We start from the raw sequence: 115,669 nt of genomic DNA, 5'->3' as shown, positions 1-115,669 counted from the left end.
GCTTATAGCCTTTCCTATTTGCATTCATTTTCTCGCTTTTAGTTCGATGGCCAATCTCTCTTTTCTCTGCTCCTCTCTTTGGAGTTTATTTCCTCTTTCTTAACATTTCATCCTCTCTTTTGAGCTTTGGATGGTCGGATCAAAATGGATCCTGACCCATCAGAAAGTAAGACCCGAAAAGCTTTACCAAAAAGAATTCGAAACGGATGCTTACTACGACACAGGTGGATCCAATCGGATCCATTGACAGCCCTACAAATCAGTTGGTGGATCTCACATTAAATGTGAATGATTGAAAGTACCAAAAATTTAACCTTTGCATCCCATTAATTTGGTACCCACATATAAAAAGGGAAATGTTATCAGCACTACTGTATTTTGATGATGACACTCCTCACTTTACTAAAGGTATAGTATGGTCCGCACCATAGGATGATCCAAACCGTCCATTAGATGGGCCACAGGCTAAATAGGTTGTGCCCCAAAAATTATTTCCATAGGTTGATCATAACCGTCCGATCTAAATGTTAGAGGGTTAATCCTAACCCCCTATAGATCAGAGGGTTAGGATTAATCTGTTGAAATGATTTTTGGGGCACAACCTATTTAGGCTGTGGCCATCTAATGGACAGTTTGGATCATATCCTATGGTGCTGGCCATACCGTGCTTTTAATAAAGCTGGGACTGCCGTCATCAAAATGCAATAGTAGTGATAACATTTCCCAAAGGAAAATAGGGAAAATGAAATCCTGACACCCATATTTTGAGAATGACACTCGTTACTTTCTTACACATCGTACGCTGTATGATGTGACGTTGGAAAACTAAAATTCTCGAATAGAGGAATGCCATTTTCAAGGGCGATGATGAATTCGCACCCACATTTTCAATTCCTAAAATTAAAAGCAGAGTTAGGAATCTACTATGATATGAGCATGTTTCCATCACTTGCTAAACCAGCTTTTTCAATGATATGATTCTTCATGAGATTTTATGCTCAGATCTTGGCGATCTAGCCATTGAATTGTTTGGGTGTTAGATTAGGTAGTTGGATGGAATGTGCAACTAAACTAATGAGGTATTTAGGTTAAATTAGGAATCCTTCTATATATGCTTATCTTAATCTCTTTTCATATTTATTATATCTAAGTACTTTATATAAGCACTCATTATGCTTAATGTTAATCAATCAATGAGAAAAATCTTTTTTCTACATACTCGCACAACATAGGTTATGGCCCAACAAATGAAGGGCTTGGATCATCACACAGCACACAAAATATCAATTCTTCATCAGCTGTTTTCCTTTACGTTTTATCTGCAACAATGCCTCATCCATGTAAGGTCTCTTTACAATCCTGTAAAAATTATTTTCATATAATGTGTGAATCGTTTAATAATCTTAGAAATGATTATTTACAAATAATGATTAGTGTCCAATTTGGAAATAAGATTGAATAAAAATAGGATACTGATATTGGCACTACCATATTTTGATAATTGCACTAACTCGTCTCGTCTTCTTTTTACTTAAACAGCTGTCAAAGATTATTAGCTAGAATTCTGAAAAAGCTCTCAGCCGCCGATTAAAACAGAAAATACGAGTTGAGTTTGCGCAATTCTTAAAACATGGTAGTGCCAATATCAGTAACCTAGAAAATATAATGCATTTAGGGTTACTCAAAGGGGCATTGTTGTTAAAAAAACCTTTAGCGTATGTTCAACACAAATAATAGTCTTTTATAATCTAAACATCTGTCAAAGGTTATACAATTCCAAAAAAGCTCTCAGACGCCAATTTAAAAAGAAAAGACGAGTTGAGTTAGCGCAATTCTTAAAACATGGTAATGGCAATATCAGTAACCTAAAAAAAATGCCATTTAGAAATAAGGACTAATTTTGATTGCATCCGAAGCATGGTTTTAAATTTCGACTGAAATCCGAAATTTCGGTGGAGACCGACACCGAAATGCATGAAAACCGAAAACGGTCATTTATTTCGGCCGAAATTTCGGTTTTTCCGAAATTTGACCCAAAAAATATGTTTTTTTAATATTAATTTAATATTTCACCGAAATTTGGGTAATTTCAGCCGAAATTTAATATTGAATAAAATCATGGTTTGAAATTTCGGATACCGGTGGGGACCGAAACCGGAATTTTTCGCCCTTTCGATTTCGGACCGAAATTTCTGAAATTTCGGTTTAATGACATTATTTATTAAAAAAAAAAGTGTTACAAAATTTCGAAATTTCGGTCTGGAATTTGGAACCAAATTACCAAATTTAGGACTGAAATTTCGGTTTTTGGTGGGGTCCGAAACGGTTATCGAAACTGAAATTTTAAACATTGAATAAAATATTAGTTTCAGGTCAAGTACCAGATTTCGACCGAAATTCAAAATTTCAATCGAACTTTCAAAATTTCATGGTCCGAAACCGGTATCGAAACCGAAATTTGAAACCTTGATCCGAAGAGGCCCTTAACCTTTCAATCAGTAGGCCATAACACCTGAAATCGTGATTTTCAACATAGACCAAACCCTACGTTTTGATAAGAATATAACAACTTCAATTTTTTGGCCAAAAAATATAATGCATTTAGGGTTACTCAAAGGGGCATTGTTGTTTAAAAAAAAAAACTTTAGCATATGTACATCAACACAAATAATATTTAAGGACTTGTTAAAATATTAAATATTCTGACTAATCATGATTCTCGTTACTTATTGGAATATATTTTACAGTTTAGAGATTTATAGGTAAAATCTATTAAAAATTGCCAATTTAGGGAAATGACATATTTGCCCTTTTTTACTTGGGGCTGCTCCCTCTAGGTGTAAAAGAGTAGTTCAATTTTTGGTTTCGGTTTCAGACCTTACTAAAACCATGGTTTAAAATTTCGACCGAAATCCGAAATTTCGGATACCAGTGGGAACCGAAACCGGAATTTTCCGAAATTCCATTTTTCGCCCTTTATTTCGAAATTTGGAACCAAATTACCAAATTTCGGTTTTTGGTGGGGTCCGAAACGGTTACACAAACCGAAATTTTAAACCTTGACTGAAACATGGTTTAAAATTTCGACCAAAATCCGAAATTTCGGATACCGGTGGGGACCGAAACCGGAATTTTCCGAAATTCGATTTTTCGCCCTTTTATTTCGAAATTTGGAACCAAATTACCAAATTTCGGTTTTTGGTGGGGTCCGAAACGGTTACAGAAACCGAAATTTTAAACCTTGACTGAAACATGGTTTAAATTTTCGACCAAAATCCGAAATTTCGGATACCGGTGGGGACCGAAACCGGAATTTTCCGAAATTCCATTTTTCGCCCTTTACCAAATTTTGGTAATTTCGGTTTAATGACATTATTTATTAAAAAAAAAGTGTTACAAAATTTCGGAATTTCGGTCCGGAATTTGGAACCAAATTACCAAATTTCGGTTTTTGGTGGGGTCCGAAACGGTTACCGAAACCGAAATTTTAAACCTTGGACTGAAACCTTCTTTTTTTTTTTTTTTTTTTTTTTTTAAAGATTTCGGCCAAAATTTCTGTCTCGGCCGAAATTTAAAACCGTGGTTATATTAATATACACCAAAGGGGCTGTCCCAAGTAAAAAAAAGGATGAACATATCACTTCCCCAATTTAATTACGATGGATGTTCATTATGCTCCGTGGGCCACCATGTGTACAGTGATTAAGTCCATAGATCTTATCACTCATCACAAGCCCGGCCTATTGCCTGTGGACCCACAGTCAGTAGATGATCCTAGCCATTGGTCAAGGGTGATTATAAAAGCATAATTTTAAAATTCTCTAACCAATTAATTGGGAATCGGATCTCTATTCATCATGGGAATTGAACCCATTAATGATATCCCATCAGATCAATGGTCTGATTTCGATCATAACATCTCATGCCACTTGTACTATTCACAGCAATTTCTATAATCAAGATTCTAGACTTGGTAGTCCACATCTCAGCTGTATGATAATTTATAAGATTCGAATAATTCTGATTTCATTCTTTATGGTTTAAGCCGGTCGGTCAATTGACTACTTAGCATTAGCATTGATGTTGAGTTTAGCGACGATTCAAAAGAGGCTAAGGCCGGCAAAGATTAGGTCAGATCTGAGGCACTTTGAAAACGTCGTTTTTGACTTCCAAAAAACAAAACTCAATTTATAATAAAATAAATAATACATTATATATATATATATATATAGAGAGGAATGCTAAACTGAAGGGCACCTTGCAAAAAGCAGCTACAAGTCGCCCCCGTTGGACCATCGCACCCAGGTGCATTTCTAATGGCAGAAAAATATAAAATTAAAATAAATAAATAAATGCACTGAGATGGTCCAATGGGGGTGCCCTGGTTGCTAGTTTTTTGCAAGGATGCCCTTCAGTTTAGTATTCTTTAAGTCCCCTAACTGTTGTTAAGAACACCTTGATTTAATGATAATTCTTCAGGACTCATTTGAACGAGACGCCTGTTCAAATGGAATGTCAATTCACAATGGGAGACCAAGACTGTGGGTGGCCTCACTATGGCCTATAAGATCAAAGTCTCGATTTTGCCTACATTTCCCCTTGTGGGACCCAAAATTTGCAGTGACTCTCTCTCTCTATGAAAAATGAGATTTGCTAGGAACCAATGCAGAAGACATTTCGTGGCTGGGCTGTTGCATGTGAGAGCAGCCACACAGGCTCACTTTTCAGCAGATTTTGTCTTATTGATTTAATTCTTCCCAGGTGGCTACTCTCACATGCAACAAAAGCTGTGAAATGCCTTCTGTGATGGCCCCTAGCAAATCCCATGAAAAATTACTAAGAAAGATAATTTTTAGTGTCTTTTTTAGCATTTCAATTTTGGGGCCTATATGTGCCATGTGTACATGATCAGGTCCATTGATTTTGATCACAGCTCCGTTGGACTGTCACTAACAAACGATCTAGCCACTTGATCCATCAAGCCTTGTTTAGAGTTTTTGCATACATTTCCCCTTATGGAACCCAAAAATTGTCAGGGTGAGTCGCACTCTCTTTCCCTTGCTTCTTTTTTCTCTCAATTTTTTATGAAAAAGGGATTCCCTAGCATCCAACGCAGAAGCCATTTCGTGGATGGCCCGTTGCATGTGAGAGCAGCCACTAAGAAAGATAACTTTTGGGAAATGATAAATGAGCCCCTTTTCATTACTTCGGACACCCGGCTGCAGTGTACGTGGCAATCAAGTCAGTTGAATCCTTCCCATGTGAAGTACATAAGCCCCTCTGCAGTCATAGATGCACTGCATGCATTTGGGTGTCCAAGTAATGAATAGGGGTGCATTTCCCTAACTTTTTAGGGTCTTTTTTATCATTTAATTTTGTTGTGTGTGTGTGCGAGAGAGAGAGAGAGAGAGAGAGAGAGAGAGAGAGAGAGAGAGAGGGAGGTATGGGCTGTGGCTCAATGGTTAGGCTTTGTTTCTCAACCTTGAGGCCACAGGTTCGATCCAGCTAAACAACTAAAAAGAAGTGTAGAAAAGTAACAAAAAGGAATAGAAAAGAAAGAACAAAAATGGCATGTTCTTTTTGGTCACGGCCGTCCCAAATGGTTGAGGGCGGTTTGGTCGGTCGAGGTAGGCGGTAGGCCGCCACCAAGACCTCAAAAGGCTTTTTCGCCAAACTTTTTAATTACCAAATTAGCCCTTGTCGTTCACAAAATCTACAAAGATTGCGCAGCGTTAAATACATGGACCCGGAAAATGATGAACAATGAATGTTCAATTCACATTTCACGTAAATACCCTTTTTCTCTTTACTTTTGCAACGAACTGCTTGGGTTATTTTCTCGAGCTTTTCAAATCTGGGGTAATTCCTTTCTTTGTCAAGTCATTTGGCTTCTGAAGGAGTATGCATGGCCTTGTGTACAAGCTAGGGAGTTGTACATTGAACTTAAGTGTATTTTCGTATTTATCTCTTAATTGTTCCTCTACCACATCAATTACCCAGCTACGTAATTGTTACTCTTCCACTTTTACAATGTTTGGATTCAGGAAAGATAGGAATGATTTGAAGACCCCAAGAGAAGGCAAAATGTCTCGTGTAGGGCATGTAGGGATAGACAATCTAGGGGTTACTACTGGCTTAGATATAGGACTAGGTGAGACCCAGCCTGGTATGGAACAGGTTTAAAGGCCCAGCTTAACGCATTCTTTCAGCTCTAGGGCTTTTGGAGTAAATTTTAGGTACCTAACCAATACGCTTAAAGCCCCATCCATAGCCGATGGAACGTGTTAGGATAGGCCTTCTAAACTTGTCTATAGTCTATACTAGGCTGGGTTTCACTAGTCCTATACTTAGGTAGGCTCCCGCGCTTAGGACCATAACAGCTACTCTCCTTTGCGTCCAGCTAGCACTCCTTATAGAGATAACATACTCATATAATTATACATTGTCCCATACAGTGTACCTCAAAATATAATTATAGGAATTATTTTGCCCGAAATATGACATAAATTAAACATTAAGTGGTGGTCATCATTGGGATTGATTAAGCTTGGATATTCATGAATGACTAAAAGTCATATTAAAAAATATTTATTGTTGCTAACCGCGCATTTGTTTTGTTATAATGGCACCAGCTCAGCTTCTCTCAGACTTTTTAATTGGCCGTTGAGAGCTTTTTGGGAATTGTAATACCATTTGAGAGGTGGTTAAACAGTAAGAAATAATGTGAGTTCACTCCGTTATCAAAACATGGTCGTGCTGATAGTAGCCTATATTTTCAAGGAAAGATGTAAGTTTTGGATAAAAATGGAAAATTATTAACAATTTCTCCTTTTCATATTTGGAAATGATATATTCACCCCCTTTCTTCCCCGGGCCACCCCTTTGTAGCGTAAAAAGAGTAGTCATGAAGGCAACAGAGGGGGTTGCTCAGGGAAGAAAAGGGGATGAATATATCACTATATATTTTTATAAAGAGGAATGCTAGGGTCAAGCAAGTGAACACCCGCTTGAACGTACTCATGTACCCAATGGCTATCAAGGCGTAAAATCAGACCTCTTTGATTATGAATAAATAAAGAAATCCCAAAATACCCGGTTCTCCTTGGAAAGTTAGCTTTCAATGCGGGTAAGTTGCACTAAAATTTCCATGTTATTGCTCTGTTTGGATGCCATTAATTTATTGGGAGATCTATATACCAGCGGTCAAAGGGAAGATTAAAGGGGAGATCTAAAGCAGATCAGTCAACGGGGAGATCTAAACCATATAAGCAACAGTCCGGATTGACTATTCTAACCATCATGTGGCTGCTAAATGGGTAGTGAAAAAACTTCAATGGCCCACTTCACTAAACATATAGGAGGGAAGTGATATACTCACCCCCTTTTCTCACAAGGGACTCCTGCTATAGTGTATTTATGACTACTTTTTTAAGACTAGAATGGGGTGGCCCATGGAAGAAAAGGGGCCAAATATATCATTCCACTTTTACTGTGGGTCCATTCAATGAGAGTAGGAACATGGAAATTCTAGTGTGAAAACCAGTAGAGAGAGATAGATATTTTGGGATTCTTTATTTATCCCTAATCTCATTTTACGCCTTGATAGCCAACGGATACCTGACTACGTTCGAGCAGGTGTTTACCCCTTGACCCTAGCATTCCTCATTTTATAAAATTATCACCGTAGTCTTAGTCAACCCCTTAGTTCTCATTGGCTGGTTGGTCAAAACCAAGGTTTTAAATTTCGGTTTCGGTACCTATTTTGGACCCCACTGAAATCCGAAATTTGGTATTAAGCTTCGAAATTTGGGACTGAAATTTTCCGAAATTCCGAGTAACATCTTCTTCTTTTTTAAATGCCATTTTGTAGAAATTTCAAACCGAAATTATTGAAATTCCGAAATTTCGGCAGAAATTTGGTATTTCACGAAATATCAAATTTCAGGAAATTTCGGTTTCGGTCCCTACCGATTTCGGATTTCGGTCGAAATTTAAAACCATGGTCAAAACTCATTGATAGTTGTAGCTTATACATCAACTTTCAGTGTATATAGAAGCCCAATGGTTCATTAGTTAGGATTATTTGATTAGTGTATTTTTGGGTGTGGCATACGCAAAAAGCCCACCCACATTCTTTTCAGTATTATTCTATAAGAAAACCTCAAAACACTGAAGGGTATTTTCGTCAAGCAGATATTATTCTACAAGAAAATCTTAAAACACTGAAGGGTATTTTCGTCAAGTAGAAATCACCAAAACTATAAACTAGAGAATTAGGTGCTTTATTGCTTTCTTGCTGAGAGACAAGTAGAACACGCATACCCTAATACAATGGGCATAAAACACGGCAATTCTGTGGTATTATTGTCATAAAAACAAACTTTAAGGGCTTATTGTTTTGCAGTCCCTTTCTGCCTATCACTCCTATGTGCTGCTTGGGCCCACGCACAGCACTTCTACTAATACGAAGAATCTCTCTCTCTCTCTCTCTCTCTCTCTCTCTCTCTCTCCTATTCTCCTTCGATAAAATAAAACCTTCTAAAAAGCTTTCGTCTTTAGATCACCAGCCGAGCAATTTCAACCCCCCTTTTCCTCCTCTTGCCACCCCTTTCTTTGCATGTTTAGATGCGTTTGAGCTTCTAGATTCTCTGTATCTTCTTCCTTTCCGATCTTCGATTTTTTCCTCTTTTTTTCCAGGGAATCGGAGCGAAGAAGCGCGATCTTACAGGTATTAATATTTTTTTCATTTTACTCCTCTGTTTTCTATTGTTTCATATGAGTTCTACTTTGATTGATTGATTTTGTTTCGTTTTCTCTTCGCTTAGTTTTCATTCTTTGATTGATTTCTGAACTTTTGTAAAGATCGATGATGAATCCTTCCCAAATCGCTTGATTTTAGCTATAATGTTCGATCGATTTTGTCATAGAGCTCTTTAAATTGGAACTCGAATTTTCATTCCTTTTTCTCTTCTGCATGCGATTGATTGAAATGAAATTATCAATAGTATGTTCAGATCTCTTAAACAAAATCGTTTTGTAAGAGGATCCTCTTGTTTCTGCTCTCTGATCGAAATCGTTCTGTTTTTCTCTATGATTTCTATCATTTCACATCGATTCTCGATTTAATCGCTTAGAAAATTCGTAATCTCTCGAGATCGGATGATTTAAGAGGGGGGGGGGGGGGAAATTAAATCTTTGGAATTAGTTTTTTCTTTTTCTTTTCACCTTTCCTTATGATGGAGACTCAGATGAGATGTTTTGGTTAATCTCGTTATTTATCTTAATTACGTTTTCCCATCTTAATTAACTATTTAAGTACTTTTTCAAGTCTGTTTATATCTGAGACTTTTGTTTTAAAGTTCAGATTACTGATGGAAATTTCAAAAAATTTGGATAAAATTTAACCCGATTTTTTTTCCGGAAGTCGGATCTTTGTCGATGATTTTATCATCTAATATAACTTAATATAGTTTTAATCGGTTGTAGAGAATAGACGTATTGGCCTAATTGGAGATTTTCCAACACCGAAATCTCCGGCTTGATGCTTTTTGGTTGCCATCTCTTTAGCCAAAATAACAAAATATTAAGATTAGATCTCTAAATTAAGTCCAGATTAATTAATTTGGACAGGATTCATTTACAGACGTGGCAGGCGATTGGATCTAGGGATCTGACGGACAAAATGAGTCCAATCTACTGTTCGTTTCTCCATTATTTTAGGCAGTTGAATTTCAGCTTTCTTTTTGGGTTTTATAAGAAGAGTTTTGCCTTTGATTTTTGTAGTCCTTTATATTGTTGATACAAGTTTCTTTCGGCATGAGACTTTAGACAAACAGGGGAAAGTGTTTCCGGAATCATTTTCATGAATGATTTTGGAAAATTTTCCTTATTTTTAGGGAGATGATTTTTTCGCCCCCTTTAACAGTATTGTGGGCAGACTTTAAGGCCTTTTGACGTCAAATCACGCCAGAAGGGGGGGAGCATAATCCTACAGTGGGGCCCTATTTTTAAGGAAAACTGCAAACCTATTATTACATCCTAGAATTTTATTTTCCATGGAATATGTTTAACATGGAAAATATTATTTCCTATAAAAAAATGTTCCCTATATCTTAACTCCCCAGTGTTGTTTAGCCCATCAAATTGGTGGGTCTCAATTCCAACCTTTCTGTCCAAGTTAATCGGGATTTGCTAGGGTCCATTGCACAAGGCATTTCGCGGAATGTCTGATGCATGAGAGAGCAGCCACATAGGCTCACTTTCCAAGAGATTTCCACATAGGCTCACTTTCGAAGAGATTTTGTCATTATTCATGATGTGGCTGCTCTCTCATGCAACATACGCCCAGTGAAATACCTTCTGCAATGGAAAGTGAGCCTATGTGCTTGTGGTTGCTCTCTCATGCAAGAGACGTTCTCGCTTCTTTGAAATATTGGTTGACTATGGATATTGGCACTACTATGTATTAATAAGTGCACAAACTCAGCTTGTCTTTTGTTATTTAAAGAGTTGTCCAAAGGCTATTACAGTTCCTAATAAGCCCTATGATAATTAAAGAAAAGACAAGATGAATTAGTGCAATTAGAAAAAGGTAGTGCCAATATCAGTAGCCCATTCTGTTTTAATATTTCTCCTATTAATTGTTGTTCTTTTAGCTAATTCAGGAGTTTTAATCCCGGAGAATAAAGGACATGGAAGAAGAAAGCCAAGTGGAGGTCCAAGTAAAGCTGGTTGACAACACTGGTATCGATGTTGACTCGACTCCTGTAACGGTATTTTATTCTACCCTTTCTCTAGCTATCCTATCTTTTGGTTTCTTTTTCTATCCTTTGAAAGTCTTTAGAAATTAGAAGTAGGGAAAGGAGGTGTTTCTGTGAAAAACGAGGTGCAAGTTTTATATTGACTGTTATTACGGCCTTACGGGGTAAAAGTTTTCCTGGAATTTTTCCTTGGAAATGAGTTTTCTATTGTTTGGTTAACTTATTTTGGATATTTTTTTTTCCAGGATCAAAACTCCCCTGATTTTCAAGAAAATTTAACCCAACTTGACAATTAAAATTTTATTTTTTCCATGGAATCTTTTTTTTTCATACAAAATTTTAATCTATCTTGTTTGGAGTTTGGATACTGAAAATTTATATTGGATTTTTTTTTCATGAAAAATGAGTTTGGTAAATGTTTCCCTGGAATTGAGCTTTCTATTGTTTGGTTGACCATGAAAATTGTATTTTTTTTCATACAAAATTTTAACCTATCCTGTTTGGATATAGGGAAAACTTATCCTGGAAAATTTTTCATGGAAAATGAGTTTTCCAGTCTTTGAGACTTGCTTCTAAGGAAATTTTTATACGAAATACTTTTTGTCTATTTTATAGGAAAAATGCAACCCTACTAGACCCTGTAATTTTTTTTCAATGGATTTTTTTCATTATTTTTTCCTACATCCAAATGACCCATACGGCCATACTGGTTTGGGTATGCTGATTTTTTATATAAAAATAATTTTTCCCTTAATTTTTTTGTTGCCCCGCCCCCGCCCCCCCCCCCTCCCCCCCCCCAAAAAAAAAAAATCTCAGATTTGGCCTTCTTTGTCTTTTCCTTCCAAGTTTATTATTAAAAAAATTACCTTAAAAAGTGGTTTACCTAACCTGTTAGAGAAAATCCATCGAACAAACGAAAAGTTTAAATAAAAGCAAACCACAAGATGAACACTGAGATTTTACGTGGTTCAGCCAAGATTACCTACTTCCACCGGTCCACAGGCAAGAACATGATCTTCCACTATGAGAAAACAAAATACAAGGATTACAACGGATTAACCCAAACCCGAACGCAAACCACAACCCTTTCACTTATCCACTCCCCTAAGACCATACACAGGAGAATCCTGAGAGAAAAACCCACAAGGAAAACCCAAGAGGAAACTCCCTCTCTCTCTGTCTCTCTCTCTCGTGTAGCCGCCACGACCCTTGGTCTTGAGAAAGAACTTTTATATTTAGGTTTCTCAAAACCTAAAATTATAACTTTCTAATTTAGCTTTCCACGAAAAACCCACAACTAGGGAAGTTGCACGAGAACCAAGGCAACTGACTCCACCTTAGCTTGTTTCCCAACCACTTGAAGATTTTTTGTTGATGTCGGCATTGGTCCGTTGTCTCCACAAACCAATATTGACATTTTGAATTACTAGCTACACACCATCGAATCATCCTATTTCTGACTCACCTGACTTGATCAAAACGGTCAATGAGCATGTGTACCTGTCAACTAGGGGCATGGTTTTAAATTTCGACCGAAATCCGAAATCCGAAATTTAGGACTGAAATTGATTTTGGTGGAGACCGACACCGAAATCGATGAAAACCGAAACGGTCATTTATTTCGACCGAAATTTTGGTTTTTCCGAAATTTGACCCAAAAAATCTTTTTTTTAATATTAATTTAATATTTCGCCGAAATTTCTACCGATATTTTATATTGAATAAAATATTACTTTAAGGTTTTGTACCAGATTTCGACCGAAATTTCGGTCGAAATTTCAAAGTCCGAAACAGGTACCGAAACCGAAATTTTAAACCTTGACTAGGGGTGCAACTCCGGTTGGGTTCAACCCAAACCCGGTCGGTCCAACTCGAAAAAAGTTGGGTCTAGTTCGGGTTGAGTTTTCCCAACCCTAGTTGAGTTCGGGTCGGGTTTAGGTTGAGGGTTTGGGCAACCCGACCAGAGTGAAACCCGACATTTTGTATGAATTTTTTTTCGTAAGCTTAAAAACTTGGGTCGGGTCGGGTTCGTTTGGAAAAACTTGTTCCTCAGGTCGGGTCGGGTTGAACCTCGTTGGGTTGGAAATCGGGTCGAGTTCGGGTTGGAAAAAAAGGGTTCCTCGGGTAAGGTTGGCCTCAACCCGACCCAAGTTGCAACCCTACTGTCAACCCGTTGACTCATGCAGTCAACCATGGAGAGGGATATCGATCTATCCTCCCCATTGCGAGAACTGATACTTTCTTACCATCGTCTACAACTTGGAAACGCATCTTTGCATCAACTACGAAAGAGACCCAACGGAAGTACTTGCCATCCGCGCACCGCTTTCAACCATCCATCGAGATCTTAGGAACACTGCTCACCATGTCCCCAACGAGACGATATAATTTGCCACACTTCTTTCCTTTTATCAGAACTGTATAGATGCGTTTGATTTTCATGACTCCACCTGTAGTTGAATACTTGCAACCTTTGGAGTGCTACAGGTCAAGAGACACTCCATTCCTCCGTATTTTTGGGACACACCACACCACCCAAAGTACGAACCATTGCATCGAACATCTTAATCTTCACTGGCCCAATTCACGTTACGTCACAGGTGGATCCATCACCCAAGGACATTACACCTGCCCTTATCTCTTGGAACGTATCAAAGTAATCTCTCCTAAAGCATACATGAATACAATAATCATAAGTGGAAGTGGGATTACTTGTGGAGACTGTGAGAACATATCTTATTGTTTCGCTCTGCTCATCCTTTATTGCCACCACCGTATTTGTAGTACCATTATCCGACTTATCAAATCACTTCGGACAATGCTGGGTGATGTGGCCATATTCCTTGCAATGATAACATTGCACACTCTACATATTTATAATTTTTCCTTAAAAAATAACACCGTTAATGATTATAGGAATCATCGAATGAAGGAGCTATGATATAATGGTGGAATTCTCAACCTCCCGCTTCTTATAAGTAGAATCTTTAGGCTTAAGTTCCTTAATTCTACCATTTATGTACCCCATTTTCCCTTTACTCTTCAAAAGCCATTCAAGCTTCTTAGTTGTCATTATGAGAGCAGGGTTCTCATTCGGATTTCCTACCGAACCAACTAACTCACGAGAAGGGTTCTTAGTGTCTGACTTACCTATGACATGGCGTAATTAACTCTTCAAACCTAAAGATATTCCGAAGACCACACCCAAAGCCAAGGATAGGAGAACCACCCTCACATTAGATCATAAAATAAAAACAGGAGAGAGCCATACAATGGTATCCGACATGTCGAATTTATCACAGGTAATATGCCAGTGCTCTAAAGCTATGAGACCTACCCGCTAGCCAACTGCGTCACTAAAACGGCCTCTCTGCAAAGTAGGGGTAAGGCTGCGTACATCTAGCCCTCCCCAGACCCTGCAATTGCGGGAGCCTTATGCACTGGGCTGCCCTTAATATGCCAGTGATGTAGGGAGCCTCATGTATGCTATGGTATGCGACAAGTCAGATTTATCACATGTAGTTAGTGTGGTCACTTGGTAGATTCTCAATTCGAAAAAGGAGCATTATAATGTAGTAAAGTAGATTAATAGATACTTGAAGGGAACAATAGATCTTGGCGTCATATTTGACAAGCATTGCACTACTGCACGACTAATAGGATATGTGGTTGCCGATTATGCACGAGACTTAGACGAGAGGAGGTTTACTATAGGCTGTGTTTATATTAGTATGTGGGCCCATTTCATGGAAGACATTGTTTTCAATTTCCACCGAAATCAACATGAAACGACCGAAATGTTTATGTTTCCATCGCCACCAATATAGATACTGAAATTGAAATGCATACCGAAACCAAAATCGTAAGTGTATTTTTGGTATACTATAACAGTATATATTAGATATTTATATTTATATGAATTGATTCAATTGAATATGAAATGTAATATATGTATTATATATCCAACCTAAACCAAAACGTTTCCATTTCCTAGGCGGTCGAAACCCAAAACTAAAATTGGAACTTACAACTTGAAAGAAAGGAGGTTGAATTGTTGCATTGTGACGGTCAGAGTGATATACGCTTAGCGAATAATCAAGTCTATCATGTCAGGACTAAATCTATTCATGTAAGACACCATAAGATAAGAGAGTGGGTGCCAAATAAACGTATTCACTTGAAGAAAACGCATGCAAAGGACGATGCAGGCGGAGCACCCATGGAGAGGATGGGAAGCTCATGTGTAGGAGGTGCGGAGTTGTGCTCTTGAGAGTGTACACTAGAGTTGATCTTCATGTGAATGCAAAAAAACCAAGGTAGTGATTGTTGGGATACATGTCTTGTTTCATGTGAGGTTCTTTACTAATCTCAGTCTAACTAGGAGAAGGTTTTCTGGTTTCGGAGAAAACCTAAAACTGAGAGAGATATAAGAAATTTTTTTGTTGAAAAGTGAAAAAGGTTTAGTGACTTCTACAATCCTTCTTCGATGGATATTTTTGGTGAAAAATGTGTTCTGATTTTTCCCATCGGATTTCTACACAAATGTTTGGTTACTTCTGTATATATAAATGCCATGCTCTATGTTCGTAAATTCAAGCATAATGATGTCTTGTGAATTAGGCATTATGCACACAAGAGTGCATTCCAACAAAGGGAAAAACTCTCTTACAATCCTCCATCAATGGTTGTTTAATGGGAGTTCTCGCAGAACGGAAATTTCAAATATGTATCTTAATTCTTTAAGAAAGAACCAAGACCGAAAAAATAAATCACTCTTAAAAAACGTAAATTACATATATTTTTGGTACAAACACCTATTCTGGCAGATACTTTGATAGGAACTTTGGAAAATTCATGTCGGGCTTACAATAAATTTTCTTCCCAAAAAATATGGTGCTTGATGATTATCTGCTGATGCTAAAATCTGATTGCAGGTAGAAGGTGGAGAGGAAGAGACTCTGACAAACGGAGATTTGCACCAAAAGACAAATGAAGGAAACAAAGAAGAAGAAGAAGCGTCTTTGGATGGAGAATTCATAAAAGTGGAGAAGGAATCATTAGATTCGAAGGACAGTTCTCATACCGGCGAAGCAGCAGCAGAAGAAAATAATCCATCTGCTATAGAACGTAGCTCAAGCAATTCAATGGAAAGCAAAGAATTCTTAGAAGCCCAAGAGAAGATGAAGCTTGAATTAGAAAAAGCGGTCAGAGAATTAGAGCATTCTCAATCTGAGAAAGCTCACCTGCAGGAGGAGATTATAGTTGCAAAGAAGAAGTTGGAGGAAGGAGATAAACATTGTGAAGAGCTTGAAGTCGCTCAGAAGAGATTGCAAGAACAGATCAGAGAAGCAGAAGAGAAGTACAGTTCACAAGTTAATGCGCTCCAAGAAGCATTGGGAGCTCAAGAGGCAAAGCACAAAGACCTGATTGATGTGAAGGAAGCATTTGATGGGCTAACAGTTGAGCTAGAAATCTCAAGGAAGAAGATGCAAGACCTGGAACAAGAGCTGAAAACTTCAGCGGCCGAGGCGCAGAAATTTGAGGACCTTAGTAAGCAGAGTGGTTCACATGCTGAATCCGAGTCGCAGAAGGCTTTGGAGTTTGAGAAGTTATTGGAATTGGCAAAACTGAGTGCGAAGGAAATGGAAGATCAGATGGCTTCTCTACAGGTAGAACTGAAAGGGCAGTATCATAAGATTGCTGAGAATCAGCAAGTTGAAGAAACACTTCGGAGCACTGTGGAAGAGCTTTCTTCTGTTAGAGCTGAGTTGGAACTTTCGAAATCCCAAGTTATGGATTTGGAGCAAAAGCTTAATTCTGGGGAAGCCGTCATAAATGAGTTCAAAAATAATGCATTGCTAATGGAGAAGTTATTCAATGAACTTGAGACAAAACTGAAGTTGTCAGATGATAATTTCCGCAAATCAGACGAGCTTCTCTCAGAAGCTTTGTCACAAAATGCGGAGCTGGAACAGAAGTTGAAGTCTCTTGAAGAACTCCATGAAGAATCTAGGGTTGTTGGTACTACTGCCACTCAAAGGACCCTTGAACTTGAGGACATAATTCAATCTTCCACTGCAGCCGAGGAGGAGGCAAAATCTCAGCTGAGAGAGATCGAGATCCTTTTGATATCTGCAGAACAGAGGGGTACAGAGCTTGAGCAACAACTAAATATGGCCGAGCTAAAAAGTAGCGTGGTTGATAAAGAACTACAAGAATTCTCTGAGAAAACTGCAGAGCTCACAGACATGTTGAGAGGGTTTGAGGAAGAAAGTGTACTACTAAAAAGCCAATTACAGGAATATAAAGACAAGGCAACCCTACTGGAATCTTCTCTGAGTTGGTCATCTCAAAGAAATTTTGAGCTCGAACAAGAGTTGAAGGATGTTGCAGAGAAATGTGCTGAACATGAGAACCGAGCAAGTACGACACATCAGCGTAGCCTTGAACTGGAAGACTTGATCCAATTATCGCACTCTAAAACTGAGGATGCTGGGAAAAAGGTGGGTGAATTGGAGCTAATGTTGGAAGCTGCTAACTACAGGATCCAGGAGCTTGAGGAGCAGGGAAGATTGTTGGAGACAACTCAAGCAAAATTGTCCAGCCTCGAGATTGAACTGCAAGCTGCAAATGAAAAGGAGAGAGAATTGATGGAAAGATTGAATGTAATTATGGAAGAAAGGAACAAATTTGAAGATGCATCAAAGAGCTCCAGTGAAAAGTATTCAGAAATGGAGAGTTTTCTGGAGGTTTTTCAAAATGACTTGAAATCAGCCAAGGATAAACTGGAAATCAGCAACCATGATCTCCAGGCTTCCAGTATTAGAGAGAGTGAGGTAATGGAAAAGCTTAAATACACTGAAGAGAAATTAGAGCAACACGGAAGGGTGATGGAGCAAGCTACTGCAAGAAGCTCAGAGCTAGAGTTGTTACATGAATCTCTATCCAAGGATTCGGAGCTTAAACTCCAAGAAGCAATGTTAAGTATCACCCAAAGGGACTCTGAAGCTAACCATTTATCCGAGAAGCTGAAGAGTCTTGAAGATCAAGCCAAGATTTATCAAGATGAGGCTATGGAAGCAAGTGGAAGAGAGGCATCCCTGAAGGGCAAATTGGAAGAGAGTTCAGCGAAATTGGTAACTCTGGAAAACACCATTGATGAGCTCAAAAGAAAGGTCTTAGAGGCAGAAAGCATATCGGAACAGTCTTTCTCAGAGACTGAACTGTTGTCTGAAACAAACTCGAAGCTCAAGCAAGAATTGGAAACTCATCAGATTAAGGTGAATGAGCTTCAGGAACTGCTAAGCTCTTCACTCGCAGAAAAGGAAGCAACTGTCGAACAACTGGATTCTCATGTGAAAATGATAACCGAGTTAACAGAAAAACATTCAAAAGCATCAGAATTCCAGTTTGCAACTGAATCTCGTATCAGGGAAGCTGAAGTACAACTACATGAAGCTATTGAGAGATTCACACATAAAGATTCTGAAGCCAAAGACCTGAATGAGAAGCTGAATACACTTGAAAGCCAAGTGAGAGTTTATGAAGAACATGCCAATGAAGCATCTGGGGTTGCTGAAAGTCGAAAGGTTGAACTAGAAGAGGCTTTGCTAAAAATAAAGCACCTAGAAGGCATTGTGGAAGAGATGCAAAGCAAGGCTAGCCAGTTTGAAACAGAGAGTGAAGGTCTAGCCGAGGCCAACTTGAAGCTTACTCAGGAACTGGCAGCATATGAGACCAAGATGAACGAGATACAAATGATGTTGAACACGATCCTTGTTGAGAAGGAGGAAACAGTTGAGCAGTTTCACTCTTCAAAGAAGGCGATAGAAGATTTGACACAGCAACTTGCTTCTGAAGGACAGAGGCTACAATTCCAGGTTTGGTCACTTATTCTAAGAAATTTCTTTTTAATTTCAATACTCTGGAAAATTATGTTTATGGCGTGCTTAGTTTAAATTTGGTGATTAATGCTAACAAAATATTAAGTGATCTCTATGGACCAAAACTTTCTGATTTGAGTAAGAACTGCTCTTCCAGATATCTTCTGTGATGGAGGAGAACAATCTTCTCACTAAAACATATCAAGATTCAAGAGAAGAACTGAAAGCATTAATAGACCAGCTGGAAGGCCAGCTGGAAGGCCAGCTGAATGAACAGAAGGCAAGGGAAAACACTCTCAATTCTGAGGTGGAAAATCTCAAGGCTGAGATCGCCGAGAAATCTATAATGCAAACTCGTATCGCAGAACTTGAACAACATTTGACGTTGGCTGAAAGCCGATTGAAAGAAGAGGTAGTGGTGCCGTTATCTGTCTGTAAAAAGCATCACGAGGAACATTCCAACAACTTGCATAGCTTAATTAATGAAACTTGAATTATCCATTTATGTTGCAGGCGGAAAGCATTAGGGCAATGGCAGCTGAAAAGGAGGCAGGAATAACTTCCAAACTGGAGGACCATGTAAGAACAAGGGGTATTTTAGATGAACAAGTGCTGAAACTCCAAGAGGAGCTAAATCTTGCTCACACCACCATAGCTGAACAGGTTCTACCTCCATCATTTTTCACGATTAATGTCCTACTTGTGCCTTGCTACTTTTTTCAAGTACTCCATATATTTTAAGGTTAATGTCCTACATGACTCTTTAGGTGTCAACTATTATATACACTGTCCTACAAGTCTACTACAAAATCAATTCCAAAATGTCCTCCCTACACAGAGTAGTGCTGCGTTGGAAATTATGGAAATGATTTAATTTATTGGGAAAAAAATTAGATTCTACTGAACTGTCCTTGACATCCTAAGTGAAAGAAGCAGAATGCCTGCTAAAAATCCATGCTTTTAGGTACTGTCTTTTGAATATTTTACCACCTTACTTTTTTGTGACCATTATGTGTCGGTCACCCAAATATGTCCGTCTTCATAAGCATTAGAACTGGTTATGGCGATACTTAAAGGATACATTTCTAGGTTTCTGTACTATCTTGTCTCATGCATGGTTTTAAATTTCGGTGTAAAACGAAACGAAATTCACAGTGAGTCGGAAAAGTACCAAACTTCCCCAAAACGTTTCAGAAATTTCGGCTCGGAAATTTCGGTGAAACGTTTCGGAAATTTCCGAAATTTCGGTGAAATTTTTACAAGATTTCGTCCGAAATTTTGTACCGAACCGAGATTTAAAACCTTGGTCTCATGTTCCCATAGATCAGCAAGCACCATTGTCTGTGGCATGTTGGTATGCCATATATTTTTGTTATTTTCATCTAATGAAAAATGACCATGTTTGACTTAATTGTAGTTGATCTTGCAAAAGGTTTCTTAGGACTTGTTTTTTCTCTTACCCCTGTAAATAATCTGTCTTCCCTTGTTAGTGTAGCATGAATCTGGTGTGTAGAGGAAAGCATCAAGAAGATTTCTTCTAATAGTTACAAAGGCCGCTATTGACATAAATCTTGTTTTTGTTTATTTTATAAATCTTTAATTTCCATTATGAGTGTTTATGACTGATTTATTAAGTAAATCATTTTATACCTTTGAAGCCCATGTTTTTTACATAGAAATTACACTTGGCTCCGTTCTTTCGACACTTAAAATTTGTTTTATGTTCATTTTTACACTATGATTTGTGGACACGGACACGAGTGTCGCGTCTCGACACGGACACGGGGTGTCGGACACGTCAAACTCCCAAAATTTAGAAACGGGGACACGGCTAAAAATAGAAAGTACATATACTCATGATTTGTGGACAAGGATTCATGTGCCGAGTTTCGACACGGATACGAGGTATCTGACATGGAAACCCCTAAAAAACTAGAAATAGTGTCACACTCATACACATAGATACATATAAATTGCTAACAGTTCTAGCAGCATATCTAAAAGTGTCTAAAGGAGTGTCGACACGTGTGGACACAGGTGTCGTGTCGGACACGACACAACACGTGTGTCGGCAATAAATTCGAAGTGTCGGCCAAATCATAGTTTTTACAACATAAAATAAATTTTACGTCCATTTCTACGTCGAAAGAAACAGAGCCTTAACATAACTATTTCATCTTCTTCTTTTGTTCTTTGGAATGGGAACTAGTTGCATCACATTGAAATGTTATCGAACTAGTTATGTTTGAAGAGATCACATTTCTTCATGGAATTTTTGTTGTCATTTATTCATTTACATAATTGCAGAGTTGAATTAAGGCCCTGTTCGTTTCAGATTATGACAACGGCTTGTCAGCCCTAAACCTATTATTGTACTCAAATTTAAATGTAATTTTGAGCCCAATAATAGGGTTGGGGCTCACAATCGGTTGTCATAATCTCAAACGAACAGGGCCTAACTAACAAGCCATTGTAGACCTGCATGTTTAACCAAAGATTTTAATCAAACAGAAAAAAGCAGATTTAAGAAAAGATAGTGAACTAGAAGCTGCTTTGAATCATTCTGGGGAGCTAGTAAAGCAAGTTGAGGAGCTGGGACAGAAATTACAACTAGCCAATGCAGAATATAAGGAGAAGGTGTGTTTTTTATTCAATGTTGTTTGTTTGGAATCTTAGACTAAGTCACTATTCCATCCATAAACACACACACACACACACACACACACACACACACACAAACAGATTTCAGTTCCACTACAATGCTAAGAGGCTTTTCATAAATGATAAAGATGTTCCAATTGATCTGTTTTTTATTATTCTTTAAGTTTAATTTACTCTTTTACTTCTCCATCCACTAATATTTGTTTCATGGGTATCTAAAAAATATAGCCATTTTACATCAGTTTGAGGGTATTCTTGTTATCTTATCTACAATGATTGTTTTCATTCTCACGGCATTTTGAACTGTTTGTCACTGTTGTAACTCATGCAGGGAATAGAAGAAGAAAGAAAACTCGCTCTTGTCAATGTAGAGTTGGATGACTTGAAGAATAAATTAAGCCAGACTGTAGAAGTGGAAAAGAAGATGGCGGAACTTGAGAATAAGCTGAAGTCTGTAAATACCAAGTCCGAGGAGCAGGCAAGTGGATTATTATTTTTTTATTACTATAATTTTGTAGGGAAGTCTGTGGTTAAAGCAGAATGGCTATGATGTGTTTGGGTATGAAGTCAGCAGTAAGAATTACAACTTGATGCAATGTTCAAAAAAGGGTTCCAACTCAGAAAATCAGCATTTTGATTTTCGAGTTGGATACATCTGCTGGTAAAAAAAACTCAACTGTTTTATATATACCACCCAACATGATCAGACATCGGCCAATGTTTTTTGAACTCAGAATTTGGACTTGTCGAGTCTCAACTGACTTGGTCGAGTTCCCATTCAGCAGTGAGGTTTCAATTATTGGCTTTATGGCCTCATGGTCATGATGTCTTCTTTGTTGGGTTGTGCTGGTTTTGGGTATCTTTGTTTCTTAGCTATGCATGTATAATTCTCTCATCTAGGAAGCTCTATCTATGTTATGGATGGTTTGGTTGTGCTGTGTTTGCAAAGTGATTTGCAAAATTTATTTATTTATTTATTTTTGCCTGGGTTACTATTTCTGGTTTTGACAACTGTATCAAATCAGTTGTTTTGATTGCTGTGTGATTTATCTCGTCGGGTTTATTTGAGTACCTCATATCATGTATTTGGACTTAGAGCTGTGTTTGGAGTATCAAATGAATGGATCTATCAGCTTATATTGTGCAGCAGAGAGGTGAAGGAGACAGTCAGATTTATAGATTTCTAATTGCTTATTCCTACAACATGTTTGGAATCTGATTTTCCAAAAAGTCAGTCACTAATTTGGGAATATAAGAATCTGATCCGTATCTAATTCACAATACAAGAGTTTCGAATGTGAGAAGTCCATCTCTGAAATCTTCTTTTATCACAGTCATGCTTTCACATTTTTTTTTTTACCTACACTTGCACTATGTTAGACTGTTCTTTCTTTCTTCACTTGGCTAATGAGCATTAGAGATAAGAAAATTCACCGCATGTGTGGAGGTAAGGTGATGATAATTTCGTTCTATTGAAACAGTCATAGGCAACCATTTTTCCCTTTTGTTTTGTTGACTGTACCAAGAAATGCATATGTCAGTGCCTTCGACGTAGTTAACCACATGCAATTGGATGAAAATGAGTAAAGCGTCTTTAATTTACTGATGAAATTTGAGACATTACTAAGTTCTCTGCTGTAGCTATAACTTTTATGCATCTGATGATAGTCGAGGTATCACCTATCAAGATGTAGCCTATGTTAAGTAAGTCTTAGGTATACCTTGCTGCATCTCATGAGGGTTAGACTCCAGTTCCACAATGTTGAATTCACAAGTTAGATCCCTTTTTACAGAAGAAAGTAGTGGTACCTATGTCATTGACTCATTGGTCCTTATAATGTTTGCATATTGCACTTGTAGAAATTATGCTTTGAGATTTGCATTTGATTATCTTCCTCCTTGAGGAGTGTAGATTTTGTTTTGTTCTTCCTTTTTGCTTTGGCTTGTATTTGACCATCTCGGTCCCTCGGGCTTTGTCGCCCATTTCTTATTAGTATCATTTGTCATTAAAAAAAAAGTTGCATTTGATGAGTGTTTTGAGTCTTGGTCGAGTACTTGATTGGGTCAATCGAAGTTTTCTACTTTTACTTGTAACAGATATGAAATCTGAAAATGATATACATTAAAAGACTAATGTGTACTAATTATAAAAGTACAATTTGAGAGACATTGTTTCTTATTTTATTGATTCATTACATTGATAAAACTCACATAGAGAACATGCTATAAATTTTTCCACGATCACCTTCCCTCAAGATCTTGAAACGGTGAATAAGAGAATGAGGAGTGGTTGGTCACATCACAATTGAAGAGTTATTTCTCTCAATACAAAGATTGAGTGGACATATTACCCCTGTGGATTTAAGAGAGAAGAAAAGGTAGATGAAAGTTTGAAGTGGTGTTAGGTCTGGCCCATTTCCATTCTTACAAACACAAAGACATCAAATAGAGTAAAAAATTGATTTTTTTTGGGTCCAGATCGATTTTTTTAGAACATGATACAAAATTTTCAAACAAAAAGAAGTCTAGTACCTGATCAAAATTTCCTCTTGTTTTACGAATACCAAGTTTTACCTAAAACTTGACCCGAGTCTAAGAATGCTGAATCAACTCACCTAGTTTTTTAAGCACATTCTGATGAATGATGATGCAATGTGATTGGGACGGCAACAGAAGGTAAGGTTTCCAAGATACTTATGTGTTTTCATTGTGATTGCAGGGTAAAGAAGGCATCAAAGCTGAGTTAAAGAAAGGGCTAGAGGTGACATCCAGAGAACTTGGATCAAGCGTCTCTACCCCACCGAAAAGGAAGAGTAAGAAAAAAACCGAAACGACACCTACTCAAGCCCCAGAGTCTTCTACTACACCGACTCAAACGATGGGGTCTTCTTCTTCCGGGATGAACTTCCAAGTCATCTTAGGTATAGCTCTGGTATCTGTGATCATCGGCATCGTTCTAGGCAAGCGATACTAGTCCATGTTTAGCATTTTTTGCATTCAGTAATGTAGTATTTGGTTATTTTTTTTACAAAGATTAGAACAGCTAAATTGGTGTGGGTTATTTAAAATCTTCATTTTGGGTTGGAAACCTGTTTTTATTCCATTCCTACCCGTGTGCAGAGCTATGCCGAAGCTTCCTTTATTTGATTTTGTATAATTTCCATAACTTATTGAGTATTTTTGTTGCACATGCTTCTGATTGCTGTTTGTAGTTAAAAGGAAGCAAAATCAGGTTTAACTCTGATTGCTCTATTTGATTTTGTGTTATGTCCATTAGTTCTTGAGTGTTTCTGTTGCAAACTTCTGATTGCTTATCATAATTGAAGGCAGAAGCTTTCTTTAGCACTGCTTTGTTTCTGCCTTTTGATTCTCTTTCATACTTTAATTACTAGTGCATTAACATTTGATTAATTTTGTAAGTCATTGTTCAAAACAACCCTGATGCTAGATATGCTTATACACTGGGTGGCTAGATATGCTTATACACTGGGTTCGTTTGTATTGTTCTGTTAGGCCACTTGATACAATCTAATCGTGGTCCACCAGCTCAAAAACCATAATCATAGCATGGGCGTAGCATTCCTAAAATAAACACTCATCTAATAATTTCTCAAGAGTAATGTTATAATTTACATTAAAAAAATGTGAATAGACGTTGGCCCTGTTTGGATTTCCGAGACGGCATTTCTAGACAGTTTTGGGATAGCTTTCCCAGAATTTTTATTCCGATCGCCGAGAGGGCACCGTAGATAAACCACAACATACAAATGAGTCCTAGTTTGTTTTCATCCTGTAACAAATTCAAAATCACAAAACATATTTAGTCTGAGAATTAATAAATCTCTCACCTCCCATAACATTGTGCACTCAATTTAAACATCAAAGAGGGTATCTGTAGCCTGTAGGTAGGGGTGGCAATCCAACCGAAACCGAACCGAAAATTCAGTTTCGGTTTGGTAAAACCAAACCGATTCAAATTTCAAACCGAACCGTTGCCCCCGATTTCCAATGATTATGAGTAAGGGGAGGCGAAATTGGCCGAACCGAAACCGAACAGAAAATTCAAATTTCGGTTCGCTAGAACCAAACCGATTCAAATTTCGGTTTGGTTCGGTTTGGGGGTCAAACCGAACCGAAACCGAACCGTTGCCACCCCTACCTGTAGGCATTGCATCACCAATCCAAAAGAAAGTCAGCCAAAATTTCAGCAAAAAAAAGATAGCAGTAGAGTTAATTCATTTCTCGCAGATCAATGCCCCACAGCTAAGACCAGAAATCTCAAAGATTGTCGATAAAAGAACGGGAGAGGGGCAATGTTACGTTACGGTTAAGAGTTAAAAGAGGGGAGATGATTCCCCCGCTAGGATAAATGCGCCCCATTCTATCCTAAATTGTTGGCAGATTTTAACAGTTTTTGACGTCAAATCACGTTACAAGGGGGGCGCATTATCCACAGTGGGGTGATTTATCATGGCCCAGGAAAAAAGAGCAACAAAACAACAACCCCCGATCGCGGTGGGACTCGAACCCACAATCTCCCGCTCCGGAGGCGAGCGCCTTATCCATTAGGCCACGCGACCATATTTTGTAGGAGTGCACCTTTTTAAAATAACATTACGAAATAAATCCTAGATTGGTGTAACCTTTTTTTTAACCCTTTATTTTTTCGAGAAAGCAACCACTTTACTTATTCCACGCTGTAAACGTGGGCCCCGTACTCAAGTGATTCAAATAGTTGATTAGTGGGGCCGTCAAGGTGGGCCCCATCCAAACGTATCTCCACTCAAGATCATACCTGGGCTAGATGCATCGGCCTTAAGAACAAGCCATCATTCATCTTGATCTCTTACAAACTTTGTGTGATTAGTTTCACCTCGCTCAACGAGGTTGGTCTTAGTGCGTGAATAGCAAAGCAACTCATCGATGATCATTGATAAATTACACATTAATCTGACTAATTATCCTAGTTCATTGACATGTGACAAGCGTTCAAATCAATAATAACCTATAAAACATCCCATAGACTGATCAGTAATCAAACATATTCATGATTATCTATATGCATAACTCAACACATATTCAATTGGTTCAAATAAAATTGTCTAACAAGGATCACTGTAGGTAATGATTCGGTCAAAAGAGCAGAGACGGTAGAAAAAGAAGGGAATTCCATGGGGAAGAAGGCAAGGGAACTAAGAAAGTATCATGGAAAATGAGAGGTGGGTAAGTGCTAACATAAGCCAGTTCAAGCTTTGATACCATGTTAAAACACATTACCAAGAAAACAATTTTCTTTCACACTCTTTGCTGTACGACATTGAGTGTATTTTTAATATGATCCTATCTATAGACAACACGAGGTTAATCAATATAGGGGTAATAGATTTGTCTTTAATCACGTTTCGAGGTCGGCAAACGAAAAGGCGGATGGGTTAGCCAAGCAGGGAGTTGGGAGGGAGAGTATTCTCTGGTTCGATCATCTTCCCCCGTAATATAATCTTGTTATTTTTATTGTATCTTTTCTTCTTATTCTCTGTTACTTCTTTCTTGTTTTTGTTCTCTGGGTTGCCCCTTCTCGGGTGCTCCCTTGTCTTTTTTTCTTTATTGCAAATCGCTATTTCAAAAAAAAAGATTTGTAATTTTGAATTATCATTGTGATGTGGTTTCAGTAGGTGTAACTTCCATCCGCTATTCTGCTTCCGACTAATCGCCTCGTCTCTGAGGCCAGATGATCCATTGTCGAATTCACTTCTTTGACGATATGAGAGGCCGACCAATGGATACTATGATAGTACTGAAATACAGTCTTGGTAGAGGGAATGAGTGGCATGACAGCATTTTCCTGTTGTTAAATGCTCGAATAATATTATCCGATTCCCCATCTATCTTCAAGTTAGTAATGTTTATGTTAGCTGCAAGTAATAAGCCATTTTCTAGAGCCACCCATTTAGTCATCTGACTGGTCTGACTGTGAATGTAATTTGCAAAACCTGTAATAAATCAGCCCCAGTGGTCCTAGATTATGCCACATGTTCCTGTTTCTGATGGATTATGCCACATGCTCCTGTTTCTGATGGATTATGCCACATGCTCCTGTTTCTGATGGAACACATTAGGCCAGGCCCTTAGACTACTGAAGATCGTAACATTCCACCATGCTTCATAGCTGAGGTCTGGGCAAAAAAAAGTCTTTCTATTGGCTGTGATGACTATCACTTTGGTTGTTCTCCACGTAGCCCTTTTCACAGGTCGGGAGCCCCCCTTCTATGACTCGAATACAAGACATGGTGTTAGCTATGATACCAAATGATAGGTAACTAACTAAAACACCAAAAGCTCCGTTACTGATAGAATACGCTAGTCTAGGCACCTAACCACTTTAGGAGTGTAACAGTTGCTTAGGATAGAAGTGAGGATGAAGTTGGTGTTTAGGCTTTGAGCAAGCTTGTGCCACAATGTCTGCATGTTTTGAAAGAGGCACAAAGGGGATAGAGTAATATTTCTGGTTGCTAAGATGATCTTTGTGGGAGTCTGTGATGGACATTACTTGCCACATAAATGTCCTTGTCGGTTGGGATGGTTTAGACCAGATGATTTTCCTGCTGGGGCTTGGGATCAAAACCTCCTGAGAATAATAGGCTCTTTTGACAGAAAATTCCCCATCATTTTGATTAACCTCCAATATAATTGGTGTAAGCTCAAACCATCTGAGGGGTGGGGGTCAGGATACATGGTAATTTACAAGCATGGATGAAATCTGATGCAGAGTTCGTCACTTTGGACAGAAAAACAGCCTTCTAAAGAATGAAAATTCTTAATTGGTAGGGGATCTTGAATACTAGAGAAGATTGTCTGTGTATGTATGGGGATCCTGAAAATTCACAGGACGAACTGGCTTAGCAAGGTGGTTCATTTCTTATCAGCCCTCAGTTTAATCATCAAAGCAAACAAATATGTCCACATCATCTGATACACACAAAGCAAAGGGCAAACATAGTATATGTAACCAAACAAATAGATCAATAATACTAGTTGTTTAACAATCAAACATCAGAAGTCTGAAACTAAATGTTACAGACCAAATAAAATCAATTCACAGGACACCATTATCCTGCTACAAGAATGTGAGTTCTTAAATATCCATGTCACTTCTCCAACCAAAAATGAAATGAATTAACAAATCTAATCCTCCCCTTCTCCTCTCCCTTATCACAATACTCAAACCCGAAACCGCAAATAGCAATACAAATACGATATAGAGGAAATGAATGAACTAATAATTATATTTCGATGTTGGCTGCTTTGTTGTTATTCTTCTTAAGAAGAGCTGCTCTTCACCTTGTGTCGATACAGAACCTTTTTCTTTTTGTATGTGCTGTTCTCGATTGTGAGAATGACCTTCCCAGACTCCCTGTTCTTAAATGAGTTCCGAACTGGTTCTACCTGTGAACCCATTTTCTTACCCTTCTGAATGATGACGGTGTAAGACCCTTCATCGGTTGGGACGAATTCCTCCTTGTAGTTTACCTCCCAACCCAGCACAGTTAGATCCCAAAGGAGAGTCATTCCAACCTGTTTGAAACAAGAGAAGAAAAACATTCCTTAGTCAATGAGAAGGAGTTAAAAGCAATAGCTGTTTGGATGTTGAGAGAAGAGATTGAACCAACATACAGAATCCAAACCTTTTTGAAACCAATAACTTCGTAAGCTCATAACTACATTGTTGAAGTATAAATGATTAAACAACACCAACTCTTACAGCTTAAGCTTTGGAGTAATTGTTTCTTTCAGATGGTATCAGAGCCATTACTTCACGGCAGGTCTTGGGTTCAAAACCCAAAAACTCCTTGATATTAAAAATCTACATGTACCACAACAACCCAAAAAGAGGGGCCACATGTGACATGTGTACGGCGAACCGAAAAAGAGGGGTCACACATGAGGGGGAGGTGTTGGAAGTATAAATGATTAAATAACACCAACTCTAACAGCTTGAGCTTTTGGAGTAATTGGTTCTTACACACACATTAAAAACCAAATGAAAGAGTACCTCTGGAGCAGGAATTTCAATAGTTTCAGTTGAACCAGATTTGACAATGCACTCTGAAACCCCACCATTACCAATGTTGAATTCAGTATCGTTTTCTCGTTTCATTCCACCATAGTGGATGGGGATATCTTCAGCAGGAATGTACCTGTACAGAGAATTTATCACATCCATTGGCAGAGTAAAAATATTATTATACCCAATTGTTAAAGATAAAAGAATGATCACTTACTTGAGCAGAGTTTCAGTGACCTTGGCTGGGCGAGCAAAGACAAATTTGCTCTTGGTTCTTTGAGTAAGGAATGGAGACACAAGAGCATTGAATGCGTAATACCAGAAAGGAACATTGATGAAGATCTAGAACCACAGAAATGGAATTGAGAAGGTTCAATTACAATCAAGAATCAAGATTACCCATTTTGCAGTTAAAATTCGGTGATTAAATTTTTTATATTACATAACAAAAAGAGATCAAGAACATGAGTCATAGGCTGTAGGAAAAACTTATTAGATCTGGTGAATGAGAAATCCAATAATGTGATTCGATCAGAGATTGTTACAACATACAAGAACTGCAATTTATGGACCTAACCAATTTGTAAATTTAATTGGATTTCAAATTTCGCAGTCATAAATAATGACAAGAAAGACCCATACAAGCCATTAACAGGAAAAAAAATATGTAGAAGAAAAGAAAAAAGCAATGGCCACACGAATATTGATAAGTTTCCTTCAATTTCTAGAATCAGTTTTTTTTAGCACCAACACCACATCTTTAAAGTCAAGAGACATGAAAATCTTGAAAAACAAAAATGGAAAACCATATGAGTACAACAACAACAACAAAAAAGAGAAGACAGACCCATAAAATCCATTTACAGGAAAAAATTGTGTAGAAAAAAAGAAAAAGCAATTGGCCTCAAGAATATTGATAAGTAGCTTGCAATTTCTACAATCAGGGTTTTTTTTAGCACCAACACCACACCCATAAAAGTCCAGAGAAATGAAAAATCTTGAAAAACAAAAATGAAAAACCATATGAACCCAAAAAAATGAGGGAATTGGTAGGAATTCTTACATTTCTTGCAACGAACTCTGGATAGTTGTCCTGGAGTAGCCCAACAGCTTGCTTAGTGGCGAACCTAAGCTCCTTCTTTGACGGCCCAGGCGCGTTCTTCAAATCAGTTATTTGGAGCAGAGAAGAAACACCCCCTGGCTTGAAATTCAAATTATGAATACCCTTTTCCATCACCTGAAACCTCCACCTCAAAAACTGCTCTCTCTTCTCTTCGGTCCCAAACGTCTTTTGGTAAAGCTCGTTGTTCTCGAAAACACCATAGATATTGTAACAAACTGGGTGTCCTTCTCGGTCAAGACCGTTCATGAAAGCAACTGAACTCAAATGGGTACCAAAATCCTCATCCAAGATGGTATCCATCTTGAATTCCTTTCTCCATTGGAGGGTGTTCTTTAGCATTTCGAAGGCCTCGTCGACTTTGAAGTCTCGGGCCCGTAAGAACTTTAAGAGCATTACATCTGTGCTCTCTGAGCCCTTACTAGGCAAAAGGGGAACAGCCCAGAGGGAAATGTCTTTATCGATCTCCTCAATTTTTCCTTCAATTGCCACATTGGGTTTCTCATTTGTCACATCTGATTTCTCCTTTTCCTTGACAGATTCTTCTGATTCCTTCTTTCCCGCATCGGATTTCTCCGTTTCTACATTGGATTTCTCCACATCGGATTTCTCTGTTTCTATATCGGATTTCACCTTTTCTACGTCAAATTTCTCTGTTTCTGCATCAGACTTCTCCTTTTCTACATTGGGTTTCTCCTTTTCTTTCTCTCCTTCAACAGATTTCTCATTTTCTGATATGGGTTTTTCTTCTTCTTTAACCCCCTCTATGGGTTTCTCCTTTTCTTCCCCTTCTTGGACAGATTCCTCTTCCTTTTTGAAGAGATTGTTTTCAATGATTGCTTCTTCAACCTTCGCTCTCAGTTCGATCAATGCCTTCTTTTCGTTCTCCTTCAAATCAGAAAGGAAATTGCTCTCCTCCTTGAACGAGGAGCTCTTCTCAAGGGCCGGCGAAGGAGAAAGTACTTCACTTTCCTTACTCTTCCCCTCCCCTGTTTTGGGCTCCCCTGTTTTTGGTTCCCCTGTTTTGGGCTCCGCTGTTTTGGGTTCTCCTTCACTTTCCTTATTCTTCTCCTCCCCTGTTTTGGGTTCTACTTCACTTACCTTATTCTTTTCCTCCTCCCCTGTTTTGGGTTCTTCGCTTTTCTTTATTTCACCATCTCCCACTAGTACTACTTTCGGGGTTTCTGCCTTTTCCTCGAGCCCCTTAATGAGTTCTTCTGGTTGATAAGCAACAACTTCTTCCATCTGGGTTTCTTTTGACACAACCTCAACAGTCATGGTTGATGATTTTTGGATTGAATCAGAGCTTTTCCGCGGAAAATCTGAAGAAAAAATGTTGCAGAAAAGCTCTGTTTGAAGGAAGGAAGAAGGGAAAGAACGAATGAATGAAAGCTTCAGCTTGTTTCTCTCTTCCCCTTTTTGTCTTTGGTAAAATATATATGCTTCCATTTTGTCTGGTCAAGTTGGAGTTTTGAAAAATTCAAAGCATCTTACAACGGTCGCTTATCTGCCAGTAGCCGTTAAGGATTCTCTCTCTATGGTATGGAAGTAAAAATAGCATGGGAGAGAATCCCTGGGGTCCACACAAAAGCTTTTTAAAAAGATTTTCCTTTCAAATAGCTAGATTTTTTAGGGATTTCTTGCCTTACTGTAACACCCAAAAATATAAATAAATTAAGGTCAGTTTTTCATGGGAATTTATGGAATTCTTGGTTTAATCCCAATCAAAATTATAATTTCTAGACCTCATGGGACCCCCTAAAATTCTTTGGTATTACTGTACATGTGATCGTGGCCCTACAAATTGATGATTAAAACAAAATTAGAAGATTGATGGTCAGGATCATCTGAATGATGAGAGTGAGAATGGTTAGCAAGCCTTTAATCGTATCAAACCCATTAGAGCCATTGGATCGACACGTGGTAGGACCAAAGCGGTTGATCCAACGCTTGATCGCATAATTGGAGTTCGATGACATAAAATACAAGTTATTGGATGTTATAATTACCAGATTGGTCTGATTTTTGGGCCATAGGAGATCCAAATTGAGGCCTATCGATTGGACGGATTAGATTTATCAAAGGTGGGCCCGATATGCCGGCGTCACATTGTATTACAAATTTACAATGAGGTGCTAATTGGTTAAAAAATCGACAATTTATTGCCAAAATATGAAGCAAATATATCGAATAATTAATTCACAATCCCAAATTATTTAATTATAATGGAGTGAGATACCTAGTTTTGCTTGGCTGTCTGTGGGCCCGGGTCTCTTTTGTGCCCTAATTTCTCTCTCATTCTTTTTAGGGTATTGGGTTAGACCAACTTGTACCCTAACTTTTCCTTTTAGACTGCTTTTGGATTTTGACCGTTGAAGGTGGGCCCGCTATTTGTTCCCATTTTACAGCTCTTTTGTGGACCCAATTTAGTTATCATCTGTCTTAAGTCATTCAGCCCGTTATATTACTTTACTGCCACTTTGGGATGATGGGTCCACCACTAGGCACTGCCACCTTGGCTGATGACATGGTGCGAAGGTGACATCAGCTTATGACTCCTAACCGTTGGATCCCACTAACACATCAAATTGTGGTTGTAATTTTATGAGAAGAGGGAATGGGCCCACAATCGACGGTGAGGTTAGTGGTCCCCTTAAAATGTACAAGACAATGGCCCACAATACGCAGTAATTGTGGGCCATGGATTTTCCAATAACAAAGAAATCCCCCCTTAGCACCTAGTTTTATTCAGCGCAGTAATGTATTTCAAAACAGAAGAGATGGAAATAGCTTACATTGGTAAGAAGTCCATGTGAATTCTGTAAAACAACCTTTGTATAATTTCTAGGAACAGAATAAGAGAGAAGAAAACAGAATTCCCCCCAAAAGATATTTGTACAGAAATATGTTACATGATTGAGTTTCCTCAAGTATTGCTAATTAAAACATTCGAAATTTGTAGGAACAGAATTAGAGAGAAGAAAAAAGAAGCACAAAAGATTTATAGAGAAATATGTTACATTGCATGATTGAATTTACTCTGATGTATCGCTACTTACAACAAGCTATCAATGACTGCAAGGAATCGATTCGTCACGACCAGATCATCTACAAGCTATCAATGATTGGATGGTACTGTGCCAATTTTCAGGAACTCTGTCGACGTTCACCTACAATCCATGGACATTCCTTTCAGTCCTTTCAAACAGATTGTGTCCATTTCTCCAACACATTGTTAAAACCACATATTTAGCATCTATTTCAACACAGCCACATCGTCAGCATGCTAATCAATGATTGGAAGGTACTGTGCTGATGTTCATCTACATTCCATGGACATTCCTTTCAACCAGATTGTATTCATTTCTCTAACATATAAGTTAAAGACACAGATTTAGCATCTATTTCTTCACCGCAGGATCATCAATGTCCATGAATTCTCCTGTTATCCTGCATGCAAAAAGCAAATTATGATCAATTGCTATTTTTTTGAATGGTGAATATCATTAATAATACAAAGAGAAAGAGACCGATGAGGTCATAACAATAGATACAAAGAGAATAAAAGAAAGATACAAGAGACCAATCATGGCGGTAAAAAATCAAACTGCTCCACGCTTGCCCTGAATACCCCATCTCAGGCTAGTTTATCGGTTTATCCGCTGCACCGTTTGCGGACCTCCTTACGTGATAGGCAATCACAGCAGTAAAAAATCAAACTGCTCCAAGCTTGCCCTGAATAGCCCATCTCGGGCTAGTTTATCCGCTGCACCGTTTGCGGGCCTCTTAACGTGATAGGCTATTATAGTAGCTTCTCCAATCGGGTCTTGAATTTCATGAAGTTATGATCAATTGCTACAACAATTTTTCTTTCCATGTTCAATTTACTGATACAATTACATTCCTCTGTCATGAATTCCAAAGCACAGAAACTGGAAATACCATCCCATTGTCATTTGGTAAATCTCTCTATATTTTTAATCAATTAAAGTGTAATTTTATTCATAAGGAAAGGTGATATTAAATTAATTACAGCAAGAGTTACATGTTGGACAGAGAATTCTTCTTCATGAAATAACTACAAAAGGCTCCAAAATTTTGCTTAGTTGACTGCAAATAGATTTGCTTTCTAGTGCATGATGAGTTCCGCCCCACAGAGGTATAAGAGAGAAGATTTAAACATTTCCTGGCATTTGGAGAACATCAGAACTGGCACAAAAAGAGGAGAAAACAGCCACGCCCCCACGCCCCCTCGCTTCATCAAACTAATAGTGTTTTAAGTGCTGATTAAGTTATCCTTGATCCAAAGCATCACATAATGGACCTCTTCCAGAAATTTAAACCCATTTAACAAGGTGAAGATTCCCCTTTGATAGCTTGCATGTTCCAGACTCTAGCAAAAGATGTTGAAAACCGAGAAATTTCTTATCGCTCAAAACAGGATCAAACTCGATGTGCAGCAAACGACGAGAAAAGATGTAAGAAACACAGCACAAAGCAACAACATATAAGATTTACATGGTTCGGCGGTGCCTAAGTCCACAGGAGAAGAGAGTGTCACTGTTCTGATTAGGGGCTAAAAACTCTCTTTACTTTACTCTTGGCCAAAAAGAAACTAAAACCAGCTACAAGCTATAACTATAACTTCCTAAACACGCAACTTATCATTCCTAAACAAGCCATCTTCGAAACAGCAACATAGAACCTCTAAAAATATGAAACTTAGCACAAATCTTAAAAAGATAAAGATGAACCAAACAGCCAAATTTCTGATTGCATGGAACCTTGCATGCATCTCTCTTGACATCAGCAAGACATCATGGCAATTCATAATGACGTAATTATAACAACTCTTGTCACTCCTTCTTTGACCCTTTTTATTTAATGTCTGGTAGGTGACTTTGGCACATGTGGTCCACTTGATTTGAAGCACATATTCATTGACAAACATATCGGGCTTGACAGCAATGATTACACTCATAAAATCAGAAATTGTCAAAATGTCAACAAGAAGATGGGAGAAGAGAAAGCAGGGATAAAATTTGTTCTTTAATGGGATAGATAAACAATAAAATATGGAGATCTCTAATTAAATCGGAAAATTTCAAACATGGTTAGGCAGATCATAAAGCTTGTAAATGAAACTTCCTGGATACCAATTAGCCAGAAAAACTGCACAAATATTAAGCGATACAAAAGTGAATTGCATACCTACTATATGACAAAAGGGCGTCACCTATGTTTCCAATGACCTTATTCCGTACCTTCCGCACACAAATCTGCAAATAAGAAAATCATAATGACATAAAAGTAGATTTTTTTCATAAGAATTAAGTCCTTAGCTTAAAATCAAAATCAACCTGAACTTGATCTAGGGGCCCAGCATCCGCATCTCGATTACGATGGATAACAATCCCATTGTCACATTTGTTTATAAAGTGTGCACTTCCGCTGATATCATACAGATTGGGTGGACCGCCTACCCAGTGTTGTAACTACAATGATTTTTAAGGTAAGAAAAGTCTGGATATGGAAGGAACAATTACATAGTGGCTTTAATTTCTCAAATGAGATTGAAGTACCTGTCTGGGATGTGCTACAAAAAAGACATGGCATGAGTGATGCTGAGCGAAGCGTTTAATCTTTGTAAGCATCTGACTCACATACTCAGTCTCTGTCCTGTTACACATAGATGGAGTGCCAGTTTGAATTCACCAGTATGTACATATCTTCAAATCAAGTAGATGAAAAATATGGTGGGTATATCAGGGTAAAGTTTATAATATATCATAAGCATGATTTGAAATTTCGGCCAGGTCTGAAACCAGAAGTACCCTGTTTCAGTGTCACTCCTGGATTTTGGCCGAAATTCTGAAATTTCGGCCAAATTTACTTTTTTCCCCAGATTTTCATATCAAATCAGTAAAGTAGAAACAAATCTGTATGTTTAACATTTGCTGGTCAGTAAGCCAATATAGAACATATTTACTTCACAATACATAATCATTAGACAATGTAAGATAAAACTTGGAACTCAAGTTCATAACAATATTAGATTGAAAGAAATAAACTCTATGCAAACAAATAACATAATGGACGTACTGATGTGATGGTCTCTGATGATCCAGTTCATTGTATGGATCAATGACAAGCCCACGCACTCCATGCCTTAGAACAGCTGCTTTGGCAAGATCAAGAACCCATTTAATAGAAGGAAGACAATCATCCTCGCATCTGTTCCACATACACAAGACTAACCCAATGAAGAAAAGTACAATGTCATCTAGACCAGGTTTGTAAAGATGTCAAATTGTCTAGCGATGGAAAAAAGAGCTTCATGTCTATCAATTTGATGTACCCCAACATTACACACCCAATTGGTATTTTCCACTGCCAAAAAGAATGAATTTCCCCACTAAAATTAGATTAGAGGACATTGACATAATAAAGGCACAAAATTAGACCAGTAGCTTTCATGGAAGGCTCCTCTGGTATATTTGATCATACTCACCGTACAAGATGAAATGTATTGTTCAGCCATTCCTTCCCATGTTCTAAATCCTCAGCACTCATCCGTTCGACAGATCCAGCATAGCTATGAGTAGCCAATAGAAAATAAATAATTAATTTGAATGTGCTTGTGACTGAAAACTCTACTTTTAAAGCAAATCGAATCTTTGAAACAGAAACATCCAAAAAGATTCCACAAATCGATGGATCAAAAAGCCAGATATTTAAAAAAACGCATACAAAAGCAATTTATATATTGATAGGCTGGGAGTGAATGTATCCATGAAATGAAAACTTATTGACCACATAACTTAAATAACTAGAACATATTAGAGGCATACAAGGAGAGAGAGAGAGAGAGAGAGAGAGAGAGAGAGAGAGAGAGAGAGAGAGAGAGAGGAGCGGGGGTGGGGTGGGGGGCTTCATGAAAACCTAACTATCATTCCTTTCTCTCTTTACCATCGTTATCCTCTTCCAACTCTCTTACTCAAAGATCATTCTCGTTGACGAGCTTTCAGCGTGGAAAAATCACTGTCAATATAGGCGATTCTCTAATCTTCAAATACAGGTGTATCAATATAGGAGCGTATCATTATCAGTACCTTAGAGACGCGCTAGAGTCAGGCGACATCTCTTCGTTATCTTTCAGAGTTTCCATCATAGATGTTAGACGATGAAGACCGGTCGAGGACTTAGCTGTAGGCACCTAGTTCATTGGTGATAATGTCCTACTAGACTGTCTGAGAATAAATGCGTTAGAGTTATGACAACATCGTGAGGACTTGTACCAGCGCATCATAGACATCTACTCGAGAGAGTGGAGCTCTTCCCACACGGCGGAGAAATGATGTGACTACTTTTATTTTTGTAGATATTTGGTTTTATCTTTTTTTCTTTTGGTTATATTGATTGGTCCCAGATGTGAGGGATGTTCACATCGTCCCTATAGCCCTCTATCCTTACTCTTCTTCCCATGGACCATCATTTATTAAACTAATCCATGCACAAATCACTTTAAAAAAAAAAAAACCCTCTTATCCTAATAGATATCTTCCATGGCCCACCACCTAAACGTCTAGAGCACCCCACCCCCTTCTTTTATTATCATATTGGCTCGCCACCATGGTCTGCTACTTAAATCCCTAAAGCACCTATATAACCCCTTTTTACAACCCACCTACCCTAACCTGGAACATGAAAAGAACAACCCCTATCCCCCCCTCCTCTATTTTCCTTTCTCTTTCTCTCTCCTCCTCTCTTACCTCACAGCTATGCAACAGCCCTTGCTCTCCCTTTCTTATTCTTATGTTTCACCTCCCTAGCTCACGATTATGAGCTCCCACTTTCTTCTCCTCCCCCACCCTCCTGGCCATGAGCAACTTCTTCTCTCTCTAGCTTCCTTTCTCTCCTCTCTTGGCTATTACCTTCAACTAGACAACCACGGCACGAGGCCCTGTCCTCTTTCTATTGCCCCCTACATTTTCCCCTCCTTTGATCCACCCCCCCACAACATTCTTTAACAATCCCCATCTATTTTCCACACACTTTTCCTTAACCATTTCCATAACCCTTGCCCGTATTAACATTCTACCCTCATCCCAATACCTAGTTACCTACTACCATTCCCCTTGACCCTTTAGGTATTGCTGTGAGCCTTTGTTAGCTTTATTTTTGTATATATATTATTTATGATACATTTGCTTTAGATCTGATTTTGTTATTAGTTAGTTGGCTTTCTTTATGGATCTAATGTATGGAACCTACTTGGGCTGAGTAATTTCCTATTTGATGAATGAATGCAATGAATTTGATTTCCTATGAAAACCCTAGTTGTACTTGATTATTATGTCTTGTTTTATTTGTTTTGGGACTGTACATTGCTGCTCATATTGAACTAAAACCCATTTTATGCTCTAAAGTTCCAAGAATTGACTTGTGAACCCTGGGTTCGCACCAGCCTCGCATGTAATTCTCCCCGCTATAAAAAAATGGGCATCCATCACATAAGAACCCTTAAGAGAAAAGGTTGGTTTGATTGGGCTTTTGAGGAACTTGTTTTCCTCTCTGCTCATCTTTATAGTACCTTCCTCCCATCGACCTTTTATCATAATGAAATCACTTGTTTCATTGCCTGTACGGGCCAATTCTTTGTCAAGTCCTATCCTCTTCATAATGAAATCATTTATTCCATTGCCTCTACGGGCCAATTCTTTGTCAAGTCCTTCTATCCTCTTCTAATGCCCACGACAAAAATCAATTATTGTTTGATCTAGAAGCCTAACCCCTCTCCTGGGCAATTGCCTTCCAATGGGTGGCTATCCAAGAAAAGGTTCTAATTGGGATTTGGGAACCAACTTAGAGCCAGAAGGATCAACAAATCAAGAGATTTTATTATCTGTGGGCATAAATGTCTTATTTAAATTCATTGCCCTTAGACTTCCCAAATATGGAAATATTTCTTTAGACTATTTAAAATTTCCCAAAGTCAGCTTGACTTGACTAGCATCAGTGATTTTAGAAATGGCGGCACCACTCTTTCAACAATAAAAGATGGAAATGTCTATAATTAATTTTATTCCCCTTAGCTTTATGGACTTTATGGAACGAGAGAAACTTCAGAATCTTCAAAAACAAAGGGCAGTTCTGTGAGTAAAGTTATCCAAAAGTACTCATCATGGAATGGATCAACAGCATTGCCAAAGCTCATGGAGGTGTATCTGTATTTTGCAGAGTACGCGAACGTACTCATGAAGGAAATGAAAGAAACCAGGGTTATTAATGAAGAAAATATTGCAGAATCAAAAGTAGCTCTAGTCCATGGTCAGATGAATGAACCGCCGGGAGCTTGCACGAGAGTTGGTTTAACTGCCCTAACCATGGCGGAATATTTCGAGGATGTTAATGAACAAGACTTAGAGTGTTGTGGATGTCTCTGAGAGCGCTCCTAAAACTAGCTTGTACATAGAATTTTCTCTCTCCACCTTAATTGCGGACTGGAAAGTGCTTGTAAGTATTTTTTTTTCCCACTCCTTGTAGGCCTCAAAATGTTTGCAAAGCACCCCCAATTGGCTGGTTGAAGCTCAACTTTGATGGAAGTAGAAAAGTAAATTCTTCTACCTCCATTAAAGTTTTTGGCTATGGGACTACTATCTCGAACCATAATGGCAAAGTGATTTTTTGTGTATGCAGGTCCCTACGATAGTGACCAAACTATCGATGTAGAGGCTAAGGTTGCTTGGTTCGGATCTAAGTGCCCGAAAGAATTCAGCTGATCTAGAGTTTGCATTGAGGACAACTCCTTGATCACTATTTCCTGCCATAAGAAGAAGCTCACTTTCCAAGGAGATTTACAGGATTATTTCGTGAGATTGAGGCATTGGGTTCTTCCTTTGTCGAGTGGTCCCTTTTTCAGATTCATCGATGAGAAAACTCCAAGGCTAATTTTCTCCATTTGTTTATTGCTTTTTCCCATTTTTCTTCTTTTTCCTTTTGCTTTGTAGTGTCCTTTTGACTTTTTATCAACTAAATTCACTTGTACGAAAAAAGGGGAAAAAGTACAAGAGTCAAAGCTAATAGCACAAGGGACATCAAGAGTTAAGAAGGCAATCTCTTCATGGTGTACTTACACAAGGAACATTTCTGCTGGCTTTGTATAACAAGCTCAACAACAAAAAGGTTGGACCATTTGTCATGTTGAAGAAGATTGGGAACAACGCTTACGTGATTGACATGAGCTGTTGAACTCAAGGTCGAGTTCTTCTCCAACTGGGGGAGCATAATCCATGGGTGGACCATGGCCCACTAAGGGTCCATTTGGATGCACAAAAAAGTTGAAAAATCAAAGTAGGACACATTTTCCATTTCCTTTCATTGTTTGGGTGCCATTTGCTATTCACATGTCAGTCCTCGTCGGCTGTAAATTTGTCAAATGCAACCCGTTTTGCTTTTGAAATCAAGAGAAAAAGGAAGTAAAGAAATGAGAATCATTATTCCTTTCCGTCTACTACTAGATTACGCGCATCCAAGCGGACCCTAAGGGAAACACATGACCCTTGGGGAACTTAGAGAGGTATTTTGTTAACGTTTTTAGGTAGCATTTTATTTTATTTAAACTTTTATCGTAGTTTTGGCATTAAAGGACAAGAGTTTATGTTAGAGACTTAGAGATTCAAGCGAGGGATAAATTGATCTTTTCATGTTTCATTATAGTGTTTAAAAAGGGATTCAAATACCACGAAAGTTAGGTCATTGGGTTTATTTTGGCTTACGGAAAGAGAGAAATTTCTCTCCTGTCTTCAAACTTCAATGCGCGGACTTGGGTGGAGCTAAGGATGGATTTCAAGTATTTTCCCCTCAAATAAGTGGTCTCATCATTTCTTCTCTCTTTTCTTGATTAGGTTTTATTGATTATTGTTTATGGAATTATTTCTTGCTTAATCTCATAGTTTCTGCCTTAAACCTATCCTTTGGGATATTTTGGGATTATCTCATGCTTTATTAGTCACATGATTGGATTTTCAAATCGATGGGAGCTTGGATCTGTTTCAATAATAATAATGAACTGATTTTAGTGTGTAAAACCTTTCCGGGACTGCTCAATAGAGGAGTCTACAAATATAATAAGCTTGTACAAACCATTGAACGAGCTTATGCTTAGGAACGAGATTATGGTAAAGAACAAAAAAATTTGTCCTAATAAATCAAATTAGGTTGGGAAAGAAGTATGCAAAATATGTCCCAGTGATACAGCAGCAAAATCAAAGATATAACATTCTCAAATTTACCTAGCATTGAAGAATGGTTTTCTTATATGTTTCTCCAATAGCTTTCTTGCGTGCTCTCGAACCTAAAGACCAATGAGTAAACAAAATTAGGCAAAAACGAAAGAATTTTACAACCATAAGTTTAAATTTGTTAATAGCTTACCTTGTTTTCCATAGAGCAGAGTGCAAACTTCCAGCCTTCACTTTCATTAATATTGCACAATAGAGCATCAATCCACTCACTCTTGCCAGAATTGGGAACACCAGTTACAATAGTCAGCTCCCCTGGTACAACCTACTCAACGCAAAGCATTGGAGAATCATAACATAAACTATAGACATGAAAATTTGTGTATCTGCAAATGAAATATCCAACAATGATTGCTTATCACACATAAACAACAAAAGCAAAGAGACAAGCATCAAAGCATACAAAGGACAGTGTAAAATGCATTCAGACAATATAAAATCAATCCTTGTCATCAAATGAAAAAAAAATAAAAAAACCAATCCTACCTATCGAATTGATAATACGCAAGCTCAAGTATATTAAATCATCAAAGATACTTGTTCGGAATTGGTGTAAAAACAATGTTCCAATTTAACCCCGTCATTCATATGGACAGATGATTTTAGTTATGCGAGTAAATCAAGACCTCAGGGAAGAAATTTATGCTAATGAATTAAGTAATGCCATCGAAATGAGATCATTTTGGCTTATTCCAGTGATGATGATCAAGTTGGGCATTAAAGCTGTGTAAATTTCTATTCTATAATCACCGGTAAATGGGACCATCCCATCAAAATCTATGCAGATTGATGTAAACTCCACCTAGAAATATCCATCAATGTTTTGGGTTAGAAAAGACTAATTCCTAACTAGGTTCTTTGAACTCTTTACACGAGAAAGAACCCCATTGAAACTAAAAAAACTCGATCATCTCCTTCATTCTAACCCTGCTCAAAAAGAGCTCTTTCATTTCATAAAGGTACTCTCAATATCTATGTGGGTAGAGGGACAAGATTCCTTAAGAAAAGGCTTCATCCAAAACTCCCAATGTGCGAGCAAAATCAATCCCTTCACTCTTTACTCAATACATACCCATTTCTGGCAAGGGCACTGTCGGCAAATACTCGAATCCATTGACAGGCGTACAGGAGGAACCTTATGAGTTATGACAAACTAAAGCCTTGCAGAGGAAGTATGTAGCATTTCCTAAAGTTTTACCTTTTAGATTTCCATCATTTGCATGCATTTCTATAAACTTGCGTGATTTTACATGATTTCCACCAAAATCTATGAGTGAAACCAACATGTTTTCATTTCCACAGAGACCAACATGCATACCGAAACCAACATTTAAAACCTCCATTAGGAGATTAGACCTGTGCAAATTTCTATTCTATAATCACCAGTAAATGGGACCATCCCGCCATTACAAAATCACAACTCCAAGTTGAAAGTGTCATAATAATTGAGCTATAAACAAACAAGTGTCATAATAATTGGGCTATAAAATGAACAAACAATGTAATTTCAGTCTTTTATCAGGTGAAGAATTTATTTCAAGAGTTGAACTACACCATCAAGTGTTAATGTCATCAAGGGACCACAACAACCAATACTTTGAAAATCGGAATTGAATCATCAATCGTAACAGGGGTTGAATCGTAAATTGTGCCAAAAATAGTAAGATTCATTCAGATATTATATAAATATATATAGTGCTAAACGGAAGGGTGTGTGTGTGTGTGTGTGTGTGTCTCAACTCAACTCAACTCAACAAAGCCTTTGTCCCAAACTAGTTGGGGTCAGCTAAATGAACCCTTTAGAAAATTTTCATGAAGAATGTGAAAGGAATCTATCCGGCTCTAATCCTGGCTCTAGTTGCGTTCTTCTACGTGGATCATTTCTCACTTATATGTGTGTGTGTGTGTGTGTGTGTGTGTGTGTGTATAAATTATTTAGAGAATAATAAAATAACCAATTATTCATTTTTCATCCAGATCCATTAATTATAGGCAATTAATCATTTTCATCCAAATCCATTAATTTAAATAGAAACTACGATAGTTAGTTATTCATTATCATAATACAAATTTACTCATAAAAAAATTTTCATAATACAAATCGTTTGCTAACAAACTTGTCACGTACTAATTATCGCTTTCTCATCCAAATGCATGCATATTAAATAATAAAAGCCACAAGATCATGTCAATTCTCAAAATCTCAAACATCAAATAACAAATAACAATAACAAAAACTGACAAGTCATCGGTGTTGCCCTCATTATAGTCATTTCCCTCCTCGATGTAAGTAATGCCCTCAAGCACATGAACTATGCTTGAGTGGGTCAAACTGGTTCAATTTCTTTGAAGGCCTCCTCCTCCTCTGTTTCTACCTTGTCATAAGAGGGTTTTCAAAGGCTTCTTCTAAAACAGAAAGGGTCTTTCGAAAGAAAGACTTCTTCTTAGGATAAATCGTATGAATCATACGATTTACGATCGAATCGAAAGATTCAATCATAAGATTTATACAAATTAAGATTCAATCATGGGATTCAAATCGAAATCCATAAGATTTGATTCGCGATAGGAGGCAAGGATCTCTGCGACTGGGTAGGCACCCTATGCAACCCGTTGGACAATGAGAGTCTTACCTCCCATGCATCCATCGTCGTAGAACATGGGGGTTCAACCCGACCACTTGAATCCTCGCCTAAGCTGCCTTGCTCCGTTGAGTGGGAGAAGCGCCAACAAATCTCCCATCCTCTCTCTGCCAAAACGATGAACGTGACACTAACTCCTGAACCAGCGATATCCATGACATAGAGTTGTCCACCACAAGACTTCAGTGCAATAAACCCCGCCACTTCACAACCAAAGCCCAAATGGCGAGATATAAGTCAAGGTATATGACCTCCCAACACACCTTCTAAGATCGAAGAAGGTAACAATTGTCCATGCGTGAGGGGAGCCACCTCAAATCTCGCACCAAATCTCTTCGGACAATGAATCGGTCCCCTTATGCCACACCTCCAAACTCCTCCTAAAGGGGAAACCGGACAATTGCCAAAGCTGTGTAGCCACTTCCTATGAGTAATCCTCTGGAACAGTTGAAATAAAGAGAACAAACGGCCTACCACCCTCCTATTCAGCCCACTTGCATTCCAAAACCACCCGATGTCGCAAGTCAACAGCCATCCCATATTAGAAAGATCAAGAAACCTGCTTATGGGTTGAAACAGGCTCTTCGCGAATGGTTAGAAGTTTTGAGCTGCTATAATAGGTAATGGTTTTCAGCAAAGTAGTTTCAATTATTCATTGTTTGTAAAAATAGTACTATCGGGATCTACACATTACTTATCTAGGTTAGTGATATCATTATATCCAAAGATGATACTAGTGTCATTTATAGTGAAATTGTTCCTTCAAGCTTCATTCAAGATGGACTTGGTTCATTTGACATATTTCATTGGACTAAAGGTTCATCTCATTGTGGAGTTTTCATAAGCTAGGTACACGAAGGATCTCATTTCTCTTGCCCACCTTACAGAAGCCAAAATAGTGGATACTCCATTTGAACTTAATGTGACGTAGCTCCCAAATCCTTTCATACATTGCAAGGTAGCTGGTCGCTTTATCTACTTAACGATGACTCAAACAAATATTTCTCATGTTGTTCAGAATGTGAACAGTTTCTGTGGATCTTTGTACATGTCATTTCGTTGTTGTTCATACCATATTTGGTACTTACGGGGTACTCTTAATCGTGGCCTTCTCGCCCCATTATCTTCTACATTGGATATAGTTTCCCATACCGATGCAGATTGCGCAAGATGCCCTCAACTACAAGATGGTGCATGTTTCTTTGAGATTCATTAATCTCATGGAAATGCAAGACACAAGATGTAGTCTCAAAATCTCTAGTCAAAACTGAGTATAGATCGATGTCTTTTGCTTCGAGTGAGGTTGTTTGGCTATGCAACCTTCTCACTCATCCTAGTATGAGAGTTAATTCTCATATCCAAATTGGATTTTCATAAACACAACAAACACATTGAAGTTAATAGTCATTTTATATGCAAGCATCTCACCAGAGGACTCATCACTCTCCCTCATGTTCCAACTGAGTATAAGTTGGCTGACTTGTTTACAAGGCCATGATGTGAAATCGACATACTTCTTAGCCACATATCAGACAACTTAGCATGAGTGGAACCATCTCCAACGAGGCAGATGGGCCTATCCTAGAAGGAGCTGTCTCTTTCAGTGGTGAATACGATCCGTTCCCTTTGCTGTGGTAGGTGAGTGGTGAGAAATTGGAAAAAAAATGAACCAGTCTGTTACGAAGAAGATTATAAAACGACAAAAAACGAGGAGGTTCTAATCAGAAGAGGGATGAATAGAGCTTGAGAAGTGCACACGAGGCACTACCTTAATTGTGCCCCCCAAAAAATTGGTGCCAAATGAGTATTTTGATTAAAGATTTTTGTAGAAGGCTTATTTTTAGTTGATATGATGAACTTGACGTGGTGTATGTTATTTGCAAATGACCTAGTATTAATTGATAAAACCAAAGCAAGTGTTAATGCTAAGTTAGAGTTATGGAGAACTACTTTGGAATCCAAAGAATTTAGACTGAACAGGACTAAGACAGAGTATATGGTGTGCAACTTTAGTAATGTAAGGAGGCGGGGCGAGGATGTAGTAAATATGACTGGACAGGAGGTCCTTAAGAGGGATATCTTTCGCTATCTTGGTTCAATCCAACATAATGAAGGAGAGATTGAAGAGGATGTTAACCACAGTATAAGAGCAGGTTGGTTGAAGTGGAAGCATGCTTCAGGAGTTCTATGCGACCATAAAATACCTACCAAGTTGAAGGGTAAGTTTTATAAGACAGTTGTGAGGCCAGCCATGCTGTACGACTCAGAATGTTGGGCCATCAAGAAGCACCATGTGCATAAGATGAGTGTAGCAGAGATGCGAATGCTTACATAGATGTGCGGCCACACAAGGTTAGATCGAATTAAAAATAAAGACACCCGTAAAAAGGTGCGGGTGGGACCAATTGAGGAGAAGATGAGAGAGCACCACTACAGATAGTTTGGGCATATCCAAAGTAGGCCTTTGGATGCTCCAGTGAGAAGAAGTGACTCGTGCCAAGTTGATGGAGTAAAAAGAGGTAGGGGCAGACCGAAAACAACTTGGGTAGAAACAGTGAGGAAAGATTTGAGCGCTAGGAACATAACAGAGGACATGACTTTGGATAGAATAGAATGGAAGAAAATGATCCATGTAGACGAACCCAACTAGTGTCAGGATTAGTCTTAGTCAATTTGAGCCGGGTAGATCCTTTCACCTTCTTCATGAAAATTTTCTAAAGGATTCATTAACCGACCCCAACTAGTTTGGGACAAAGGCTTAGTTGAGTTGAGTTGAGTTGAGTGTAGATGGCTTATTTTTACAACTTTCATAAATTAATCGAGAAAAAAAATGCAATTTTCTAAAAAAAATATGTTTGATTGATCATTGATGTAAAAGCAGACTCCGAACAAAGATGATCAAAGTGCATTTTGATATGATGTTTAAACATCACCTCCGCAAGAAGTATGGTTATCTGGCAACAATAATTGCATCGAGACTGGACACACTAATATCCAGTATCCGGTATGGTATTCTCCAGAGAATAGGTCTCTTCTAAAACATTACACTATCAGGATATGAGAACTCTGATAAAAATGGAAAAAAAAATATTCAAGTTTTGGGGAAATACTTTACACCACCAGGATATGTGAACTCTTATAAAAAGAAAAACAAAATCAAGTTTTGAGGAAATACTTACTTTATATAGACGGTCCACAGCCTTCCAACCAGTTGAAACACCATGTTCATAACCCATACTGCAATTATAATATGCATCAATCTCATCAAAGTAATCACTAAATTGGAACAGGCCTCGAATTGGATATAATTCAGCATTTTCAATTACTTCTTTAAGCGCATCTGGCCCTAGATACATCAGCACCTGTAGAGAAAGTTAAAAAGTGGTTAATGCATGAGACCAGAAACATCCATAAAGAAAGAAAAATACTGACAGAAATGGTCCTTTTCACCATAGTTTTAAATTTTGGCTGAAATATTTCAGTTTCGATTTGGACCAAAACTGAAATTACATTGAATCGGATTTTTACAAGGGAAATTTTGCCAAAATCCGAAATTTCGTTTTTCACCCTTATTTACAAAATGTCTAGCGAAATGTTAAAAATTTCCACCGAAATTACAGGAATTTCCACCGGAATTACCGAAATATGTGTTCCTATAACATAACTTACTGGAAGATCCCTATATATATATATAGGACTCAGAATCCAAGTTTTGATGGGGATCAAGCAAGGAACGATGTGATTTACATCAGAGTACTCAAAATATATGCCCTTCAACAGAAATTACAGAAAGATGCCCATGTATGTCTACTGGCACTTTGGTAGCCATTGTCTGATGGGTTGCTCCCCCGAATGTAAAGTGGGTCTAGTCAAAGGCAACAAGCAACCCATCACCTGTAATTCAGAGTAACGTAGCCTTTGGCCATCACAAACCACTGAACGGTACTATGTAATACATGTTGGCATATCATTACAATAATCATTTTCTCACCATTTCTAGTGATAAAGCTTAATTTTGAAGGGTGTTTTTTGGGGAATATGGGGACGGCGGGTGTTGGAGGAAGCTTTAGAGACGAGCATCTGGTCTGATCGGAGCTTCCGATCACTGACACTAAACGAGGCCGAGATTAGAGCTTTACTAACCAAGATTGGACTTTTCAAAAAGGAGGTTAGAAGTAAAGTTATGGGTGGAAGGAGTCTGCAAGGAAAAATTTGGGGTCTGGAGATTAGCCCATCTTATTAATGAAATTTTCGACAGTGTTTTTTTTTTTCGACAGGGTTAAGAGACATCGATGTATCATTTTTCAATTCTTCTAAGATAGGAAATGACATGGTGGACGCCCTTGCAGAAAGAGAAACTGGTAATGATGCTTTGTATGTGGGGCAAACCCTTCCCTACTGTTTGCATTCCATTCCTTTAAATAAATTCTGTTATTGCTTCATCAACAAAATTTACGAGAAAATCAAAATACAGTATCTACAATTGACTAGGACTGTAGAACAAACAAGTCATTCAACAAGCTACAGATTCTACACGGGGCCTCATGCACCTCAAGGTTCTAAGACCAGAGAAAGTTTTTCCAAATTCAAACTACTTATAACAATCAATGCAGAATCAAAATGGGAACGGAAGCAAAATTGAAAGGTATTCATGCCCTCGATTTACAGTTGTCATCCAAAACTTATGCAAATAATTATTTCAGTGGAAAATCAGAAAATTCAAATATGTGATCAGTAAACCCAACATATGGACAAATAAAATTGATTCCGTGCAAAGTGCATCGTCAGACCTGTTAATAGGGGAAAAAATCCCCTTAAAGTTCAAGAAAAAGGATTACCATAGGTGCATGCGTTTAATATGATATACTCTCTTTCTGAATATTCAGATTGCTTTTAATTTATCACTTGCAACCATTTGGATCAAGCAAGTTTTCTATAAAATATTGCAAATGTGCTAAAGTTCATGTCAGACCTCATTTGCATCCTTGCAAACATCATTGTCAGGTTTCTTTGGCCATTTCACTCGCCAGCATCTGCTAGTACACAAAATCAAAGTGCAAAAACTGTTAACTAAACACATTACAGTTGAAAATTACTTACAGAAACATGTCATTCCTGGAATCACATAAAACAATTAAATGAGAACAAAATAAGTAAACCTTTCTCTACCAAGACGGCGTGCGAGCTCCTCAGCTAAGGCTTGACCAGGTGGATCAGCATCTGTGGCTAAAATAATGCGAGATGCCTAAAAAGAACATGCCAAAAATTTATTCATTCGCAAAGGATCACTCTAAAACTCAAGGACTATCATGAGCAATTAAGTAACTCATTTGTATCCATAAGATGTGTTTAGCAGTTACCTTATCCAAATATTCTTTACAGTTCCACAAATACTGATACTTTGTGTCCTAGTTTTACAAAAAGGACTACTGAGATGTTAGATTCCACTTTAACAATTGTGGAAAGTATTGACGCTAATACAACTTAATATTTACAAAGAATAACTGAGAAAGATTATTCATATCCGTTGATCGGGCTTAAAAGAATAAATTGAGCTGGGCAGCTGCCAAAAAAATCAAGAAAAGAGAAACACAAGATATGAAATATATAAAGAACTAAGAGACCAGTGAAAAAAATATAACCTCAAGAAGATGATTAAATCAGACTAACAGCAAATGAAAAAGGTCATTATAAAAGACAATGTGCAATCCTCTAGTAAAAGACTGGATGAACAAGTCAGCAACCCAAGTACCCAACTATAGATGAAATAGTGGAAATGAAATGCATCCAAATGAAAATATTAAAAGGGAAAAAATCCAAAAATGCACTTCTTCCAAATGAGGCAGAACACGTTAATATGCTGTGTATAGGGCAAACATGCTGCAAAGGACAAGACACAGAAATACTCTTATAAAAATGAGGAATTCCCTCTCATGTCCCACCACTTGTTCCTTTTCAAGAAAGACCACCAGTTGCCTCGACCACAGTGATTTGAAATTTGAACGGGCATCAACCAATTACATACCACCACCATGTCCCATCGGAACTGAGGCCCTAATCAATTAGGATTTGACCTTTGGGACAGCCACGAGCAACAACTGGGATTCTATCTCTAGCGATCACCCTTAAGAACAAGCAGAGAAGGAGAACATCGAAAGCACGAACCAAAATTCGAGTAACATACAAACTCTAACAAACATACAGGTACGGTCGAGCTCAACAACCCCTTGAATAACCTCCCAATAGCCTAGAACGTACCTTCTTCCCGAGCATGTAAGGGAACATTCCAAACAAATAACTAGAAGAGCTTGGAATCAAGAGAGAGGTCAGGACAAAAGTTCTGAATCTAGCAAAAATGGCTAGCTGACCAAGGGTCTCTAGGATAAAATGAGATGCACCCAACAGGGAGTCTAGGCGTAGATCCAAAAATAGCCACCTCCTAGGATATCTTTAAACAAAAAGGGATATGGGCTTCTCGTGTATGCCTCCTAGTTAGCCATTGATTGGTGTAAAATAGGGAACTTAAATTCTGAAACTCATAGGATAGGATGGTCTTCAAGGAGAAGGGAGAAGGAGATGATGTTCAAAATCAAGAAAGAAATCTATGGGGTGGAGATAGGGTATCCAGGAAAGTATTTTCCAACAAGAGCAAGAGGAATAACTTCCATCCAATGATACCACTCGTGTACTTTTGCTATTTGTGCAATATTGAAGGGCTTTACTCCACCAAATAAAATAAGACACTTGTTTTGCCTTTGCTTCGACTCTCTTTGCACATCACACAAAAGAAACAATTTTGATTGTATTATTTTTATAAAATTAACTTGCGATTTTATACTTTGTTATTAGCAACCCAGCATACTACTTTTGTTATTGCTTCTAATGCTGACTAAATTAAAGAAAAATTAAAAAAACCCAACCAACTTGACACAGCCAAGTTTCAATTCATCTCTCACTTCAGCCTTCACTGAATCACTGGTTTACAAACTTCCAATATATAAGGGATACACCTTTTCAAAAAATATATAAGGGATACAAAGACATTCCTGAGGCGACACAACCAGTAGATTATGTCAGAAAGCATAATTAGTTTGTGGTGAACTCCGATAAGTAAATATAGTTCGTGCTGGATGTCTGTAAAACTGAAAACATTAGAAAAGCTTAATGGAGATTCACTTCACTAGTTTGCCCTTGTCGATGGAATCAGCAAGATCCATACCAAATCACTGTGATCCAACATAATTTCACAGAGGTCTATCTCACTTCCACCAATAAGGACACAACTGTTGGGAGAAACATTTAGTGCCATAGTTTTCTTTTTAATGGTAGAGTTGAGTAACAGTGTTAGGGGTAAAATCAGCTCCACCCTTAGATGAATGACACGTGGCATTGAGCCTAAACAAGGAAATGAAATTCGCCATCTAGAAGGAAGAGGTGAAAAGGATTCTCCATCTCTCCAACTTAGCAACGTCCTCAAAGAGGAAAGAGCTCCAAAGGGAAAGTCCTGCACGAGCTTGTCAACTCTCCATAGGTCGGAAAACCCTCAATAGAAACCAGCTCCCATGAGGAAACTTGGTGGTTATCTCCAAAGGAAATCGCCCAATAAGGAAAAAATCCTATTAAGGCAAGTTTCCCAAACTGTTGTGAACTCCTTTATAAAAAGACCCCACGCTCAAAGGTACGCATCTTCAGCATCTTGAATCCCTAGTAAGAGTTATATTCTCCAATTCACCTATCATTTGATTTCTCTCATGTTGTGCCGATTTCTGACTTAAGCGCCGGAGTGGTCTCCCAGAGGGACCCTTAACGTGCTTACTGTGAGCACAAACCAATCATAGGTTGGAGCTCTACCAACCACTGATCGTGGGAATCACATTTCGGCATCATCACATAGTATTTCCCTCATCAATATTAGTAAGTTTTTCCCCTCATATCAATTTATAGAAACAAGTCATGCTACACATAAATGACATGCTGTTTCACTAGAAGACAGAGAAAGTTGAATCAATTAAGGAATGAAATAGCAAGGCAATGGATATCAGCATAAACCTTGAAGAGTTCAGTTTACAGTTTAAAACATAAGTCACGAAGTTCAAACCAAGACCTCTTCCATAGCTGGTAGCTCTTTATTGGAAACCTTTGGAGGTGCGCCATCTGGAACACTTACACAATTACGGTAGCCAGCTTCTTCCATTGAAAGCTTATCAATTTCACCCTCAACCTATAATTGCCATTGGGGAAAAGAAATCCAGGACAATACAAAAATAAATAAATAAAAGCAAAAACAAAACGAAAGAACTCGGGAATAAAAATATAAATGAGCATTTAATGTATATAACGAGGTTGGATATATTACAATTATAACATCGCCTGCTTGTTTTATATCATCAAGTCCATACAATATTTTCTCGGTATCCTTTTCCTGAAGAAAATAGTAGATAACTATAAGGCACAGCCATAAAACAAATGATATCAGAAAAGTGCTACAACATAAATACTACTGGCTAATTTAGAAGTTATAGTAGCATGTATCAAGTACCTGCCAAAATTTTTTATTGATGTCCCTGTATTTGCAACTAATAAGATTTCCATTCCGTCTGTATGTAAATGCAATAACAATCTGTGGAGTGTGGACAAAATGTTAATAGTCGATAGTACGTGGAACTCGTAATTCATGCAATTAATCCAGTTTGCAAACCTGATCACGATATCTCTGTTGCATGACAGCATTTCTTCGTAGGGTTTCCCCGGATATCATTCGCTCAGCAAAGTATGCAATTAGCTAAAAAAAGAGGTAAATAGCAATAATAAGAATAAATTTTATTCGAACATGACAAAGATTATTACAGGTAAAAAAACATGTTACTCCCTATCCGTTCAACATGTACTGAACATTCTATAAAGTTGGGAGCTAATTGCTGACCTAAAAGATTCAATACTCAACTCAACTCAACTAAGCCTTTATCCCAAACTAGTTGGGGTCGGCTAATGAATCCTTTAGAAAATTTTCATGAAGAAGGTGAAAGAATCTACCGGGCTCAAATTGACTAAGTCTAATCCTGACACTAGTTCGAGATTCAATACAAGCATAATTTTTTTTTTTTTTTTACGACATAGGGTATCCCCACTCCATTTTAAGGCGGGACTAGTCTCTATGGATACACGCAATCACCCGTAAACCATGTGCATCGGGTAACTCTGAGGGGACTCGAACTCGCGTCTATGGGGAGCAAACCCACGACGCTAGCCGACGTGCGAACCCCATCCGGGTTGTGTGAAAAAACATTCTTGAAGTATTAAAAAATTATGTTATTACAGTTTCCAATACAAGCAAGCAACTCATCTTATGTAGTTTCTACTTTCCAATACTAGGTAAGGAAACAATCGTGGTACAAAATCTCTACTAAACGGAAATATGAAGTCCTCCTATCACTTCTGAAGTTTCATCACAAATGCCCATCATTTGCATATGTTTCCATACATTTATGTAATTTTTACAAAATTTTCACCAAAATCTTCCAAACGAAACCGAAATGTTTCCATTTCCATGCCATCCGAAACTGAAATTTAAAACCTTGATCATAATAACCATGCAGCCATTCATATTGCAAATACCCTATTTCCATCGGAGGAACGAAGATATTGAGATTGATTCATTTTGTCCGTAATAAAGTGATCGATAAGTTTCCACCCTTTTTCCACAGTATCAGTTAGTTGATGTTTTCAACAAGGCCATAAAATTTAGTGGATCAGATTTATTTGTTCCAAGTTAGGCATGCATGACATTTATGCCCTGCTGTGAGTACTTAGTGGCATTCTTGTAAACATGATGGTTCATGACATGCATGTATGTATAGATGTACACCTCAGATTAATTAAATGAATGAGACAAAATCTGTGCATATGTAGCTGCTTTCTCATGCAACAGCCGGTCCGCAAAATGGAAGTCATTGCCCATAAGTCCACTCTTTCAATATCCTGGTACTTTATGTTCTCTACTCTTTTCCCACAACTATGGAGGCCTCCTCCAAGTATTTTCTCTTTCGTTTTACATTAACAAGAAAAAAAAAGAATAATATTCTTCAGCTTGGTGATTAACAATGGTTAGATCATATTAAACTTCTTTACTTAAACTCATATTCAACTTCTGTACTTAAACTCCGACTCTAAGACCATGTAAAGGAAAGATAAAGAAGAAAACAAGTGAGAAGCACGAGAGGGAGAAAGAAGTTGTTCGTTTTTATTCCACGTTAAGAATAGAACATATGTAAACATAAGACACGAGTGGAGTACAATCCACTTGTTTAGATCGTTTAGTGTCAAGCACTTAAGTGGGGTAGAAGTTATTGCACTTCCCCTAGGTGGAAAAAAACTTTGTGTCTTAATTCCCAGATCTAGTCAAGGTAAAAATGATTCACTAAATGTTATTTGTTTGGAGAGGAACTTAGTTATTAATTTTGTTCTGGTAGGCGATTCATTTTGTTCAAGGAATGGGAAATCCGGTCTTTGGTTTGTTCCAGAAAAGATGCTACTACCCGTGGAAATTTATTTGTTAATGGTAAAAAATTCAAAGAAATGGGTTTTGCAAAAGTGTGCAAATGAAGGGTTTTGATGTGTTATTAACCCTCACATTCGTTCGGAAGGGTTAAAAGACACCACATGCCCTTCAAATGATTATAAAACCATCACAAAAATTGGGTAAAAAGGAAAATCTCAAAAATGCGAAAAAAAAAGTTTTTGGAATATTTGTGGAATTTTTTGAACGGACCACAACATATAGAAAAAAGAACGAAACACATGGCGGAATGTTTCGTTTTCCATTATGTTGCGTTTCCCATTCGTAACGAAACGTTTTGGTCGTCCTAGGCGAAACGGAACGGAATTTATAGCTTAAGGAAGAGAGATTTCCATGGATGTCAATAGACAGATTGAAAAGATTTTAAACATTTGTAATACAATGACATGCTTAAGGTTTCCTCTCATGTGCATCGAGAGGCTAATTCGAGGGGAAACCAAAGTTTTAAATTTCGGTTTCGGTTTCAGTTGGAAATTTCAGTGGAAATTACCATCGCATGGACAAAGAACAAGAACTGCAGTCCATGGCGCATCGGCAGTAAGATTGATGAGATCCGTGATTTGGTTGCTATCATTCATCCTATGCTATCTCATCACATGCGTCGATCCACGAATTGTATGGCAGATGAGCTCGCTAAGGAGGGTGCCGACCGTGATACCATCTTCGTCGTGGATCACGCTTGTCTGTAGGGCGCTATTTTGTTTTTTCTCTTTTTGTACTTCTGAACTTCCTGCATGGTCATGGTTGTCACGCGGATGGCTCGTCCCCTTGTAATGACTGATTTAATGCAATAAATTTTGTTACCTTATCAAAAAAAAAAATCAGTGGAAATCTTGTAAAATCATGGAAACGTATAGGAAACATACACAAATGATAGAATTTTATGATGAAACTTCAGGAAATGCTAAAATAAGCACAAATACGCAATTAGAAATCATCACATAAGAAACACGGTCATCCATAATAGTTTAACATTGAATACCTAATGACATGTTGTCGCGCATGTCTGACAAGTCAATACATATCACATTTCACAAGCAATTCATATAAATATTTATACATAATACACACATACACCATATTTCACAGGCAATTGATATAAATATAATTATGTAACTCATATTAATATAGTATACACTAATACACTTATGGTTTTGGTTATGGTATGCATTTCGGTTTTGGCATGCATTTTCGATAGAAATTTAAAATCACAGGTTAAACATGCTTACAGAGGGAGGAGATGATGAAGCAAATGGTGTTATTTGGTTCTTAACTTCCATTTCCTAATTGTAGTGGTTATCAAATCTTGTCAATATCAACAGTACAAATAGTTTTCCGCATATCATAAAATCTAACTTCGCAAACTTTCGCAGGGAGAAAGGGGGGGCACCTACGCAATCTAGGATTTTCCATTAACAAACCAACAAGTGGGACAGGAAACCACCTCAAAGCACTTTTGCTTTCTACTCCATTGTTGCCATCGCCCAAATAGCCCATTGAAAAAACTCGTCACACTCCAATCATCTTGCTTCTGAAAATTTCCTAACTCATACCTTCCTTTTAAACCAAAACCACCAACTTATTCTTTTCCATCAATAAAAAAAACTTTGATGGTGATTATTTGACCTCCCTGAAATGGCCCACAAAGACTTCAACATTATACTGGCTAATTATGGCACCAAGTGTGCTAATTTTAAATGGTTCACACTAATATAACTGTACATTAAAAAAATTGAATGGTAACTGTCTATAAAAAATAAACTGAAAAAAATATGAATAGTGAAGATCATGAAGAATTGTGGGCTAAATTGCAATCCTTAATCAAAGGTTTTGTTAACTTACCAACTTCTCCAATAGCTTAAGCTGTTGGAGAAAGGCGTTATTTATCTTTTATACTTTAACACTCCCCCGCACGTGTGGCCCACTTGACAAACACGTGGAACATGTGGTCCCACTTTGGGCCAACCATCGCATGCGGATTTTTGCTATCCGGGAGGTTTGAACTCGAGACCTTTGGCTCTGATACCATGTTAACTTACCAACTTCTCCAATAGCGTAAGCTGTTGGAGAAAGTCATTATTTATCTTTTATACTTTAACAGGTTTCAAATAGTATTGAGTCTAAATAACACTCAGTGAAGTGCCTGAAGTTGAGAATAAAAATAAAATAGTTATTCCAAAAAAAAGGGAAAAATCAATCATGAACTTACCTCACCACACAATGGCCGTAGCTCAAGGTTCTCTTCTGTGAGTACTCTATAAGAGTTAACTGTAGAATTTTGCTTACCACCGCTATATCCCTTGAGATCTATAGATGCCTGCAGTCAAATGGATGGCATTTCGCAAAGTGCATGGGAACTCCCATTTCCAACAGATTGGAAACATGAAATCCTTCAAATATTATTATGCTCAAAATCTAATAATAACTTTACCCGCATGTGACCCCTCCATCCACATTTAGCTCTAAAGCATGACCACATAGCCAATTCTCTACAATGCCCAAAAATACCCAACGTAAATACAAAATAAAACACAAACAATGAGAAAATTGACGAGAGAAATTTTCATCTTTTAATGAAAAGTGTAAAAAAAGCTTACCCATCCTCACGAATGAAAAGGGAGAAACTCCTCTCCATTGAATCCCCACCTTCGCACTATCACCGCCCCAAGAAAATAAAACATGTAAATATAGTGTTAGTGACTTTGTGTCAATCTAATAAAGTGTTAACAATTGAGGTTAAATGGAAATCTGAGGTTAAATATAGAAACGCAAGCATAATTGCAACAAGTCGAAATTATATACGCCAATAAGCACATAGGAATTGACAGGAAGAGCAACTATTATTTGAATAAAACTCGACAACAACCAAGGCAAAGACCAAATAAATGTGTCAAAGCCAGTGTTTAAAAACCCGGATATGACGCAGAACGCGGCCAAGAAAAATCTTTGTCGAGTCGGCGCGGACGCGGCCAAGAACACGGCTGACGCTGTCATAACTCGGGAGAGTCGAAGGAGTTTTTAGGGCAAAACATGAAATGCGAATGCGGTGCAACTAGGAACGAGGCCAAGGTAAAAGGGAGTCAACTTGACCGGTCAAAGCAATAGAAAGAAAAATACCATTGCACAGAACCATAACTTTCAATGCAAATATGTTACTGTCCTGACTGGGGGCCTACCTAGGTCTGGGACTAGATGGGACCCAACATGGTATGGGACGGGTTTAAAGGGCCTAGCCTAACACATTCCATCAGCTCTGGAGCTTTTGGCATATTGGTTAGGTAAGTAACATTTGGTATCAGAGCAGCATCAATCCCCTTAAAATAAAGTTCAATAGAAAAGACCCAAATTATTAAAAAAAAAGGACACAGAATTTATTTTTATTTTTATTTTTAAAGCAATGCAAGTACCTTTGGGCATAGCATGTGACTGTACTGCCCAGGCTTACAAGCACCGCATCGAATCCCTTCCTGCTCCAATTTTGTTTTCAACGAAGCAAGTCGTTCTGGGGCACGATTCTCTTCTACAGTCCGAGGCAATTGAACTTCATAAAACATAAAGAGAGAACACTAAGAAAACGAAGGGCAAAAAAAAGAAAAAGATGGCTCTGAAGAAGAAATTTTGGGAATTAAAAGCAAAATACCAGTTCTAGTGAGCATAACAGGCGCATAGGAGCCAAACCCAGATTTTTTTAGGGAGAATTGGGGAAGTTTAGAGATGGGTTTTTGTGGGTTAGTAGAGAAAAGCTGTAGATAGGTGTGGAATAGGTGGAGACGTGAAGAGGATAAGGTTATTGTGCCGGGTGCGTATTTTAGCAAGTGCTTAGAGCCCATGAGGATGTTGTGGAGAGGGTGGTGGGTGAGAATTGGCATTTTTTTTTTTAATGGATGCTGGGTAGGGTTTCAAGTTTCCATGGTGGAAATCTTGTTCTTGTTCGGAGACAAAAAAGAGGGAAATGGGGAGGAGATTCGGGAGAGGGAATAAGAGATTTGGTTTGAAAGGTAACATTTTATTAGGGTTTATCCCTCTTCTTTTTTGGGCAATGATGTATTGTGTCAAAAAAAAAATGTAGTCGTCAAAATACACTGGAGTTGGTGGCCCGGGGAGGAAAATGGAGCGAATAAATCACTAATAATCTCCCATTCATGATGGCCCCCACGAACTATACAATTTAGGGCTGCAACTCGAGCCGGGTTTTACCCGACCCGACCCAAAAATAGCGTGGGTTGGGTTCAGGTTTCATGGGTTTCGGGTCGAGCCGGGTTTGAAGGGGCCCGACCCGACCCGACCCGAGTTACATAAGTTATAGTATGTACATTTTTTTCTATTGTTAGTTAAAAGTTAAAAGTGAAAACTCACGCACCCACTGTTATTGTATGTGAGTGTAATTTCTGCTTCTATGAGTTGAGTTGATTCAAGTGTTTGATTCAGCATTGTTTGATTGTAATTACAACATTGTTTGATTACAGCATTGTTTGATTCAAGTGTAATGTGAGTGTAATTACATCATTGTTTGATTCAAGGGTAATGTGAGTGTAATTTCTGCTTCTATGAGTTGAGTTGCCTTGCCAAACAAGAATTTTCTTTAAAAAATTGCGTCAACATGAAAAAATCCGACCCGAACCGACCCAAGATTTATCATGGGTAGGGCCGGGTTTGGGAATCGTGGGTTTTCCGGAAAAAAATCCGACCCGACCCGACCCGAGATATTTCTCGGGTAGGGTTGGGTTCTCCAAAACCCGACCCACTCGACCCGAGTTGCAGCCCTACTATACATGCAAAAAAGGGAAGTGATATATTTTCCCCATTTCTTGCCCGGCCCACCCCCATTTAGCGTATTTATGAGTTATGACTTATGACTTATGAGTTTATGAATTATGACTACAGTTTTAGACTGTAAGGAGGTGGCCCAGGGAAGAAAAGGGAGTGAATATCATTTCCCTCAAAAAACATTGCAATATAAGACCAAGTTATGATGAGCACATCTGCAAGTTAATTGAGTATTTCAAAAAAAAATTAAAAGAACAAATTGGATTGATCTGTAGCCTTTCCAAACCATTACTCTTCCAAAACGCAAAACGGTTATTCTACATAGTCAATCGCCAATGCCCTTTTCTCTTGGACCACTTAACTCAAATCTCATGAGAGTTGGAGTTCGTCGCACTCCCCATAAAAAGATCTTTTTCAAGTTCTTGCAGGAGTGCCTATAACCATGGTTTTAAATTTCGACCGAAATTTTGGATTTTAGTGGAGACCGACACCGAAACCACAGAAAACCGAAATGGTCATTTTTCAGCTGAAATTTCGGTTTTTCCGAAATTTGACACAAAAAAATCTGTTTTTTTTTTAATATTAATTTAATATTTCACCGAAATTTCAACTGAAATTACCAAAATTTTGGTAATTTCGGCCGAGATTTAATAATGAATAAAATATTGTTTTTTCGTTTTGTACCAGATTTCGACCGAAATCTCAAAATTTCAAGGTCCAAAACCGGTACCGAAACCGAAATTTTAAACCTAACAAACTACCATGACCAAGGCAGTCAACTGTATAAAAAAAAACACTGAAAATGAAAAACACAGAAATAATACAAAAGATCCTCAAGGAAGAAGGAAATTAAAAAACTCTAACTCCGCGGTCCGCCTCTTCGTTTGCTTTCCTTTTTTATCATGTAGTTATAGGCACTCCTGCGAGAACTTGAAAAGATCTTTTCATGGGGAGTGCGACGAACTCCAACTCTTATGAGATTTGAGTTAAGTGGTCCAAGAGAAAGGGCATTGGCCGAAGATTGACTATGTAGAATAACCGTTTTGCGTTTTGGAAGAGTAATGATTAGTTTGGAAAGGCTACAGATCAATCCACAAGGCTTCAATTATTTAGCCCCATCGGAGGAAGAAGAACACAACTCAGAGACCTCTTTTAAAGATGAAGATTTCAATGAAGCTAAACAGAAGTGGGCCAACACCCTTATCAGCTATTTCTTAGGTAGAAGACCCTAGCTACTTCCTGGCATTAAGAGATTATATCATGAAGAAATGGAAACTGATAGGATATTTCCATATCTTTACGTTCGAAGGAGGTTTTTCCTTTTCAAATTCACAAATTCAGAGGATTGCAACTCCATCTTTGAGTCTCCAATCCATATTTTATGGAGGAAGGCCTCTAATTTTGCATAAATGGATCCCTAATATAGCAATATAGAAGTAGAAGCTCTCTAAAATCCCTTTTTGGATCTAATTCCCCGGGCTCCATCAAAAGTTTGGACACGCATGAACCTCAATAAGATTGCAAGCCTTGGTATATGGACACCCGGATGACAGAATCGTCTAGGCTAAGGTATGCTCAGGTTTGTGTCGAAATAAAATGCTAGAAAATCCCCACCTGATACCATTCGCATCAGCACCCTAGACAAATGCCATCATTCAACCAATTGAATACGGTTGAAAACCTAAAGCATGTAAGATTTACCATGAATTAAAGCACTCGACAGAAGTTAGTGAAAAATAGTCCAATGGCCATCTCAAAGAAATCAAACAGGAGTGGAGGCCGAAATCATAGGTGATGAATGGATGCGCAAAAATGGACCAACGAGAAAATTTACCATCAAAAGAGGGCAATCCGTAGCAAATGGAGTCCCATGTAGAAGTCTCACAGAGACAACCCCTCAAAAGTCAAGGAAATAGATTCCCTCCTCTAGATTCCCTAGAGGAAGAGACTCTCCACATAGGAAACCAAAATATGGGAGGATCATCCTTCCAATTGGAATCCAATCTCATTGAAGAAGACTCGTGTCAAAATATCCAAAGGAAAAAAAAGGAAAAGAAGAAGAGCACCCCCAACAAAAGAAAACAAGCCCTCTCTGTCAAAGAAAAACAGAATCCCCTAAAGGTTCAGGAGCTGAGAAAAAGTCAAAGAATAAGGACATAGAGCTTCTACTTCACAGTAAACATATCTTCACCCGAGTATGGGGTCTTGCTATAGGGATCACGTGTGTCCTAAGCCTCATCAGTTACTCAAATCCAGCTCATGTATTTCTTCTCTCTTGCTTGTTTTGAGTTTGTCTTCAAGGATATCATGACCCTAGTTGTTTTGTCTTTTCCTTAGACATTTTTTCTTTAGACATTGTTCTAAGGATTGGACAGTGGTATTGTATCATCTTTCTCTATCTAATATAATGGTAGGGGTACGCCCAACTCCAGATTACCGATAAAAAAAAGGGAAATGATATTTACGCCCCTTTTGATTACTAGAGACACCCAACGCTAGTGTATCAATGACTAAAGGGGGCTATTGTACTTAATGTCAGAAGAATCTAATGGGTTTGAATGCCACGTACAGTGGCGCTGGGTGTCCCTGGTGATCAAAAGGGGGCTTAAATATCACTTCCCTGAAAAAAGAGTTGAAAAGCTGGACAAGAATGAGTTAATACATTTAAAACGTGTTTTAAACGTTTTCATACATCATGACGTAACCCACAGGGTCTTGGCCCCATCCCAAATGTAGAGTAAGACAAAGGATTGCAAAAAAATTAAAAAGGGAAATGACACATGCCCCCTTTTTTTCTTTGGGCGACCCCCTTGTAGCGTAAAATGATAGTAAAAAATATATCAGAGGGGCGAATCCCAAAAGAAAAAGGGGCGAATCCCAATTAAAAATTAGCTTTTCTCGGTTCAACCTTAAACGAGGCTTGATTGATCAAAGGCCCAGGATCATCCTATCTAGATTTTCTTAACAACATTTTGTCAGGCATATATTTGCCGCTCAGATCAACCGATCTGATCATCCACGCACCCTAGAACTAGCGCCCAATACTGCCTTTTCTTTTCAGCATTTTCCATTCCGTTTCTTTCTACTTAAAATCGGCTAAAACGAGGAATGAAAGAGGCAAGGGCGCCCTTGCATAAAGAGCCGGAAAAGTACCCTTGATTGGATCCGTGTCATTAACTGTAACTGATTTTAAAAAGTAACTGAAAATAATGTGGATCCAACCAAGTGCCCTTTTCCAGCTCTTTATGCAAGGGCGCCCTTGCCTCTATCATTCCGTGTTAGGTGTTTCTAATTATTTAATTTGCTAAATAATCCAATAATTTCAGTGGGTCACATTGATTTGGTTGATGTAAACCATTCACCTGTTGCCCCGCCGTTGTCCCAAAAATCTTCTCTATCGGATGATCCTAACCCTCCCAGCTATTTAGGTGTAAAATGGACGGCTAAGAAAGTTTTTAAAAAATGATAGTTCAGAAACCTCCACAAATCAAAGGGTCAAGATCTTCCTACGGAGAAGGATTATTTTGGGCTCCACTCTACTTTTCCCTGCATTATAACTAGAGTTTGGTGCTTGACACATGGCACTAGTTCTGCAAGATGATCCAGACCGTTGATCTGGTCCGGATGGGCAATAGAGCATAATAATCCTGACGCTCGGATTATCCCAGCATAGGATTCCAAAGACACGTAACGCACGTCTTCTCATCGCCTACACATGATTGTAAAAAGTAAAAACCGTGGAGATAAATTCGGTGAGTAGTTAACGCTAAAACGGCTAATTAAGAGGAGTTAATGACGTCACTACCTAGGGTTCGTTATCCGATTTCTTTGTTCTCTCGTGCCGCTAGATTATCTAATAGTAGGTCCCACGTTAGGTTAATCTAAGCCGTTCAAACAGGGTATTTTTTTGGGTCCATAAAATAAAATGGACTGTTCAAATCAGTTAAAGATGAGACCCATTATATTGTAGTGTACATCATAGTGGGACCACCAGGGTATTATCATAGTGGGACCACCAGGGTGCTCCACCAAATCAACCGATCACTCATTTCAGCAGATCTAGACCTTTCATATGGCGATGGATGACAGAAGGGAGACTATCAATGATAAAAGGCCGATTTTTGGGTGTGGATATGAGGCATGTATGTGATAAGTGACGACACATGGTCCCATCTGTATCGTAAAATCAACGGTTTACCTTTACCGTACGGATTATCAGATTAGCAGAACTGGGGCCCGATAAGTGTCTTTTTAGGAAGGAGGTAAAAGTGACTTAATTTTTAGGATTTGCAAGGAGACATGTATGTGAAATCATGACCCAATGATCTTAGGCAACTTCCCATGCATAAGATAAAGAACTATAAAAATCAACGGTCTATATTTTCTTGGTGGTGCCCTAATCGAGCCTTGGAAGATCAAGGGCTTAGGATCATCCTATCAATTGCTCAATAGCAGCTAGCCAGCCTGTTCAGATCAACGGTTCTGATTGCTTACACAAGACAGAGGCGGGCCCAATAAGTGTCTTTTAGGACGACAGCCCCTCTCTTTTCAACATTCTACAACAAACTCCCCCCTCTTTCTCTCTCTCTCTCTACCCTCAGACTGAACTTCTTTCTCTCTCTTAAAACCGTCACGCTCCCCTTCTTTCTCTCTCTTGAAACCGTTACCTCCTCTCTCTCCCTCAAAACCGTCACACTCTCATAAAACCGTAATATCCTTCTCTATCTTCGTGCCTCTCTTAACTCTCTCTCTCTCTCTCTCTCTCTCTCTCTCTCACAAAAAAACAATAGACACTTTTCAGTTGTTTTCCTGTCTCAGTGTCCTCGACAGAGGAATACTATAGGTACATTCATTACACCCTTTATTTTACTTCTTTTCTACACAGTTTTAACTTCGTTTTACTTCTTTTCACTTGTGTTCTTACCACTAAAGACTATATTTTTTCTTCTTATTTCCTTTTTCTCTTTATGGGTCTACTGATGCTGAATGCTTTTTACACTTTCATAGAATTTTCTTACTGTAATGTGAGTTAGTGCAATTATCATTAGCCCATGATTAAATTACACTCTTCATTGACTTTTATATTTCTTTTTCTTTCAGATTCTCAACTCCATGGCTCTAAGTTGCTACTCCAATTGGGAAACATTTCAGCATCTAAATCCAGAAATGTGTACTTTTCACCAAGAACTACCAGAACTACCACAAGAACTCTGTTTCTACAACGACTTTAGTACTCAAAACACTCTAACAGACCCTTTTTATGAAATAGAAGATTATATCTACTCAGAAGAAAATACCCAATTACTTCCTCACCATTTCCCCTCATATCCTCCTTCACTTTCCTTCTCACAAGATTTCATTCCTCTCAACGAATTCGACTACTACCCGTATCCAAAACGCGCTAGATACTGTGATGAGTTCTATTCTCAAGATTTTTTGTTCAATTCCTTTGATGGGTCAGTTGAGACTTCTTGTCCAGTGCCCGAATTCTCACCGGAGTTCGTTTTTCCTCCAGCGGGGTTTCATATTCCGACGGGTTTTTCAGTTGGTGACGATGAAAGCTCGAAAAAAAATAATGGAGTGTGTTTATCAGCACAGAGCGTTGCGGCTCGACAGAGGAGGAAGAAGATCAGTGAGAAGACTCAAGAGCTTGGAAAGCTCATTCCTGGAGGGAGTAAGATGAATACTGCTGAAATGTTTCAAGCTGCTTTTAAGTATGTTAAGTACTTGCAAGCCCAAGTTGGAATTCTTGAATTCAATGGCCCCATTCAGGTAAAATTATCAAGCTTTAAATCCAACTACCATTTTTTTGCAGTATTTATCAGACATGTATATGTATTTTTCTGATAATTTTTATCATTCCCATTAAAGATTTTGGCTATCATACAGTTTTTGGGTATTTCAGTTTCTGTTACTACTGGTATCCACTTGTAAAACCGAAAGAACATTTTTATTTTTGGCTCTGTTTCTTTAAGGGTGTAAAACCAATTTTGCGCCCATTTTTTTTACTTAATATGGGGGTAATTTTTTGTTTCTTATTTTTTAAATGGTAGCGGGTAAAATTTGTTTTATGCCAATTTCACATAGAAAGAGACTTTCAACAGTAAGCTTTTTTTTTAAAAAAAAAATGTAAAATGGGTTTGAAACAAAGTTTACACCCATTGTTTTTTGCTTTTTTTTTTATAGGTAAGCTGGGGTTTTGGGGGACCCTCCTACCTGTCTATTAAGATGAGAGAGATATAACAATCAGCTTACAAAACACTAACTCTGCCAGTAAGGCTCTGTTTCTTTCGAAGTAAAATGGGCGTAAAACAAATTTTACGCCGGTTTTACATCGAAAGAAATGGAGCCTTTGGGAAGAATGATCTAATGGCACAAACCATATCTACATCATATTATAATTCAACACCATGACTCAAAATTTGAACTGATTAGATGATCCTGACCATTGGATCACATGGCTTTTTGGCCACTGAATGTGGACAGTTTGCCTGTTCATTTCATGATTGATTGGAGGGTCAGGATTGTCTATCTACTAGATTGCCATCTTATTGCTTTGTTTCTTTTAATTTTCTGCCATGTGTGACTAACCTGCATTGTTGGGAATGCATGCAGGAAAGTAAGAAAGGGGCCCAACTAGAAGAACTCCATGGTCTTTTAGCTTCTCCAAGAATTCAAGAGAAGCTTTATGAAGAAGAGAAGTGCTTGGTTCCAAAAGAAATTGTTGAGACTCTAGCAAAAGATCAGGAGCTCCAATCAAATCCATCAGTCTCCAAAGACCTTAGATCCTTCCTCCAATCCATGGTGTGATGAGGATGAATGATGGGCCCTTTTCCTTTTTTCTTCTCTCTTGAATAAATTGTTTATAATTCTATTTTTTTCCTTTATTTTTTTTTTAACTTGTCTTAGTTCTCATGAAATAGATTAGTTTTTGGATCTCTATTTTTAATTGAAGCCTATTTCATCAATCTTTTACATGAAATAAATAGCCGGTTTTTGGACGGCCTTCAATGGTCATTAGTGATGGGGTCCATATGGGGTTGATTAATCCGATTGGGCCGATTTTGGGCAGTAATCGTATCATAATGTGTGGTTTGCGAGCCACGGCCAAACCCCAATGGTTGAAGCCTAGGACCCACTTTTATATTGTGTGGGACCCAACTACGATCCACCTTGTTTTGTGGGCCACTTGTGGGAGGATACCAAGAGGACTAACCAATTACTTACACTAATTACAAGCAATGTCTGTATTAAATCTCATTTTTTTTTGCACTAATTATAAGTCATTTCCATATTAAATCTCAATTCATTGAAATTAAATAATCTTTTACAGTAGGATTTTCACCTTTAGTTTTGGGTGTATGGCCCACCCCACTTTTATAGTTATCGGAATTGTAAGCTGGGGTTAGGCAAGGACTCCCACTAGAATAAATTAAAACCAGACGTTACATTTCAAACTAGAATAGGTCAATCAACATAATTTTTGATTAATTAGAGATTTAGCTAAAAATTTCATCCCTACGCTACTCTTTGGTTGCATAAAAGCCAGGCTTTCCTAGGGGTTTTACTTGTGTTTTGGGTGCCACACCATCAAAGTCCCATGTTTGGTTGCGCCATTAGAGAGAATGGCTTTGGGCGAAATCGCCTGGCAAATCCCTCTCTGGAATCATGGTAAAATTAATTTATCTGCAATGCTTTGTAATTACTTATATCTGTGAGGATTTATTATATATTCACAGTATCTAATGGACATAGATATTCGAAAAGACATGACCAGATATGAAACAACATGAAAACACATTCTACTGATATTGGCACTACCATGTTTTAATAATTGCATAAACTAAGCTCGTCTTTTTTTTCTTCTTTAATTGGCTTTTGATAGCTTTTTGGGAACCATAATAACCTGCAACAGCTGTTTAAATAATAAAAGACAAGATGTGTTTGTGCAATCAGCAAAATACTTAGTGCCAATATCAGTAGCCAAAACATATCTTATTATTTAGAATTAAAAAAAATATAAAATAATTATAAAAATTTAATGCCTATAGGAACAGTGAGGAAAACAAGAGTCGATCATGAACATAATATTGTTAAATTCAATGAGAATCACAAGATATGAGAATTAACTGATAAAAAATAAGTCATGATTTTACCTTAGAATGAAATTTTCAAGTTTTTTGTAAATTACTTATTAGGTAAATTACAGTATCTGTTTAGGACAATTCTAAACCTTTGATCAAGCATAACAAAATTTACATCCTTTAGGGTGTTTTTTTGGCTAGTAATATCGTTTCAGAGTAAGAAATGATTGTTCCAGTGGATCATTAAAATGGACAAACAAGTAGTAATTATAAAGTCGCCGTAGTAGTATTCAGAAAAAATTAGATAAAAAAGATCTAGAAGTGTCACAGAGAATCCTGAACTATTAGAATTCGACAAGATTACTTCGCCCATTAAGAAGAACCCCTGTAATAGGGATTAGTGGGCAGAAGTATAAGAGGCCACTTGTTTGATGACCGAGAACCATTTACCTGTTGGTTCCTGCTGTGGATGGGACATGACCCAAAAAAGTCCCAAAAGATCAACTTGTTATATCCTCTTATAGCGCCCTTCAAATGGACGGCTAGTAAAGAATGCAACAATCACTGTACTTCACCCAAAGATCCCTGCTAGTCTCTGTTTATGGAAAATAAGTTCAGCAACTGAAGTTTATGATTTGTTTTCTGAAGAGGAGTATGAGTATGGAAAATAATAATAGTTGCATAATCAAGCTCCTTACAGGCATATTAGAGTTCAGAAATCTTCAAGTAACATTATTCTTTATCTGAGTTCATCATTATTCTCTTAACACTGTTTGATTACCAAAGGAACCAAAGGTCTGAGAGAAGTTCCAAAAACAATGTTCCACTGAATTGTATCTACGTACAACCCTGTCATCTATGCTATTGCGTCTTGAAATGCATTGTTTCACGCCCGATGAGGCAAACAAATCCTATCAAATTTTGATACAAGGTGATAAATTTAAGTGTTTTTACCACATTTGTCAGTCTCTTGAGATAGAACAAGGTTGCCTCATACGGTGCATGCAACCGAATCTTTAGTAGCAACTGATAACTCAAGAGGTGGCGACTGGTGCATCGGAATGTGCTCCCCATTCACTCCAGGATCCATCATAGACTGGAACTTCAGACTTACCCAGTCGGTGGAGACCCTGTAACGTGAATGTCATCACCTTTCCTTATCTGACTTTGAACTTTAAATATCTTAATGGAAGTAAGTAGAATTTCATGAAATTTACTAAGAGTTTATTATCATCTTACAAGTGCAAGTATGCAAGCAGTCACACCAGTACCACAAGAGGCAGCTACAGGGCGATCCAGAGAGATGCCTGCAAAGAAAACATTCCAGCAAAAGAGTTTGAGTTAGACTCTGCTAAGTGTGCATTGGGATAATGAGAAACCAAAAAAGAAAGATTAACAACATAACAAGAGACAGATAGAATTGTGAGTAAAATTTAAAGGAATGAAGAGCCAAGCAGCTTATGCTTGAAACATAAAATTCAAATTATCTTTTTAAATTTTTTTTTTTATAAAATTCAAATTATCATGATCAATATCAGTGTTCAAAGAAAAATGTGAGGGGTTCATAAAATTGTTAACTATCCTTTACATGTGTGTGTGGGTGCGTGGTGGGTGGGGGGTCATCCAGTGCACGAGGATCCCGCCATTGCGCGGCTGTGGAGGGCTAGATGTACGCAGCCTTACGCCTGCTTTGCAGATAGGCTGTTTCCATGACTCGAACCCGTGACCACTGGGTCACAATGGAGCAACCTTACCGTTGCGCCAAGGCTCGCCCTCTTAACTATCCTTCATATGTTAGATAACTTGTAGCTGAACAGAGAGCTAAAACGATGACAATGAGATAACGGAAATGATATCCGCCCCCCCCCTTCTTCCTACCGTACTTGGGACAGCCCCCTCTAGTGTAAAAGAGTGGTCATAAATTCACACAAGCAGGCTCTCCCAAGTAAAAAAAGGGGCGATTATATCACTTCCCTGAGATAAATAACCATGTTGTCAAATATTTATCGATTAAATTATGAACTTCTCAGCAGTTTAATGTGAAAGCAGTAAATTAATAACACACTAATATCCATTCTATGTAACAAAGAAATATATTCTTCAAAAGGTCTCCATGCCGAATGCAAGCAACATATTGCGTCTTAAGACACTCATCACCACAGCTATAAAGACAACTATTAGGACAAAACCTTGAGAATTTCTGTGCTTCTTCTGTGATAGTATTCCGATCCTTCCACGACAATGGAGAGAGAACCATGTCTACATGGCGAAGCTTTCTGAGCAAGCCAAAAGATAAGAAGGGGACGCTGATCTGTGTTTCCACATTTATTTGTCACAATGGATATCTGTTCTATGCTTACAAGATCGTTATTTTCTCCAGTGTTTTTTTTTGGGAAGGATAACATTTGTTTTTTTCAGTTTCCCCACTTAATTTTGTGTTTTTTTCTGGCATTTTCGTACTGCTTTTGCCGTAGGATTGGAAGTTACTTCAACGGGAATATTTCATTCCTTTTTTTTTTGAATGATGGCCAATTTTATTTCAAACAAAAGGACTGAGAGGGTCGAACTACATACAAGAAGGAAAAAGAAGAGGAGACAACTAAGCACAAATTCAAATGAAAATCAAGGAGGTAAAGAATCAAACAAAGCTAAAGACTCCTTAGACACTCCTCTAGCTAAGCCATCCGCCACCGAATTGGCGGGAACGATGAACATGAGGAAACACCACGATGAGAAGCGCACCCAATCAAGCATCACATCGAAAAGCCTATCAAATCTCCAAGGATGACACTACAAACCTTTGAGCCAACGGATGACATTCAAGGAATCCCCTTCCACCATCACATTATTCAGACGATCTCTCCTCAAAAGTTCAAGCCTGGTAAACTGCACGCACCTCTGCCTCAGTAGCATCCGCCTCCCCAATGGGACCCGCAAAGGCCCAAGAAACGTCCCCAAGCTATTCATATCCAAGCATTATTAAATCCCAAAAGTCCGGTTAAAAAATATATCATAATTTAGTCTAAATTTTTTTCATCTAGTAGGCACTTGTCAACACGGGAATTTCAGTTGACAGTGGTTTTCCTTTAAGTAAATGTTGGATCTTTACAACCTTGATGCTACGATGGATTGGGTTTCATAGGATGGCCCTGTTGTTTCAATTTTTAGTAATTTATATTTTTTTGGATTTTTTAAAATTTTTAACTATTAAAAAAATTTGGTGTAGTGTCTTTCCCGAATTGAAAGGTCGAGACAACCGAAACACCGAAGCGTTCCATTCCACTGGCCAAACCGAAATGGCAAACGAAACGAAATTGATAACTAAGATGTCAATCTTAAACTCATTCACTACTTTACAATAAGTACATAAATATCATGCAATTGAAATGTAACAACTGATATTAGTATCATGCTTTTACAAAACAAGTTGCTATCTATACAAAATAGACATTCTAATTATGTTTGATCAACAAATTCAATGTTTTATTTTTATCATATGAATCCTGGTATCATTAACAAAGATCACCCATCTCAAATCAGCATGAAGAGAATAGCAATTGCATACCGAGAGTTTTTCCATACAACTCAAAATATGGCTAAGTTGAAAGAAGTGGAAGCTAACACGACATGCATTCAAAATCTATAAGCAGACTACAGAACACAATTTTTTTTTTTGAATGGTAGACTACAGAACATTGATTATGCAAAGTACACATTTGAACCTAAATATATAATGGGCAAGTACTCTCACCTTCTTGATCGAATCTTTTTACAAGCTCACTGGCAGGCAATAGGATTTGTGAATTATCCAACATCTACAAAGAAAAACCACATGTTATTGAACAAGTACGGATATTGTATATTTAGCACTTATCCAGTGATATACAAAAAAAATCACAGTAACATATATGAGTACGGGGGGGTGGACCCACATTGTTAAGGGAATCCAAAGCATGCATTTGGAAGGCCCTTTTATGGATAGGGTATCCACTAAAAATCAGCTCCATTGGATCATCTTAGGGTGTCCATTTTTGTGGGGTGAAAAAATGGGCAGATCAATGGACAAACAATTTTCACCCCCACAAATGGACACCTTATGATGATCCAATAAAGCTGATTTTTGGTACAAACCCCATCCATGATGGAGCCTTTCAAATGAATGCTTAGGATCACCCCAACAATGTGGCCCCACCCTTGTTTCCTGCACTCGAGCGTAGGAACCCTTTTCTAAAAAAAAAAAATTAAAAAAAAATAAAAAATAAAAAAAAATAAAAATAAATAAATAAATATATATATATATATATATATATATATATATATATATATATATATAGGGAAATGATATCTGCGCCAAGGTGTTTCAATAAACAAGCGCTCCCCTTGTTTGTCGTGTAGTATTTAAAGGGATTTCAGAGGATATTACGGTTCTCAAAAAGCTCTTTAAACCCTTTAAATACTACACGACAAACAAGTGGAGCGCATGTTTATCGAAACACCTTAGTGCAGATATCATTTCCTTATATATATATATATATATATATATATATATATATATATATATATATATATAGGTTTAAAGACATCCATTTTACCTCCACAAATCGTAGGGTTGGGATGATCCTATGGATCTGATTTTTTGTAGACACCCTATCTATGTGAGGGCCTTTAAAATGGATGGCTTGGATCACCCAAACAATGTGGGCCCCCACTGTATTTTAAGCTAGTGTGTAGAGAACTCTCTACAGATATGTGTAGGAACCGTTTTCTCATATATATATATATATATATATATATTGGTTTGTACTTTGTAATTAACGAAATACAAATTTATTAAAAGGAAATATACAAGAAAATAAAAGAGAACAAAATATCACTCAAGGGGCAAATATTTGACTTTCTTCCCCATGGTTACACCCAAAAATACCAATCAAATTCAGAATTTCCAACATTAGATATGAAGAAATCTTCCACATGCTCAGCAAAGCATGAGAAAATGCATCCAGTGACATAACTAATAAGTGATTAACTCCAAGCTTCAAAATCAAGAAAATTGATAAAATTGAAACAACACAACCTACTGTGAACATTACGGCTCAACCACAGATGATAGAAAATTTAATAGAACAATCTTTTTCTAAGTGATAGTTAAATCAATCTATTAGTCAGGGCTTTTCTACCGCCATTTTGCAGATAGTAATCCACTAAATTAGAAAAGTTACAAGAACTGGGGCCAGGCCCAATAAAGATATATGGCAATGCTGGTAATAAACTAATAATATCAAGAGGAATGATAGAATGAAGGACGCCCATAGATGAACATTTTAATGAGCTAACAAAAAGCAAACTGAAGTGAGCAACATTCTTAAAATGGCATTGGGAATTTAAATTGAAGTGATATATAAAGACCAACATTCTCTCCCAGTTTTATCCACATGAACCTCCCCAGACTATTGTGATCAAGCCAACAATTAGCCAACCTTTATTCATTAAAATATCAAAGCCAATCAATCAGTTAAATAAATGCTCCAAGAAAGGGCTATCCTTGCATTGCATGTCATGACAGTAATATCATAATGCAGTGCTATCACTGATCATCCTATATCAATATCTGACCTAAAAAGGGGAAATTACCATAAATGACCATATACTCGGTTAAATGGTAGTCTGCATGTTGCTAGTGAAGTGATAAATGCATTGTCTAGTCACATTTTGATCATGAATATCTAACACAATTTCTACATTCAACTAGATGGTCTCATTTGGTAGACTACGAATCAATCCCAAAATGACTGCAAGCTACACAACACCTCTCAAAATCCAATAGTTAAATACTTTGAACATGAAGATAACGTTGATTACTCAAACCAATTCAATCACATCGGTAAGTAATATAGATATGGTTCCACTAGATAACTTTCTAAAGGAAACTACCAACGGTCAAGGTCATGCAGAGGTGGGCTTTGAGAAGGAACCTAATGATAATGACTTTGAAAGTGAGTGTGTTTGGGGAAAGATAACAACTAATTTGTATGACAAAAGAAATTCATATGGTGTAAAGTAGAGAAATAGAAAGGATTATGGTTTAAAATTTCGGTTTTGGTAACCGTTTCGCACCCCACAGAAAACCGAAATTTGGTATTAAGCATCGAAATTTGGGACCGAAATTCCGAAATTTTGTAGCAATTTTTATTTATTAAAAAAATAGCAATAAAACTCCGAAATTTCGGACCGAAATTTGGTAATTGGCGAAATTCTGAATTTCGGTGAATTTCGGTTTCGGTCCCCATTGAAATCCGAAATTTTGGATTTCGGTCGAAATTTTAAACCATGGAAAGGATGCTTGACATTTTATGGGTGACATATGGGAAATTTTGAATGAGATAAATAAAAAGTGTGTTTAAGTTTTCCTTTTGCAATTGTTAGATTCATTAGATGAGTAGAGGTTTAATCATTAATTGGGCCTTGAAAAGAAAAGATTCTGGGGAGGTTCAAGATAACTTTTTAAAATCCTACAAAACAATATCTACAACTAGATATGAAATATGCAATCAATAGCTTGAAGACTTATGATAACTACTTGAACATCAATAAATGGGGAATGAAAACACAATCAATCAGATATTGTTTTCCACCTGGCCAAAAGGAATGCATTTACTTCCTGGTACATGACCACCTTTGATTCCCTTTCGAGGCTCTGGGGCTACACCATCAAACCTGAAATCAAATGAATGCATGTATATTAAACATGGTAACAGGATTCCATGCATATGGAAATATAGATTTTAAATTTTTAGTTTGTTAAACTGTGATGTTGGGATACATTCGTGAAAACTAACACACTTCAATATCAAATACAGAAGTAAGGGGGCACAGAAATGCATGGAAAGAAACTTCAGGAAATACAGATGCCATGAAATAGAAACACCCACTTCTAGCAAGATTAACTATCTCAGAAGAACCCTTCCAGCTAGATTAGTTGCCATGTCATTGGCTACTGTAAAAATATGAGAAAGTAAACACCTATCTCTCTACCTGAGCCAACTGTCATCAATAATATGAGCAATTCTCCAAGCACACAGGCTACCCTTTGTATCCCAAGCAATGGCCCTTGAATAGTAAGAGTCACATAAAACATCCTCCTAATTAACCTAAAAAACATATAGAAGTTGGCAAGGAGCATGGTTTTAAATTTTGGTTTCGGTATACATTTTGGCCCTCACCGAAACTGAAATTTCGGAATAATATATGCAATTTTTGAAATTTCGGCCAAAATTTGGTAATTGGCGAAATTTGGATTTCGGCCAAATTTTGGTTTCGAACCTAACCGAAATCTGAAATTTCAGATTTTGGACGAAATTTAAAACCACGGCAAGGAGTACCAAGCCTTGGTATTGCATAAGTCTTTAAGGCCAACTGGACTATAATAAATGTTCAACACCTCCCTTAAATACCCTCATGCCAATGGGACCAATGTAAAAACAATAGTCCTATTGACTTAACAGCTAGACGCCTGGACCAAAATGATGATAGGGATATTAAGGATTATTTTCCTCATTAACTTCAATACTTTTCTCCTGACTCCAACTAGTTTGGGACAAAGGCTTAGTTGAGTTGAGTTGAGTAACTACAATACTTTTCTTTTTGAATGGTACACTCAATCCTTCGAGTAGAATAACTGACATCACTACAGCCTAGAGGATAACCTCTTCCACTCCTTTCTTATCCTCTACTAGGATCTAATTCACCAGAAGGATTTTTATATAGTTTCTAAAGCATCTAGAATTAGCCTCACTATGGTAAACAGAAGATTTTTGGTCATCCTCCCTAAGGTAAATGGCCTTGCTGCATCATATCCACCTATCTCTTCCCACCTCAGCACATCTTCAACCTCTTTTTTAACTTCATTCTTCATCCCATTCCCCTTTAGAAAGATGTCTAGAGTCCCCCTTCATATCAAGCTCACCGATATACTCAATATGGTATTTTTTAGACTAATAGACCCAAAAGAATTAGTTTACCATCCCCTTATCTGATCCTCGAGATTTTTTAATTCCTACGGAATTTATATCCCTCCCTAGCATCCACTACAAACTCATTCACACTGGGTAAGCAACTCCTAAAATCTTGGAACTTCTAGGCAAAAGTTTTCAAATCGTAAAGGTCTTGAACCCAAAGAAAATGCAATTCAATTCCAAGTTCCAACACAATAGGAGAGTGGTTAAACACGTCCTTAGGAGGTGAGTATTGAGCCCCCCATAAAGTGAGATTCCCACTCCTAGACATAATAATTTGTCCAACACCCTCTCACACTGGGTTCTCTCGATTATTGGACCAAGTAAACCAAGATCCTCCCAGTAGCAGGTTGAAAAGATGATGGGATCATAGGCGCCCGCTTCAAACCTATTCACGGCGCTGTTGCACCTGTGGGGCCCAATAGGGGCATTTTAGACTTTTTAAAGATTTTCTTTCATTTATCATATTTTAGAGAGTTTATTTTATTTTATTTGTTGCATATATAGGTCTGATGTACTGAGCTTTGGGTAGCTTTGGAATATTACTGCTGCGGATTTTCCTCTCATTGAGACAAAATGAAATACATTGAGCTCGACGAAATAAGTGAAAGTGATCTCAACAGTTAGTCACAAAAATAAAAATAAAATAAAAATGGCTAGACACATAATAGAATGTAAACAAATACTTCGATGTCAACCATTCAAGTAGATGTAGTACCTGGCCTTTGATCGGGCATCTATATGCTGGTGTGTCTTGTTGTCAATATTTTGTTTAACCTAAAACATTCAAGGGTGTTAGCTACTATAGTCTTTATTATCAAAAAAATGAATCAAGAATATTCAAATAAAATATAAAAAAAAATAAACTAATATCATTAGATCCAAATTTAAGAAATTGATGAGTGGATAAACAATAGTTGTTAGCTGCAAAAATATTGGGGAATTCAGAAAACTATGTCATTTGCACACATGCATGTAAAATCACATAAGCGAAAACATTTTGGTTTCAGTTGGAAATTTTGGTCGAAAACATGTAAAATCATAGAAAAAAATGGAAACATATATGCAAATGATAGAATTTAAGGATAAAACCTCGGGAAATGCTAGAATATGAACAAATACACACTAAGAAACCATCACATAAGCAGCACAACTACGCATATCCATAATGGTTTAAAAGCATTGAACATCTAGTGATATGCACTGTCGCACATGTCTGATAGTTTAGTCCATACCAAATTTCACATGTAATTCATATAAATATGTATACATAATAATGCACCACATTTCACATGTAATTCATATAAATATAATTCTGTAACACATACTGATATAGTATACCACTACTACACTTATAATTAAGGTTTATCCATTTTGATTTCAGATTCAGTGAGAATGGAAACGGAAACATTTTGGTCATTTCATATCGGTTACAGTGGAAATTTAAACCATGCTTGAAATTGTGTTTCCACAGGTACTCGATTTAGCATGTCATTCCCATAAGAGCAATCCAGTGTCTTCACTTCTAGAAAATTGATTTGATGAGGTTTGATTGAAAATCGAAACTCTGTATCCTCACATATTGCTTAGACTGCAAAGTTCAGATGTGCTGGCCTTGCCAACAAACTCTGCAACACTAAGATACCATATATGATGGTGCTAAAGTATAAAAGATAAATAACGCCTTTCTCAACAGTTTAAGCTTTTGGAGAAGTTGGTAAGTTAACATGGTATCAGAGCCAAAGGTCTCGAGTTCAAACCTCCTGGATAGCAAAAATCCACATGCGATGGTCGGCCCAAAGTGGGACCACATGTGCCACGTGTTTGCCAAGTGGGCCACATGTGCGGGGGAGTGTTAAAGTATAAAAGATAAATAACACCTTTCTCCAACAGCTTAAGCTTTTGGAGAAGTTGGTGAGTTAACAGATGGAAATGTTCAATTTTTCTCATCTTTGAATGTCATCTTTCTGTATGGCACTGAGACTCAAAAGTAAATGTCCACTGGTCTTCACAACTCCCTCTATAATAATGAAGAACTTGCTCTGTCATTTACAGTAGGCTTTGCATGACTGTAAATTTCCTTTTGAAGTTATCGATAATGTAACATGATGCTTCTTAACAAAAAAAACGTGATGTTTCTTAATAATTCAGTCATTTAGAGATCTACCATAGTAAGAGGGTTCTTACACAATGTAATAAATGAAGAATATTCACTTTTTCTACATAATTAATGATGGCCAAAATAAGGACCCAGCGAAATTGAAATGGGATGTCAGTTTCCATTATTCATAATCGAATCAGAATGGACGGGACTTAAGAAATCTGACCTGTTCAAGGGTCCAAACTAGATGTGGCTGAAATTTTGCTTGGAACAAAATTGGGCCAACCTGAAAACACAAAGAACTAGCTAAGCATGCACATCTGCTCATATTGATCTTTTACATGTCACTTGGTAAGAGAATCATCATTAGCAATTAAATTTGGGAGTGAAAAGTTGATTAATATAACCATTAAAAAAAAGTTGATTAATATAGTGATAACAGTTGAATTGTAAACTGCAGTCCAAAGTTTCAAGTCAGAAACCTATTGGAGCATCAAGTTGAGTTTTGTTTCTATCCTGCCATTAAAAAAAAGTTTTGTTTCTATCGTCTTCCCCCAACAATAATAAAATTAAGAAATGATCAAAAGTGAAAATGATATAAAATCTTAATATACCTATACGGCTATACCTCTGTTGCCTAGACGAGACTTGTACATAAAATTGCTAAAAAAATTTAACCCACGTGTTTTTTTTTGAACTGAGGTTAACCCACACGTATTATGCACACGACCAATCCTCAAATTTCTTGATTGCCAAATACCAATCACAGATTATATGAAACAAGTTTCAGAAGTGTTAATAAGGTCACGTGTCACATCCATGGATCCAAAACTGACATACATACCCACAATCAAGCACATCTTTACTTATTTATTCACTTTAGGAATGAAGATATTGTGCTAAGAAAATTGGTATATGAGCAAAGATCAAGGGGCCAAATAGAACTTTAGATACAGGACCTTCCCTTCAAAACTTACCAAATAGCTCAGAAAGAAATTCCAGGCTCGGACACTTTACTCCCAACCTCTCGAATTGACTAGGTGATTTGTCAGACATCCTTCTCTATGGACAAGTGCATCACAATTGGGCCACCTAACCAGTGTAATCTAAGGAGCAGCTTAGAGGCAGATCTGGAGAGAAGGCTTCCGTCTTCATTTTTCCTTTTGATGAATTAGAGGTCATCTATACCACCAATCTATTGGATATTCTGAAAGGGCAACACCTTTGGTTTCCAATTTTCAAGTTTATTTTTTATAGATAACCAAAAGTCCAAAACCATTACTTTCATTAACAATAGAGCATGCAAATTTAGATGACATGAAATGTATAGGTGGTTACTGAATATAGCTAGACGATATTGCATTATAGAAAGAATTTTGAAATCATAATAAGAGCTTGAGCAGCACGTGAATCAATCTGGCACTGACAATTTATTTAGGCAGATAAGAAATAAAATAAACATACAGTTTGTCTCTGATAAACTTTCTCTATTGCTTCGGCGGCAGCACTAGCTTTCAGAATTGCATCACCAGAGGCACTAGATTCAACATCAAATCCTGAAGCACGCCACCGCGGCAAGCCTCCATCCAATACCCAAACTTTATCATGACCAAACACACGGAACATCCTTTGAGCAAATTAAAAAAAGGATTAGGGAAACAGTTACCTTCTTATTCACTAGAAATATTATACGGAATCATGTTTACAAGTTGTAATTTAAGCACATATCTTACCACCAAACACGAGCTGCACTGAAAATTCCCTTTCCATCATAAACTATCACCCCATCTTTGTTCTCGATACCAAGAGCAGAAATGGCGGCAGCAAAAGCATCTTCCGATGGCAACATGTGTGGCAACTGATTCAAATTATTTACATTAAGGCTTAGGCAAAATATGACAGAGTATAGCATTTCAATGAAAAATTAAATATCTAGCCCACAAGAAAAAAAAAAGGATAATTATTGTAAAAGTAGACATTCAGGGGTTTATTAGAAACTATTCCAAGTACTTTCAAAAATAGGAGTTGAACAAAGACTTAGTTTCATGCTATCAGTTAGTGAGTACCCCATCGAACCCACGGAAAGGGGTACTAACCCACCAATATGAAGAGGGACGCACCATATGGAAACCTCTTCAGATCAGGCAATTAGGATCATTCTATAGGGATAATTTTTGGGGCAGAGCCTATTTACCATGGGCCCAACAAATGAAAAGGTTTGGATCTTTGAATAAGATGGGGCCCACTCTATTTTTTGGGGCAGGACTAATATACATTTTGCCAAAAAAAGCTGAACCGATGATTTTTGTTGTTTATTATATTATGCATGGGATGTCATATCAGTATTGGACCAAACTCATGGATCATCCCATGATGTTCTACAAGGTCAACAGTCTTGATTGCACAAAAAGGTCCCCATGTGAAACTGTAAAATCTATTGTCACCGTTCATCACGGCCATGTGCATGCAATGTAAGTACAATAATAAACAAGCAATCGAGCCCACATTACTTGATGATCCAAACCATTTATTTGTTGGGCCCACCCCCCCGGGCAATCCATAGAGTTTTAAATTGACAGCACAGTATTAGAAACCTGTACAGATCTAAGGGCTAGGATCATCTCATGGAGATTATTTTCAAGGCACTGCCTATTCAAGTTGTAGCGCAATAAATGCCCAATTTGGATCATCTAGTGAGGTGGGTCAGCTACATTTTTGTTATACTTGCATGTACGTGTGACCAACATATAAAAACCCGGTATTGAATGAATACCTACATAGAAATTTACATCCATTTATTATTTAATAGTTATGAAAAAATTTAGATGAAAATAATATTTAATGCCTCCACGTATGGAATTTACTTTGAATTACAAGGAATTCAAAATTTTAAAAATATATTTATAATGTTTTCAATAACCTTGGAGGGGCACCTAAGTTTTCCCATTATATTTAAATGTATAGAATAGATGTAAAAATGAACGATTTGGATGATCCAAATCTTTCATTTGTTGGGCCTCTACTTGAATAGGTTGTGCCCCGAAAATCATCTTCATAAGATGATCCTAATTCCTAATCCTTCGATCTGTAAGAATCTTCACTATCACCATGCACCAATGTCGTCAGGATGGGGACGATGCTAGCGACACCGATTGGCTATATGAGCAGCCTGATGGCACCACTCGGAAGACTGCAATTATTGTGGAAAGAGGATAGGCAGTCGTTTCGTTATAAGATTGAAACAACAACTGGTAAGCAGTTATGTACATGTGACAACATGCCCATCTTGCCCTAATGATGTTAGGGAACTTATCTCAGTGTCGCTAAAGGGTTTTAAACAGGAAAAGCAGGAGCGAGTGAGGAGAGAGGAATTCATTGCATATCCATCTGATGATGAGAGAGACAGACAGATGATGGAACATAGACAGAAAATGAGTGTGTAGCTATTGACCACAAGAGGAGGCAGATGAGCAATCTCAACTTTGCCAGGACAAATTTTGGCATGTCCCATACACGTGGGCGTAGTCCGAGGGGAGATTGACGTGGGGTAGCATGGAAGGATGTAAGATGCAAGCGGGGTTGACAGATGGGGTTAGTCTAAAGGATCCAGCAAGCATGGACCCGATGATAAGCTCAAAGGGGGAAACAGAGGGTTATTAAGGGTATGTGGAGAAATGCAAGAGAGAAAGTTGGGCAGGTATTTTCGAAAAATCGCCTTCCACAATGGCATCGTAGCAAATGACAGAAATGGCCCATATTTGCAATATTTTATTGGCACAGCTAGCCAAAAAAGGCCAAGAGTGAATGAACCCCCCCTCTTTTCTGTATAAACTTCTGAACAAGTACATGCCACAGGCCAAGAATGAATGCCCTCTCTTCATATGAGCTTATGAACAAGTAAATACCCATGGAGGTAGCCAAACTGGACAAGTACATCAGCAGGCTAAAGAAGCACTGATCAGAGTATGGAGTCACGATCATGTGTGATGGCGGGACTAGTCCCATGAGACAGCTGATCATCAACTTTATTAAGTACTATGATGGAAAGATCATCTTCTTTAAGAATATTGAGGCATCCGATGTTGCGAAAGATGCCAAGAGTAATTAAGTAGGTTGGGAAGAGAAATGTCGTTAAGATTGTCACTGAAAAATGGAGCAACTCTAAGAACGTTGGAGAGAATATTGTGAGCTCTCCAAAAGTATAATATCTTTTGGACTGTGTGTGCAGTGCACTGCATCAAACTTACATTGAAGGACTTTGAGAAGAAGACGACAGTGAAGAATTGAATATTTAAAAGAAAGCAATATGGTTGTACCAGCCAGGAAATGTAGAGAATGATATTTAGTAGGCAGCATCATTAAACTGCACGACAAAGTAACTGTATCTTATGCATGGGAGGTCAGATCAATAATGAGATCAATAATACCTCGTAACTCTATCGGCATGGGATGTCAGATCGACAACGCATGTCACTAGGTGTTCGATGTGATTAAGCCATTATAGATGGCTGACGGGTTCTAAGTATGTAATTTGTGCTTATTCTAGCATTTCCCAAACTTTCATCTTAAAATTTCATCATTTGCACCGAAATGTTTTTGTTTCCATGCCGACAGAAACCGAAACTTAAAAACTCATTGACTCGACTCAGAACTCGCCCAAGTCTACTCCTTTTTACATTGGCCGCGTTCCGCGTTGCACCACATCCGCATTTCGCATTTTTTCCCTACAGAGTCAATAAAAACTCCTTTGACTCTCCGGAGTTATGGCCAAGTCAACCGCGTTCACGGCCGCATCCGCGCCGAGTCGACAAGGATTTTTCTTGGCGGCGTTCTGCGTCACATCCACGTTTTTAAACACTACTTAAAACCTTGCCCCTTGGCTTTGTTATGAAAGAACAATCTCCAACACATTTGAATACATTGTGCTCAAAAGCCTCCACAATTTTAACACTTTAACAACTCTCCTTACGGTTTTCATCCACAAATTCCAAGGATGAAAACTGCAAAGATGAGATTGAGGTATGCAATGTCGCTTGAATCTTAATAGTATTAGAGGTGTCCATCACAGCACATGTACTCTCACAGTGACCAAGTGACCGGAGACATCTTAGAAAGTACATTTCTTGACCTAGAAATCGGCCGAAGGTTGGAACTTGTAATCCATCACATCTTTACCATCAGACACCGCCAACCCATGAAAAACAGGATTGTATTCCTACAGGAAAATCGTCCGCACAGTTACAAAACTTAGAAAAGGGGAGGGGGGGGGGGTAATCACATGAACTTAAAAGCAGATACTTGCATGACTAATGCTGCTAGTAAATAGCAAATGCTTTTTTCACCACTTTATTGAACTGTTGAAGGAATTGCACTAAGATATTTATAAAGATACGAAACATAAGCAGAACATCAGCGGTAAAATTGGCTACCAGTTACAAAAGATGAGATTCCCAAGATGAAGAAGCCCAAATTCAGAACAAAAGAACTCATTTACAAGCAGATTATAAATGCGCCAACCACCGAATAATTCAAGGTAAGATGTTCAAAAGCATCAGAAAGAGTAAATTAGTAAGAAAACATGTAAAAAAAAATTAAAACATTATCCCTACCAGTCTCATGCTTGCAAAAAAGAAAAGATAAAAGTTGTCAAAAGAAATAATCTCACATTAGTAGTACGATCTGATATTCCATCCACATCAAAGAAAAGGGCACCAGGAATGTGAGCAACCTGCATCCATTTCAAAAAAAAAAAAAATGTGAGCCACCTACGTAAAAATAACAAAGCCACTATTAATACCATGAAATGGATCAACTAGTAGCAAGCAAGGTTCTAAATGTCGGTTACGATCGTCACGGAAACGGATACATTTCGGTTTAGGTTGGAAATTTTGGTGGAAATCCAGTAAAATCACAGAAACGTATGGAAACATATGAAAATGATAGAAGTTTAAGATAAAACTTCAGGAAATGCTAGAATAAAACAAATACACACTTAGAAACCATCACATAAACAAGACAACCATCCATATTGGTCTAACAACAACGGACACCTAGTGACATGCATTGTTTCATGTTTGATAAATAAGTACACACCATATTTCACATATAATTCATATAAATACGTATACATAATACATACACTACATTTGACATGCAATTCATACAAATATTATTATATAAAAGTTGATATAATACATCACGAATACTAATTAATATAATACATCACGAATACACTTACGATTTTGGATTTGCAATGATTTTTGGTTTCAGTAATGTGTTTAGGTGGGGATGGAAAAGGAAACACATTACGGCTCTTTTGTGACTGTTTCGGTGGAAATTTAAAACCTTGGTAGCAAAACAACATATTAGAACAAGAGTGTGCAGAGCATCCTTCACCGAGGTGCAGAAGTCAACACTTAATGAAGAAGACAAAAGCAAAGAATAGAAAAAGAAACAAGAGGAGGGTTTATGAATTGACTTAAGTAGGTCGTATCAAGTTGTACAACTTGGATTTTTCAGGACTCCTTTGGTTTTTATCTATTCTACTACATGGATAATTCTAAGGGATGTTTTGTTACAAGTGTAACTTGTTCATTTGGATCCAGTGGACCCTAAAAGCTGTATAAAGAATACGCATGTGTGCGTGCGTGAGTGTGTGTGTGTGTGTGTGTGTGCGAGAGAGAGAGAGAGAGAGAGAGAGAGAGAGAGAGAGAGAGAGAGAGAGAGAGAGAGAGAGAGAGAGAGGTTCTTTTGTTGGGTCTTCTTTAAAATAGGATTTCACGTAAAATTTATTGAATAGGCGGGCCCATTGTCTATCAAAGCTGTAGGGGCAAAAAAGGAGTAATTTGGTGTACGAACACACAAGAAAAGCAGCTTTAAGTTGGATCGTGAGATTTAAAAATAGGAGACCTAGGAATTCCTTTTATTGTTAAATTAGTCTTGTAGAAGTTTAGCTGAAGGGCAGAGATTGGTTCGGGTTTAGGTTGGGTTAGTATTTGAGCCAGCGTTGTTATAATTGTCATAGTTGTGGCTTTTGGAATAACATTTCTTTAATTTCATGGGTTGGGCCTGAAGCTCAATGGTTGAGGCCTGTATCACAACCTTGAGGTCGTAGGCTCTATGCCTCTATCCCAGCTTACCTACCCAAAAAAAAAGATTTCTTTCATTTCAATTTTTTCAGTGTCATTTTAAGATTCCACTGCAAGGGGATGGGATAACATATGAGGCAGTAATTATTGGTTATCCCTCGAATTGTTGAGCCATTATCAATTAACGGCAGGGCCATTATCAACGACTAACAGCAGGATTAAAGAAAACACTAGTGCAAAGAACAACTTTCATAGTGCATGGTTTATCAACAGTAGCTTCCAGTGTATACAAGTGGGAAATGTAAAATAGATTATCATTATCTCCATCAACCATTATTAAATTTTCTTAAAAACCAAACACCAATTTACCAAAAATTACAAATAACACGCATTGAGTTGGATCTTAATAGCATTGATATGGAATTGTAAGTTCTATGAGGATAAAAGAACAGAACCCCATCATGTTGGTTGTTGGTATGCAGTGCAAATCATAAGCAACAAAAGTCACACAAAATGATACAAACTTAGAAAATGTTGACGACTCATTATAAATGCCAAAGAGAAACAAAAAATAAACACCTGATATTCTTGAAGTGGATTTCGCTGCTCGTCTGGCATGTACCATGAAGCATCCAACACCTAAAATAAGAAATCCAATGGAAAGAAATCAGAAGCTGCAAATTTGATGCATTTAATTGATTTACCTACTCAAGACTTCTTTAAATTACCTAAGATGCAGTAAAAAAAATATGTAAAAATCATAAAACTTAATATCATCCATAATCTTTAACAAGTTGAGTATATTGAAGATCCTCAAAAGTTCCCATGCACAATGAGTAATCTTGCCATAGAAAACCAAGCAAAATCAAAGTCCAAAGATGACAGGTGGAACCTCTGTTTTAAACAAGTGGAATCAAATTTTATTAAGTAAAAGAAAATTAGGTTCTTCATTCCTAAAGCAAAAATCTTACCTTGAATCTTGTAAATACAAGTATCTCCCCTTCCTGTTAGAATTACCCTTCTCAATGCCATTATCTAACATTTTTTTTTGAATGGTGCTGTCATTATCTAACATTCCAACATATTTTCTATCTCTGTATAGGGTTTCTCCTTCAGTGACGGATAAAATTATTTTGATCTTTCATGACTTTTTATGGAATGATGACTATATAAAAGAAAAAAATTGGGAAACAGTATGTCAACAGAAGCGTGTTGGAGGTCTAGGTATCAAGAGTGTCAGAACCCAGAATGATGCTCTTATGGAAAATGGTGGTGGAGACTCTTCAATAAGTGGAATTATGGGCGAAGGGCAATCTATGCAAATTATCGAAAATCTGGTAAATATTCACCAGGGTGGATGTGACTGTGAGGCTTTGCAGTCCCCTATATGAAGAAACTAGAAGATGGTTTTTGAATTCTTCTCTTCTCAAATATCTTTTAGTATTGGCAATGGCACAAAAACATATTTTTAGTTGGACAATTGGCTGAAACGAACAAACAGCTGAAACCCGGACAAAACTTCCCCTTTATTGAACTCGAACGCGACTGAAACCCTCACCCTTATCGTAAATACTCAGATCTCTGTCGATGCAGCTTGGCTCCTGCTCGGCCAATGCATTTCATTAAGGTAAGGAAAAGGATCTTCATGCCACCAGAGGAGTTGAAGTAGGTGGCGAAGATGAGGTTATGGAAGGTTTCTTTTCTTCTTCTCTGCTGCTGTTAGACAATAAGAACAAAGACGTGGTTTCCTTTTCCTAAGACAACTAAACGTATTTTTATCTTCCTTTTTTCCTTTTTTTCCTTTTCTTTTTCTTGTTGCCATGTCATTTCCTCGGGTTTTCCGACCAAAGGAATGCAACAGAACAGAACCTATACATCCACACTCCATTGTTTGATGATAGAACTCAACATTATATTACACATTATATATCTCTGTATGTGTGTGTATTACCATTTCACCCATTTCTACAGGGGAAATTACATCCAAACTCCATTGTTTGATAATAAAACTCCTCATTATATTACACACTTTTGATTGGCTGTATATGTGTGTATTATCATTTCACCCATTTGTACATGGGAAATTACATCCACACTCCATTGTTTGATAATAGCACTCGTCATTATATTACACACTTTTGATTGGCTGAAGATAGTTATTTGAGAAGTTTAAGAGCTTTTAATAGCCAATTAAAAAAGTGGAAAAATGAAGAAAGGATTGCATTATTAAAGTATTGGTGTGCAGAGATCATACACCGTATACACATATGCAACAGCTAAAAGGTATGCACCTAACTAAAATTTACAACATTGTGTTAAATTGCAATATTGTAAGCTTTCATGCATTTCATATATGATACACGTGTCATAGGAAATATATCGTCGCTTTGGTTCACCTTTAAAAGGCAAAAGTGGCATACTGTGAGTAGAGCAAGGTTGATTAATGATGCTATACAAAAAAATCTTCACATGCTGTATGCACACAAAATTAACAAATCATGATACATGAAATGAATTTATTCTGGAAATAGAAGAAACAAAGATATAAATATAAACTTCATAACAATAAACAGTAGACACCAGAATAACTTCTAACAAATGAACAAATACAGAAAGTAAATGGAAGGCACCTTCACATCGGGTTCCTTGAGATTGGCATGCAGCCAATCAACAGAAACGACTGGTTCATTTGATGCCATTGACTGCAGCGCAAAAGTAGTTTCTGTGCCACTCAATGAAGTAAAGGCACGGCGAACCAAAGTAGAAGTTAGGGACACAGAAGAGGCACACCCGGTATGACTGTAGAAAAATTTACCCTACAAATAAAAGGATTAACACAAAAACAAGAGTAAATGTTTCAAACATATAAAGTTGTAGCATCCAAAGAAGGGGTGACTACAACTATAAAATTATGGTTTTTGCAAATTAGGAGTTTGAGCGACTACATAGCTCAGCCAAAGGTTTTAAGTTTCGGTTTCGGAATGTGTTTCGGTCCTCACCGAAACCGAAATTTCAGAATTTTGGACGAAATCAGACGAAACCAATAAATGGATAATTTATCTCATCCTAAAATTTCGGGAGAATATTAAACAATTTTAAAATTCCAGATTTTTTGGGATTTTCCTTAAATTTCAGACCGAAATTTCGGGAAAAACAAAATTTCGATCGAAATTTCGGGTTTACCCGATTTCGGTTTCGTTCTTTCGGGTTTTGGTCGAAATTTAAAACCTTGGCTCAGCCCCCAAAGATGAAAAGGAAACAAAAAGAATCTGAAGGAGGGATCAAGCAGTATAAGGCAAGCCTTTTTATGCAGCATAAAACAACAATGAAGGAACAAGAATACATCACTCGTAACGCAACTTTGATATAGTAAAATTGCAAGCACTGAAGACACGGGTTCTGAACAAGTACTAGTATTATTCGTATAGAGAATAAGGCACAAGCAAAATGGCCCGAGAAGAGAAACAAGTAAAAAAATTCAAAACACAGCAAGAATAGCAGAAATGATAGGCGTAAACACTCAGAAATATAATGCAAATAATGAAGTTGAGCATCAGGAAACAATGAATCAAGTCAAAAGATGAGCAATCTAAGACCTCATTAAGTCGCAGACATTTGAGGTGCAAGCTTTCTTCTTTAAGGCAGCTCGTGAACCCCAACCAGGCCCAAATTCATCCATGAAGAAATCAGAGAGGCAAGGAGGTGCAAAATGGACAATATGAATTTATGGCATCATGACATCATCTGGCATCACATGGTCCTACAGGGCTTCATTTGGGTATAGAAAAGAAATAAATGCTTGATTCGGTCGATTATGTTTTTTAGGATTTTTTATATTTTTAATCAAATTTAGGAACTGCTTTGTTAGTCTTAAAAAGAGACTGATTACGGTAATGTGGAGAGTTCATATGTAAGGATTTCATTCTAGTTTGAGTTCTAGGAATAATAAAATAGTTAGGAAATGTCTATTAGATCCAATCAAGGGCCAAGGACTTGATGGTTGAGATTAGACTAAGGTTTGGGTTGCTTTTGAGGAGTCGAAGAAGAATTCATGGGTATGGTGTTCATTCTAATTTGAGTTATAGGAATATTAGATCAATTAGGAAAGGTTTATTAGCTTTAATTACAGGCTAGGTGCTAGGGTTACAAGGACATGATGTTGAGATTGGAGTAGAGTTTAGATTTTTTTTTATGAGTACATATGCTATGTTTTGTAAAGTTTTAAGAAGATTGTTAGATGTCTTCTTATATTGAATTGGATCAAGCTTCTTCTCTTGTAGTGATCAATCGGTCACTCTAATTTCTACTTCCGTGTTGCCTTGGTTGTCAAAGGTCATTGCTTACCAAATCTGCATTACTTGGTAAAAGAGCAAATTTTGATACTCCAAGATATCATTGTGTGGAACCACGGTTTTAAATTTCAGTTGGAGATTTCCGTGGAAATCCTAGAAAATCACAACAAATATACGGCAAAATATGCAAATAATAGAATTTTAAGATAAAACGCAAAGAAAGGCTAGAATACACAAAAATACATACTTAGAACCCATCATAAAAGCAAGACAACCATCCATAATGGCCTAACGACATTGAAGACCTAGAGCCATGTGTTGTTTCGCATGTCTGATAATTCAATACATACCAAATTTCACATGTAATTCTTATAAATATTTATATATAATACGTACACCATGCAATTTATATAAATATAATTATGTAACACATATTGATATAGTATATCACTAATACAATTGGGGCCGTTTGGATATGCGGATTTTAGAATCTTGGATGTCCTCTTAATCGTAGATGGGAGACGAGAGAAGGAGACCAGCCGTTGTTTTCTGATTTCTCGCCCTTCTTTCCGTCAACAAGAGAGAAGGAGATCATACCATGTCCAGGTTTTAGAAATATCAGGATGGGGGAGAGATTTCTAAAACCTGGATTTCTTACCTAAAATCCAAGATTCTAAAGAGAAGCGAAACGGACGGTTTCCTTCTCTTCTCTTGTCTCCCATCCAGGATTTTGGGGAAATCCAAGATTCTAAAATCTGTATCCAAACGGCACCTTACGGTCTAGGTTTTGATATGCATTTTGATTTTATTATGTGTTTCACTGAAGATGGAAAGGGAAACATTTCAGTTGTTTCGCGTCGGTTTAAGTGGAAATCTAAAACCATGTGTGGAGCACATGACTGCCAGAGAAGTAAACCAATTCCATAAGATGTTGCGGATGATGATATTCAGGACCTACAAGATTAACTCGAGAAGATTACTCATGGATTGGAGAAGTGGCGGAAGTGGCCTTCCAAAATACCACGACAGCAATGGTGTTTTTAAAAGTCCAAAGATCCTTTTTACGAGTTAGCTCTAAGCAAAAATCTAGAAGAGGAAGCAATTGAAGCTCACAGTTTTCGAGCCAATGATGAAGATTCAAATCAAGAGAGTACCAAGGGTTTGGTAGAGATTTGGGTAATGAGCTCGATAAAGAAGATTAAAATCAGGGAGATATTAGCGATATTTAAAGTTACCCTTCTATAATAGTGATGGGAAAAGTATAAAAGATGAAGATACTCTAGAGATTCTAATTGCAGAAGTTGAAGATGGTTGAGTTCAGTCTTGTTAAGATGGAGATATTCTAGGGTTATCAGTTTCATAAAAAATAAGAATGGACAAAGAATATATATATATATATATATATATATATATATATATATATATATATATATATATATATAACACAATGCATACTATTGTAGACAGTGTTAGATGCTACATTTTATAATATTATTACTATTTTTTGAATTTTTATTGAAAAATTAAAAATCATTAAATTTAAAAAGAAACTAACAAAAACAATGCAGGTACAGTGCAGATTTAGCCATGCCCTGTAGTACATAAAATTTATGTTGTATTTAAAAAAATATGATTAATTAAAAACGGGCCAAAGGCCTGAAAAAACTACTACAAGGGCTAAGGTGACCCTGTCAAATCAATAAAATGATTATAGAGAAAGACCATAAGAAATAATTAGATTATCACGATGAGTTCAAGATTTTGCGATCTCATCGGCCAAAGCATTGACAGATCTGTGAATATTAGAAAATTCCTATGATTTGTGGACAAGGACACGAGTGTCACGTGACGACACAGACACAGAGTGCCAGACACGGCAAACCCCCAAAATTTAGAAACGGGAACACGGCTAAAATAGAAAGTAAATATCATCATGATTTATCGATACGGATTCGTGTGTCGAGTTTCAACACATATATGAGTTGTCTGACATAAAAACATCTAGAAATGGTGACACATACATAAAATTATGTATATAACAACAAATATTAGTTAAAGATGAGTCAAAAGCTATGATTTGTGGACACGGACACAGAGTGTCAGACACGGCAACCCACCAAAATTTAGAAACGGGGACAAGGCTAAAATAGAAAGTATATAATCATGATTTATCGATACGAAGTTGTCTGACATGGAAAGATCTAAAAATCTGGAAATGGTGACACATACATATGCACAAAATTATGTATATAACAGCAAATATTAGTTAAAGATGGGTTAAAAGAAGAGTTAATAATAAAAGAAGAGATAATAATAAAAGGGAGACGATATTTTCACTCCTCCTGCATTACGCATGCGCTCCCCTTATAACGTGATTTGACGTGAAAAGTGGGCAACTTTAACGCTTTTTGACGTTAAATCACGTTATAAGGGGGGTGCATGTGTAATGCTGGCGGGGTGAAAATATCATCGCCCTAATAAAAAAGATAAACGCAACATTCCAAAAAACATATACATAATTTTTTTATTTTTGAAAATGCATATATACATAAAATTATTGATTACTATCATAATTTGTAACAATATAAATAAGGTATTCATTTAATGAACTAATAAATTTTATAACTAATCAACTATGATCTAAAACAAGCTTGAGATAATCAAATAACAATGCATTCATCAATTTAATCTAGTTCTCTTCCACCTCCAATAAGAGTTTGTTCAGGGTTTTAGGTTTAGGGGACGGGATATAACAGCAAATATTAGTTAAAGATGAGCTAAAAGAAGAGTCAATAATAAAAGAAGAGGTAATAATAAAAGAGGTAAACACAATATTCAATAATAATAAAATAAAATATTACACTTAATGCAGTACAAAAATGTGTCCACAAGCTCACATTAACTTTAACAATTCTAGCTGTACATTTAAAAGTGTCAAAAGGAGTGTCAACATGTGTGGACACACGTGTCATGTCGGACACGGCAGGACATGTGTGTCGGCAATAAATTCAAAGTGTAGGCTAAATCATAGGCTAGGGCCTTAAGTAATAGGGCGGTCTTTGTTTCGCATGAGTACTCTAGATCCGATATCTGGTATGCGCTTGGGTTAAGAAAGTTATTCCTTTTCCGGACTTTTAAACCGGGCATGCAATAACTAAGCTACTCCTTTCTTGCCTGGCAGAGAGAAACTCCGGACAGTACGGGCAGGGTAATAACAGATATCTCCTTCATTCAATGGGAGCAATCCGATTCCCTTCATAGCTAGGTTAAAAACTCTTCGCATGCTTCTTTAGATGCGAGATTCGATATCCGATACCAGCTTTACTTAACATGGCAGGAACATATAAAATACGCTTTCCTTTTGGGCTATACTAATCAATTAGCAAGATTGGAAGGATGATGGGTATACTTCACACTAACCCATTAAATGAAAACACTTCACAAAATCAAAATCAACTATCACTAAGGAGGATAGGTAATTCATAAACATAAATCAACATGAAAAACCAATCAAACCCATCAATCAGAATACCAAAAACCAAACCCCATAATCTAAACAGATGATCATTAAAATGGATAACCCACTAAGGAAAACCGATAATTCGAACCCATTAACCTCAGAACCAGAAACCCACAATTAAACACATTAGAAAATCAAAACCCAGAAACAAAACCGTTTATCCAATCCAAAAACATTAATAAAAAAAAAAAACCCACCAACAAGTCAATCTAGGGCAAGAATTTACCTTGAAAAAAGAAGTGGAGATTGGAGATTTCTGTGGGTAATGTAAAGAAGGGCGAATCGATCGCAGTCCCGTGAGTGTTCTTGTCAGAAGGGAAGATGCCATCTATTCAGATTGATCAGAGAGAGAGAAATAGTTTCAGAGCTCTGTGTTAATAATCTAGGGCAAGAATTTTTACCATGGCTGGTCATCAGCAACAGCTGCTGAGAGTTTTTAAGTGGAGATTTTTAGGCCCTTTGGATGGATTCTAGACGGATTGCATTCCATAAGAAGCCTCTGATTCTTTTGAATGACGGAAATAGCCCTCATTTTTTTAGAGCAATGAAAGGAAAAAAAAACTTGGCATTTCTGGCAATGATGACAACTTTTTCCGGGAAAAATTATCACTGCAAAATAATTTCCCAGAAAAAAATATAAGTATGGCTCTTTTTTTCAAGGTTTTGATGAAAATTGTATATGAAAAATCCTTACCTTGAAAATAAATCTTGGAAATTTGATTTTTGCTGGAATTTTTTTGAGAATTATTTTCTAATGAAGGGAATGTTTGGCAAATATGTAAAAAAATCATAGAATACGTGTTAACTAGTGTAAGAGAGGGGTAGAAAGGAAGAGAAAAAGAGCAATTTAACAGCGGGCTGGAAACACGGAAAATAAATTACAGTTGGGGCTCTAGTAATTAATGTTGTTAATTCCTACATTTTATATAAAGTATAAGAGAATATTAATTATCAGATACGACATCCATCACTTTCGCCCCCTTTACTCCTAGGCACGTGTCACTTTGCCGCTGGAGAAGGAGATCGAGGCTACTACGTTTTCGGACCCTTTATTTCGGATTTTATGTTCCCCTTAGTAACATTTAATGCGAGGGCTTGGATATGACACAACAAGAGAATGAGAAATAAAAAAAGATTATTTCAATGAAAAATAAAAAAGAGAGAACAATAGAAAGGACCAATTACCAATGGGGGACAAACATTATGCAAAATTATGAACAGGACGCATGCTTTTCAAAAATTATCAACAGGGGACAAAAGAGGTATTGTCAGTAAAAGCTGAACGAAAATACCCTTTGAAATTTACAACACGTTTTGACCTTGTTTTCTCCTTCTTCCCTCTTCTTTTACTTCTCCATTATCACCTTTTTGATTTTTTAACCTACCAGTCATCTTCCTCCTTGTTCAGCCACCATTGTTGCTGACAAATATTGAAAACTTGAATGTTGAGTTCTTATCATTTATCTCTTTGTATTTAGGTTTTGTTTTTGTTTTTTCTTTTTTTAGGGTTTTGCACTATTTTTCATTCCTCTGTTTTTTATTTATCTTGTTAGGGTTTAAGCGATTTGTTTTTTAGGGTGAGTTCTGGAGATAATGCATGGATGGCTTCACTCACTTTTTGGAAGACAAGTGGTTGTATAAGAAAAAGTTGATGTAATACATGAATTGATGGCTACACATTTTTTGATTTACTTAATTTTATTTTTTTTGTAATACACAAATTGGGATGTAATACATAAAGCACATTTAATGAAAACAACATCCATTTCTTTGTTATTTCTATCATGGGCAAAATTATAATGCCATTCGAAAAGTTGCTATAGGTAGGGGATTTTGTAGCAGAAGGGGTTTATCAACTCTCTGGAAGGGGGTTAGTAACTCTCAAAAGTAGGGTTAACAATTTTCGATTGGGCTTATCAAGTGCTTGAAAATTGGCCGAAGGTACTGGAGTTTTGGAAGAGGGTTTTCAAGTTTTTAGGATTGGGGTTATCTAGTATAAAAAATGTGGTCACCAATTTCCGAACGGGGTGATCAAGTCCCTAAAAATTGGCCAAGGGTACTAGAGTTTTGGAAGGGGGTTTTCAAGTCTCTGGGATTAGGGTTATCTAGTATAAAAATGGGGTTACCAAATTCTGAATGGACTTATCAAGTCCTTGAAAATTGGCTGAGGGTACTGGAGTTTTAGAAGGGGGTTTTCAAGTCTATAGGATTGAGGTTATCAAGTATCAAAATGGGGTTACCAATTTCCGAATGGGCTTATCAAGTTCCTGAAAATTGGCCGAGGGTACTAGAGTTTTGGAAGGGAGTTTTCAAGTATTTGGGATTGGGGTTATCTAGTATTAAAATGGGGTTACCAATTTACGAATGGGCTTATCAAGTCCCTTAAAATTGCCCAAGGGTACTGGAGTTTTGGAAGAGGGTTTTCAAGTCTCTGGGGTTGGGGTTATCCAGTATAAAAATGAGGTTACCAAATTCCGAATGGGCTTATCAAGTCCATTATGAACACGTTTTTACTTCCTGTTTTTTTATTCGTTCATTTTCACGTTTTTTTTTCTTTCTACCGTACGATTCATCTTCCTCATCCTCCATTGAAAGGGAGAAGGAGAAATGCAAAACCCTAAAACAAATGAAAAACAAAACCTATATATTGAAAGATAGATGGGAATGAACTCACGTTTCAAATTTTCGGATTTTCCCACCTCCAATGGTGGCTAAATGATGAAGAAGATGACTGGTGAGGTAAAAAAAAACAAAGTTGAAAATGAAAAAGTAAGAAAAAAGAGGGAAAGAAGGGAGAAGAGGGAAAAGTGGAAAAGCAAAACGTGTTGCTTTAGAAAAGGGCATTTTCGTCCAGCTTTTGATGACAAGACCTTTTTTGGATAATTTCTGAAAAGCATGGGTCCTGTTGATAATTCCACCTAATTTTTGTCCCCCATTGGTAATTGATCCCAAACGAAATAACATTTAACAGCCGACCAATGATGTTTCCTTGACGAGGGAGCTATTCAAGCCCCCGATTTTCTGCTAAGGGCTTCAGTGGCATCAATAATGGTGAGGGATTGATTGACGGCAGCACCTCTCCCTAGTATTCGTTTCATTTATAATGAAAATAATTGAGGTCTCTCACTAATGTGATCTTTCCACTTATAATGGAAATCAATTCACGTATCTGTTTTGCTCTCCTTTTGAGTTTTGAGAGATGATGCCTTCTCTATTGCTGTGTGCCTTATCAACCGTCTCTCATCTTATGTAATTGGTCAGTGTAGCCCACTGGACTATCTCTTTCATTGCAAGCCTGACTATGCATTTTTACGAGTCATTAGTTGTGACTGTTATCCTTGTATGCGACCTTACAACAATAACAAAGTGCAGTTTAGATCCACCAAATGCGTCTTCACTGGATATAGCCCACAGCATAAAGTCTATCGATGTCTTCATATTGCATCTGGGCGCATTTTTATATCCCACTATGTCATCTTCATTGAGCTTAACTTTCGTATACTTCTCTTTTCCTACTCCTTCATCACCCACGTCTCCACTTCTTGTGCACATTATCACCTCTCCTATTCCCCCTCTCTTCCCACCTCCACACCGACTACTCCCCCTTGGATTCTCCCCCACCCATCTCCAGCTTCCTCCGCCATCTCACACAACATACCTCCCTCATTCCTTCCAATGGAATCCCCTCTATTCCTCTTGCAGTCAATCTAGGATCCGTACCGTGTATCCCTCCGCTTATTCCCCCAAGTGACAATACACATCCCATGATCAAAGCAGGAATTCATCGTCTAAAAGCCCTTATTACCCCTCGCTACCCACTCGCTCTTGTTGTTGAGGCTAATATAGACACAAAATCAATGTGCTTCAATTCTCCCAAGCCATTAAAATTCCCAAACGAAGAATCCGATGAGTTCAATGCCCTTGTCCGACATGAAAACTTGACCTTTGCCCCCACCCCCTTCCTCGTAAGAGTACTATTAGTTACAAGTGGGTGCTTCGGATTAAACGCCGTGTTGATGGATCAATTGTGAGCCACAAAGGCACGTCTCTTGCTAAAGTATTCAACTAGTAGGAAGGCGTTGATTATGGTGAGACTATTAGTCATGTTGTCAAACCCATCACAATCATGACAGTTTTGACTCTTGTAATATTTGCATGATGGCCCCTTCATCAACTTGATGTTCAAAATACATTTCTTCATGGTCTTCTTGATGAAGAGGTCCATATGGCTCAGCCTTCATGCTTTATTAACCCATGCTTTCCCTCGCACGCGTTCCGTCTTCAGAAAGTGATCTACGACCTCAAGCATGCTCCTCGTGCTCAGTGTCATCGTCTCAGCTAGTATCTTCTTGATATTGGTTTTATTAGCTCGCGCTTTGACTTGTCTCTCTTCATTTTCCACGCTGCTGATATTGACATCTTATTGCTTATTGTTGGCACTTACCAAACTCCTCCATCGATTGGGTACTAATTTTGCTATAAAAGATATTGGCCCGTTCTATTTCTTTCTTGGCATGTAAGTTCATCATGATTCTACTTATCTGAAGGATGTATATTAATGGTCTTCTTCACCTAACTTGCATGGATGGTGCCAATCCTTGCTCGACCCTTGTGGCATTCACCATTCAATTATCTCGCTTCAGCAGCACAAGCATCTCGATCCGACGACTGTGAATATCGTAGCGTTGTTGGTGCTTTTTAATACCAGTAGGTTTAGGTGCTGTATAAACTAGTGTAATTCATTCCACTTGATCCAAGATTCAACAGACAAGATCATTCCAACCATGGTCATCTAAAGACTCGGCTTCTATGTCCGAACACAACCACCACTTGACGTCGGAGTTTAGATCACCTTTGTAAATTGATCAAAGTTTACTGCGGTCTATTCATTTTTTTCCTATATTAAAAACGACTCCATGATTCAGCAACCGAAGTCGCCCTCGATTTGCCCTTCAAGAAGCTCACAATTTGTAGTTAAGAGAAGCACGCGGTCCACAAAAAGAAAGAGCAAGCTCTCATATTTTAAAGCTCTTTCTCACATTCTCTATTTACCTCTATGCCAATATTGATCTTCATTTTGTACGATATAAGGTTTGCAAAGCGAGAACTTGATGTCCGATTCATTTCCAACTCGGATCAACTTACGGACCACTTAACAAACAACAGTTCCTACTATCACAGTACAAGCTCACAACTGTTTTGCCATTGTTTCAGGTGCGAAGGCTTGTTAAGGGGTCCGATGGCGTTAATCATGGTGAGGGATTGATTGGCGGCATCACCTCTCCCTAATATTCTTTCCATTAATAATGGAAATAATTAAGGTCTCTACCTAATGCTATTTCCACTTATAATGGAAATCAATTGATCGTAAAACCTCGCCAAAAAATGGATGCCTGTCTCTCTACCCATATGTCAAGATTTATTTCTCAATTTGAACCATCCCTTTGTATAGATTCGGATTCCCATTCGCATAAACTCATTCTTCTATGTATTAAGCTCATCCATGCAAGAATGGGCTATATAGGCAAACTCAAGCCTAGTGTTTATTTTCAATTTCTCATGTCCATCTTTCGTCTGAACAACATTTCCTAAGGAGGTACTCTATTATTTATCATATGATTAGGATTTTGATTAAATATTAAAAATATGAGAGTATAAATTATCAGAATAAAGACAATGCCGGTTCCTTATCTAAGCAATAAGATATAAGAGATTATAAATTTTCCGAGCATTAATCAGTAGAGCCAAATTGCATACTATTTTAAACAAGGGTTTTTTCTATATTTTCCAACCCCACGGCATCCAGCGCTCCCTCACCAGTCCTTCCTGATCTAAGCTTGGGCTGTGGCCCATCAAATGAACGGTTTGGATCATCTTATGAAGTGGGCCCCACTGTACTTTCTGAAAAATGCTGGACTTCACGACACATGGCATATAAACTCTCACTATTAACTAGAGATTTTAAATGATGTGCGGCCGTATAAACCCGTATTTTTTTTAAATGTATGGTACGCCTCACTCTATAGGATGATTCAAACCGTCCATTTATTGGGCCAGAACATAAATAGGTTATGCCCCAAAAATCGTTTCCATTGGATGATCCTAGCCTTCTGATCTACAGAGGGACTGCACTTTATGGAAACTTCTATAGTTAAGAAGGTTAGGGTCATCCTTTGAAAATGGGACACAGCCTATTTATGTTGGGCCCACAAATGAACGATTTGATCATCCTATAGAGTTGTGCGTACCGTACTTTTTGAAAATTACCACACGTCATATCAAGCCAATAAATGTGGTCGGCAAATTCATTCATGCGTGGGAAATTGGTACCGACACCCTAGAAACTATCTACGGCAGCGCCATTTTTAAACACCTGCGCTCTCTCACAGTGAGTCATTGGGAATCGGTGTGGTGTTGATCTGAGTGCCACAAATTTTACTAACACAAGAAGTGCGTGGAAAATCACTGAAAATCATCCAACGGTAATAAAGCCACCCCTGAAATCACCAGGGCCCAGGTGGGTCCACCTTACATCAAGATCTTATCCACTCGCAAAAAACTGTGTGGCCCAGATCCTATCTAATGGCTTGGAGTGGGTCTAAAAGGAGATATTATCGGACAATAGTTTATAGTTCTTCCCAAGTTTTTATATGGTCTAAGCCCGTCTGGTCAGAATTTTTCAAAAATCTCTGTACGGCTACACCATAGATGATCCAAACCGTCCATTTGATGGGCCACAGGTTGTGGCCCCCAGAAAACATTACCATAGGATGAGCCTAGTCCTCCGATCAATAGAGGAACAACTTATGATGAAAACCTCTAAAGATTGGAGGGTTGGGATCATCCTATGGATATGATTTCAGGGGCACAACCTGCGGCCCATAAAATTAACGGTTTGGATCATTCTTCCTGGCCGCATGATTCTTGAGCAGTTGGAGATCCAACACAGAGCCAATCCGATGGACGGTCTAGATCAACTAAGGATGGGTCATTACCATAGGATGAGCCTAGTCCTCTGATCAATAGAGGAACAACTTATGATGAAAACCTCTAAAGATTGGAGGGTTGGGATCATCCTATGGATACGATTTCTGGGGCACAACCTGCGGCTCATAAAATGAACGGTTTGGATCATTCTTCCTGGCCGCATGATTCTTGAGCAGTTGACGATCCAACACAGAGCCAATCCGATGGACGGTCTAGATCAACTAAGGATGGGTCCTTACATATTACAGTGGACCCCTATGCCTCATTTTATTATTATTATTATTATCAGGTCGCACCATATCCAAGCTACAAAAAACAGGTCAGCTTCTTTCATCTTCCCAATGAAATAGATAAAATCTGCATGACCCAACAAATTTCCTTGAAACCAATTGCATTGGAAAACTCAAAATCCAAAACCCAAAACAAGACTCTCCTCCCTATATAAACCCATGCAACACCACCACTGAGAATCCAAACTAAGAGAGAAAAAGAAGAAGAAGAATTGTTTTTAGCTAACAAGAGAATTTTTAGCTATGAAGAGTCTTTCACTGTCTCTGTTTCTCCTCCTCTCTCTTCTTTTCTTCTTTGCTCACGTATCTGATGGGGCTATCTCATGCGGTGATGTGGCCACTAAGGCCGCGTCTTGTGTGATGTATGCGTCCGGGAAGACCCCGAAGGTGGCATCCACATGTTGCACCGGGCTACAAGACCTAGCCAAGAGTGCAAAAGCGGTTGGAGACAGGCGCGCCATTTGCCGGTGCTTAACCACCGGCGTCAAGAACTTCCCTAATGTGCAAGATAAATACCTCAAAAACATCCCTGGCACTTGCAATATCAATGTTGGCTTCCCTGTCTCCAAGAACACCAATTGTAACACGTAAGTATGGAGGGAGGGTGTTTTTGTGATCATTCATGAGATTTTGTATGGTGTGAGCCCTTATGGTCCCATATTTTTTAAAAAAAATAATAATGTACGGACCTCATAATAGGATGATCCAAACTGTGGCATAATATGCAGTTCCTCTATAGATTGGAGGGTTTGGATCATCTTATAGTGGGGTCCATACAGTACTTTTTGAAAAATAGAGGAGTACTATAAGGGCTTACGCCATCGGAAGATCCAAACCGTCTATTTGATGGGCCACAATGTAAATAGGTTGTGCCCAAAAATCATTTCCATAGGCTGATCCTAGCCCTCCGATCTATACAAGTTTAGATAATATGCAGTTTCTATACAGATCAGAGGGCTATGATCATCCCATGGACATGATTTTTCTTTTGGGAATTCAGAAATATTTTATATCAGCAGAGAATGTCTGATATGATCGATAGATGAGGACCTTCCAAACTTGGATGGTTAAGACCATTCAATCAAAAGTGATTTTGGGCCATGCGAATGGTTCAGATGTGGTTTACACATGCAACATTTTTTTTTTGGTTTGTTTTGAATGATGAAACGTACTTCTTCTTTAGACGTTTGATTTTAAGAAAATTTATTCTTGTATTTTAATATAATATATTCTAATTAATTTTTTTTTTTTTTTGGGTATTTGCAGGATCAACTGAAATTAGCTGATGGATGGATGGCTGTAGGAAGTAGGGGCATGTGTGAGTTGAATAAAAGGATTAGGGCACTTGTTCTAGGGTTTTATTATGGGTCCTGCACTTTGTCTTTAGTCATGTAATCTCTGTTAGTCATGTGATCTCTGGTTTTATTTTTAATAGATGTGACTATCACTTGGCTTTTCCATTTTCTAACTTATTTCCTAACCATGAATCAAGTGATATTGAACTATTATTTGAAAATAAAATAGTGTAATAAAAACAAAAAATCACATTTATAAGCTTTAAATAGGCTACTGATTTGGCACTACCACGTTTTAATAATTACACAAACTTAACCTGTCTTTTCTTTTTTAATTGGCTTCTAAGAGCCGTTTGGGAACTGTAATAACCTCTGAGAACTGTTTAAATAATAAAAGACAAGATGATTTAGTGGACTTATCAAAACATGGTAATGCCAATAGCAGTAGCCTTTAAGTAACCTCTTTCTGTTATATAAACCCAGCAATTGGGGGAGAATTTGAGTTCTGGCCCTCACCACTTGGGGCCAAACAACACACATTTCCTGTTCTATATAGCAGGAGGCAATAGCTTTCAGCCTTTCCCTGAGCCATATTTGAACTGAAAAGATGAATTCCATGGAGTCATTTGTCTCCCACAGGTCTATGTTTTGAGTCATGAGAGCTTGCCATGCTAAAAGAATGTAATATTAAAATTAAGAAAAATAAAGTTCACAAAGGCGCATCAAACTCTATTCATGATTAACAGATCATGGGGAACATTAAAAACTAATAATAAATATATAATTACATTTTAGATGGATCTTAGGTGCCAAATTTACCAAGGAATTTCCTGCCCATCCCAAGCAAAGAACTTGCCGTTATCGCTGCTTTTTGCGTTGTTGATGATGCTTAAGAGCTTCTGCACAGAAAATTCTTTGGTGAAGAGCTTATCTTCGGGAACGTTTCTTTGGAATGGCCTTGACAGATCTGTGTCCACTGTTCCTGGGTGCAATAAAATGCAAATGACTGGATCCTTCCTCCGTGCAAACTCCACGGATATAGTCTTTGTCACTACATAAATTATCAACAGGAACGAGAATCAAATTTAATGAATGTGGAGAGAACTTTCTTTTAATGATTCTAAGTTTACTTAAGACAGAAATCAAACTTCATAAATGTGGAGAGAGCTTTCTTTTAATGATTCTAAGTTTACTTAAGACAGAAACTTGGACATCTATCCTTAAGAATTCAAAGCTCGAACTGGCAAACTTACCACAACAAGCAACTGCCTATAACCCATTGGCAAATTTATTTGGTTATACAAAGTATGTCTGCACTCATAAGTGCGTGTGTGTACCATGTCACATTTGTTAATATACAATGCTTCCTGGATGTATCGTATTACCATTCTTCGTAGCTATATCATGCACATGGGGCCCACATTGATTGATATGAACTACTCGCATAGTGTTATTCCCTTTAGATTGGCCAAATCCCCAAAATCAACGATTTCAACGTCTTAATGGCTTTTTATGGCCACTGAATTTAGATTGTTGCATGCTTATACTTTGTACTATTTTTTTTCACAGATATTGATTGCGTAGTTAGGATCACTATATAATAATGTTCTTTGGGCATTGAACCATCTAATTGAGGTTTACTACATGAATGGCTTGGGTAAACCATGGTCGTCCCCTTACACATGATACAAACTAGAAAGGATGGTAATACAAAGCATTCAGGATGTGATCTCTCACACACACAAATTTTGTTTTTCTCTCTTTGTACTCCCCTAGAAATTTAATCAACAAAGGATATTTATGTCGCTACTTAAAGCTTTCTCTCAGCAAGATACTACAAAGGTGCGAGGTTGCCACAAAGTAAAACAGAGTTAGTGCAATATTTACTATGTACATACAGGATAATATTGTGAGATATAACTTTTACGCTAGAAGAGCCCATTATTGAAGAAAGGGGCATAAGAGACACCAATCTTGAATATTTGCTACACAACACACTATAAGTAGAAAAAATAATATTTTTAATATCACAAGAAGAAATAGACCCATGTGTTACTTTTGATGGTATAACTTCAAGATCTTCAACATAAATCAGAGAAATGTAAATGGACATGCATGAAAAACAAGATATTTTCGAAGTATGGCTCCTTACGTTGATTAAGTGCAGCTTTTGAAGATCGGTATGAATGCCATCCCCCTAAACGATTGTCTCCAATAGAGCCCACCCTAGCACTTAAGTTAGCAATGACTGCAACATCCCTTTCGGTTCCTGAGGCGCCTCCAACTTTTAAAAGAGGCCACATGTGCTGATCGAATTCACGAAGCACAAGTTAGTAGTGTGGGATGTTTGGAATCTCCCGAAAGAAAGTCTAGGCATGCATGATTAGCCTGAGCTAGTCCAATATGAGAGCAGAACTTAACATAACTTTCAAACAAGTAAGGTCATGTTTAAAATTACTCTACAAAAATCAAGACAAAAACATGTCTCAAGTAGCACCGCTGCCCCACAAATAGACTTGCAGATGAAAAAGAAAGCGAAGGGAAAGCTTATATAATTCACGTGATGCAATTGGTATGAATATATCTTAAAACAATGGCATTAATAAACACAGATATGAAAGATAAACAATAACATATCAATAATCTAGTAAGGATTCATAAGATTTAAGGCTTATTTAACTTTGATACAAATGGCGTAATAAATGATTGATAAAAGTTTGAGAGGCATGTAACCAAGATAAATCAATAGTAAATGTAGAAGAATCAATGTTAAAATCTAGGACTCATATGAGAACTCCGAAAAGGTAAAAGGGAGTCAACTCCAGCGAGTACATGATTGAGCGGTCATTTTTTATAAATTTGGGCAGAGTCAAAGGAATTTTGATTGACTTGATAGGGAAAAATGAGGACTCAGACGAGAATCTGGCCATGGTAAAAGGTAGCCAACTCAGGCGAGTCAGCGATTGACCTGGGAAGTTTTTAAACAATAAGAAAGATAAATATGATGGTCATTTATGCATAAGCATGTATCATTACAGCCCATTTTCAAAACCTCCCTGATCTGGTCGAATTCAGTCAAGTTGACTCAATTTGTGTACTCTGGAATCTGGATACCAAGCCAAAACTTTGATTTTACAAAAAATAAAAAATAAAAAAATCAGCTAAATTGATTATCAACTCGATCAGTTATCTAAAAAACCAATGGGTTTTTCATTGACTTTTCAGGGTCTAAGTCACAAGTTGATTGCTGAGCTCACTCCAGTCTTCTGAATATTGATTACACCAGCATGAAGCGTCCATGCCAGAATGGTTGTTATGGAACATTAGGAGCCTTCAAAGTTTTGCGAAAAGGGGGTGTTGCTTGGGTTTGGTTTTAGAAAGGAGTTTCTACATATCCCATCTTTGTACCACTTGCAAGGGATAGCAGCATTGATTAAATGTTGTAGAAATTGTTATTTATGTATATGCTATGAGAAAAAGATTGTAGTAGAAGGTAAAAACAATAAGCTTAGGCCATGTTTGTATACCCACAAGATTTAGATTTGAATTTCTCACATTTTGCAGTTGAGATTTGGATCTGGATCAACTCCTTAAATTTTAAAATAAGCTACAACAGTGAAAAAAGATCCGATTTTCAAATCTGTTCTTCAAGACATTATTTGGAAATCCATATCCGAGGCAAGTACCTTCACCCTCGCTGCTCCTCGACCTTGCTGCAGCAGCAAGACGTCCCTCCCTCCCTTCCCCCCTCTCGTACAACATGAGCATGAAGATGATTGATGTATTTTGTATCCAAAACTCAAATCTAAATCCAAACTAAAAAATATGAGGTATCCAAACGTGGCCTTATTGAATTTAAAATTTCTTGTTTTCTAACTACTAAAAAAAAGGAGTCAAATGTCCAATATGAAAACCCTGCACCCCAACTGGTCCCAAATGATACATCCATAATCTATCATAAAGCTAGCTTTGATGAATTTTACAAGAATATTTACATGCTTCACTTCTTTTACAATGCTGGTAAAAGCCTCATATTCCATAGATAAAAGTTTAAAAATAGGCAGCAATGTACAATCTTGATTCCTGAAGAATAACATATTCTTTCTTAATGTAATATTACAGATATGACTATTCACCCAAAGATGAGTAAACATTGTATTTATAGCCTTGAAGTTCTTGACAGACTCTCACCCACTGGTAAGAGTAAAATGTTCTAAGAAAATATAATAAAAATTAATGAAAAAAAAAGAAAGAGTACCTTGATCACCAAAATAGGCCCTACTGCATTAACCTCATATGTGAACAGCAAAGATGATTTTTGTACTTTACTCAATGTTGTTTCTGCACTGGAGATCCAATATAATTAGTTTCAGTATAAAGAATGGCGAGAAGTTATACAAAACAACTTCATTCAGACTTATTACCAGTAGTCATCCCTGGAATCAAAACAGACAATGTGGTCATATTAAGCAATCTTGAATAGCACAATCATTCATACAGATAACATAAAAATGAAATGGCCTTCTCTGCCGAAGAGAAACAGCCCGAACAAAGTAACAGACAAGACAGAACATTAAATATATGCAATTGACTGAGGATATAATGGAATTGTTCTGCTAAAAAAAGAACAAATCGGAACACTTCGGGGAATATAATTAATGCAAATGCAGATTAGAACCTATAATGCATGCATCATGTGATACATGCACAACTTGGTTGTATTCATTGGTTGCATCAATGCCAGGGGTTCCTTTCTAATTGGCTTGCCTAACATTTGTTTAAATTATTTATCAAATAGCTCAAAAGTTCAACATAGTACTCAATGTTCAGTTGCTGTCCAACAACAGCCTTTGACAGTCATTGGCCTCATGGATGCAAAATAAACAAAAATGTAAATGATGAATATTGCGAGTTACTTCCCTAGATAAGAAGAAGTATTGCATAAAAAGGGCTTAGGAATGAAGGCATCCTCTGTTGAGCTTTCGTTCATACTATGTGTTTTAGCCTTCTACGTAAAGACTTAGCAGCAAGAAACTAAGAACACTATTAGTTGTTACAAACATTTTCGTTTAAGCAACCAACAACAAAATTGAATAATTACAGGGAAATGGACACACCTGGATGTAACACATCAGGTATTGAGAGAACTCCAGATGCATTAATTAGAAGGTTTAAAGATCCATATCTTTCCCTTATAAAGTTTGCTGATGCCTGCCATAGGATGTTATATGACGTGAATTAACACATTTGACCCGAGGAGACACCCCCAAGAAGCAAATATTTGGGAAAATCTATAATCTGTAGAAAAAAAGATCAAATGAAAGAACTTGATAGTTTAATTACAAAAAGAAGTTCAAAAGTGACTATTCAGTAAAAACTAAAGAAATATAGGTTAACTAGTAATATGCAAACATAAAGCATTAATAATGGTTGAAGAACTTTAGCTACATAGGGCCCACTACACCGAAGTGTATTGTGTTCATTAAAGTTAGTATTTCAATTAATTAGTGTTGGATTTATGTTAATTTGATAGGGTGCATCGTTATGATGGCCCTAATAACACACTTTGTAATTATAGTTAAATGAATATAAATACATAATTTTGTGGGGTTGGGGGCATCGCATAAGAAGATATTCCAATATCAACATGGTACCAAAGTAGAACAAGCATGGAGTTCAAGAAAAGACTAGTATCTTGTAGAAAACCGAGAAATAGCTTCTCAAATAAGGATCAAACATGATGTGCAGCAAAATGTCAAGAAATGATACAAAGAAACACAATCACACAAGCAAGAACACAAGATTTTCGTGGTTCAGCAATGTGCCTGCGACCATGGGAGAAGAGTTTCACTATTTCGGTTTAGGGTTACAAACTCTTCTTCTCGGCTAAGAAAACTCAAAGAAAACCTCACTACTTGGTTTAGGGTCAAAGAGGTGAAATAATAATATTTTGGGGGTATTTGGGTCATTTGACCTTTTGTATAAATATCAACGTATCACTCTCATTGGAAATTAATGAAGCATTGAACAAAGTTTACACCCCATGTTTCTTTGTTCTACTCTTCTCCTCATCTCAGTAGTTCACCATATTCAAGAAATCTTCAGTATAGAGAACAAGAGATGAAATATTACCTGACAAATTAGTGATGTGATTAGTGGCAACCTATAACAATGATTGAAGAAGCTTCAGACATAGAGATCACTCTTCTGGTCACTAATGTGGTAAAAAAGTTCCTACTAGTAAGTAATGTTTAAATTGATGATAATATTTAAGTGATATTAAATTGATGATATTGTTTCATGGTAATATGATTTCTTCTCTCACATATTTAACAACTAGCATAGTAATGCATGAGCATGATGGTTGGAAGGCGTTGAAGCAGAAAGATGCTAAGCATAAGCTAGACAAGTAGAGAAAGGTTTGCGTAGGATTTTGTCACGCCCTGACCCCACTATGTAAATATTATCCGGTTCTTAGTCGTCTACCCTCCCCGGTTTTGTTTATTAGGAGCACTAACCGTGCCTGACCCACTCCACGGGGCCCGCCCCCTTGGAGATGTTGAAAACACATCTACACAGGGAGAGGGCCCTGCGGAGTGGTTCGGGCACGATTAGTGCTGCTGGAAAACAAAACCGGGGAGTGTAGAAGACCCAGAACTGGACAATATTTACACACTGGGGTCGAGGCGTGACGGAATGGTATCAGAGCGGGAACTCCCTCTAGTACCATGTGCCAACGAGGACGTTGGGCCCTAAGGGGGTGGGTTGTGAGATCCCACATTGGAAAGGGAGGAAAACTTGCTAGACTATATATGTGGATTCTCCCTCTCCCTGTGTAGCGCGTTTTCAGCATCTCCAAGGGGAGGGCCCCGCAGAGTGGGCCGGGCAGGATTAGTTTTGCTGGAAAACAAAACCGGGGAGGGTAGAAGACCCGGGAAGGGACAATATTTACACAGTGGGGTCAGGGTGTGAAAAAATGATATTAAATCCGTACCTCCCACAGTATGGAGTGCCACCGAGGATGTTGGATTGTAAGATCCCACATCGGAAAGGGAGAGAAAGTTCATGTGCTATATATGTGAACCCCTTCTCCCTGTGTAGCTGCGTTACCAGCATCTCCAAGGGGCGAGTCCCACGGAGTGGGTCGAGCACGGTTATTGCCGCTAGAAAACAAAATCGAGGAGGGTGCGAAAACCCAGAACCGGACAATATTTACAAAGTGGGGTCGGGGCGTGACAGATCCCATGTCTCTTAAGTGCTGATCCAAGCGAGACGGAAGCCAATAATTAAAATGAGTGGGTGCAAACTAATTTAGGTCTCATCCATGACCATGACTTCGACCACATTTGCATCCACAATATGGAGACCAACCAGAATAGAGAACTTCATGCTGGAAGAATGGCTTTGGTTACAAATTTCACTGCAACATAAAGAAGAACATTGCTTTACATTGTACAAGTAGAATTTGCACCTTTAAATATGTCAAAGAAAGTGCTCATATCATTGTGGATGTGACAAATACCTCATATTCATCTCAAAGTCTTGTCAGTGTATACTGAATCTTGTTTCATTATCAAGGAAATGTTGAACCACAACAAACAGATCAAAGATGATTTTAGATGATTGAAATAGTCATACTCAACTCAACTACAATACAAACTCCGCCGGTGTTTTTCATAGCCTCTCCCAAGCCAGGATAAAGGAGGAGGGTAGGCGTCAGGTTGGCAGCCGGCCAAAACTTTGCCACTTTTCTGTGAAACCACTTTTCTGTGAAATGAATCATATAGAATATTCTTCATGAAAAATTTCTAAAGGATTCATTAGCATACCTCAACTAGTTTGGGACAAAGGCTTAGTTGAGTTGAGTTGAGATTCCATAATGCAAAGAGGCACAATTCAAGCAATTAATTACATGGTTATTGGTTGTCTAATCCAAGGCAATCAAGATGCCTAAAAAAGCTGCACAACTGATCCCCCTAATGTCTAGGTGATTTTTTCCCAATGCGTGGACGGATGCACACAATTATCAAATAATGAAAATATAAATAAAAATAATAATCAAGTCCCATGTAGGATGGTATAAAACAGTTAAAAATGCTATAAAACAAGAAAATCAACGTCAATAATCTATCTACTAAGAATCCACCAAAATTAGAAACTTGCTAGAGCTTTGAACAACTACACAAACAATCCAATAGATCTTCATAAAAAACTTAAAAGATAAAACAACAATAAATTTGATCACCCATATCAAATAAGAGGAAAGCTTAAAATCTTTACAAATAAAATTCATAACTACGCATTAATCACTGCAAAATTACAACTTGATATATATGGGTGCTAAGACCCTTAAAATTCATCCACTTTCTCACCACACGGATACAAAGAATTGGACCCTTTTTCTATTTAGTTTGAGAATTGCACCAAACCCTAGTTAGGATTGAAGATCCACCACCACCCACAGAGTGCAACAAGGTTGAATCTCTTAGGCCCCACAATGTCTTTTCCAGGCTAACCTTTTTCTCCAAGCCATCAGTACTCCAAAGGGAACTTCTCTAACTACTTTTCAGTTTTGAGCTTTCTAGGGACAAGCCAAAACCAATAAATGCACATAAAATACTAAAATAGAATGCAAATTGGACCATGTAGCCTTCAGTAATCTAATCATTATGGGGAGAAGGTATCAACTAAGAATCCACGAACAATTGAAAGTACTTGACCACAAGGTCTAACTGCTGCTCATGAATCCTTAATTTCAAAGACAGAACTAAATTACCTGATGGGTAAAGATCTCTACTCGGAATTAATGAAGTCAACAGTTTCATGGATAAGCTCCAACTCATGTTAATCTTGCATATCAGTCTCATAACGGGATTAGTTTGGCGTATAAATATCACATCATTAAAAAAAAAAAGGGCGGCCCAGTGCACGAGGCTCCCACCATTGCGGTGTCTAGGGAGGGCTAGATGTACGCAGCCTTACCCCTGCTTTGCAGAGAGGCTGTTTCCATGACTTGAACCCGTGACCACCAGGTCACAATGGAGCAACCTTATCGTTGCTCCAAGGCTCGCCCTCATTCATAGCGTAAAATATAAACAGGTGTTAATTTTGACAAAAAAAAAACCTCCCTGGAAATTATAGTATTATTCTACACACTATGATAGATTACTAGACCATCACGAGTAAATTTATCTGGTAATTTATCAGGTATGACAAGGGAATGAAATGAATTCAACATATACACTTCAAATTGATGTGCAGCCACTTCAAAGTTCCTGATTGAATAGTTGGCTATGATATGGCCAAAGATGGAGTCAATAGATTTGGTGATGAGTATGAATAGGAAAAGAGGCAGTCTCCTCATCTCAGACCCTGATGAATTCTGGAAGTCTTCATTCCCTTTATTGGTCATGATAGGATATCTGACACTATATATGAACTGCCCAATGCAATTAATTCGCTTGAAGCCGAGGCCAATCAGAAAGTGGCCACTACACAATGACCATAAGCCTTTTCAAGGTCAATCTTGATAGCCATGCCTACAACCCCATTTCCATGGGTTGCAACAATCACGTTTAGCGACTTCCATAACATTAAAACATGTATTGTCCCAACACAAAGCTGATGTAACCGAGAGTAATTAGATGATTCATGATCTCTTAGATATGAATGGCTAAGACTCTTGGGTAAGAACTTTAGACACTCTTAACTGTTCTAGAAGGTTGAGATCCTCTGAGATCCATTGCATCTTGGGGTTTAAGGGCTGGAGCATTGAAGGGAGCATAGAAACTTATGCCAACATGGGGAAAACTCCTCTATCAACAATATATATAAACTCAGGCCCCAAGAGTTCTGATAACTTCGGAGAAAAGTTATCAAGAACCAATCTCCTTGAAAAATGAACTTTACACATTTACCAGTTGTTAACAGCTAAGCATATTTCTTCTTACTTGATTTATCTCTGTCCTTGAAGCCTATGCTATAGTGATGTTTAAGTTTCCAATGCAATGGATGCCAACCGATTGTTTTGGGAGGTAATGAACTCCAACTTAACAATAGAATCAGTAAAATAAGAACTCATTGAAGATTGTAGCACAGTAAAATAAACTGACTATTATATATCGTTATAAATACCAATATGCATGGCAAGCTTCATATCTAAACATTGATTATAGTACTAGATGTCATGAGCAAATAAATGACTGTAAGCTAGACAACCAAGAAAATAGTAGATGTTGGTGTCAAGAATCTCCTAGTGTAGTTGGTGATGACTATATACTAGAATTCTTTTCATAATCAGTAAGCCCCTTTGTTCAGTGATGAAATAACTAAGAACTGCATTCTGGTAAAGAAAACCATTTTTCACTGTAGAATTACCACATTGTTAAGGATAGATATCATCAACACAATAATCTTCAGAAGAAACTCCATTGTAATGGTGCAAGGCAGTACTTTTTTGTTAGCTACATGGACATGAAATGAAATGTCTCCCAAGCAGAAAACTAAAAAAGTTACCTCTATGGTGCTTTCAACTGTTAAATCCAGCTGTTGTATGTCAAGGCGTTCCTCAAACCTCCTTTTCAACTCAAGAAGGCCTGTTGCCCCACTAGGATTTCGACAAGTAGCAACAACATGGTCTTTCTCAGTCTTCTCTAACAGCTGTCTAACCTATCAAACATCGTGGGAATTTTATGAGTATGTAAGAACTATATTACTGATACATATATATATATAAATGATAAACATCCTTAAGATGAACAATCAGTAAGTTATTCTTCCATTTGTCTTGAGAAGCTTGACACAAAACTTTCTATAATTGCCATACAGTCATATACTATGATATCCTGCTTTTTCAGGGTATAAGAATATAAAATGGCTACATGTAAGGCTCATGCTTGAATTTAAAGACATATATGCATTACTAGGCAGGCACTTGAATTTAAATAGTATTGAATCAAGAATATGTAAATCACAAGAAGGCACTTGGACAGAGAACCATTTCCTTTCTTTGGGCATTTGCCTTAGAAGTGTTGACCCCAAGTTTATGACATTGAATTTAGGGGGTCAAACATTCACTTAACTAATAAAAGAAAAATTTGTTTATCATCTTTCTCTTAACTGAAAACGACATTGATGCCTGGACTTGGAAAATTTCAGATTACCAAGATATGACACATGTGTACTTAAACTGGAAGTATAGAATATCGATACACAAAAATAAGGATGCTCATGGAAACATATTTATATTTTTGAAGTGGTAACTGGTCTCGTAATTTACTTCCCCATTTAAGGACATTGATTGGACTCTAACTGCCAAAATATCACAGACTAGGATTGAACTCTCTAGTAATAGCCCAAACACATAAGATGTCAAATGTAGGGTGAGACAGTAGTTGCCAGATAGCTAGAAATTCATAGCATACAAATACAAACTATTTACAGGTGCTAGTACAGTTCGAATATATAGTTGCCCCAATGTAATAGGTACAATAAGTAGTAGGAGGTTAGATGTGTACATATCTTGACTTTTCAGTTATGAATTGATTTCTAATCGCCTGCTTTAGAAGCGTAGATATGAATAAAAATGTCAACGTGAACCCCAACAGAAAAAGGAAAGGAAAAGGAATGTTTCGCAGAAATATCATAAGCCATTAAATCGATACAAAAGAAGCAAAATCAATATTAGAAATGAAAAATGTACCATGTATGAATCACAAAAACATTAGCAGTCCAAAAATAGCAACACAAATTTCAGGGTACTGTTAGAACATGATATAATTAATTCTGTAGACTTAGTGTAAGGTAATGAACAAACCAGCACAAGCCATGAAATGATCCCAAATAAACTGAGCCAAATATTAAAAACCAAAAAAGCCTAAAACCCAAAGAACATAAAAACACATTATAAATACACAAATACGCTCATACACAAATGCTCAGGAACAATATTTTAAAAACCAGACCGAACTGTCCGCTTCAACCCAGTTCAGCCTGACCCGACCATTTTTTCGGTCTGGTTTCAGCAATCCAGTACAAGTTTTAGAAAACCAATTGAATCGCCTGGTTTAAAATTAAATTGCGCGAAGCTTTTGAGTCAACAGTTTAGTGGGAATCAGTGACAACCGGGTGATTTATTTACATATTAAACTTATCCTCTTGGTTACTTAATATATTATAAAACATTATCTTCGAACTTAAAAAACTTAACACTTGCCATTCAAAAAAAAAAAAAAACACTTGTCATTTACCAAGTTACCTTATTAATTAATAAAACATAACCTAAGGTTGTTGAATTCTTGATTTTCTTCCTCCTTTCAAAGTCTAAAGTTAATGACTTACCGTACGATCATCACTAGGTTACTTTACTTTTCTTATTACAACTATTTTTCATATTTTTTATTTTTTCTTTCTTTTTAATTTTTAAAATGAATTTACTGATGGCATCATGGTTCAACCCTGGACCAATTTAGATCAAACAAGGACTCTCTTCTATTTGATCACCGGTCCACTTTATAAAACATTGTTCAGGAACATGGGTATCAGAAAAAAGTGAAAAACACAGAAATCAATACAAAGGAAACAACCCAAGATTAAAAATAAAAAATCTATACCCAAAACTGTAAGCAGTCCAAAATAAAGAAAGCATAAAGTTCAGAAACTGTTAATATTATAAAAAAAAGAGTTCAGAAACTGTTAAAACAGATAACATTCAAACATCCATGCACAGAAATGAATAAACCAGCATGAACCATGGAATTAGCAGAAAATAAGCAAAACCAGATACAAAGCACGAAAAATATTGCTTGAATAAATCACAAATCTCTGAACAAATACCAAAACCAAGGTACAACTGCACTGAAATGGAAATGCTTACACACAAAGATATTAAGAAAAAAAACAACAAACATGAAATTAAGCCAAAAGAAACAAAACCAAACCTAAGCCAAAACAAACAAACCTAAACCCATAAAAGTATTGTACCATTCCTTAATTACATTTATATAAAAAATCTAACAAAAATAGGCATCTGAAAAAAATAAATAAATCATAAACCATGAATTCAACCCAAAAGATACAGACCCAATACTTGAAACAAATAAACTAGCAACGAAAAAGCATGCAATTGAGCCAAAAAAATAAAAATAAAAAATCATAAACCATGAAATGAACCCAAAAGAAACAAACCCAATACTTGAAACTAGTAATCTAGCACTTATGGGTCCCAAACCCATAAGCATATCAATTTAATTTCAAAAAACCGTCCAAACATGAAATAATGTAGAACTTTCTGTAGAAAAATTGCTCACAAATTCAAGCCCAATTCCCCTAGATGCTCCCTGAACCATGGAAACCCCACCCTTCAAATGCTTTGAAGAGCTGCAGAAAGAAGCCTTGCAGATTGATCTCAAAGGTGTGGCCATGAGGGTATGCAATACAAAAAGCTTCATATCTAACCTACCAAAACAAGGGAAAGAAAAACAAAATCTTTATTTTACTGGATGTGGGTACCTTTATAGATGCAACATTTTTTTCTAATATCAAACAAGTAAATTATCAAACGAGATGAGGGTTTGGAGCTACCAGAAAACTGTAGATGAGGGTTTCCCGTTAAAGTTGCCCACTGTTCACGTTACAAGGGGGCGAATGCGTACTGCAAGGGGGTGAAAATGTCAAACATCCTTGAAAATATTACAAAAGACAGCTGTTTGACCTTTTCTTTTCTCTTTTCTCTTTTCTCCCCCTTCATGTAATTTAAATGCTACTGAATACTGATATTGGCAGTCATGTTTTCATAATTGCACTAACTGAACTTGTCTTTTATTATTTAAACTTCTGTCAAAGTTTATTACCGTTCCCAAATAGAAGTTTTTATATGGTGGCCAAACGTGAAAATCACAAGAAACTTTGCCTCTTGATTTTTTATCTAAGTGGAAAGTAAAAAAGGAGGCTTTAACCGGGATAAAAAATCAAGGGGCCTGCCCTTGGATTTTCACCGTCGGCCACCATATAAATTCTCCTCAAAAAAATCTCATAAACCAATTAAAAGGAAAAAGACAAGCTGAGTTTGTGGAATTATCAGAACATGGTAGTGCCAACATCAGTAGCCAGGATACTGATATTGGCACTTTAATAATTGCACAAACTCTGCTTGTCTCTTCACTTTTAATTGGCTTGTGAGAGCTTTTTGGGAACTGTTATAACCTTTGACACCTGTTTAAATAATAA

At 37.5% G+C, this 115,669-nt stretch overlaps 6 protein-coding genes and 1 non-coding gene across 12 annotated transcripts; 2 read left to right on the top strand and 5 right to left on the bottom strand.

Annotated features, from left to right (window-relative positions):
* The first annotated feature begins 8,504 nt into the window (after window positions 1-8,504).
* Window positions 8,505-24,556, top strand: LOC143892530 (early endosome antigen). 3 transcript variants are annotated; one of them, XM_077397227.1, is made up of 8 exons: window positions 8,505-8,728; window positions 10,665-10,772; window positions 15,695-18,640; window positions 18,801-19,055; window positions 19,157-19,306; window positions 21,155-21,280; window positions 21,636-21,782; window positions 24,024-24,556. In XM_077397227.1, exons 2-8 carry the CDS (start codon window positions 10,692-10,694, stop codon window positions 24,276-24,278), a joined length of 3,960 nt encoding a protein of 1,319 aa, XP_077253342.1. In that variant the 5' UTR covers window positions 8,505-8,728; window positions 10,665-10,691; the 3' UTR covers window positions 24,279-24,556. The 3 variants fall into 3 exon arrangements, with proteins under 3 accessions (XP_077253342.1, XP_077253343.1, XP_077253344.1); XM_077397228.1 differs by having other exon boundaries at window positions 10,656-10,772; XM_077397229.1 differs by lacking the exon at window positions 21,155-21,280.
* A 1,255-nt stretch (window positions 24,557-25,811) lies between these two features.
* Window positions 25,812-25,884, bottom strand: TRNAR-CCG (transfer RNA arginine (anticodon CCG)). The gene has a single exon. It is a non-coding gene; the product is annotated as a tRNA-Arg (tRNA).
* A 2,417-nt stretch (window positions 25,885-28,301) lies between these two features.
* LOC143892529 (Sec14p-like phosphatidylinositol transfer family protein) lies at window positions 28,302-31,930 on the bottom strand. Its single transcript, XM_077397226.1, has 4 exons — window positions 30,430-31,930; window positions 29,584-29,708; window positions 29,355-29,499; window positions 28,302-28,876 (listed from the first exon to the last, which is right to left on the bottom strand). Exons 1-4 carry the CDS (start codon window positions 31,762-31,764, stop codon window positions 28,622-28,624), a joined length of 1,860 nt encoding a protein of 619 aa, XP_077253341.1. The 5' UTR covers window positions 31,765-31,930; the 3' UTR covers window positions 28,302-28,621.
* Window positions 31,931-33,310: 1,380 nt separating this feature from the next.
* Window positions 33,311-59,035, bottom strand: LOC143892528 (twinkle homolog protein, chloroplastic/mitochondrial-like). Of its 2 annotated transcripts, XM_077397224.1 has the most exons (21): window positions 58,648-59,035; window positions 58,415-58,548; window positions 57,605-57,660; window positions 57,439-57,496; window positions 57,217-57,324; window positions 53,130-53,213; window positions 52,971-53,051; window positions 52,788-52,853; window positions 52,536-52,652; window positions 49,792-49,839; window positions 49,591-49,676; window positions 49,404-49,464; window positions 47,611-47,793; window positions 41,923-42,054; window positions 41,781-41,842; window positions 36,998-37,081; window positions 36,589-36,720; window positions 36,069-36,165; window positions 35,847-35,981; window positions 35,698-35,765; window positions 33,311-33,936 (listed from the first exon to the last, which is right to left on the bottom strand). In XM_077397224.1, exons 1-21 carry the CDS (start codon window positions 58,874-58,876, stop codon window positions 33,888-33,890), a joined length of 2,070 nt encoding a protein of 689 aa, XP_077253339.1. In that variant the 5' UTR covers window positions 58,877-59,035; the 3' UTR covers window positions 33,311-33,887. The 2 variants fall into 2 exon arrangements, with proteins under 2 accessions (XP_077253339.1, XP_077253340.1); XM_077397225.1 differs by lacking the exons at window positions 57,217-57,324; window positions 57,439-57,496; window positions 57,605-57,660; window positions 58,415-58,548; window positions 58,648-59,035 and adding an exon at window positions 55,498-55,734.
* A 5,454-nt stretch (window positions 59,036-64,489) lies between these two features.
* LOC143846656 (transcription factor bHLH52-like) lies at window positions 64,490-66,794 on the top strand. The gene is made up of 3 exons (XM_077355147.1): window positions 64,490-64,617; window positions 64,875-65,546; window positions 66,390-66,794. Exons 2-3 carry the CDS (start codon window positions 64,887-64,889, stop codon window positions 66,582-66,584), a joined length of 855 nt encoding a protein of 284 aa, XP_077211262.1. The 5' UTR covers window positions 64,490-64,617; window positions 64,875-64,886; the 3' UTR covers window positions 66,585-66,794.
* Window positions 66,795-68,515: 1,721 nt separating this feature from the next.
* LOC143892527 (thiosulfate/3-mercaptopyruvate sulfurtransferase 1, mitochondrial-like) lies at window positions 68,516-93,361 on the bottom strand. Of its 2 annotated transcripts, XR_013255530.1 has the most exons (13): window positions 93,098-93,361; window positions 87,690-87,875; window positions 85,639-85,698; window positions 83,637-83,699; window positions 79,705-79,829; window positions 79,436-79,598; window positions 78,198-78,257; window positions 76,589-76,647; window positions 74,491-74,572; window positions 71,610-71,673; window positions 69,098-69,165; window positions 68,833-68,988; window positions 68,516-68,733 (listed from the first exon to the last, which is right to left on the bottom strand). XR_013255530.1 is itself a non-coding variant. In XM_077397223.1 (12 exons), exons 1-12 carry the CDS (start codon window positions 93,197-93,199, stop codon window positions 68,893-68,895), a joined length of 1,128 nt encoding a protein of 375 aa, XP_077253338.1. In that variant the 5' UTR covers window positions 93,200-93,361; the 3' UTR covers window positions 68,516-68,892. The 2 variants fall into 2 exon arrangements, 1 of the variants encoding a protein (XP_077253338.1); XM_077397223.1 differs by having other exon boundaries at window positions 68,516-68,988.
* An 8,751-nt stretch (window positions 93,362-102,112) lies between these two features.
* Window positions 102,113-115,174, bottom strand: LOC143892526 (NAD(P)-binding Rossmann-fold superfamily protein). Of its 2 annotated transcripts, XM_077397220.1 has the most exons (7): window positions 115,025-115,174; window positions 114,751-114,898; window positions 111,959-112,111; window positions 106,561-106,654; window positions 105,702-105,784; window positions 103,596-103,749; window positions 102,113-102,494 (listed from the first exon to the last, which is right to left on the bottom strand). In XM_077397220.1, the coding sequence occupies exons 2-7, from the start codon at window positions 114,889-114,891 to the stop codon at window positions 102,259-102,261; spliced, it is 861 nt and encodes a 286-aa protein (XP_077253335.1). In that variant the 5' UTR covers window positions 114,892-114,898; window positions 115,025-115,174; the 3' UTR covers window positions 102,113-102,258. The 2 variants fall into 2 exon arrangements, with proteins under 2 accessions (XP_077253335.1, XP_077253336.1); XM_077397221.1 differs by lacking the exon at window positions 115,025-115,174 and having other exon boundaries at window positions 114,751-115,011.
* Between the last annotated feature and the right edge of the window lie 495 nt (window positions 115,175-115,669).

Source organism: Tasmannia lanceolata, unplaced genomic scaffold, assembly GCF_043159265.1.
Source record: "Tasmannia lanceolata isolate RefF3 unplaced genomic scaffold, GAP_Taslan_0.1 ptg000015l, whole genome shotgun sequence".
Lineage (NCBI taxonomy): Eukaryota > Viridiplantae > Streptophyta > Magnoliopsida > Canellales > Winteraceae > Tasmannia > Tasmannia lanceolata.
The sequence above is the reverse complement of the archived record's forward strand: the minus strand, read 5'-3'. Positions and strand labels throughout refer to the sequence as shown.

What these genes read in the sequence shown, in the direction of transcription:
- LOC143846656 (XM_077355147.1), top strand. Translation starts at nt 64,887, where the DNA reads ATGGCTCTAAGTTGCTACTCCAATTGGGAAACATTTCAGCATCTAAAT. An exon ending in AATTCAATGGCCCCATTCAG is followed by an intron (nt 65,547 to 66,389) that starts GTAAAATTATCA and finishes GAATGCATGCAG; the next exon opens with GAAAGTAAGAAAGGGGCCCA.
- LOC143892526 (XM_077397220.1), bottom strand. Translation starts at nt 114,891, where the DNA reads ATGAAGCTTTTTGTATTGCATACCCTCATGGCCACACCTTTGAGATCA. An exon ending in CAGTTGAAAGCACCATAGAG is followed by an intron (nt 106,655 to 111,958) that starts GTAACTTTTTTA and finishes ATCCTATGGCAG; the next exon opens with GCATCAGCAAACTTTATAAG. An exon ending in AAAAGCTGCACTTAATCAAC is followed by an intron (nt 102,495 to 103,595) that starts GTAAGGAGCCAT and finishes TAATTTATGTAG; the next exon opens with TGACAAAGACTATATCCGTG.
- LOC143892530 (XM_077397227.1), top strand. Translation starts at nt 10,692, where the DNA reads ATGGAAGAAGAAAGCCAAGTGGAGGTCCAAGTAAAGCTGGTTGACAAC. An exon ending in ATGCAGAATATAAGGAGAAG is followed by an intron (nt 21,281 to 21,635) that starts GTGTGTTTTTTA and finishes TAACTCATGCAG; the next exon opens with GGAATAGAAGAAGAAAGAAA. An exon ending in ATACCAAGTCCGAGGAGCAG is followed by an intron (nt 21,783 to 24,023) that starts GCAAGTGGATTA and finishes TTGTGATTGCAG; the next exon opens with GGTAAAGAAGGCATCAAAGC.
- LOC143892529 (XM_077397226.1), bottom strand. Translation starts at nt 31,764, where the DNA reads ATGACTGTTGAGGTTGTGTCAAAAGAAACCCAGATGGAAGAAGTTGTT. An exon ending in CAGAGTTCGTTGCAAGAAAT is followed by an intron (nt 29,709 to 30,429) that starts GTAAGAATTCCT and finishes CTGTGGTTCTAG; the next exon opens with ATCTTCATCAATGTTCCTTT. An exon ending in TTGAAATTCCTGCTCCAGAG is followed by an intron (nt 28,877 to 29,354) that starts GTACTCTTTCAT and finishes TGTTTCAAACAG; the next exon opens with GTTGGAATGACTCTCCTTTG.
- LOC143892528 (XM_077397224.1), bottom strand. Translation starts at nt 58,876, where the DNA reads ATGCCAATTCTCACCCACCACCCTCTCCACAACATCCTCATGGGCTCT. An exon ending in TCAATAAAAAATTTTGGCAG is followed by an intron (nt 52,854 to 52,970) that starts GTACTTGATACA and finishes TATTTTCTTCAG; the next exon opens with GAAAAGGATACCGAGAAAAT. An exon ending in GTAAAGAATATTTGGATAAG is followed by an intron (nt 49,677 to 49,791) that starts GTAACTGCTAAA and finishes TGTTCTTTTTAG; the next exon opens with GCATCTCGCATTATTTTAGC.
- LOC143892527 (XM_077397223.1), bottom strand. Translation starts at nt 93,199, where the DNA reads ATGGCATCTTCCCTTCTGACAAGAACACTCACGGGACTGCGATCGATT. An exon ending in TCTCCACTTCTTTTTTCAAG is followed by an intron (nt 87,876 to 93,097) that starts GTAAATTCTTGC and finishes TTTTATTTGTAG; the next exon opens with GGTAAATTTTTCTACAGTCA. An exon ending in TATCAGATCGTACTACTAAT is followed by an intron (nt 79,830 to 83,636) that starts GTGAGATTATTT and finishes AATTTGAATCAG; the next exon opens with TTGCCACACATGTTGCCATC.